This window comes from Brienomyrus brachyistius, chromosome 8, assembly GCF_023856365.1.
Source record: "Brienomyrus brachyistius isolate T26 chromosome 8, BBRACH_0.4, whole genome shotgun sequence".
NCBI lineage: Eukaryota > Metazoa > Chordata > Actinopteri > Osteoglossiformes > Mormyridae > Brienomyrus > Brienomyrus brachyistius.
In genome coordinates, this window is record NC_064540.1 from 15,407,222 (window position 1) to 15,531,029 (window position 123,808).

Here is a 123,808-nt window from a genome sequence, read left to right on the forward strand (position 1 = left end):
CCCCACAAAGATCTGTGAAAGCAATAAAAAAATGAATATTCTCGTATTTTGTTTGGTTACTTTTGGTTAAGGTTTCGGCTGGGTAGGGGTTAAGGTCGTCATAATGGAATTAGAGTTTTTCTCATAGATATTATCACAAACCTATGTGTGTGTGTCTGTGTGTGTGCACGTCCTGCAGTGGACTGGCATGCTGTACAGTGTGTACCCCCACCTCAGGCTGTCTGGCATAGACTTCAGACATCCCTTTACTGGATTTGGAGACAGAAGGTGGATGGATGGACATGATGATGCCGGTTTTTTTTTTGATGCTGAGAGGTTTTAAGCAGATCAGCAGGTGACTGCCATGGAGTGCTTCTGCTGAAGTGCTGAAGTGATTCTTAGAGAAGAGGCCGTATGCCTTGAAATCCTCTGAAAACTCAGAAAGAGACACAAAGGATGTTTACATGTTGTAGCACTCAAGTCGAACCTCTCGACGCCAATGTGGATTCAGAAGATACCCGACAAGAGCACATGAGCTAATTAAATTTTCACAGGGCGCTTTCATCTCCGGACCTCTAAGCAATCGAGCCAGCCGTCCAGTCATCTGCCGGCCTGGTCCTTGGAATCGATTTGTGCACTGGGGAAGAATGTCCTCAGCTAAGTTTTCTCGGGGCTGTGTATTCTGAGACTTGGGCAGTGCATTAAAAAATCCCAAAACAGCCATAAAACCAAAGTCATCTTTTAGGTAATCTAATGGAGCCTCACAAATAACAGGGCAGGGACACGGGCAGTGTAGGACCTGCCAAAGGAGGGACACGAGAGGTGCCCCGTGCATGCCGAGGCGTGAGGTCCGGGCGGCCTCGTGCCTGTCGCACTCTTATGACGCCCAGAGTAGTGAAGCTGTGTTACCTGATGTCCCTTCCTCAGAATGATGTTCCTCAATCTCAATATGAAAGTACATTCAGGGCATCGGCATGGAAATGGACACTTTAATTAACACTTTGAATAAAAGCTCACACCCTGAACAATGGAAGGAAGTCGGCAGAGACGTTCCCGTGTGAGAGGTGAGATTTGTTTGACCGTTGACCCCACCTTTGATGGTTCTCAGTATCAGCATGTCGTCCGAATCTGACACCACGAAAACTGTCTGTGTGTAAGACTATCACACTACATGGACTCTGGTCTCCAAACAGCTCCCAGAGTGTAACTGACACTCTCTTCGATTCACAGAATAGACCGTTGGGGTTAAACTGGAGGAGGTAAGGTAATGATCTGCATGGTGGAGCTTGCATATCGCATCGGTTCCCTCTTGGTTGTAAACTAAATGCCAGGCTAATGTTTCCCCTACAAGCAAGGAAAGTACCTCTGCACAGTAGCATTACATGCAATACCTTCTGACTGGCATAAAGACCAGGGCTCTATAGCTGTCATAATGCATTTTTGAAGTAGATATTCCATGCTGTTCCTCATAGTCGCAAAGAGGACATGACTCCCATCTGCAGCTGTGATGTCGATATGGCCAATACCCCCTGTGTAGAGCTTAACATCGGCTGGGAATTTCGCCTGTCAGCCCACGGTCTGAGAAATGACGACAGCAAGGATAAGTGGAGGATGTCTACCGGGCTTAAGTGTCAACAGCCCATCTACGAGTAGAGAGGGAACAACGAGAACCGGCAGCTGCTCGACCGACCAGCATGGAGATTTGATGCACCTGGTGAATGTCCCTGGACGAGCATCACTTTAAGACGCCCACATGTATGAATGGGTCAGCTAAGAGGCTACTGGGAATGCAGAGAAGCTAATCAAGCAGGGTATTTCAGGATCCTTCTGGAACATTCCGATCCATCCAAAATAAATGCACAAACTCGGCTTTATAGACTATTTAAAGATAGAGAAACGTTCACACCCCCTTGGGCACCTGTATTCAGGGGTGCCATAAACAGGATGAGACCCACGATGATTCTGTGCTGGAGGGGGGACTGTATGTCGCTTGGCTAAATACCTAAATGTAAATAAAAGAATAAATGAGACCCACACGTGGAAAAGTGCCCTGAGACGTGCCAGTAGTCTAAGGCTGAGCATGTATTAGGCAGCTCAGGACTGTGAGCCTCAGCCCAGCCTGTGTCCTGTTAATGACCCTCTAAAGGCAAGACTAACTTAGCCCTTCAGGATGGGTTACCTCCTGCAGCCAAAGCCTAGTTTGTACTTAGCTACACAGCTACGTACCTCCCGGTATGAAAACATCTAGCTTATTCCTCACATATATGGAAAGTTTTTTGTTTATGCTTCAAACTAAAGCGCTGTATAAAAATGACATTTTTATGTTTTCTAATCCCACAGTTTAGTCTCTAATGTGTATGCTGATGGAAAAAGCATTTTGGTGAGAAGCAGCATGAGAGAGTCAGAAATATCTTCACCAGCAAGCCGGACGTTTTTTTTTTTCTGTTTTCCAGAAAAGTGCATCAGTTTGTTCTCTCTGTTGTTAGAAAGAATGTCGCGTTAATGGGAAATGAGAGAAAATCAACCTGATTGTATTCTTTTTTTTCAATGTTCCCTTCATTCTGGGATTTCATTTGTTTAACTATAATAATAATTCTTGTCATGGTTAAAGGAAGAGGTTTTCCTGTGAGTCTACCATAATGAACAGTTGGAGGACCATGTTCTGTTCCTCTGGAATGGCATGTAGATACGACTACAATCTCACTGCCATCACCAAGTCTCCCTGGCAACCTACAGCTTGCAAACCCATAAAGACATCCATAGTTTCTGAGCGTCCTTCCTTCCGTGTAAAGACGGTCTCTGACTGCCCTTCCTTCCGTGTAAAGATGGTCTCTGAGTGCCTTTCCTTCCATGTAAAGATGGTCTCTGAGTGCCCTTCCTTCCATGTAAAGATGGTCTCTGAGTGCCTTTCCTTCCATGTAAAGACAGTTTCTGAGTGACCTTCCTTCCATGTAAAGACAGTCTCTGAGTGCCCTTCCTTCCATGTAAATACGGTCTCTGAGTGCCCTTCCGTCAATGTAAAGACAGTCTCTGAGTGCCCTTCCTTCCATGTAAATACGGTCTCTGAGTGCCCTTCCGTCAATGTAAAGACGGTCTCTGAGCGCCCTTCAGTGAACTTATTGTCCACTTATACTCAAAATCCAACTTAAATTTCAAGAATGAATTAAAGTTGCATTGTGATAATAGATTAAGAGATTCATTAATTGTCCCATGTGATATTTTTCATACCCTGGTAGAATATTCCTGAAATTGCATTGTATTCATGCATAATGGATTCCATGGAGACATCCCACATTATGTTGAGGGTCAAGCATATGAAAGGCTCATATTGTTTGATCAGCAAATTTCAAAGCATTTCAAGTGCATTAAAGAAGTAATTTAAGGAATAGGTTACTGAAACCAAACTGTGCCATTTAAGATTCATAAAGTACTTTTTATATCCATTCATCCATCCACTCATCTTGCTTAACTGCTTATCCAGAAGAAGGTTAGGGAGATGCTTTTTGTTGCTTAAAAGAATTCCCATTGTTTCTCAGATGATTGTGTTATCTCTGCTTCCCTGCATTTTGTGTTCACAGCCGTGGCCATGAAGATGTAACCGAAAGCGAACTCGCATGTGTTGCCGATTTGTCAACCACTAAAATGTGTGGACCTGTGTCTGTGTACAGAGGGTGGGACGTGCGAGGTCATCGCCGCACACCGGTGCTGCAACAAAAACCGCATTGAGGAACGATCCCAGACGGTGAAATGCTCCTGTCTGCCCGGGAAGGTGGCCGGTACGACAAGGAACAAGCCGTCGTGCGTCGACGGTGAGTATCTCTGCCGAACCTGCCGACCATCTGCCTCCCTGCCTTGTGGCTCAACAGCCATGACCTGTTCTGTTCTCTTTAAAAAAATCATCCAAAAATATTTCCCGCATCCACTTTCCATTTGTTGAGACAGGCTTTGGTAGGTAAAACCTCCTCGTTGACTCATTCGGCTATTAAAAGTTTTTCTCCAACTGTATTATTTTCAAGCGGACCTTGGCTGTAATTGTTTGCAGGACAATTAATCTAAGAAACCGGTAAGAATTGGGCTAAAGAATCTCCCTGTGGAAATGACCAGCCGAGGGCAGTAAGATTAGTCACCATACATCGCAGATCAATACAGTCAAATGCAAAAATTTGTCAAAATACCTTCTGGGTATAGTCATATAGTCATAGGTCACGTTACTTAAATCAAATGCAGTTTGACTCAGGTTTTAAAAGCTTGCATGAGCTTGCACTAAGGAGATTGCGTGATTTCTCGGTATAGCCAAGACAGAAAGTGTGTGGTCACATAGCGAGACGTACGCGAGCAACTCTGCAAATCAAGTGTAAGAGGGTGACCCTTAACGAAGCAGTCAGTCACCACGTAATCCTTAAGCCACCAGCATCACCTCCTGCTCTTTGAATTTATTTCCAATCCCCACCTGATAGTTTCTCACTTATGTTGCAAAAAATTACATATAATTGCAAATAAGTACTGATTGCCTGCGATGGCAGTACACAATATTTCATGAATTAATGCAATTACAGAGTGTTACACTGTCTGGAGCATGGAGTCATTTTCACGGCTGGGTGAACCAAAACAAGCAGGTGAACTATCAGGCAGGCACTGATGCTGGGAATTGTGGGAAACGGCAAGTCACTAATGCCCTAGGAGTGCAGAATCCAGTCTGCTTGCAGGTGACGCCCAGACCTCGGCCACAAATATCCAAAGACCTGCAGCGTAGATATATATGTGGAGTGCTGGGTCGGGCAGAGCAGAACTGACGGTGGATGCTGACTTTGGTGTTATGTGAAAAGGGCATCCTGTTCACAACAGCCTCAGAGTGACGTTTCTACAACCTGTTCAACCTCTGGGGACAATGCGTAGTCTGTCACGTTAGTCATAGGAAGATTGTGTCCTGTAATGCAATGCAGCGTGGTCTATGTCATGCCTAATTTCTGTTTGATTTGCTAAGTGTCCGTACCAGCATTACCACAGTCCTTCACTGGATAACCAGTGGATATTTAGCTGATATGTGTTGCTGCAGCAGCTCAAAACGTCGATAAGTAAAATTGTCAGCTAGACCAGCTACCTTGGGGATTGAATGGAAGTAGTCTTTAGAAACATCCAGTAATATAGTGGTGAGCTGGGGTACAGTCTTCAGAGAGGCAGAGCTGTCAATTTCCGTCCAGCTCAGGCGTTTCCTGGCTGGATGCCTTCTGACTGACACTTGGAGAAGTACGTCAGAGGACAGGGAAAGCTTTCGGAGGCCAGATAACTATCACCAGCATCACCTTCCTGCGACCGCTTTTACGAAATGTAAATATCGCATTCAATTAGTATCCGATTAACTGATGAAAAATTACGAGTATGCGGAGAACTGAGAATTTTAAGTTCAGAGTGAAAACTAGCCCATAAAATTAGAGCAGGCCACCACTGGATTACGGAAGCAAAGGGCTTTAAGCAGCACTTTTTAAATTATGCAAATGGTGCATCTTATTATAAACAAGACATGACACTGTAATAGTGAGCTTCTGCTGCTATGGCGTCATGAGGCTTCAAAATAAGTCTTTTGCTAGATCAGGGGTGTCAGACTCAATTCTCAGTGTCTCTGGTTTTTATTCTAACCCAAACCTTACTTGATCCTTTAATCTGTGTACCAGTGGGGTCTTGAAAAACACAGTATGTTTCCTTAAAACAAGGGATTATTTAAGACAAACGTTATGAGTATTAAAATGACAGAGCTAATTCATTAATCCAGACTAGGGGATGAAGTTAAATCTATGTGTTGACCTTGGGAGTGGACTGCGCTAGTTAAGGAATATGTTCTCTCTGAAAAATATTTGAGATAATGCAGAACGGGTCTTGATGTCACTAATTCAGCTTGTTCCAGTTCAAACTCTGCCCCTGTCTTGTTTGTGTATAATTTGCTCCCATGCATCTGAGCAAAACAACGTGGAGGAACAAAGACAGTTCAGACAAGGTCACTCCAGAGGTCAAGAATCAACCGTACGTGACCTTCCTTGCACAAAAACAATTTGACCTCCTGTCCAGGCGGGGGGCAGAGATGGGGTTCCATGTTACTCATGTCTAGCATTCAGGAGAGTGTGCAGATGAGCTAGGCAACACTCCCTTTTACAAGCAGCCTGTCATTGGCATCAAATATTGAGTAAGGTCCGATTACAAATGTAACCTTTAAGTACAGTGCACATCTGAAAGTCCTCGAGCAGACGGGGTGGGGGGGTCACTAAATAAGCCAGCGTATGCCAAACACCCGCCCACTATATGTCTGTGAAGTTAGACAGACACGGTTCTGTAGGAAGCCTGCGGGTTTCTCTGCTCCGTTCAGGTTAATCAGGTGAAGGATCTTGTCCATGAGCCGTTACCAAGATGCCATGTTATAGATGGCGAGTCTGTGCCCAGGGTGACGGGTCTGCATTGGCTGCAACCACCAATCGCTCTTGGCCTAAGTCTGCCCTTTTACATACTGTATACTAACAAGCTGGATTAATAGGAGCCTTATTTGCACAAGTATGAACACACTGGAATTCTTCAGTTTCCATATATGCCTTCTTGCTCTCTTCTGAGGCACAGACACATATGTACAGGCGAGCGTGAAGCGTGGGGTCGGAGCACAGAGTCAGCTATTTATCTGCCGCTTCAGGGCGGTTAAGGGCCTCGCTCACAGCCCTACTGGCAATGTGGCTACCAGCTATGGGACTTGAACTGATGACCTACCTGATCACAGGCACAGAGGCCTAACCTGTGCTCCCATCCAGTGGGGTTCTCATACCAAGAAAGTAGCAGAGACAAATGATGCTAAATATGCCCAACCCTAACTGCACTGCTAAACCGCCCCAGGGCCTAGCTAATGAATTAGATTACCGTATTAACACCAGCAGGGCATCACGTGATGACGCCTGTGCAATCACCATAGCGACATTCCAGCGTTCCAAAAGTGGGCAGGGTCTAGGTGAGAGTGTAGCTGCTTTATACGATTAGCAGGGCTGCACGGGTCGGATTCACCTGCTCGTCATGCCCTCACTCAGGTTAAAAAATGTACTTTTAAACACATGGAGTCAGCTTGGCACCCACCCCCCCCCCCCTTCAGCACTCGCACGGCCCAGATAAGCGTGCACGGCCAGGTCCACGTGATTAATGCTCTGTCTTCATGAGTAACGAGGCTGCAACCGAGGATTGCTTCACACCCCTGGGGGCCCCTATAGGTCTGGGCAGCCTGAGAATAGGAGCCATCGCTGCATTTTTCACGCAGCAAGAGCGGCCGTCTAAATTTGGAGGTCCGTCTTTTCTTATTGTGTGACTTTTTGAAGACTTCTAAATAAAGTTGCCAGCATTGCTAGCGTCTTCATCTTCCCGATCCTTTTTATAATTCAGAAATTTATCATATAACCTTTTGTCAATAATTTGAAGAGTATTCTTTCTTTCACTGGATCATACATTCAGCCATCCATCTTCCATAACAATCCAGTGCAAGGTCACAGCAATTTCACTGGATTACAAAACTCACAATTTATCCATTATGCAGTGATAAAATACGTGGTATTTGTGTCCGTAATGCCACATATGGCGAGCACTCTGCTGACTCACCTACCCGCCAGCTTTGATAGGACAGTCACCTTTATTCTCTCACAACCCCAAAACACAGAATCTGTTTGGCTCAGCCAGTCATTTTCTCCCTGACAATGCTGGGATGTGCGCAAATATGGTCGTCTGAAGATTTGCCAGTAGATAAATGGTGGGGCAGCAGTACATTTCAAACAGACGGCATTGGTACCCTTAAGGCTGAACTGACTGTAATTGTCTGGAAGGGCAGTCGTGAGGTCGGGTCTCTTCCAAGAGAAAAAGGTTAAGCCAGAGTTCCAACTTCTTAAGAACTTCACAAAACTCCTTCTTCCCACACAACATCAGGCTTGGTCAGACACCAAGGCTCTACCAACACCATGAACTCCAGAAGAATCATATTCATCCACCATGCCACTCAAGGTGGGAGACCATGAGATGTGGGGAAAAAGCAGAATGGCTGTAGGCTGGGCTGGCACAGTCATTATTATTATTTTCATATTCAGTGGGTTTAATCACATGTCAAATGGGGTTAGTTTCTTTCGGATGTAAGGGGAAGGAGATGGTGTGGGTGGCACCCATTTAACCGCAGACTCTGTGAAACATTAAACCCGTTAAGACCTACAATCAGACGCTAGTCCTCATACCATCCATTAAGGCAGAAATGAGACACTATACGGCAGCACACAGTTCACTGTGGTCAATTAATCAAGCCGCCCCAGGGACTTGTTTACACAAAAAGCATTTTGTTAAAAAAGGGAGGCTGTACTAAAGCCATTCTGTGCAATAATAGTAACTTTAGCTAACACTATGATTGAAAAGCCACACAGCAGCATCTGAATAGCTAATGCAGAATCAGCTTACGCTGTAAAGTGAAATAGTTGTTGACAATAGTGTCTTTCAGAACCACGCTGCTATTGTGGGTCAGCCTAGGAGAACTCATGTCCGCCTCCTCATTAATTCCATACTCAGAGTCGTGTTTCCATGGCATTCATATTAGCATTGTCTGACCGAAACGTCTGTCGTCAGTCACTGGAAGTATATCCATACATTATTATAGCTGGCTGTTTATTAATGAGCTGCTTTTCTAATTTGATTAGAAAAGGGTTTCCGAATGAGAAATGAGCAGACGACTCAATCTCTGCACTAGCTGGTAGTCAAAGAAAATGTTAAGCAAAAACATGCAGGAATGATAAATAATGTGATTGAAACTGAAAGCCACTGTCCACCCACAACTTCAATCAATTTAAAAAGACAACCAAAGCCTCCAAAAAATGGAAGACAAAACTTTTTGTTTGGTTAGAAATGTAAGTCGGCAGCATCCCACGATGCCGGTTCCCCTGTAATACTCTCTCAGAAGCTCCTAGCCAAAAGCCTTTGGAAGCTGAGCGGTTTGCCAGTCTCTCGCCGTGAGTAGCGGGAGCGGCTGTGTGGTGATAATGACGTGCTGGGGGGCAGGCTCTGAGCCCGAGCTGTAATCCAGGGCCCTCTCGTGACACATTAGCTGTTAGACATGGAGCCGGATTTGCACCGCCGTTCACGCCCATGACCAGCGCCCGGTACACAGGCAGAAGGCATGTCTGCCAGAGAGTAATGGCCAGGACACGGGGGTCAGCCGCCTCTGGTGTGCCTGATGCTCCAGTAATCCACTCCCCCTCCTTTTGGGGAGAGCAGAGATGAAGTTGCTGAAGCTGTTTCTCTGCTATGCAGAGAGCCATAGGGGAGGAATTGCGGCAGTCATTATTGGGAGCTTCTCGCAGGGAGAAGGTCACCTGGAGAGAGCTGACACCAGCACAGAGAGGCGAGCCCCAGGCGGGGACGGCTGGGAATGCCGGGCCCGGAGCGAGGCGGCCCGGCCCATTTTGAGAAGCACAGAAAGTCGCGGGTGGTCGCTCATTTCAACGCATACTGCCTCAGACAACCTTCTGTGAGGTCATCAGGGACTTCAGAAGACGTCATCTGCAGTAAATCCCGGTGAAATTCACTTCACATAAAGGGGAGTTAATTTATCATGTTGGTCCTCATGTTTACTCTGATAGGAAGATACAGAGAATCGTGTTTCATTTTTAATATGTGAGGAGTTCATGGGTGGAGTATGGCAGGTTCAAGCTAGGAAGTGTAATGTAAAAGGAGGGCCCTTTCTTTGGGCGAGTATTTCGAAGTTGTAATTCTGGCACAAAGGCTGGCTGCAGAATGTCAGGGATGCAGGCCGATGCTGTTAACCTCACAGTACTATTACGATTTGCATAACGTGCACATTTTACTCGCCAGCCTTTCAGTGAAATCAGGAGATAAATTCCTCTTAATGCCAAGGGGTGCATTCTTTCCAGAGTATTCCAGCTTTGTTTGTGTAGAACAGTTTTGTACATGTAAACTGGTAAACGATGAATCCCTCAAGGCTATTAACATACAGAAGAGACGTTCTGCAGATTGTAGATTGTTACAAGACCCACGAGGATGTTCCCGGGTGGCGTTTTATTACACGAATCGCAGAAAAGAATTAAAGATGAACAGAGGGTTAGATAAGATTCATCAGGAGTGAGGATGCTCTCCGTCTGAGGAGGGGAGCAGGCGACCGAGCAACTACCACACCAGAGCCATGAGAAGGGAGCTCTCTGGCTCTGCCCCCCCCACACGTTGCTAAGGAGACATCAAGCAGACAGACAGCTGCTTAACAGGACCCAGGTGTGCGAGCGTGAGCGAGACCGGCCGCTGTCCAGGGTCCTGTGACCTCGTTCTCGAACCCCAATAAACGAACAAAGCGAAGCCCCAGAGGGTGACATGGTGCTGCAGTCAGAGATGGACTTTTTCCTGACTCACATCTCAGGGTCATTTTGCTAGTTTACAAAGTTTCATACTGTTGCACTAAATGATTAAATGACGTGGCGTGAACAATATTAGAATGATGACAATTTGGAGATGATACCTGAATTCATCTGTATAGTTCGTTACTGGGCCTGTGATGATGTTAGATTAATTGTTTTACTTACATTTCAATGCAATTACTTAATATGCATTTCGTATATGATATGATGAAGTATAATGCATTCCACTATTACTGAGATATCAGTTCTGCTCTCCGCAGTAAATATCATTAATCTTACAGGCAAACTCTGCCTCATATTTCAAGCTCCTTGGCAAGGCAGTGTTTTAATCTGAATTCTTACTCTGTTTTATTTTAAAGATTGATTTTTCGTGTGGGTATTGCTTTTCATTTCAGGAGGAGTTCTGCATTCAAAGTGCAGAATAGAAAGTCATCTATGAAACAGCAATGAAGAACTTTTGGAGCTTTCTATAAAAAATAATGAATAAACAAAAAAGCTGGCTTGAGACAGAGATTAGCCCCTGATTAGTCTATTGCACTCGATTTTCACTAAGTTCAGTTCATCACTAAGTTCAGTATTTTGAGTATTTTCAGTTTAGAAAAATTATTATATGTGCTGCCTAAATATAATATGTGATGGAAAATTGATGTGCAGGAAAAAAAAATATTTTGATTTCAACATAACTGCTGACCAGCACTTCCTGATAATTACCGTGACAACAGTACATGGCCTTGAAGCGCCCTGGCTGCACAAAGTCTGACTGTTGGTGGGGTCCTTGAGTACAAGGGCAGACCTCTGCATTGCCTGTCAGAATAACCCTTTCAAGCTGTCAAGAACCGCAGGCACTAATCAAGACGGAGAAAACAAGCATGAAGTAATTCTCAAAAATGGTGTCCACGGCAGCTGTTTCTTTTAAACACAATGCAGAGTATTCACTCTGATGAGGAAACCCCTCCACAGAGATCAGCTGCTGATTAATAGCTGCCCTGTAACCTTGGTTACATTGACACAGGGGAAGAGAACATTAAGAGAGTGAACATTTCACGTGTCTTTGACATTAACCTTCATTTTCAAGCAGTGATTCTAATCATGCTGGGCACTGAAGGGCTTTGGAAACATTATATCTGCAGCAGAAAGATTTTTTGCTTTGTTTTCCTACACCAATTTTATCCATAGGGTTAGCTTGTATTGGAATTCCACTCGTAATGGAAGCTCCGTAATGGTTTTGTGTGTTGGTAGTTTTTCACAGTGTATTTTATAATCTGATTCCTATTACCTTTTAGATTAAGTCTTAGAGCAGAGGTTTGCCTTTTATTACCTATTACTCTCTAATAACATTTTGCACGCCTTGTGTATTATGTTATATGGCCTTGTTAATGGATTCATATTTTGTATAATGGCTCCTCGTATGAGCATCTGACAGATCCTTGTATTGCATTAGGACCCTGGGGATGCAGAAAGCCTCGTTAAGGGGATATGGGTGAGGAAGCAGGTCTGGGTAAAGGCTGCCCATTATGAATGCCGTAACACTGACAGGAAGTGACATTTTACACCATGACCGAGGGTGACAGCTGATAAAATGCTTTAACCAGCGGACTGTCGTGTATTATAGCAAACACAACAGACACCACATGCAAATGAAGTCTCAAGTATCAACTGTGAGGAACTAACCATGGAACCGGGAAGAATATGTGATTTTCTGGGTTTCTGATGTCTGGAACAATATAATGCCGTTCACACAGGACTCACGATGTTTAGAAACAGCTTGGAAGGAGATGTGATGCCACGTCGAAGGGGGTGAGCAGGTGGGGGTGTTTGCTTTGTGTGGGGTGTAAACAGCCGCAGTATGGTGGGAAAGTCAAAGGTGGGCGTTTGCTGTATAGGGACAACACGATTTATTATGCTGTAAGGAAAACTCAGAGGACACACTCGGCTGAGTCCAAGAAACGGCACCATGGCGACTGAGAAGGAGATTGCAAGGCCGTTCATATCTGGTCAGTTTCCGGAAGTTTCCGCGTTCCTCTCCATTACCTCTGTGACAGAAATCTTTGATTAATCACAGACAAAATTAAATAGAGGGGTGATGTTGGTGTGTGTGTGTGTGTGTGTGTGTGTGTGTGTGTGTGTGTGTGTGTGTGTGTGTGTGTGTGTGTGTTATGAGCCTGTAATGATGGTCCAGCAAAATGAGAGCAGAACTTGCAAAGTGTGCAGGGTAGGCCAGGCAGGATTAGCCAGACAGAGTGGGCTAGGCAGGTCAAGCTGAGCAGGATGGGCCAGACAGGTTTGGCCAGGCAGGTCAGGTCAGGCCAGGCCGGATGGGCCAGACAGGTTTGGCCAGGCAGGTCAGGCCAGGCAGGATGGGCCAGACAGGTAGAGTCAGGCAGGCCAGGCCCGGCAGGATGGGCCCAGCAGGAACTGGATTCTGAAAGATAATCTGAAAGTGTGATGCAGATACCTCGTCATCATGATGATAGGGTTGCATTTCCTGCGAGGGATACACCTAAGCTCAATTTATAACTGTCGACTTTAGTTTTAACATATGACTTTAATTTTAGCTATCGACTTTGGTTGTAACTATCAACTTTAACTGTAGCTATCGATTTTAGTTTTGACTGTTGACTTTGATTGTAGCTGTCGACTTTAGTTGTAGCTATTGACTTTATTTGTAGCTATCAGCTTTAGTTTGAGCTATGGACTTTAAATACTAGCTGTTGACTTTAGTTGTAGCTATTGACTTTATTTATAGCTATCGACTTTAATTATAGCTATCGACTATAGTTGTAGCTATTGATTTTAATTATAGCTATCAACTTTAATTGTAGCTATCAGCTTTAGTTATAGCCCTCAACTTCAGTTATAGCTACTGTGGGTGTCGCTGTAACGTGAGCCATTTAAGACACAGGCTACAACACAGGCCACCTGACGTTAACCTCGACAGGAAATTCAACATGTTTCATCTTGTCAGTGGTTTTATAATCAGCTCTAAACAGTGCTTATTCAGAACCCTTCCATGGAAGTAGTGCAGGACACAAAGCCACATACAGTCGCTAGCTCCTGTGTGAATCATATGACCTTTGCATGTCCATTTGGTCACGATTATCATCTAAGAAAGCCATTGTCGAACAAGCATCCAGTCAGTCAGCATTCATCTGTGTTTGAGACTGCTTGAGCTGAAAATAAGACCAAATGTGCTCCACTAATGGATAGCTGGGCTTCCTGTGAGATGGGGTCACTCTTGTGTGTCTTTGAGGCCCTAAAATACGAAAGTAAAGATGAATGCAATCTTGAGCACCTGACCTTTACATGCTTCACACCACCGTTCCGGTGCGTGCGGTCAGAGACTCACCACCCCCTCCAAACCCGCCCCTCGCAGCCTCCATCGTCATTGGGAAATGGTGGTGCGAGATGGAGCCCTGTCTGGAAGGAGAGGAGTGCAAGACGCTGCCAGACAACTCCGGCTGGATGTGCTCCTCCGGGAACAAGATCAAGACGACCAGGGTAAGGGATCCTGACCCTGTGCTAGCTGCCACGCATATACTGACTCGCTAGCAGGGCCCCGCCCGTGTCTCCCACTTGTACTGATGGTGAAAATGATACACCTGGCTGGCCAGCAGGGCCGACGCGCACCCAGCGGCTGGTCGACCGGCTCGCTGCCTGTTTCCTGCACCACGGTGAACGCACCTGTCAGTCACAGCTGCCAGTAACACCGAACTGCCGAAGCTGCATCAAAAGCGTGCGGCAACTGCCAACTGGTAAACATGCCGGGCTCATCAGCAACACACCAGCTAATTATTCCACACCCGCACATCAAAAAGGGCCAGACCGCTATGTAAACTCTAAATAAACACGAGTGGATCGATGAAAAGTCCATAGCAAGGCACATTAGTCACACATCTTGAAGTCCAAACCATCTGTACGGGCCGGCACCTGAATAAAGCTTTACTTGATCTTCGACACCACGCTCAGAGCTCCATCCTCCGAGTGTGTCAGTGAAAAAAGGGTATCTCGAAAAGTCAAAAACTGGGTGTCAACAAACTGGGGGTGGTCACTCTTTCCAGGAATTTCCATCTAGATGTAGGGAGTATTACAGTAAGTCAGAAACAGTACTGCTGACCATACAACGCTTTACCAAGCAGCGAGTGTAATATGGAACATGGTGACCCATAAAACTGGAGCATCAGACATGCCAAAAACCACCTCAATCTCTGACCCAATTGGACCTTGCACCCTCTTCTTCATTCTGTCGTTTGTGAGCACATATTTTTGGACACACGAAACGGTGAAATCAGTCTTGAATCATGACTAGCCAGCAAACGGTTTCTCAAAGCTGTCCCCGAGACCAGATAACGTGAACAGAAGTTGACTGGATACCATTTTTTCGACATGTCAAGGTAAGAGTCGCAATACTAATCTTCAAAGCCTGAATTGTTTGCATAGCGCTTTAACGCTTTAACAGATGTGTGTCTGCTTGTGATATCGTTTGATTGCCTTTGAAGAGAAGTGTTTTGTACTCTTTTGTAACTCTGTGAAAGATAACTTTGAAGCACGTAGGTGGGGACCTCTTGTCCTCATGCTTTAAGGTGAGGAAGGTTAAAAGAGCATGAATAATACACACATGTGACCTATGACCCTCACCCCTGTGGCATTTCCTCTGCAGAACACCCAGCCATACTCATCCTTTTAGTTCTGGAAGCAAAGTTCAAGGAGGGATGAATTGACATGGGGCAGCATCATTGCTTCTAAAAAGGTTGGTCTTCCTCAAACGATTAGACCACTTTTGACTGTGACACGTTTTGCATCGCTTCCTGCAACTGTTCCTGGGCAACCACGGACAGCCAAACTGTGATCACACCGCATGTGCTTTCATGGTCCATATGATTGGACGGCGGACATAAGGATCTTGTGTTTCCTGCTCTGTGCACCACCGTATCAACACCTCCTTCAGAAGCTTTTCTAGGATGTTACTATGCACATGCATGTTGGAACGTCGGCCGTTAATTGTATAGCAATGACATTAATAGATGTAGACGTTACCCATTTGTCGTTAGATAGGGATGTCATGTAGGGAGACCACAAAAAGCCAGTAGAAATGTCTGTTTCTCACAGATACACATGACTTAGGGATCCAAAGCAGGAAACTGAGCCAAAATGCTAATCAACAGAACTTATGGGTGTAAGCATTGCCTCGTTTTCTCTGTGAAATTAGCAGGGTTAGTATATGGATTGGGTTTCAACTGGTCCCGGATCGATACCGAGACCGCAGCTGAGCCAGATCAAAACACGGAGCCCAGAACAGATACCGCACAAACACATGGAAACATGAGGAACGTTCCAGATCAATGTGCCAGGCCTTTGAACGCACATTCAGAGCAGAGGTACTCAGGTAGACGCCCCAAGGCTAGCCTGGGGCACTCGATTTTACCTTTGTGTTTTCTAACCTTATAATTATTGCAGTTGTATGTTTTTCCTTTCCTTTTCAAAAGATGAACATAAAAATATATTGAATGTGGCCTTGTAATTATGGCCATAGTGGTGTAAGTATGTGTGGGTGTGCAATAGAAAACAGACTACAGAAATGAATACACAGCGAAAGGCTGAGGTTATAACAAGGTTTGCAATAGCTAATTATAAAATAAATCCAAAATTAAAATAAATGGGTAAAATCTCACACCGTGGGTGTTAACAGGTTCTCCGATGTCACCTATGGATTTAATTTTTTCTGTTATTTTGGAACATTAACCTGCATATTGTTAAAAAAAAAGTACAATGGAGCTGACCTTGGTATTTCAGAGAAATGAACACTGTTCCCTATTATAAAATAGCTTTAAACCAAACAAGGAGTCCAGGAAACCGTATTGTAGATAAAGAATACAATATCATTGGGTATATGTACGATACCTCATACATCAACACTGAGAAGGACAGAACACTATATACTATTGAGCCAAAAGATAATGTTCATAAACAAGACATCAGGGCAACACTGTGTATGTACATATTGACTCTGCCAAAACACTGTGTATGTACATACTGACTCTACCACAACACTGAGTGTGTACATACTGACTCTGCCACAACACTGTTTATGTACATACTGACTGCCACTTTACTGTGTGTGTACATACTGACTCTGCCACAACACTGTGTATGTACATACTGACTGCCACTACACTGAGTGTGTACATACTGACTCTGCCACAACACTGTGTATGTACATATGGACTCTGCCACAACACTGTGTATGTACATACTGACTGCCACTACACTGAATGTGTACATACTGACTCTGCCACGACACTGAGTGTGTACATACTGACTCTGCCACAACACTGTGTATGTACATACTGACTGCCACTTTACTGTGTGTGTACATACTGACTCTGCCACAACACTGTGTATGTACATACTGACTCTGCCACAACACTGTGTGTGTACATACTGACTCTGCCACAACACTATGTGTGTACATACTGACTCTGACTCGGCGAAAGTGTAAAACACAGCAAGGCCCCTGAACTTTGGTCTTACTCAGACAGACACGACTCGGGGATCAGAAGCCGCACAAGCACTCAAAATGTACCATATGAAGGAGAAAGGTAGATGCTATTTCAGTGTAGTCATCATTTCAGCTTATTAAAATATCTCTGCTGTCATTATTCTCCCTTTCTGTGCAGTGACACTCTCCTGTGGTATTTTATTCTCTGGCTCCTCCATCTTGAGCATGCTTATATGAAATTACAGCCCAGACATGAAGCAAACGATCAGCTCCGGTGCAGTCATTTTTAAAGCTGTCTGTTAATCTGCGTTCTCATTCAGCCTGGCATCACATCAGCAGGGTGAAATACCTCTCTCTCCTTCAGGCAACTGGATACCACTTAATTCAATTGATTGTTGCTTCCAGTCTTGCTAGTCTGTTTTATTTTATTTTATTTTTTGCTTTGACATAAGAAGAAAAGACTCACAGTCACAGTGCTCAACGGCACCCCCTTCTCATCAAATGCAGTGGTAGTAGTAGATGTTGGAGTCAAGACCTAGGTCCTCCTAATCACATGTAGTGGTGCAAGTGGTATGAATCAGAACCTAAATCCTCCTAATCATACATAGTGGTGTGAGTAGATGTAGGAATCAGAACCTAGATCTGCCTAATCATACATAGTGGTGTGAGTAGATGTAGGAGTCAGAAGCTAGATCTGCCTAATCACATGTAATGGTGCAAGTAGATGTAGGATTCAGGACCTAGATCCTCCAAAGGATACACAGTGATATGACTAGATATATATCTCAAGAGCTGGATCTTCCTAGTCAGACATAATGGTGTGAATCGATGTATAAGTTAGAACTGAAGTCCTCTTAATTGTTCATAGTGGTGTGAGTAAATGTAGGAGTCATGACCTAGATCTTCCTAATCATACGTACTGGTGTGAGTATATGTATAAGTCAGAACTGAAATCCTCCTAATTTTACATAGTGGTGTGAGTAGATGTAGGAGTCAGGACCCAGATCCTCCAAACTATATGTAGTGCTGTAAGTAATTACTCATGTGAAATGTTTCTCATTACTCAAGTGCTCTGTGTTGACTTTAGAATCAAAACCATAATGATACATAGTGGTGTGAGTAGGCATTGGAGTTAGAAGATAGCTAAGGCCGTCCCTGACACGCTTCTCTTTTCTCTGTCTCTCTTTCTGTCTTTCAGAGAGGGGCCTCCCTTACCCGTATCAGCAGACAAGGCAGGCATTTTGTTTGGGGAGTCACGTTGAGGGGAGCTGGAGACGCCCGTACACACGCCCAGCATAGATCCTCATTCTGCTCCACTGGCTAAATACTGTTAACAGACGCTGGCCTAACCTTAATATGAAGGCTGAATATTCGCTGTGCGGTGAAGAATACTCTTCTCAGCAGCAGGGTCATGTGCACTGCGCTCCCAGATTGCGCTCATTAGACGAGTTGGATCGGGTTGTGTGCATTATTTATCGTGTCATTAGGAGATTTTGGTAGCCAGCTGCAAAAGGCACAGAGGGTCACACAGTGGCCAGAAAGAACAGACCTGGTTCCATGAGGTTGCCAGTTCAGAACCCGTAGAAGGATGCTGAACTTGACATAGTTATTTCAGCCTTTATGCATCTACTGATTACTGAGGACCACGCAAGCTGCTTTCTGCAAGCGTGTTTTCTAAATGACTATAACCGAGATGTATTTATAAACCATGTAGACAAAGAGCATAATGGGAGAGTTGAAAAAAATGACAGGCTTCTCGTGGGAGATACCGCACAGTAAATACTCGGGCAGACTTCATTTTTAGACATGTGAATTGCTATTCTTTTATTTAGATGGGCTGTTTTCCAAGAGAGATGAGTAAGGGTCATTTCTTTCACAAAAAGGCTTTCTAAGACAAACACGGCCTTTCAGTGGAGTTCTTTAATGTTTAAACACCACATGTTTCTATATTAGAAAACAGACGGCAAGCAGCAGAGCAGTGGCTCACTGTAACAGACACCCATCTGCTCGTCTTTTTCACAGGGACTCTTATTACGAGCCGATAAATTGATGCCGGCTCAGGCTATCAAATCAGAGTCAGGCGATCGATAGAACAGGGCAATGAGCCTTAAGCAGATCCAGCCCTTTCAATACTACTTCCTGTTTCTGTGCTCTCTGCTTGCAACTGTCAATGTCACATTAAATAGATTTTGATGCAATTTGTTGCCTGGAGTTTTCTTTGTTGTTTTTCAGCAGCTGATGCATAAATACCAGTGGGATGAATCTGTGTGTACACTCAGTAGCCAGTTTATTAGGTACACCTGGTTTTTAAAGCAAATAGCCTGGTTTCCAAACAGCGCATTACGTGACTGCAATTCAGTACATACAGAACGCCGACAGGGTCAAGAGATTCACATACCGTGTGGCTAAGATGCCTGGTCTATAAGTGAATTTGAATGTGGTGTGATTGTTAGTCAGATGTGATGTTTCCAGCATCTCAGAAACAGCCACATTCTGCGGATTTTCACACAGTGCAGTGACTGGAGTTTAGGCAGAATAGTGTGATGAACAAAAGACATGCAGTCAATGGCATTTCTCTCACTGAAATCCCCTCATTAATGATACAGGACAGAAGAGAATGGCCAGACTCATTACAGCTCACAGGAAGGACACAAGTGCAAAAAGTAAGAGCTCATTATAGTGGTGTATGGAAAGACTTCTCTGAATGCAAAGCTCTTCAAGCCTCAAAGTAGCACTGGAGTGGGTACTACCTGGCACCACTTATGTGTACCTAATAAAGAAGACCCTACCCGGTACTAGCTAGGTGTCCCTAATAAAGTGGGTTCTACCCGGTAGTAGCTAGGTGTCCCTAATAAAGTGGGTCCTACCCGGTACTATCTAGTTGTACCTAATAAAGTGGGTCCTAACCGGTACTATCTAGTTGTACCTAATAAAGTGGGTCCTAACCGGTACTAACTAGGTGTGCCTAATAAAGTGGGTTCTACCCGGTACTAGCTAGGTGTCCCTAATAAAGTGGGTCCTACCTGGTATTATCTAGTTGTACCTAATAAAGTGAGTCCTAACCGGTACTGACTAGGTGTCCCTAATAAAGTGGGTTCTACCCGGTACTAGCTAGGTGTCCCTAATAAAATGGGTCCTACCCAGTACTATCTAGTTGTACCTAATAAAGTGGGTCCTAACTGGTACTAACTAGGTGTCCCTAATAAAGTGGGTTCTACCCGGTACTAGCTAGGTGTCCCTAATAAAGTGGGTCCTACCCGGTAATAGCTAGGTGTCCCTAATAAAGTGGGTCCTACCCGGTACTAGCTAGGTGTATGTAATAAATTTGGTCCTACCCGGTACTAGCTAGATGTCCCTAATAAAGTGGGTCCTACCCGGTACTAGCTAGGTGTCCCTAATAAAGTGGGTCCTACCCGGTACTAGCTAGGTGTATGTAATAAATTTGGTCCTACCCGGTACTAGCTAGATGTCCCTAATAAAGTGGGTCCTACCCGGTACTAGCTAGATGTCCCTAATAAAGTGGGTCCTACCCGGTACTAGCTAGGTGTCCCTAATAAAGTGGGTCCTACCCGGTACTAGTTAGGTGTCCCTAATAAAGTGGCTCCTACCCAGTACTAGTTAGGTGAACATAATAAAGTTGCCGCTGCGTGTATTTCACATGTACGCTCACGTTGTATGCACCCATCTAAACACACCTACGCATGCAGGATGTAAACATCTCCATAATACAGGACAGTTCTCCTCATGCATTGTAGGAAGTGGCCAATGAAGGTCTAAGAAGCATTTTAATGTGGTCAGTGGATTAGGATGCATATTGCTGTATTCCAGACCGGATTGCTTCAGAAAATCATCTTAACAGTCTCCAAACAGCTCCAGAGCTCATTAAACACGAGAGGGTACAAGACATCTAAACGACCTGCTTTAACTGACAGGCACGGATAGCGTACTAACTCTAGCTTAACAAAGCTCATAGGGGGTGGGGGCGGGGCTGGGGGCACGGACAGTATATCATGTCTGGGCACATAGGTCCGTTATTTTCTGCCTGACAAGATCAGACATGACATTATGCAGAACAGTGGTTGGAGTCGAGACGTCCGCCTGCATGTCAGCGAGCCCACGGCGCCCACACTCGCGTCGCCCAGCAACCACCGCTACTGCCAAGAGATGCTTGAAAGGGGACGCACGCTCTGGTGCTGAGATACCCGGACAGAGACCAACGTGAGGCTTATACGTGGCCCGCTTTGATCAGGAAGAGAAGAATTGGGCAGAATCTGTGGCGACCCTAGCATCTGTCAGCGTTCAGAGCACTAAAACAATCAGCCGCTCAGCGAAACAAAGTCAATCTATCATGAAAGGAGTCTTCTGTAGCTGGAAGCCGTTGTCAGACTTCATTATCACCAAGGCTGACAGCGTATTTTTTAAGCTAGATAATAGGCTGCGTGCTTATATTAAGCCACATTCTATGTGCTATAACATTTTTGGGTTTTTAAATTGTAGCAACACAAACCCAATGCACTTGTTTTATTTTTAAACGTCTTTCATTAAAGCTATGTATTTATATATGTTTACACACAAATTGCTCTGAAACGACGGCCAGTAATCTTTCAAACATGGCCGCCTATATTGCGTCATGAGCGTGAGCAGGCATGAGAGCAGCCATGACAGGAGCGATCAGTCAGTGTGGGTCAATCACTCAGCGTGAGGCGGCAAGTCCTCTCCCCGACCGCCAGGCCCCGGCATCCTCCGTCCGTGCTCCAATCACCGTGCACCTGGCCGCCGTCAGTGGTGGCGCGGGGGCTTGTCAGCGCCCACCGCAGGTGCTCCAGGAAGCCACAGGGGTTGTTTTTAATTAGCCCAGCTGTGGGTGTCGCCCCCCTGATTTCAGCACGCCGATGCTGCCCTTTTGTACCGCGCAGGTGTCTCCGTTCGTCACGCCGGAAATGTTGGCACTTCCGAGACAGAAAAAGAAATAGCCATCCCAGTACCCCCACCCCGCGCAGCTGAATTGTTTTAAATGCTGAGGTGTGATTAAACGAAATTTACTTTGAGAGCTCTCACGCAGGTAGATGCTTTCGTTTTTTGGGCGCATGTTTGGAACAGCAGAGAAGCCTCTGTTTTACGGGCAGCCTGCATCTCGCGCTGATTGAATTTATCTTGAGAGGCCTTGGGGTGGGGTGGGGGGCCTTAAGACCTCGTTCTACTCCTTGCCGGCTGGAACCGGCTGGTGTCTGACAAACAGGGAAACCCCCCAGGGATGCTGGGGCTCTCGGCTGAATTTTTAAGTTCAGTAACATCCCCCCCCACACACACACGCCTTAAATGCCCCACATTCATGCCAAAGTGTGTTTTTTAGGAGAAACCGTGGCAGGTTGCTGAGAGAGGAATACCGAGCTCGGTAGTTCACAGGCTTTCCCATTTTGAGATGTGGGTGGAGGGATTCCTGGGGGCGTGGTCCTTCTGTGCTCCTCCGCCTTTGTAGGATCTAAGTGTTCCTGTGTGTCTGTGTTTTCTCTCTTTTAGATTCATCCGCGGACCTAACAAAGAGCTCGCTCGCAGACGATGAACACCGATTCAGCTGTTAAACGGGAAAAAACACCATTCCAACGAAGGAGACCTGACAGGATTATTTGGCTCACCGACTTACCCGAAAAGAGGATATCGCTCACGGTGGAGCAGCGGATCTGGGTTTGGCTCTAAAGATTTCACATCTTGCTGACTGATCCTTCCTGACAAACTGGTCCATCGCCGGGGACTATTCCACAACTGTTGCCTCTCGATCTCTGCGCGTGCTTCTCCACCTCTTTCGACTAACAAAGCTTGCCAGGACTAGGTAGAAATTGTACAGGCTCATCCCAAACACCTACCCATGCCACTCCACCTCATCCTGGGTAAGCGGGATGGCCCAGGCTGTGATTTCTCTCACTGTTCAGTCGTGGAATTCCAAAGGATCCCCAACGCCCTTAAAGAAAGCTGATTGATGGCGTACGTGAAACTGGCAAGGTAATCTGCCATTCCCCCGCTTCCAGGCCTGAGACTCAACAGGCCGGCTTTCCTGGACTCCCAGAGGACTCAGGACTCCTGGCTGCTCCACTGACCACCACCAGGAACAAGATGAGAGCGGCGAGTCTCAGGGCCATGCGGGAGGCAGCTGGAGGCACGCCAGCACACCGACCCCCACCCTGTCAGCTTGCACCGACCGTCTCATTGGAGCTGTCCTTATATTAACAAACTCTGTATATAAACACCGGAAAGTTCTTACAGTGACATGGCTCGCTGGGACGCCCCATCAGACGGTCCTCAGCGACACAGTAACTTGTGACGTATTATTCTCCCGTTCTGACATGTGTCGGTCCCCGTCTGTGAGTGGAACGCCCCTCATTTCTCTTGGACCATTCGAGGTCTTTGCTTGCATCGAGGAATTTCTAAAACAGCCTACAGGCAAACGTGTTGTCTCGTTTTTCGATCGAGTGCCGTGTTTGAATCCAGAGAACCTGTCTAGTATTTGCGATAAAACACTGTACAGATGAATCTCACAAACAGAAGCAGACAGTGAGGAAAGGAAGTCTTCCCATGTCCTCGTGAAACAGGTCGCATAGTAACTAGGCCCCACGTTAGCGGTATAATGACATTTCAAGCTGTTGTTTCTTTTTAACGTGTGACATTGATGCATTATGTTGACTCATGCTTGTTTGTTTGTAGTTTTTACTCAAATTCAGGAAGAGGAACTGAATGTGAAAAATAAAATTGTGGGAAAAAAACCTAGCTGGCATTAAGTCTGAAAATTCCCCATTAGATATAAAGCCTAATCATAATTTAGAAAAAAATACAGAGATTTGTCTAAATGAATCATGGTCACCTCGGCGAGACACGTCTATTTTCCTGTTAAAAATGGCTGGAATTCAGTCATCCATCTACTTGTCCATCCCCTACATTAGCTTGAAACGCTACTGTCGTTTTCCCAAGGAGAGTGGCAAGCCCCTGTTATTCTATGTGTTTCTTATTTGGATACATGCCACCATCTTAATTAAATATGAATGTCAAAAGAAAGTTCTCAGTCCCTAACCATAATAAAAATCCCACACCCTTCAGACAAACAGCTGGACACTAGAGTGAAATATCAGCACCCAAGAGCTCAAAACATCCAACACAAAAGTCCCCCAATAACATACTTGCGTACCAAACTGGAGAGTGAGTAAGCACACCCAAACAGGAGTGAAATGGCCGCGGTACCCTTTCGTGGAACAGTCACACTTCTCATTATAAGCAATCCCCATTGTGTCACGTAAGCGCCATCTGCTCTGGTTCCTCAGTGCCTTACTACGGTCCGGATAGAGATTTCTTTCGACTTTACGGCGAGTTATCTTGCCTCTGCTGGGTCTCACCCAGCTCAGATGAAGGACAGCGACTGGCATTTTCAGCCGCACATTCTGCATTAGCCAGACTTAAAAATGTCAGCGTTCGTAACAATGTTAGCCCTCCGCGGTCCTAATTCCAGCTGAACGCTGATGGTCTTTGGCAGGGTTTCTAACCACCGTTTAATAACATTAACACATTGTCATGTTTCAAATGGCCCTATTAATACATCTGAAGTGGCTGCACTGAGTCGTAATTATGGAGAACCCTGTGACCGAGGATAGACAGAAGCGGGACTCATCTCGAAAGGCGAGCATGTTATTTTTTGCAGTGCCGCTTGCTAGCGGGTTTACATCTCGTGCGTACGGCGATGTTCTGACATTTCTAGCACAGCAGGCTGTCCCTCCTACCCCACCACACATTCCGAGCGCGTAAAAGCATGCGAGTGTTAAAAGGCAACGCGCTTTCGACACGCTGAGGCGCGTCTCTGTCATCTTACGGTGGATGGTAAGCTTGTCACCGTGGAAGCAGCCCCTACATGGTGCCGTGACAGTCACACGACACAGTCATAGACATCAGCAGGCCGATTGAAAGATCTTTGTAACAATCAATATGAGGTGGTAAGAAAGCAAAATCCAGGCCAATAATGATTACGGCTCAACAGTGTATGAGGGAGCATTTGATATTGACTGCAACTAGAAAAATATGTACAGTATATAAAATCAAAATATATTAACCATTTATGGTTTACGGAGCTGCCATCTGGAGAGTCTGCACAGTACTTTTGGCTAGCAGCATGAATCTGCAGTAAGGGGTTCTCCCTCCGGAACTGGCCCAGGTGCCCAACACCTCTCCTGCCCCAAGGCCTCTGTGTAGCAGGGGCAGCACCGGGAGGAGAAGGGGGGGGGACGTGGGGGGCTAGTTTGGCTTTGAGTTGTGTCCCCAGGTCAGGGCAGTCAGCCAGCTATCTCCCAGGCAGCTGGGCGTCTGTAGCCAAAGAGGGTGGTCTGTGACACTGAAGCAGACAAAAAATCACCGCGGGGGCCTGAGTACAAACTGCTCCTGTGCCTCTTGTTCCAGAACATTCTCTGGTGAGCACACCTCTGGAACAGGCCACCAGCTGCCGGGCGGACCCACTCCAAGATCAACTCCCTGAGTTGGTCCTGCGATCCCCCCTCTGACAGGGCCTCCGTCTGCCTGCAAATGGCTGGATGCGGCTGGAGTTCATAGTGGGCGACACACACGGCCATCCTCTCGCATGTCGATGAAGGCGTCCCTCTTCAAGGAGCTGAGCGGGCAGCGGCAGTGGTGCAGAGCGTGTCGGCAGGATGGCGGCTGTCTTCTCTGCTTGAGAATTCCCAGGCATCGTTCTGGCTGCTCATAGGTGAGCAGAGCTGCTGCCGTTCCTCCAGCACAGCGTCGGCAGCGGCTCGAGGTTCCCACCCAGCAGTGCACATTCTGGACGCCCGCTTTGTGATCTGTCCTGCATTTCAGCACCACGGGTAATTCTGTGAGAGGCTAGGATGTGTGTTTCCCTTGTTCCCCACTGAAGCCCAGCCTCGCCCTGTTTTAGGGAGCATCTGACAGTCAAACGAAGGGGAACACTCGCCCACAGCTGCTCTGTCCGAAGGCTCGGCACTCCCGCATCGTGATTATATCACTGATTCTATATATCGTGATTTCTATGACAGGAAATTACCAGAGCGCTTTCATTAACAGGTAAAAAAATAAAGCTGTTAGCTGGGGCTTCGTCTCAGTGTGTTAAGAGTAACTGCAAGGCAGGTTTTTGTGAAAGATACCAAAACAGCTTTGTTTCCTAATCAGTGGACATGTAATGGTGAGATTTTTCAGTAAACCAATCAATTCAAACTGATTTTGCAGATCAGCATATTAGCACCAGGACCTCTGTATTTTAATATAAATCTGCCTTCTGATAAAAATCAGTTATTTTCAATTTGGCAACTTAAGACACATCGAATCACAGAAATACCATGTTGGAAAATATTTAGCCTTCAGATGAGTGTGGCACACGGAGGCAGCTTGTTTGAGGTGTCATGTGATGATATTGTGGTCATCAATGACAATAGAGACCATCGCCAAGGGAACAGGCGCTATTATGGTTTTCATCATATTTGACTTCCCATTCACACAGATATTCTTTTACAACTAGCCTTTCAGGGATACGACATCATAATAATTAGTTCCACCATGCAAGCTGAAGACTTCACCGCATGGGAAGGGATCGGCACCAGAAATAAGACCAGAAAAGCCGGTCATCAGGCCTCCAGCGAGTTAAGAGTCACATGACTTCAACATATGTATATATATCTTACATGTTTACATTGTGCAATATTGCTGTTTACAAAGATTAGTTTCCATAATTAAGTTTTGTCTAGTTACAATATGTGAGGAGAATTAAAAAATGCATATATTATACTACAGTAATGTTTGGGTTGTACTGACCTTTCAGGAGAGATTTGACAGTCCAAAAAGAGCTTTGTATTTCTGTGAATGTGAGTGTTTTAACCCTAAGCCATCAGAATAATGCCATTTAATGCTCTTATTTAATATTTTTTTACATTTTAAACACATCAGCTGTTATCCAGTAAGAACTCTTTTAGAAAAACTAAATGACAGATGATTGGGAGTCTAGTCAGTGCCAGCACGTTTGTGTGGGATATATACTTCATGAAACTCCTCATCTCCAGCAACTGTGCTGTATTTTCAGTCCTATCATTTTTTGCAATGCATATATGCAGACGTATGACAGGCGAAAACCATGGCTTTGTAGCTACCAAAGGACATGAATGGGCAAATCTCTGCTGTCCAGCAGGGGGTGTAACTGTCACTTATGACCGAAGCATCGTGGTTCCCAGCCTCCCCCCTTGGGCACTGGGCTCACACCCCCCAGCTGTGTGTGTGCGTGATGAGCTGGCAGTTTTGCATTGGCTTCATGCAGGTAGGCAGAGTGGTGGCTCTGAGCCTAGGGACCTGTGCCAACAACTGGAAGGGCACCAGTTTGAATCCTGTGAATGTCAGTAGTGATCCTACTCTATTGGACCCTTGAGCAAAGCCCTTAACCTGCAAATGCTTTATCCTGGGTATGACATTAATCTACATCCAGCCCTGCATGGAGGTCCTCCAACTTACAGGGAAATTTGGGGGTTGGTGGCAGGATTGGCTCTCCAGCCACTGGGAAAAAACTCACAGTAGTGTGGTGTTGAGGTATCACCTGTCACATGATTGCACTTGGGTTTGTCGTGTGGTGGGTGGAGCAACGTGCTGTCACTGCATGCTCCCTACCCCTATCCTGCAGGTACTCCAGCTTCTCGTCATGACTCAGGAAAATGCAGATGGGGCTCTCTAGATTAGTGTATCTCACTCCAGGCCTCAGGGACCCACAAATGGTCCACATTTTTGTTCCCTACCAGCAGGGATGGAGCAAAAATGTGCTTTATCTGGCAGAGAGGAAATAAAAACGTGGGCTGTCTGTGGGTCCCTGACTACCTGGCTTGGAAGCACTGCTCTAGATGGTGCTCAGACTGGTTTCCATCCAGGTTATGCACTGGTACGGGCTGCGGCTTCCAAGATCCCATATGGGGGCAGACGGATGGCTGATTCACTCAAATGTTTGATTAAAAGTGACGGTTAATTCATCAGGATCTTTTAGAAACCTTCTCCGAATCGCACTTGTTTCACTCCACATCCGATTTCCATCCGAAAGACTCCCCGGATAGCTTCGCTCTCTGACGCCATGTGAACGACTTCGTTTCAGTTTTAATTTATTCATGTAGTGTGAAGCCCCCCCCCCCCCCCCACCACCACCACCACCACCGTCTCCAAATTATCTGTCAGCTCTGGCTGCGAAGGCAACTTTTGAGATGAGCTGAAAGGGGTGCAGGCTGTGAAGTTTGGCTGACAGGTGGCTGTAATCATGCCCCCTCCCTGTGTGTATTTACAGCGCTTAATCTGTCCTGCGCGTCAAGTTTGTGCGGCAGCTAAATGCTGCCTCCCTCTTGCAACCAGGGCACATTTCTTAGCTCTCATTCTCCCTTTTATCATGGAAGAGCAGCCTCCCGTCCGTCCGCGGCCCCCGCATGGGATTTTAAAAGCCGTTTCCAGAACGGGAATCTTAAGCTCCTTCTTTAAGGTGCAGGACGTTCCTCTCATCCCTGAAGAATTTCGCAATGATCTTTCTTGAGGCTCTGAGAGATGCTGTCGTAGAAATTTACCGGAGAGCCTGCACACTTCTTGAGCATCTTTGCGCAGCTGTATAAAGTGAAGATATTGTAGATTAAAGTGTGCAGTTTCCTGCTGTTTTCAGTTTTGCCTGTGCAGCACAGCAGTATAACATGCTTAGAGCCTGGGATTTACAGAGTAGAACTTTCACTGTGATGTCCTCCATCGCCCATCAGGCCGACCAATGAGCCGATCACATAAACTAGCTGGTCTTCTGCTGTAAGTCATCCTGTTTTCTCTGTAATTGTCTCATTACTTGCTGTGGGACCCCATCTGAAGTATTTGGCATTTTATTGTTTATTTTAAAGATGCCTGAAGTGTCCCTTAATGTGGTCGTGGTCTGAGTGATAACGTTGCAAATTATCAGGCATAAAATAAAAGTAATTTTTGTTTTTATTTAATGAATGATATAAGAATATACTGTGTAAATGTAATATTTATACAGCAGCAGTGGGTATGTGACACTGTACAGGACATTGGAATACCATTCAGATCATATACTTACATAAATACGTATATAAAGATGCGGCATATTCCAATGACCAGAGAATTTTGTGGAAGCGCAAGGTTTATTTCCAAAATTGTGGTCTTGAAATCATAGTCAAAAACACAAGCAGTCATCGCAGACCTGGCAAGGGGGAGCATGCAGAAAATTCACATTCAAATGGTCACAGCAAAACTCCCAGTCAAAATATAGGCAGTAGCTTGCAGGCCTGGCAAGTGCATAATGAAATGCGAGACTTGGGACACAGAGGAAGAGTCTGAGATGAAATGAAGGACCGTCTGTGGTAGAAAACACCGGTCATACACAAAAACAGGGTAGCTGAGAAACAAACTGTCAGTGAGGTGAACATGTAACCAGAGGTGGAAATTTCAGGTCCAGAAAGTGAAACTCCAGACAAGGATTTTGTTTCAACCAACCAGTTGAGCAGAAAGAGTCACAGTCACAGAGTACTCAGCTGGTTGGTTGAAACAAAATCCTGGTCTGGAGTTTTACTTTCTGGACCTGAAATTTCCACCTCTGCATGTAACAAACTGAGGCCCTAAGGAGATCCAAGATTCATCAGTCAAATTCTGAAAAATGAGTAAGATGCAGAGAGGGTGAGTTCAACAAGTGTGGTTCAGACAAGGAAGAGGACAGGTCATTATGTATTACAGAAAACATAAAAAAATGCCTTTCAGCATGTGTGCTCAAACTTTGGAGTATTACTGCACATTTTCCTTCTGCTAGCTATTATGCTGAAGGGCAGAACTATTTTATAATTTTCCAATTTTAGTCTTGCGGTCGCATAAGCACCTCATTGACCGCAGTATGCCACTTATTGATTTACTGTGACATGTTATCATTACACGCTGTGCTATAAACCACACTGGCATGCAGTTCTAAGGCTCAGAATGATTCCTGCTTTTGGCTCCGTGAACAGGAATTATGGGAATCCATGCTGGAGGCTTGTCAGTTACACTTTACTTGAAGGAGCACAAATAATGTAGTATTATGATTCTCCTTCTGTATTAATTAACCACAAACTAAGTCACTGATCTCATGTTAATTCATCATTGATGAACTGTGGCGCATATAGCAGCTACTATATGTGTTACGATATCTGGTACTTCAGTATACCTCTGTAAACTCCTGAAGGAACGAGCAATGAGTAACACAAGTGAAATATCAATCTCATGTTTGTTCACCATTAATGAATCCTTTATCTCAAGTAGCGACTATATTTGTTCATGATTTGTACTTCAGTAGTAACTGAGTTAATATACTAAGTATTTGTGCTCCGTCAGTTAAAGTGCTACCGGATTGTCACTGTAAGACTGACAACAATGTCAGTATGGTGCTAGATTTCGGGTAATCTGTTTAGGAATGCTGGTTACAGATGGTATTTTTAAATATGTCGTCAGCAGCCTATAGGTCAGCCTGACCTCAGCGGTATACAGACATGGAACGCAAGGGCGTGAATAGAGTGGCGAAGGGCAAGTGGCTGAGTCCAAGAGGAACACTCTGCCTCTGGAGCATTGCATCATTTGGATCGTGGGGGAAAAAAAGCCATTTCTGCGGAGTAAAATATTCTGCTGGCATGTCTGGCTTTGAGCAGAAGGTTCTGGAGGATGCAAAGTACAAAGTGTTGCTTTGTGACTCAAGAGGAGACCACTGACAGTGACAACTGTGAATTCAAATGATGGGATTCTCTATGGTATACAAGGCAAATGAAATTTAGGAGTGCGCCACCTCCAGGGGGCGTTTCATGGTACACTGAGGATTATACCGTCACAGTGAATCCAGAAATGAAAGGCAAATCAGCTACTGCCGCTGGAAAGCTGTGTGAGAACAGAGGGCGTTCACACTGCCGGGCTAGCCATTACTGCATTTTGCTTTTGTGTGCATGTCCTGCCATGGACTGGCACCCCATCCAGAGTGCCCCCCCGCCTTGCCCCCTGCGATGCACTGGCACCCCATCCAGAGTGTCCCCTGGGGAAACTCGAACCCTGCTCCCAGAGGTGTAAGGCAGCAGCACTAATCAATGTAGCATAATTCCACCCACGCAGCTCAACATTTTCTAGAAAAAGGTAAGTCAGATCAGGAGTCAAGAACAAAAATCACTTTTAAATTAATTCAGATCCTGAATGTTGACAGCAGGAAACGGTGAAATGAGCGGTGGGGCCTTTGTTTACACGACCCTCCCCCCGCCCCGCATGCCGGGACCCCCGCAGCAGTCAGCCATTGATTTACTTTTCTCACTGATGCTTTATTTTGACTACCTGCCATAATTTTCCATTACTCATGAAAAAAGGCTCGTTTTTCAGTTGAAAGCACAATCGCCTTATCAGTCATTAAGGGACTGTGGACGATTTCAATTAAAGGCAAGGCTTATAGCTACAGTAAACTTTACCATGTCGCGTCCTGCCTGGGTAATTAATCAGCGTTTCCCTTCTGATATCCCAGAGTAGCTGAGGCAAACATTTCTCATTAAGTATTGGATCCACTTCACACTTAAATGCTCGCCATACCTGTTGACTTTGTAGTCGGAGCGGAGTACAACGATGACAGAAACGAGGGGGAGGCAGGGGCTCCACAGGACAGCGCAATGGGACGGCACCGAAACACTGATCCCCCTCGGGGGCCAGCCACTGGCGACTAGGGGATGGTCTGATGTTAGGGGGAGGGGGCATTTATAGACATCTTGATTTTGCCACATTCAACGTGTCCCTGGATCAACAAGGGAGGAACTTGCTTATCTCTTCATTAACCAATCACAGTCTTCATTCTATGACATCACCACATTGGTCCGTTTTTTTCTCATTTTCAAACTCAGGGGGCCCAGCCAGCAGTGCTGAGTGGGCCAAGCCTCTGTGCTTGAGGTCAGAAGGTTGTTGGTTCAAGTCTTGTTGTTATCATCATGAAATAAAGACGCACCCTTACACTGCTCCGTACAGCCTTTGCAGGTAAGCATATTCCTATGTCTTGTCTGTGCATATCTATGACACAATAAAACAGGTACCTTAGAATTCTGTGCACCTTGCCGCCTAACAGAAAACACTGGTTTTAATTAATGTCATACGTCGACATCACAGTAGGCGGAGTCACTGAATGGCGGTGTTATGATTCAGCCCTTGTGCTCATATACAGGTTGCTTACAAACAGAGGAATGGAGTCCGGCTGACCTGCTGATTGAATTCTATTCTCTCTGTTAGAGATCGTTAAGTTTATGAAGGTCTGACACCTATCTGGAATCTTTCTTGAAGCGCGGAGCCCTGTTGTGTGAAGCATGACGCTTCCTTCCTTGCAGACGACGGCGGTTTCTGGATCAGTGCTGCAGTTATGATAGTGGCTCCCTGTTCTGATGAGTCACTAAATATTTAATTTATGCTGGTGTGAAGCCAATGGCCACTTCACTCAAATTGCCATCGGGTCCCCTGACAAACTTTCCAGAGTGACTTGTCAAGCTCTCGCCGCCTGACAAGCTCTCCAAAATTAACGTACTGGGACCCTGTGTAAAATCTACTTTGATTGGACAGAAATGGATTGACAATTTCCTAGATGTGAATTTCATGCATTTCCTCTGCATCAGTATATATTACAGAGCCAGGCTTTTTTTCTGCGAGCTTGAGGCTAGATGAGTCCTCGCCTTGATTTCTGTAGGCTAGTCATTGCATCAAAGTTCAGATTAACAGTCTTCTACCACACAAACATTTCGAAATGCAGCCAGTACTGCTGTAATGGACACATGGTGCCCACACCAGCATGTAAATATGACAGTAACACTGTGATAATGTTGAGTCCCCACATCACTGGCAGCATGCATCTGTCATGCAGCATGCGTCTGCATGGAGCAATGCGTCTGCATGGAGCATGCCGATCCCCTCACTGAAGGTTCATAAGGTGACCGTGGGGGAACCAGAGAGACAAATGATGATAAATTATTCATCTGCCTTTTTCACAAGTAAAAATACAGGTACATTGGAATTCATCTACCTTATCTTGCTCTCCATAGCTTGGGGGTCACAGCACAGGGTCAGCCAACATGCAGCACCCCTGGGGTTGGGGGTTAAGGGTCAGGCTCAAGGGCCCATGAGCATGTGACTATTCTGGGGCTTGAACCAGCACCCATCCAATCACAGGCACAGAGACATTACCCTCTGAGCCACTCCCCAAAAGATGCCCCTTGAAGCCGGAGCAGGAGGAGCAGCTCTCTGGTCCCACCCACACCTCTGTCACCTCGGATCCCATTGGCTGACACTCACCCATCACGGAGCTGCAGGCTCTTGTATCCATGAAGCTCTCGATCTTTTCTGAATGTTTGGAAGACAGACACAGGAACTACAGTCTAACAGCAAGGTGAGCATGTGTTTAATGGAGAAATTAAAATAAGCAATGAAGGAAGATTTTTGAAAAAGATGAAGAGGGGCATCACAGAGGAAAGGAGACTGGGAGAGGTATCCAGAGAGGCAGGCGGACAGGTCTTCTGTGTGCACGAGGTGGCCTCTTATCTAGTATCCAAATCCCAGACAACAGCAATTCCTCAGTCAATAGGCAGTTCTGTTTCAGGGTACAGCTCCTTCGGGTTCAGTAGGTTTGGCTCTCGGAGTGAATGCTCCAGGCCGACCCAGGAACATCATTAAACCGTACCGAGAACATCTCAGACGTCCTGCTCCCAGCTTCTGACCTCTGAATGCTTTCACCTTGTTATGCATGTACTCGACTCCATTTCACGGTCAAGTGTAGCGGATCAGAGAACGAGAGAAGTTTACTTATCGCAGCAGTGATACACAAAGTCCTGCTGGGGGAGCCTGGAAACAGCCATTGTTACAAAGTTCAGAACAGCGCAGCCAAACTCCTGCGAGGCTAATTTCACACAATTCCATGGGTATTGTCTGCCCTGATCTTCTCCCTTTGATTTGGCTCAGTTTCTGTTTTTTTGGTTTAAAAGATGCTACATGTCAGGGATTTATATGCAGATCAGTTAGAGCTGAATTGTGGACTGAGGCAATTAAACAAGATGTTCATTAATCTGCCTGGGACTGAACAGCAGGCGTTCATGTGTGCATTTATTCAATTGTTTTTGTTCCACTACCATGTTTATCATGCCCGTTGGAAATAGTAAGAAAAACAGAAACAGTACCAGCTTGTCAGGGAGCCGCCAGCATCATATTCTTTAAATATTATTCTAAAGACAGTGGTCATGACAAGCAAGATAATAGCGGGAATAATTATGCATGTACAGTTCCAATGATTTGTATGTTGCAGTCATTTTTAAAATCTAGTATCTTTTCTGTCTCAGTCAGCCTGTTTCAGAAGTACATTTACATTTATTTATTTGGCTTTTATCCAAAGCGATACACATTTCTGAAGACAGGGACAGAGTGTCCCTGGAGCAATCGGGGCTAAGGGCTTTGCTGAAGGGCGAGACACAGACATCAATATGCCAACCACAAACAGAAACTGTACATACAGGCAGGAAGTGTGCACACAGACAGGAAGTGTACATACAGGCAAGAAGTGTACATACAGACAAGAAGTGGGCACACAGACAGGAAGTGTACATACAGGCAAGAAGTGTACATACAGACAAGAAGTGGGCACACAGACAGGAAGTGTACATACATGCAGGAAGTGTACATACAGACAAGAAGTGGGCACACAGACAGGAAGTGTACATACAGGCAGGAAGTGTACATACAGACAAGAAGTGGGCACACAGACAGGAAGTGTACATACAGGCAGGAAGTGTACATACAGACAAGAAGTGTGCACACAGACAGGAAGTGTACATACAGGCAGGAAGTGTACATACAGACAAGAAGTGTGCACACAGACAGGAAGTGTACATACAGGCAGGAAGTGTACATACAGACAAGAAGTGTGCACACAGGCAGGAAGTGTGCACATAGACATGAAGTGTGCACATAGACAGGAAGTGTACATACAGACAGGAAGTGTGCATACAGACAGGAAGTGTGCACATAGACATGAAGAGTGCACATAGACAGGAAGTGTACATACAGACAGGAAGTGTGCACACAGACAGGAAGTGTGCACATAGACATGAAGTGTGCACATAGACAGGAAGTGTACATACAGACAGGAAGTGTGCACACAGACAGGAAGTGTACATACAGGCAGGAAGTGTACATACAGACAAGAAGTGTGCACACAGACAGGAAGTGTGCACATAGACATGAAGTGTGCACATAGACAGGAAGTGTACATACAGACAGGAAGTGTGCACATAGACAGGAAGTGTACATATAGACAGGAAGTGTGCACATAGACAGGAAGTGTACAGATAGACAGAAAGTATACACACAGAAAGTGTACACATAAACAAATAGTGTGTATACAGACAGGGAGTATACACATAAAGAGGAAGTATGCACATAGACAAGAAGTGTGCACATAGACAGGATATGTGCACATAGACAGAAAGTGTGCACACAGACAGGAAGTGTACACATAAACAAAAAGTGTATACATTGACAGGTGTGATGTCTGGTTATGCACACAGGAGCCGGGAAATGAGGTCGGGCAGCGGAGTCCAAAATACGGGATTTCTTGGGGAAACACAAGCCACAAATACACAAAACACTATACATGTTAATGACAGATCTACTAAGACAGACTGAACGTGGACTTAAATACAAGATATGACATCAGAATGCATGCTGGACAGCCGGTACGTTGGGAATACGCACGCGGGTAACGAGGTGGGCGTGGCACATGAGAGGGCTGGACGGAGGGACGTGACAACAGGAAGTGTGCATAAGGCATGTAGCTATGAAATACTAGAAACAGCACACAAGGACTTCTTATCGATAAGATGTTTAATTTAATCAAGTGAAGTAAATTATTTAAAAAAAATATATCAGCAGACCAAAGCAAGAGGGAGATCACCAGCAGTGATGACATCAGTGGAAACAATTACCATGCTGGTGTCACCAAGCAACTGCGATTCTGACTTGCCAAATTAGATTGTTTTTCAAGGGTCTGCTTCCATATTCTTATATATATTACTGAATTACATACACATTGTGAAACAAATTTCAGGCATCCTTTTAAAATATAAAAACAGAACAAGGAATATACAGACGTGCGCAAATTTGTTGGTACCCTTAAAGCTCATTGAAATAACATTTCATTTCTTCTGAAAGGTGATTCAGTTAAAAGCATTTGTCTAATGTATACCTGCATGCCTGTAATATGTAATGGAGTAAACCTGTAAAAATGTGAAAAGAAATATGTTGTTTATTTCACAAAGATATGCTGAAATAGTACGGGCAGATTTGCTGGTACCCCTAAAGAGACTATTTATCCTTGCATTATAGTCATATTTCAAACTAAGTGTTTAACCTTAATTAGTATCACAGGTGCTTTTAAGCTTTTCATCAGCCATTCAGCCTATTTAAAGGGACAGAACATGCTACTGTGTTGTTGGGTATCTTTGTGTGCGCTACGTTGAACATGGACCAGAGAAAGCAGAGGAGAGAGCTGTCTGAGGAGCTCAGAAAGAAGATTATAGATAACCATGTTAAAGGTAAAGGCTATAAGACCATCTCTAGGCAGCTTCATGGTCCTGTGACCGCAGTTGCCCATATTGTTAAAAAAGTTCAAGGGATGGTAGCCAAACTCCCAGGATGTGGACACAAGAGGAAATGCAACCCCAGGTTATCAGAAGGATAGTGCAGATGGTAGAAAAGGGACCCAAGGAAACCATCCAAAACCATTCAAGCTGAGCTCCAAGGTTAAGGTGCGTCACTGTCTGATCGCACCATCCATCACTTTCTCAACAATAATGGGCTCCATGGAAGAAGACCCAGGAGGGGCCCACTACTGACAGAAAATCATAAAAAGTCAGAGTGGAATTTGCCAAAATGCATGTTGACAAGCCCCAAAGTTTCTGGGAGAATGTCCTTTGGACTGATGATAAAGAACTGGAGTTTTTTGGCCAGTCACACCAGCTCTATGTTTACAGATGGATAAATGAAGCTTTAAAGAAAAGAACACCATACCTTCTGTGAAATATGGAGGAGACTCAGCTTTGTTTTGGGGCTGCTTTGCTGCATCTGGCATGGGGGACCTTGAATCTGTGCAGGACACAATGAAGTCTCAAGAGTACCAAGGCAGCCTGGAGCGAAACATACTGCCCAGTGTCAGAAAGCTCAGCCTCAGTTGCAGGTCATGGGTCCTCCAACAGGATAATGACCCAAAACATACAGCTGAAAGCTCTCAAGAAAAAAAAACATTGGACTATTCTTAAATGGCCCTCCATGAGCCCAGATCTTAATACAATTGAACATCTATGGAAAGATCTGAAAATTGCAGTGTGGAGATGCTTCCCTTCAAACCTCAGGAGGAGTGGGCCAGACTACCTGTTGGCAGATGCAGACGTCTCACTGTGAAGTACGGAGATCGCTCACTGGCAGTGATTGCTGCAAAAGGTGGCGCCACAGAAAATTAAATTAAACCATCTTTTTGGTCTGTGCCATTTTCATTTGTTTAATTATATACATTCAACTGAATCAGTAATGAAAAACAAAGTCTGTTTTGTGTTGAATATGGAATAAACAATAAAGGATGCATTAAACTTCAGTCAGTTTCAAGTTATTTTAGTGTTTTTTTGTGGAAGGGTACCAGGAAATTTGTCCATGCCTGTAATTAAGTATAATCAAATATTTAAAAAACAATTACATGAGAGACATAACAGCTGAAAGTCTCCAGGTCCCTGCATGTCACTGTCCTTTTCACACAACATCCTGGCAACGACGACAGAGCCGACAGGTAGCTGTGCTGATCTAGCTACTCAGAATCAGCATCTGCAAAAGGACACACACTGTCAGATTTACACGGACAAAGCAGCGCCTCACCTCTACCAAACTGCAGAGAATCAGCAAGGATAGCCGACCACGGAGACAACAGACGGCATTTATGAATTTCACTGTACAACAGCTAACCCTCATGAATATTTATTTGAATAGACAGCATGTTTATTTATACTTTTTCGCAACTGATTAATATCGCGTATTCCAACATTTTGCTGCAAAGCATTTAAAATGTGCCAATTCTCTTCATGCACATACACCAGATTTTTGATAAGCAGAAATTGAAGAGGTATTATATCGCTGAAGAATGATTATTCAGGACAGAAAGTTGATCTAACAGGTGACCTCTGACAGCAGTGATGTTATCGGCTGCCCGTTCTCCGGGGGGCAGAGTGCAGGACCCACACCGGCACCGGAGTGTCACGAAGAGCCATGTGATTCCAGGTGTGGAGTATCTGTGCTTACCACCTTGCCATTATGCAAAGGGCTCTACTGATCAATCAGGTCCTTCTGAAGGTTTTAGCAAGAATTCACAGGACTGCAGTTTGTTCTGCTGGTATTTTGTCAGAGACATAATTTCTTGTTTTATCGTTTTGTACATTCCGCATTTTAAAAAGCCAGAAAAGTACAAAAATCACCTTTGGTTCACAAAACGTCCTGAAACTGAAAATGCCGTATGGGTACGCAATGAGCATACGTGGGGTAGCCAGTGTGCGTATGCAGTGTGCATACCTGGTGTGCATATCCATTGCATGCTTGCGGTGTGGGTGCCCAGTGCACGTACACAGTGTGCGTATGTGGTATGCATACCCAGTGTGCATACGCGATCTATGAATCAGAAGTGTGCACACATTGCGCATATCCAGTCTGTATTTGTGGTGTGGATAACCAGTGTGCATATCCAGTGTGTGTATGTGGTGTGGGAACCCAGTGTGCATATCCTGTTTGTGTATGTGGTGTGGGTACCCAGTGTGCATATCCAGTCTGTATTTGTGGTGTGGATAACCAGTGTGCATATCCAGTGTGTGTATGTGGTGTGGGAACCCAGTGTGCATATCCTGTTTGTGTATGTGGTGTGGGTACCCAGTGTGCATATCCAGTGTGTGTATGTGGTGTGGGTACCCAGTGTGCATATCCAGTGTGTGTATGTGGTGTGGGTACCCAGTGTGCATATCCAGTGTGTATATGTGGTGTGGGAACCCTGTGTGCATATCCAGTGTGTGTATGTGGTGTGGGTACCCAGTGTGCATATCCAGTGTGTGTATGTGGTGTGGGTACCCAGTGTGCATATCCAGTGTGTATATGTGGTGTGGGAACCCTGTGTGCATATCCAGTGTGTGTATGTGGTGTGGGTACCCAGTGTGCATATGAAGTTTGGGTACCCAGTGCACATTGACGCGTTCTCTAATACGGGCTCGGTCTCCTGTGCAGGGGACACCTGAGCGCAGTGAGCTGCATGAGCACTGGCGCTGACTCTGATGGGGCCATTACAGACAGAGGGGAGCAGCTGCTCAGATCGGGACACCTTAAGGAAGGTCACAATCTCATGTGTCCATATCTAGCAATGCCCATGATAAATGAAGGGGCCGTGTTCTCTGCCGTGAAATGTCCTGCTGTAGCTCTAGGACCCTTTGTCTTTACAGAGGTCTGGTGATGCTTCTTGCCAAGGTCATGTGTGGATGGGACTTAGACATCATCTGCATTAAGAACTGCAATCACTGACCAATATGCATTTTTGTAAATACTTCAGTTACTTGTACACTATGTGTGCTATTGTTGGAGACCCATATAGACCTTTGATAGTGAATCATTTATGATGATAAAGAGATAAAGAAACATCTTGCATAAGTTTGACATGCGAGACAGTTTAGTATTATTTGAATTAATCACATCCAGAATGCATTTAAGTTCCTTAAAATACCTCACTTCGCACAAACTGCGAATAGCAGGCTCAGGAGTGCAAGGTCTTAAGAATAGGTGATTAGCGTGTATTGTTCTGACATCAAATGAGAGATCTAATTAAGAAAATTAATAAGGTGTCAACCCATTCCAAAGGCTGCCTCATGTGAAGATTAATCACAGGTCGGGCTAATATGATTTGATGTGAAAAAGGGGCCCTTGTTGTCAGGTCAGAAATGTTAGCTCAAACGCGCATGAATTTGGGGACAGCGGTGGAGTTGACCAGCAGGGGGCAGTCAGGGAGTCAGAATCAAGGTAACGGATAAAACCAGCAAAGAAAGTTAATGATGCCCTGCAGCAAAGGAAAAGGATCATGGATTGTGAAAGGTTGAGTCATCCATTGTTTAGTCACATTTACGTAGGATATGCACTTTAAAACAGTGTTTCTCCAACTGCTCCTTGGGGACCCCCAGATGCTCCACATTTTTGCTGGAGCTGGGAGGGAGCAAAAATGCGGACTGTCTGGCAGGGAGCTGGGAGGGAGCAAAAATGCGGACTGTCTGGCAGGGAGCTGGGAGGGAGCAAAAATGCAGACTGTCTGGCAGGGAGCTGGGAGGGAGCAAAAATGCAGACTGTCTGGCAGGGAGCTGGGAGGCTGCAAAAATGCGGACTGTCTGGTAGGGAGCTGGGAGGGAGCAAAAATGCAGACTGTCTGGCAGGGAGCTGGGAGGGAGCAAAAATGCGGACTGTCTGGTAGGGAGCTGGGAGGGAGCAAAAATGCAGACTGTCTGGCAGGGAGCTGGGAGGCTGCAAAAATGCGGACTGTCTGGCAGGGATCTGGGAGGGAGCAAAAATGCGGACTGTCTGGTAGGGAGCTGGGAGGGAGCGAAAATGCGGACTGTCTGGCAGGGAGCTAGGAGGGAGCAAAAATGCGGACTGTCTGGTAGGGAGCTGGGAGGGAGCGAAAATGCGGACTGTATGGCAGGGAGCTGAGAGGGAGCAAAACATGGACCATCTGGGGATCCCTGAGGACCGGGTTCAGAAACACTGCTTTACAACATTCTATCTGCATGCTTCCATCCATTCCTAAAACAGTCATATAAGAAACAAGTCCCAAATCACTTGGGAAATGTGGCTGCTTTTACTGAGCACAGTTGTTTCTAGTTTTAACCGCCTTTGTTCACTTTGTGTATGTGGTGTTTATGGGGTGAATCTCACCCTTCAGTGAGAAGAGCCAGACGTTTCAATCAGCGGCAGCGATGCAGTTAGTTTTCGACGGTTTTCCATTTAAGAGGCGCTGTGTGACGCCCAGCGGGGAAGGCTGATGAAAAGCTGGGAGGTGTGCGTTTGCATGACCTCCATATCTGGCCTGCCATTCTTTAATATACATGTTTCTTGCACTTCTTTCTGTTTTATTCTTAAGACTCGCCAACGTAAAAAAGTTTGGACACCTTTCCACCTTAGTGGAATATCTTCAGATTAATATCATCCATATTTTTACAGATCTACCAGTCATGTTTGACTTTGAAAACTTCATGAGAAAAAAAAAAACAGTTTTTAAATTCAACACATTCAGTTCATATTTGATATATTCACCCGTCGACCTTCCTTACCCAGCAGAGGTGTGTGGTGAGCCTGAATCACATCCCAGCATGCACTTGGCAGAAGTCAGGGGACACCCCAGAAAGGATGCCAGTCTGTCACAGGTCACGCATGCACATACAGACACACAGTCACATGCCACAGGTCATTTAGATTCACCCAGCTGCATGTTTTGGGAGTAGAGGACAAAATGTGAGTGACCACAGGAAACCAGAAAACAAAGGCACAGACTGCACTGGCCAGCTTAGATTAAGATACATTAATCAATTAATTACTGATCATTTCCATGCCAATTTCTTATTATACTATAAGACAACTGTTGCAGATCAATATGACCAGTCACGAGATCCTTACACATCTCTCCATCCATTCATATGGTTTGCGGGGTCTTGAAAGAATTCTCCCCTGCAATCAATAAAGTAGTGTCATCTCTTAGTATAGACAACATAATAATAGGTTATAATCATATACCGTTAATAACAGTACTTGTACCGCACTTTCACAGATGTTCACAGATGTAGCACTGATATGAAAAGTCGTACGATAACAGCGCCTCGACTGCAGAGGCGTCTGCAATCGCTATGGCAGCTATATTTGCTTGGGTCTGCAGAAGGGCTGCTCAGCGTCGGTGAGGAATGACCATCCTCCTAACATTTGCCCAGAGCAAACACCAGGATTTGTCTCATGAACAGCAAATATTCCAGCCCGAACTGCTTCTGACCATCTCATACTCCTTCCAGGAATTTTGATAAACATTTTGCAAAATAATGCAGTAGCCAGGAAAAAAAATAAAGTTTTATAATCCTGCTTAAAGGTACCGTTAACCCCGGCCTTTTGCACGCCATTCAGAATGAGCGTATCGCAATTACTGAAATATGGAAATGTCACGGAGAGATAAGACCCTGGTCTGCTTTCTGCATTGAGGTTAAACAAACTGACTGTGTAAAATCAACATTTTTCGCACTCGTTTTAGATTACCTGCACACCGCATATCCCCCAGCCTGCAGGCAGCACAACACACTCACACAGCTTGATTTGTGTTTTTCACGGGAGCAAAATCTCCTGTTTAATGCTGAAATGTTAATGCATTCCAACTCATTGGAGGCCCCCCGTTTGGGCTCAGGAAAAGGACGCGTTCCGCTTTCCTTATGATTACTGCACAGAATGTTAGATAAATGTGAAAATTAATTTAATACTGATTGCATGTGGGACGCCTGGTAATTATTTTATTAAACTTTTAACATTTTTAAGTCATCTTAACGTATGTGGGTCCTCAGGGCTGTGGGTCGACATGATGGAACCCATTATTTCATAGCTAAGTGTTCAGCTAACAGCAAAGTCACCAAGAAAATATTTTATTAGAATAAAATAAATGCCGTTTTCCATCGAGAGGCTCATTTCGCAAATTTAAATACCAGAAATGTTGATTTTATCTGCTCCATAATAACCTATTACTTCATGATTGTGTTCTCAATGTTACCCTTGTTATATCCAGCACGTTCATTACTGGCAATGTAATTATCAACACATTGTTCCTTTGTAATTATTCTGTCACTAATGAATCTTAAAACTGTATCCAAGAGCTAATTGATCGTTTTAATTTGCCCTAACCTCTTCATCTGGAACTTTTGAAATATTTTCAGTAAACAGTGACAGCTCACTGCAGCCATCATTTTCTGCTATGACAGCTACCTCAGTTCCGCATTCATTTCCTCTTAATCTCCGGCCCGGCGTTGCTCATAATTACTTTACAGGTTAATTGCGGGACACCGGCATCCTCGATCAGGATGTCACTGCCCAGGGACAGCAGGCGGGGGCATTTTTCATGCTAGATAAAGGCCTCCCCCAGTCACCCGCTGGTGCGAGATGATCTATGGCTCCAGAGGCTGAATGCTGCCCTTCTCCAAACATCCTTGGCAAATTCGCACCGGAAGGGAGGAGATTCTCTTGACATTTTTGATGAAATGCTAACGTAATGGTTTTTATTACATCGCAAATGCAGAATTTTGAGCTGAAAACTGATTTTTTTTTTTCTTATAAATGTGATCTCAGAGCAGCTTACCGGGCTGGATATGAAACTAACGAAACAGAGCGGAACAGCGAATGAAAAAGGTTTTTTTTTTCATTACTTTGAAACGGTAGCCTACATGCAGTAAAATAGATGTTTGGCCCAGAGAAATACAATGGAAAAGACAAAGACAATATCTTACTATAGTAAAGCGTAAAACATACCTGTATTACAAGGAGAATTTGTTAGGCGGGCAGGACGTATAATTTAGTTATGGCTCAAAACAACCAGTAGACAGTAATGGCAGACAGTGTGAAGGCCTCAGTCTTTAGGCAGAGACTGGGTTTGACTGGCCATCTGGCATACCAGCCATTTTCGGGTTGGCTGATAGGTATGTGAGCTGACAAAATTTATCATAGGGAACCCCCTCCTCCTGCTTCCCCACCCGGACCCCAAAGTCCAGGGCAGATTTTTAATCCCAGCCCATTCCTGGAGAGAGACAGAAAGTCGCATGCGGCAGATTTAGAATAAACAGGTTATAGCGAAACTGAGTAGTAAGTCATTAACTTTGTTTTAACTGAGACCAACATATAAATACATAACAGTAACTCAGCCCATAGGAAAAACACACGCAAAAACTTGCCAAGCTCAGTGCAGCGTAATATAGATCTGAGTTTGGTCTGGGTATGTGTTCTGTTGTATTATTAATGGCCACGGACATCCAGGATCATAACTGAAAGCTTGACTTCCCGTCCAGCATAGCCGTCTGAAGATGTCTGCCGTCAAGATCAGATTGTGGGCCCTGATGGTGCTCGGTGAGGTTTAGCCTGATAGATCCTGAAAGAGGCGATTCCACAGGGCTAAGGCCAGAAGCCAGGCCACATGGAGCTATCAGCGGAGTGTCTGACACCAGGTCGACAGGTGAGGCATCTTCAGAAGGCACAGCGTGCCGTGACCTTGGCCAGAAGCGCTCCAAGGTCATGTCGACAGCCGAAGGTGCAGGGATGTGGTGACAGACGGCAGCTTACAGATGGAGAACGTGACGAACCTCCTGCGAAATGTACGCCAGCCCCTGAGGATCCTCTCCCCGACTTCGCTAGTCCCGTCTGTCAATGAGCCGGTGGCCAGCGTGGGAATGTGCGGACGTGGCGCGCCTGGACCCCGGGCCCTGGCATTCAGGACACCGAGCAGGTGGTCAGGACTCAGGCCAAGTCCGCGTGCACAATGGCAGCTCTCTGAATGTCACTTTCCAGGCCGGGAGCCAAACAAAATGCTCGTTAATTTGTGCGATCGTCATTGATCTGTTTAACTGTGGGGATAGGGAATAAGGCACAGGAATGGCACAGGGAAACGATTCCGGAAAACATCTCTGCCTGTTTTCAAAATGTCTTAATATCCCCTTTGGGTCTGAGAAAAGTTATGTAAAGTTGACAAATTTATGGATATATGTGTGTTCATGCCTTCCTGAAAATCCAAGCATTCCTATTCTGTAACGATTTGTTTTCTTATGTTTCTGCTACTTTCCAATAAGATCTGAGAACAATTTATTTCACATTAACATTTCACATACTCAATTGTTCACCACAAGATGTCTCATAATCCGATGGGAGGTGTATCTTCGTTTGATAGAAAGTGTCACTGCTACTTGCTTCATCCGCATGGAAAAATGGAGGGGAAACACCTGTACTGCAGGAGGGAGCCCAGCAAGACGTAGCCATGGTGGATGAGAAGAGCGCCCCCTGCTGGTTAATCAATATGGACAGCAGCCACAGACAGCTCCACACAGACTTGTTGGGAAGGGCCACCTGGATTTTGTGGGCCAGCCACATTTATCAGTGGAGTTCACTCGGCAAACATGCCATGATAATTACCAAGGCTAATTAGTTCGGCATCCAAAGCCTGCCTGGACTATCCCATAGTGCACAGGGCTTGGCAAGTCAGAGTAATGTGGACAGGGAAAGGTTTTAATTAAGCCAGTGTCAGTCATTTTGTAGAGGGTCCTCTATGTTATACATTCAGTGGCCACTTCATTAGGTACACATAGTTAATACCGGATAGGACCCAGTTTATTAGGTACACCTAGCTATTACCGGGTAGGACCCACTTTATTAGGGACACCTAGCTAGTACCGGGTAGGACCTACTTTATTAGGGACACCTAGCTAGTACCGGGTAGGACCCACTTAATTAGGGACACCTAGCTATTTTCATGCCACAAGCTTCAGAAAGTCGCGGGGATTCCGGAGCCTATCCCGGAAGCAATGGGCACGAGGCAGGGAACAACCCAGGATGGGGGGCCAGCCCATCGCAGGGCACACTCACACACCATTCACTCTCACACGCACACCTACGGGCAATTTAGCAACTCCAATTAGCCTCAGCATGTTTTTGGACTGTGGGGGGAAACCGGAGTACCCGGAGGAAACCCCACGACGACATGGGGAGAACATGCAAACTCCACACACATGTGACCCAGGCGGAGACTCGAACCTGGGTCCCAGAGGTGTGAGGCAACAGTGCTAACCACTGCACCACCATGCCGCCCCACTTCAGAAAGTCCAAGCCTTCAATACGAGGCCGATTTTTATACCACAGAAAGTCATTTTTAGCACAGTCTCCATACATTAATGGTAATGGGCTGTTGGCACCACTCAGTACGCTGATGCTGCCAACCACAGCACAGGGGCTGCCAGCCCATAATTCTGCACTCAACAAGCAAAGGCACTTCTCTGGGTTCAGTTCAAACACTGGGGCATAAGCAACAGATTTGTGCAGTTAAACAAGTCAGTGAAGCTCACATGCATGCAAGTCCTCTATTTGCATACTGAGCTGTTTTTGTATAACAAAATTTTCCAATGCATCTAATAGTATTATACTGTCGTTCTTACATCATAAGTGATGTCATTTATGAGAGCTACATAGAGTGCACCCAGAAGGTCTTGAAACCTTGATATATATATTGTTATTTTAGTGATATATTGTTATATTTATGATGTGATATATATATATATATATATATATATCAGTAGTTTTAAGTAAAACAATAATTTCAAATAATAATTAAGTGAAACCCAATGATACTTCTACAGGAGCTGTTCAGAGTTTAAGAAGTTCATCGACAAATAGTCTCACTGGGGGCTTTTTTAATTAGTAACACCTTTGCAGTAACATAAAATGCAAAACATTTGTGTGTAGTAGTGTAGTATCCATTTGGGAGCCAATAATGAGTATTGCAAATAATAGCAAAATGACAAGTATTGAACTGAATGAGTCAGTCAAAATAATATGACACTTAAAAAGAAAATGTCTGTGTGGGAGACATGTGCAGATACGATAGATGTTGCACGTCAACGGACTTTTGTTATGAAACCAATGAATCTGCAACATTGTTACAGACTAAGCAAACATACCAAGACTTTCAGTGAGCCCTGCGTCACATGACGCCAAGTGAGGTCTGCTGCATCCTCCACTAGCTGTGAATGTAGCCACATCATGCCTCCTAAGGGAACATGAGGACGCGGAGATTAGAAGTGGTCTTCATTTCAGAGTCGGAAAGACTCAAGCCAAGTTCCAGAGACTCTCAAATTAGTATATGAGCCCTACACCTATGGGGTCCAAAACTCACAGGAAAGCAACCCCAAGCCAGAACAAGCATTTTGCACCCAAATAAGGAGATTAACCAGACATGGTTCAGGCAATATCCAGTAATTAGGCAAATGAACTAACAGGCAGATGAACTGGACAACATGAGTCGGATGTTACTCACAGGCTCCCTCTGGTGGCCAGGTGAAGATGTTACACTCCAGGTGAACAAAATACCAACATGGACTGTTATTTGAGATCGGGGCCTGCAGACGAGCCTCGGTGTACCTTTGCGTACATTTTGAAAGTGTCTGAAGCTTTACTAAATGCTTCTTTTTAGCCTCACTATGTTGATATGTTAGGGTACCATGGGGCTGCTACTTCACAACTGATTTTCATGTTGTGGATGTTGATGTGTTATTCAAGATTATTTCCATATTTTAGGATGTCACTTAAGCGTTTATTTTTTGCCAGAAATAATACCATACAAACATCAGTAAGGATCGCATTTAAAAAGCAGTCACATCAAACACATTTCGGTACTAAGACCATAGTATATGAAGGTTGATAGCATGGTCAGCCTGCAGTGAAATGGGCCGACAGAGCTAAACCACAGCAGTGAATTTATGAGATCCTGCTGCACTGGTGCCCATGTCAGAGTGTTGGCGGGGTGGACCGTTCCAGATAAAGGTCTCCCCGACTGCAGGCCTTCCCTTTCCTCAGGCTCCCATCTGCCGCTTTGTTCCTCCATCCCGGTAGATGCGTCTACATCACGGGTCGAAAAGGATGCACCCCAAAGACGGCACATCCGATTGCTGAGGCTCTGGGCAAGAATCGCTCCTCAAAGTCCCTCAAAATCAGATCCACTTACACCTCATCAGTTATTCACCGTTGCGTTTCGTTGGAGAGTTACTGTTCATAAAGGTTGCTCTGTAATATAAATTGCCTGCTTCGCGCTTGTGCTGCTTGCCTCTGTTTAGTTGCCGTAGGTTGTTTTTGATTTTCCTCCTGAATGAGGCGCTGGCCAAGACCCCTTATTTTGACAGGGCATCCGTTTGCACTTGGCGGCCAGCCCTGGAGACCCAGAGGGTTTTCCTCTTCCAAGGTTCAGGACCAGGTGATTCTCCTGCCATTACTCCCACAGCACTGGACAGGCAAGACAAACATGGCAGAGGACTAATTCCGCACACAAAGCCCAACCCGCCCCCCACACACACACACTCGAAAATGCTGTAGGGAGCAAAACTGTTTGAAGCAGGTCAGATTTTCTTTGGAACTGAACGTAATTGAACCTGAAATTGGCCGTCTAGAAGCTCACTCTAAAGATGCCCGTGTTTCTCCTTGCTGTTACTATGTAACTTACTGCTTAATTCAATTTCAGTCAATCCCGACAGGCACTGCCCTTCATTATTTTATTTAGGTGGGTAAAATATCGCCTACATCTAGTTGTCGTGTAAATGTGATTTTTGCTTTGGATTCCCAACGGTTTTCCTTGGCTGTGCATCTTTCTTTGTCCACGGATATGACTTGGTCACCCCTCATGCAGAAGGAGAGAACATCTTCAAACATCTCAACCCTCCCCTCCGATCAGACAAGATCTTGACAGCACAGATATTTCTTGACAGTGTTCGGAAGTATCATTCCCACCCCCAGTGGGAGCATGTTTGTCATTGGTGCCAGTGATATTTTCACTCATTTTTTTTCTGGTGACAGTTTGGTAAAGGAACAGCTACAATGTAAACTGGATACAGAAGGTTATTGGCCGGTTTGGATAAGCACAGACGGGAATGCGGTGTGAAGAGCAGGGCTGTTCAGAACATACCACAGTTTTCTGTTCTCTTCCTCGATCCCCCTAATAGAGCTTTAACCAGGCCGAATTTCGAGGATCATGGCTCCTCTCCCATTGACAGCCTTCACCAGGTTGCATTTTCAGGATTGGCATCTCCTCCCCGGAGGTGCCATTACTTGGCTGAAGTATGAAGCAAGATACCTCCGCCCTCAAAGAAAAGCCTCGGTTTACTGCATTTTGATGATGGACATCATTCCCCCCAATAACATCCTTCATCAGGCTGTTTGAAAGCAAACCCCTCCCCCTTGTATTTTTCGTCCTCTGGGGCCTCCATTGCCCAATCTCAAGCTTCCCTGTTATTGTAGGGTGCAGATTCACACGCTGAAATGCCTCAAGGACTGGGGAGGAGAGGCAGAGATCCTCGGCGCGGCTTATTAATCCTGTGCTGTGTGTAACACATCCTGTTCTGCTCCGAATTCCGAGCGCTAAGTTTCGCTTCCGACGGAGACAGACCTGCTAGCGAGGCTCGAGGTGCACAAGAGCGAGTGCTTGTGAGAAAGATTAATTCCGTTTTAAAATGCAGTCTAATTAGATACATAAGCAGAGTTACAGAATGAATAATTCAAACAAACTAACAGTGGATGACTGATTTGCTGACGAGTCCATGTCCTGCCACATCGCTGCAGCTGTGCAGACGAGTCAGATCATAGCCCATTCATAACGTCCGTCTTGCTAAATCTCCGGTTTTAATGACTCCAGGTGCACTTTAATTGCCAAACCCCCATCTTTTGCAGAGAGCCCACAATGTTTCCGGGAAATCCTACCGGACCTCCCTGCTGCCGTAGATATTCATAAGGCCTCTACGCTGCGGCCGGCCGCACCACAAACGTCTTCCCCCGGGGGCTCATGGCTCTGCTGGCTGCATGCCCCCGAGCCCGGTCCCACATTAATGTCCCCAGCCACCCAAGCAATCATCCAGGTCAACAGAGCCTCCAGTAGCTAATTGCTTTCGGGAGATAACGTGCTTTTGACTGCGTGCTGAGAGACCTAGCGAATAAGCACATAATGAATCCTCTACTGCCCTGATGTCAATATCATTCTACGTGCATAGAGCTAATTAATATGAAAACCTTTGATTGTTTAGTTTTTAATATTTAATTTAATTTAAACGTAATTTCTAATGAATTGCGTGCTGTGCAGGGAGCATAACTAATGTAATTAATCAATGAGCCATTACTAAAGGTGAGGGGCTGTATTATTGTAACACGCCATCACAGTATTAAAATACATCTGACAGCTATAAAATCCCATAATGAGGACACTAGCTGCTCTTGGGAGAGCAGCTACTCGCCATGGTCTGAGGCATCTTTAATTATTGATAAACGCTTTAGTCATCCACGGCGTGCAGATTACACAATTCAGAAATAATAAAAGAAAAAGTAATTATCTCTTCAATGGAAATTGATGCCAAAAACTAGCAGAAGCCTAGTGACAGGCGGAGGTGCTCGCTCACTTCTGCTCGCCCACAGGGTGAGTTTGGGGTTGCTGCCGGGAGACCGGGAGGGGGCAGGGAGGGTGCAGGGGTTTCCACGGGGGGGGTGAGGTCCGAGGACAGGCAACTCGCCTGTGACTGAGGATCTAGTACAAAGCAGGTCATCCATGTCCAGCCAGGAGCGATGGCCTCTCTCGTGTTTTCCTGGGTTTATGTTTTACTTTTTGTAAGTCCTTTGATTCTCCTGCCTGAAGTATCGTAGGGGTGATAACAAAATGGCCCCCTTCCGTCCTCCAGATCCTGCTATCCTGTGGATCTGCCTACTGCTCAGCCTGAAAATCAGAAGCTCTTTCCACAGGTTTCATAGCCACATCACACTAAGCAGGACAGACCTGAAGTGGACTTGGGGGGGTCGCCAACCCCCACCTGTGCTCCCATTGGCGGCTCCAGGTAAGTGCCCGCCCCCGTCAACCATCAAGGTGAACCAGCTCTAAGCTGTTAAAAGAACCAATAACCCAGCGATGTCACTGACCTGTATTCCAGTCAGGAAATACAGGGGTACCTCTAAGGCTGGTATCCACTGCAGCCCAGCAGGACTGCTTTAATGACCCCCCCCCCCCCCCCGGCTGTTCCTGTTCGCAGAGGGGCCTTTGCCCTGGAGGAACAGATACATCAGTGCCGCACCAACGTTTGCATAAATTCTATAGTCTATGTGCAGCACACAACAGGGACTAAACTCCTAGGGGCAAACACTGCCCCCCTTGCATGGGGGTGAGGGGGGGGATATCACACATACACACGCAGACAACCACACACACATACAGACACACACAGACACACACATACAGACACACACATACAGACACACACAGACACACACATACAGACACACACAGACAGCCATGCAGACACACATACACACGCAGACAGACACACACAGACACACACACACAGACACACACACACAGACACACACACACAGACAAACACAAACACACACATACAGACACACACAGACAGCCATGCAGACACACACACACACACAGACACACACACACAGACACACACAGACACACAGACACACACACACACACACATACAGACACACACAGACAGCCATGCAGACACACACACACACACAGACACACACACACACACAGACACACACATACAGACACACACAGACACACACACACACAGACAGCCATGCAGACACACACACACACAAACACACACAAACACACACATACAGACACACACAGACAGCCATGCAGACACACACACACACACAGACACACACACACACACACACAGCCACACAGACACAAAATAACTTGCACACAGCATCAGTGAAGCATCTCCAAAATCAGGATGCTGTATGTACAGATGTACAAACCCACATAACTAAGTCATAAATGCCAGAATATACAAATAAACAAGAAAGCTTATCAGCATGGTATAGAATTGAGCGACTTGCCGTATCCACAGTGATTTTCTGAGTGTGATAAGAGAGTGTAATCTCATAAGTTCATGCTACACACGTCACATTTTTATGTGAGTTTTTTGGTGGGGGGAGGGATGGCTCTTCTGGGGTCTGATAGAGGCAGCGAGGGTGGGCACAGTAAATATTACAGTACAATGGGCCCTAAAAATACGCCCGTCCTCCCAGGAGAGGAGCAGCAGTGCACCCCAGCTTTAATGAGTTCAGGATGGCTGCCCCCCCACACACACACAGAAACAGGAAGCACACAGAGATGTATTTATGGAGTGGCCCCACCTGAAGGACCTCTTGCCCTGTAAAAAGCGTCTCAACAGAGGCATGTCACTGGCAGACTGCAGCCTGCAATTTTCCACACATGGACCCCCATTCCCCGCCTGTAATTATTTGGTCTGGGCCCGATAAAAGAGATCCATCTTATTCTATTGTCGCGTGTGTACACATGCGATAAATCACAAACGGGATAAAGGCAACAGGTAATTCCCACTGCACCTTTAAGAGCACGAAGGAGACGAGAAATGAAGGAAGAGATGTGCTCTTTCGGGGCATGCGACTCCCGGCGCCCGTCCGTTTATGTGAGGAGGACGTCAGATTTGCCTGACTACTTATTCATATTCGTTACTCCCACTTACTCTGCACTGTGAGCAGATACAGCTGCTGACAGAAGGCAAAAGGACAGTATCCTAAAATAAATACCGATTGCAGACTGACCGCTTCACCTTAGATGATCATAGCTGTCATTGTCCTGCTAACCAGGAAGACACAAACCCTGGGCTATTTGCTTGTCACCTAGCACCTTAACAGCACCAGTGATGACAGGGAATGGCATTTTCCCACTTCGGAGGCACAGATCTTATAAAATATGTCCTTTAATTCTTACGTGACATCAAACAGAGACAGACAGGAATTGACGGAAAAATGGGGTCAGAAAATAGTTAACTAGTGCAAATATATGACATGAATTTTTAATGTGTTGTTGCGATCCTATCAGCAACCTTAATTAGAACTGCAAAATGACTTTCAGAAAACATTTCATGGTAGTAACTTGACCCACAAGAGCAATTTAACAATAATTTGATTTAAAATGCATGGGCCCTCCTCCACTTGCGAATATATTAACTTGCTCAGACATCTAAACATTGCAGCACTGCTGAATCCAGGTTCGTGGATGCCGGCACTACCCAGCAGCGGCCCGCCGGGGCCTTCGTAGCCCGTCTGACGTCCAGAGTGCGGTGCATGGTCTCTATGCTTTTCAGGGGCATTTGCGGAGTCCGGATCCTCACACACACATACACACACACATGCCTGTACAGTAGCGCTGGAAATCGCGGGGCTGTCTTTATGGGTCGAGGTCACTATTCCGCACTCCGAGCCTCTATGAGTACATTTATTTTTCTTATGACTTTGACCTCGTTTTTTCATGCTCGCCAGCTAGGTGGTCCATCCTCAGTCTGCTTTAACTATGACCACTCCGGGACACAGACGATGAGACCTGCCTCGAGGTCCGCGGCTGGTCTGTGTGTTTTTTCTTGCTACCGCGTGACCTGCAAGAAGAAGCAGAGAGAGGACATGTTAAGAGCGGACAGGTGAGGGTAAAACCTCGCCTGCCCAGACGGGCTGCGATTCGCTACCCGGAGCCAATAAGCTTTCAGCTGGGGCCAGTACCCATGTGGCCCCACCCTTGTATACATTAATTCAAAGGTGCACACATTGCTGGGTTGCTACTTCCACGATTGGGCACCGTTGTCTGTAGTAAGCAAATGAGAGGAGACAAATTGAGCGGTGGATGTGTGACATCACGGGAGAGGACCATAGGGAAGTGGTGCTTCCAAACCACAGTGTTGCAGAACATTTTTGTGCCGACGTCTTCCTTCACAAAAGCAACGAGAGAGTGAGAGAGAGTGAGAGAGAGTGAGAGAGAGTGCGATTGGGCTGGTGAGGGCTGGGGGCATTACCACCGTGAGAATGGCAGCGACATCTGTTGCCGAACGTCACGGCACTTATTTTACAGAGAGCAAATGTAGAATTAATGCCCCCCCTGAGCCAGGAGACCCCCCTCTCTGAGTGTGCTCGTAACCCGTTCCAGCTGACTGCCCCTCAGTCATGGCAGAAAGCAAGGATGATGTAGACAGCTTCACCCATCAGTCACCTGACCACCGGGGTCATTAATTCACACAGAAGTCCAACGTTTATCCCTTGATTTTGTCGACATTCTTGCCAATTTAATTAGGTCCCTTAATGTGAAACCCTCGATGGAAACAGCAGCCATAATGCATGTTAATGAATGCAACAGATGTTGCGCTGTTACTCCGTTCTGCAAGTAAACGCTCGTACGGTGTTTCTCTTCTTATCGCAACTGTTTCTTTTTTATAGTTCACCTGTGAATAAACCACCTGCTCGATTTAACAAGCCGCAAATTAACTTTCATAGATCACCGGATTACCAGCTCCATCAAGGGTCTTCATATAAATCAATTAGTCTCTGACACGCCGCACGCTCGTTCAATTAGCATACCTGTCGTTAGGCTTTGCCATGACCCCGGATCTCCTCGGATCAGCCCGACTCTCTTGATCCCGTGTTGAGATTCATGAATGAGGTTCGCTGATCAGCAGATTTTCCCTCCTCTATAATTTTACAGTCATCATGGCTTTATAATGTCATTACTTCTTGTTCTTTGGAGGGGCCTTTACCTCAAACCCAAACTTACTAATCGTCCTGCTAGACCTGTGCGTTTTAAAATAAATAAGAGGTGATGAATGTTGGAACTGATTAACTTCTGTAGTCAGGAAGCCCTACGCACCATCGTTCAAGCCGACATACGCAGTACAGTCTTGACTTTTGGTAAACTGAAACAAGATTAACATCTGAAACATCACTGCGACATTACTACTTATATTCTGTGAGTGCTAAAACAAATACATGTGCTTCGTAATCCTGTGGTTTTTGGATATACAAACATTGTTTGTGGGGTGGATGTACTGGCCCATCCAGAAGGGCCACTGTAATCCTACAGATGAGTGGACGTGGTTTAAGCTGGATGAGCTGCCCGACACTTAGCAACCAGTGCCAAGAGCATACCATCTTTCCTGGGTGCCAGGGGCCTGCGGGCCACACCACCTCCCGCGGGCACTGCCGCCGCCGACCATCTCCTCACCTTGGTGGTCTTCACCTTGTTGCCGGTGCTGCAGGACCAGCCGGTGAGGTCGGGAAGAACCTTGCACTCCTCGCCATCCAGGCACGGCTGCATCTGGCACCACCACTTCTGGAGAACGATCGAGGCTGGAGAGCAATACGGAAAGGGAGCACATGTGAGGGACGGCCTATGTGCCCAAGCAGGATCCTGCACCGGTGTTCCCCAGTCCGGGCCCTGGGGCCCCACAGCAGCCCCTCTCAGCTCCCTACTAGAGATGTCTGGCAGGGAACTGGGAGGGAGCAAAAACATGCACCGTCCATGGGTCGCCAAGGACCGGATTGGGAAACACTGTGAGTTCCACGCCTACGACTGTCCTTCAAATAAAGCTTATTCTCAGGTTTACCTTGCAGCACATACCACATGTACAGTGCTGGTCAACATTATTGAAGCCTCTGATTTTTTTTGATGTCATGCCTTCAGAAATACTTGGAAATGCACCAACTTTGTATCAGAATATTTCAATCGCATGTCCAAAGTTATTTGACAAAAAGGTACCTTTTCAAATGAAATGCAGTGATTTCACAGAATTAAAAAGCTAAATATGGGCAGGGCAACGTCAAACGCACGCTCTCCTTATATTTGGCTGCGTAGCCCTTGGTAACAATACGCCCCCTGCAGTTGTCTCTAACCTCCCTGCACCTGTCTGATGCCAGCATCTGCATCTCTTCGGTTGTATTATGTTCCAGCTCTTGAATTTTTGCAGGATTCCAATTTCCAGTGACAGATTTCAGCTCTTTCCAAAGATTTATAGTCGAACTGAGATCAGGACTCGTCGATGGCCGGTTTAAAAAGGTCAGTCTTTTCCTCTCTCGACCATTCTTGTGTGCTTCGGATCGTTGTTCTGCTGCATGACCCATGATCTTCGACCCAAGCCTACTTTCCTGACACTCAGCAGTACATTTCGCTCTAAAATGCCTCAATAATCCTCCATTTACTCAAGATTCCTTTAATATATTCAAGGCCCCCAGTGCCAAAGCCAGGAAAGCAGCCCCCCCATATCGATCTATGCCTGACTGTAGCTTCTCCGCTCCATCTGTTATAAGCTTCATTCTGTCACCTATAAACAAATCGCTGTCTTTTTACTGTTTTCCTTCAGCCGTCGTGCCCCTTTCTGACCCTCACCCATAAAGCCCTTCCCGGTTTAGTCTATGGCGTGTACTATAGGTTGAAACATCACCTCGTACGGCTCCAGGTCAGCCCTAAGCTCTGTAGATGTTTGATGTGCTGTTTTCCCCCCACATTTCTCACCCCCCCCGCCCCCCCCACTCGAAGGCTTCTCTGTTGAGGTTTTTGGACATGTCTGTGTACCCTGTAGAATCCTCATGGCCGGTGACAGCATTTTTGATGCTCTCAGATTGCTCTCAACATTACCTTTGTGAATAAAAGGAACGGGGACCGAAAGTGGCCCTTTTAAGTATTGAAGTCATCATTCATTGGGTAATTCAAGCCTTGTGAGCATTATGGGTACAGGTGAGTCCAATTTCCCTGCAATAACAATCCTCTACATTTTTCAAACTGATCTGAATTCTTCAGAGGGTGCCAATAATCACGTTATAGCAATGTTTCCGATTTTATACTCCTTCCGTTCCTTCGCTAACGCATGACTGCGTTTAGACATAAGCTATTTCACTGCACATTTTTCAGGAGATATTGTACAATGCAGTATGTGAAATTCAAAGCTGCCAGTTTTTGATGTTGACCAGCTGATATTGACCAGACCTGTAATAACACTAGTTACAATGCGCAACCAATAACATCCACACAAAACTGAAATATTTGAATTTTCTCCATCGCAATTAACGTAAATAAATATGAACAGCAGATGGAGTGAGTGTGTAAAAAAAGCAATTCCCAGCTGAGGAGACGAGGGCGGCACCTGGACGTACTCCAGCTATACTTGGTGACTTTTCTCAGGAACGTATGTGGATTCAGCTGCTGACCGAAACATGCTGAAAAGCACTTTGACACAGACTGTGATTTTCACGGGGATGAGGGGATGGGAGAAGACTGGAGGCCATGCAGAAGCAGAAGCCATCCCCTACCCCCACCCCGAGCACACTGGATCATGCGTATGCATGTGTGAGCATGTGTGTATGTGTGAATATTATAGATGTGTGTGTGTGTGTGTGTGTGTGTGTGTGTCCTCCCCACATAAATAGTTCAGCTGAATTCAGTTCCATCAGAGATTTAAAAAAAAAAAACGCAGGTTTTATACTAAATTGAAATCCCTCTGTAAGTCAAAACGTACATGCCAGGTTCCACTGCTCCATACCATTCAAAACAGCTTATAGCAAAAAATACATCAAAAATACACTAGTAGTACATACTAAATAACAGATCTATCAGCCTGTCTGTTTATCAATCCATAACTCCATCCATAAATCCATTCATCCGTCACTGCACCTTTAGAAAAAAGATGGATGTGGAGGTGGCAGGGCGCCACGGACACACCTGCTGAGGCTGCATGTTTACTGATGTACAACGACACAGAGAACAGCAAGGACAGGAGAAAAACAGCTGGAGATGAGGAGAGCACCACTGCGGGAAGACAGGGAGGTGGGGGAGCCACTGCGGGAAGACTGGGAGGTTGGGGAGCTACTGCGGGAAGACTGGGAGGTCGGGTAGCCACTGCGGGAAGACAGGGAGTTGGGGGAGCCACTGCGGGAAGACAGGGAGGTGGGGGAGCTACTGCGGGAAGACTGGGAGGTCGAGGAGCTACTGCGGGAAGACTGGGAGGTCGGGTAGCCACTGCGGGAAGACTGGGAGGTCGAGGAGCTACTGCGGGAAGACTGGGAGGTCGGGTAGCCACTGTGGGAAGACAGGGAGTTGGGGGAGCCACTGCGGGAAGACAGGGAGGTGGGGGAGCCACTGCGGGAAGACTGGGAGGTCGAGGAGCTACTGCGGGAAGACTGGGAGGTCGAGGAGCTACTGCGGGAAGACTGGGAGGTCGGGTAGCCACTGTGGGAAGTCAGGGAGTTGGGGGAGCCACTGCGGGAAGACAGGGAGGTGGGGGAGCTACTGCGGGAAGACTGGGAGGTCGAGTAGCCACTGCGGGAAGACAGGGAGTTGGGGGAGCCAGTGCGGGAAGACAGGGAGGTGGGGGAGCCACTGCGGGAAGATTGGGAGGTCGGGGAGCCTCTATAGGAGGTCGGGGAGCCATTATGGGAGGTCGGGGAGCCTCTATGGGAGGTTGGGGAGCCGCTATGAGAGGTCGGGGAGCCTGTATGGGAGATCGGGGAGCCTCTATGGGAGGTCGGGGAGCCGCTATGGGAGGTTGGGGAGCCACTATGGGAGGTCGGGGAGCCGTTATGGGAAGTCGGGGAGCCTCTGTGGGAGGTCGGGGAGCCATTATGGGAGGTCGGGGAGCCGCTATGGGAGGTCGGGGAGCTGCTATGGGAGGTCGGGAGCCTCTGTGGGAGGTCGGGGAGCCGTTATGGGAGGTCGGGGAGCCGCTATGGGAGGTCGGGGAGCCTCTGTGGGAGGTCGGGGAGTCGCTATGGGAGGTCGGGGAGCCTCTGTGGGAGGTCGGGGAGCCGCTATGGGAGGTCGGGGAGCCGCTATGAGAGGTCGGGGAGCCGCTATGGGAGGTCGGGGAGTTGCTATGGGAAGTCAGGGAGCCTCTGTGGGAGGTCAGGGAGCCGTTATGGGAGGTCGGGGAGCCGCTATGGGAGGTCGGGGAGCCGTTATGGGAGGTTGGGGAGCCTCTGTGGGAGGTCGGGGAGCTGCTATGGGAGGTCGGGGAGCCTCTGTGGGAGGTCAAGAGCCGTTATGGGAGGTCGGGGAGCCTCTGTGGGAGGTCAAGAGCCGTTATGGGAGGTCAGGGGGCCGTTATGGGAGGTCGGGGAGCCGCTATGGGAGGTCGGGGAGCCTCTATGGGAGGTCGGGGAGCCGCTATGGGAGGTCGGGGAGCCGCTATGGGAGGTCGGGGAGCCTCTGTGGGAGGTTGGGGAGTGACTGGTGCTGAGCAGCCAACTGCCAAGAAATAAGAGATGGAGGTGAGGGTTCGGCTTAGGGTTCTGCTTAGGGTCGGGTGTGGTGTTTGGGCTAGGCTTAGGGTTCTGCTTTGGGTCGGGTGTGGTGTTTGGGCTAGGCTTAGGGTTCTGCTTAGGGTCGGGTGTGGTGTTTAAGCTAGGCTTAGGGTCGGGTGTGGTATTTGGGCTAGGCTTAGGGTTCTACTTAGGGTCGGGTGTGGTGTTTAAGCTAGGCTTAGGGTTCTGCTTAGGGTCGGGTGTGGTATTTGGGCTAGGCTTAGGGTTCTACTTATGGTCGGGTGTGGTGTTTAAGCTAGGCTTAGGGTTCTGCTCAGGGTCCGTTGTGGTGTTTGGGCTAGGCTTAGGTTTCTGCTCAGGGTCGGGTGTGGTGTTTGGGCTAGGTTTAGGGTTCTGCTTAGGGTCGGGTGTGGTATTTAGGCTAGGCTTAGGGTTCTACTTAGGGTCGGGTGTGGTGTTTAGGCTAGGCTTAGGGTTCTGCTTAGGGTCGGGTGTGGTATTTGGGCTAGGCTTAGGGTTCTACTTAGGGTCGGGTGTGGTGTTTGGGCTAGGCTTAGGGTTCTGCTCTGGGTCGGGTGTGGTGTTTGGGCTAGGCTTAGGGTTTTACTTAGGGTTAGGAGTGGTGTTTAGGCTAGGCTTAGGGTTCTGCTTAGGGTCGGGTGTGGTATTTGGGCTAGGCTTAGGGTTCTACTTACGGTCGGATGTGGTGTTTGGGCTAGGCTTAGGGTTCTACTTAGGGTCGAGTGTGGTGTTTGGACTAGGCTTATGGTTCTACTTAGGGTCGGATGTGGTGTTTGGGCTAGGCTTATGGTTCTACTTAGGGTCGAGTGTGGTGTTTGGACTAGGCTTATGGTTCTTCTTAGGGTCGGGTGTGGTATTTGGGCTAGGCTTAGGGTTCTACTTAGGGTCGGGTGTGGTGTTTGGACTAGGCTTATGGTTCTGCTTAGGGTCGGGTGTGGTGTTTGGACTAGGCTTATGGTTCTGCTTAGGGTCGGGTGTGGTGTTTGGGTTAGGCTTAGGGTTCTGCTCAGGGTCCGTTGTGGTGTTTGGGCTAGGCTTATGGTTCTGCTTAGGGTCCGTTGTGGTGTTTGGGCTAGGCTTAGGGTTCTGCTTAGGGTCGGGTGTGGTGTTTCGGCTAGGCTTAGGGTTCTGCTCAGGGTCCGTTGTGTTTTTTGGGCTTGGCTTAGGGTTCTGCTCACGCTTAGGTGTGGTGTTTGGGCTAGGCTTAGGGTTCTACTTAGGGTCGAGTGTGGTGTTTGGACTAGGCTTATGGTTCTACTTAGGGTCGGATGTGGTGTTTGGGCTAGGCTTAGGGTTCTACTTAGGGTCGAGTGTGGTGTTTGGACTAGGCTTATGGTTCTACTTAGGGTCGGATGTGGTGTTTGGGCTAGGCTTAGGGTTCTACTTAGGGTCGAGTGTGTTGTTTGGACTAGGCTTATGGTTCTTCTTAGGGTCGGGTGTGGTATTTGGGCTAGGCTTAGGGTTCTACTTAGGGTCGGGTGTGGTGTTTGGACTAGGCTTATGGTTCTGCTTAGGGTCGGGTGTGGTGTTTGGACTAGGCTTATGGTTCTGCTTAGGGTCGGGTGTGGTGTTTGGGCTAGGCTTAGGGTTCTGCTCAGGGTCCGTTGTGGTGTTTGGGCTAGGCTTAGGGTTCTGCTTAGGGTCCGTTGTGGTGTTTGGGCTAGGCTTAGGGTTCTGCTTAGGGTCGGGTGTGGTGTTTCGGCTAGGCTTAGGGTTCTGCTCAGGGTCCGTTGTGGTGTTTGGGCTTGGCTTAGGGTTCTGCTCACGCTTAGGTGTGGTGTTTGGGCTAGGCTTAGGGTTCTACTTACGGTCGGATGTGGTGTTTGGGCTAGGCTTAGGGTTCTACTTAGGGTCGAGTGTGGTGTTTGGACTAGGCTTATGGTTCTACTTAGGGTCGGATGTGGTGTTTGGGCTAGGCTTAGGGTTCTACTTAGGGTCGAGTGTGTTGTTTGGACTAGGCTTATGGTTCTTCTTAGGGTTGGGTGTGGTATTTGGGCTAGGCTTAGGGTTCTACTTAGGGTCGGGTGTGGTGTTTGGACTAGGCTTATGGTTCTGCTTAGGGTCGGGTGTGGTGTTTGGACTAGGCTTATGGTTCTGCTTAGGGTCGGGTGTGGTGTTTGGGCTAGGCTTAGGGTTCTGCTCAGGGTCCGTTGTGGTGTTTGGGCTAGGCTTAGGGTTCTGCTTAGGGTCCGTTGTGGTGTTTGGGCTAGGCTTAGGGTTCTGCTTAGGGTCGGGTGTAGTGTTTGGGCTAGGCTTAGGGTTCTACTTAGGGTCGAGTGTGGTGATTGGACTAGGCTTATGGTTCTACTCACGGTTAGGTGTGTTGTGGACCAAAATATTTGCAGCTTTACACGCTGACTTAGCAAACGATTCTGCTCTCAGGAACAATGACAATTTGAGGACCTACAAGCTCGGCAAGGCCTTGGCGTCTGTGCCACTCGCTGTGACCGGACACTCTGACCAGTCCGGTCAGGTCTAGGCATGTCGCACGAAAGGAACTTGGCGGTCCTTTGAAACAACCTTAAATTTCTTTATGCTTGCCAGAATTTGTACACAAAAAGAGTTATCATAGGATGCAGCCAGAAGCTCCACCTGACCCTCCACCACCATTTTATTCAACCAATGGGAAGCATCCTTGGCCCTGCCGGGGGTGGGACTGTAAGACTACAGGCCAGCACTCCAGCAATCAGAGGACCAGCCCACCCAGTAATACTACAAGCTAACTGTTATTTCTACTGCCTTATGTACAGAGACCATAACAAAAATGTGACTAGTCCTCTAATTCATCCATAGTCTCCTGTTACTGCTTGTCCAGTATCCATCTCCTAACTTCTGCAGTAAAGGAGCATATGCAGAGTGAGAAAGCAGAGAAGGGAGGGCAGGGTACACCCTGAATCGCACACCAGCCCAGCACAGGGCACATACACACACAAATACTATGGACAACGTAGAGAGGCAAATACACCTGTGTCAGCAGAGACTCACACAAACACGAGAGACGAGCACATATCACAGACCCAGCAGGGGTGGCTCTGCACCTCCAACACTGGGGATCTGTGGCTACAATGCCAGACTGTAAGTACCTATCGGCAAGGGATAAATAATTAACTGACAGAGGTGAGCGATCTAAAGGGTTATTGTGTTTATTGTAGATCTGAACACGTAAGTCTACAATTTAGCTAGATTTGTGTGAACCATGAACCTTGAAATGATCATTATCTCCAGTAACAAATTAACACAATTTATGTTTACCAGCTTAATGCGCATAAATATGGTTCATTTTCGCCCGCTATGATTTACATGCCATTCTACTCTGAATCATACATTTATTTTGCGCATTTTCCTACAAATGAGACAGTGGCAAAGTCAGATTGAAAGGACAATCAGGGTACAAACAGGTTTGAGAGAAGCCAAGGGAAGGGGCGGAGCACGAGATTGAAAGGCCAATCAGGGTACACACAGGTTTGAGAGAAGCCAAGGGAAGGGGCGGAGCACGAGATTTAAAGGCCAATCAGGGTACAGACAGGTTTGAGAGAAGCCAAGGGAAGGGGCGGAGCACGAGATTGAAATCCAATCAGGGTACAGACAGGTTTGAGAGAAGCCAAGGGAAGGGGCGGAGCACGAGATTGAAAGGCCAATCAGGGTACAGACAGGTTTGAGAGAAGCCAAGGGAAGGGGCGGAGCACGAGATTGAAAGGCCAATCAGGGTACAGACAGGTTTGAGAGAAGCCAAGGGAAGGGGCGGAGCACGAGATTGAAATCCAATCAGGGTACAGACAGGTTTGAGAGAAGCCAAGGGAAGGGGCGGAGCACGAGATTGAAAGGCCAATCAGGGTACACACAGGTTTGAGAGAAGCCAAGGGAAGGGGCGGAGCATGAGATTGAAAGGCCAATGAGGGTAGTTCAGGGCAGTACAGTGTAGAGACAGCAAAGGGAGCAGAGGAGCATGAACCATTGAGTTAGCAATATCTGAGCAATAGTGTCAGGGATCTGGGGGCTGGGGGGAACAGGCCAGATACTCACTGCTGTTACATAAGCCCCTTTCAGAAATGCACTGGCACCCTAAACTCTTCTAAACATTAGCCAGAGGGGCTGTGAACACAAATGTCCCAATCAGTCGTACTGGACATTAAAAGGACACCCTGCTGGATCCGTAGTACAAAGTCCAGGAACTTTCTGACTGACTCCCATGTCTGAATGAAGCAGGGAGAGTTCCGGAGAATTCACTGCGAGCGAGTGGGCATGTTAGTAAAATTCCTATCATGTGACTGGGGTGAAAAGAAGAATGAGAATGCATCTGACATGGATAATCTCTGGTTGTGGGCCACATGCATGGAAATTTCCAGACGTGATTCTCTAGACAATGTCCAGAGTTCATGTGCGAAAGCGGAAGCTCAGAGGATCTCAACGCCACTGATTTGTCTGGTGCCACAAAACACAGAAATAAACGGGATGCACTGGATTCTTTTTCGGGATATTTCAGCAGTCCAGATGAACTGATACCCAAACAACGAGATATTCGGATGGACAGGACCAGAGTTGGCTCCCTTTCTTGAAAATCCTTGCAAGCCGCTTGGTTTATATCTACATCCAGTGACTCTTATTCTTCCGCATACTGGATTTTGTCTCGTTCAGTGTGTGTGTGAAGCAGCTTCATGTCTAAGTGAACATGCACACGGGCCAGGTGTGTGATGCAGCAGGCTGCGACCATGCGCATGCCACACAAGACAGTGCACACGTGCACTGTATACCGGGATTCCCACTGGGCCCACCACAAGGGGGCAGAGTGCCATCGGAGGCATCTCACGTAGAGGTGAAAAATGCCACCCAGCGAGCCAGATCAGCATCACACTCTGACATACCATGTGAACTTAAACATGGGGGAGGGGCCGGCCTGACAGGGCAGATTTAACGGGGTGCCAGGTGGGAAGCCAGATCCCGCCCTCCAATAAACTCCTCTAATTGGCAGATGGGGCCCACTGGGGCCGAGTGAGTCACTGTCGCGTTTCTGCCACCATGTGGACACGGTTGCAACTGCAGCAGTTTCAGCGTGCACCACACACCCTGCACCCCTCAGCACTTCAGCCCACAGCACCCTGTCTGCAGTCTCCCCCCCGACCCTACAAACTGGGGGGTGGGTCGCTTCAAAAATCAACCAAACACTTGTTTCATAAATTATATGCTTCCACAAAGCACGCACACACACACACGCGCGCTTGCGGCGTGCTCCGATGCGCTCATTAGCATAATGACGAAACGAGCCGCAAGACGAGACCAGCAGCTCGGCGAGCGGGTGGCTGGTGGGGGTGGGGTGTGTGTGTGTGTGTGTGTGTGCCTGTGCTGCGTGTGTGTGTCTGCGTGTGTGCATGTGAGCGCATTTGTACAAGCACGAGCCATTAATGCAGACGTGTGTGTGTTTGTAAGGAAGCAGGCCTGTAACCACCCCCCCCCCCCCAACCAGTTAACATTTAAAGAGTGTCTCGGGGCCCAAACACTCAGACACCCACTGCTACCAGGAGGGGGGCTCCTTTTCACTTGCAGGTTGAACAGGCCCACCAGTGAAACCCCCCCCTTCACTGGGTCCCACATGCTGGGAGGGGCCACCCATCGCCTTCAGAGATGACTTAGGACCACCACTCCTATCCCCCATCACCCCTGCTCCCCCAGAACACACATACAACTCTCCACACCCTCAGACTGATCGGCATAGCAGAAAAAGATTAACCCACAAAAGTGCAGAGGCTGGTCAGCTGATTTCCGCTAGGGCTGGCCGACAGCTGGCGGGCCCCCCCGGTTCCAATCTGAATCCATTTACAGCATTAAATTAGATTACACTGGTGTGCCTAGCCCCACTCCACAGAGCTCACAATCACATGATGCACCCAACAGGTTAATAGCTCGGGGTGACTCGCGGTCCGGACCGGTCCAGTCCAGTCCGACCTGCCAGGAGTGCTACCATAAACACGGACGGCCGCACTGACCCTTACGTATCAGTCATTGGGAATCCCGGTTTACACATTCCCAGTGATGCTGAGCATTTACCAGACGGTCACCGGCTGGTGTCTCGCACACTCCTGCTCCAGCATTCGCTATGTTCTAATCCCTCGAACCCCCTCGAATGCAGGAAACAGCAGACACACAGAAGAGGCCCACGCCAGTCCGCTCTCCATAATGTCAGCTGTCGGAGGGCAGTGGGAGAAGAGGAATGCTGTGTCCTCTAGTGGGAAATGTGTTTGTCCCCTATGGGGACATTTATGAAGATGGACAGGGAACCTGGAGCGGATCCTGATGGCCCCTAGCAACGGTTGGTAGGCATGCAATGACATATTGTGCAACCATAAATCGCAGGACTAATTTATGATGATCCAAATCATGGAAGCAAAACATGAATTGCAAAATAACTCAAAGTATTATTAGTCTGCGTAATGCCTTAGTGTTTCCTTGCTGTAATTGCGTGGTTTAGACTGCAGAAGGTGCCATAACTTGACCAGCAACCTACTAATGCAACCTACAGGAATAGTGATAGGAATATTCAACACTGTGGAATAGTGAAATGGTCATTTAGAAAAGGCCTATGTGTTATTCACCCTTTTTATTTCTAATAGTTTTTAATAGTACTATTAATATTTTTAATAGTAACAGGCTACTATATTTTACACCAACCTTTACAAATGTCTGTAAATAATTGTTGTTAGTTGAACAACAGGGAATGTTAAAGGAATATTTAAGTTGATAAAGAATGGGAAAACGCTGCATTCTTTTAGTAATACGTAGTAGTATTTAGTAATTTTTTCTAAAATATTGTGGGAAAATCGAATCACAAATCCAGTATCGTGAATCGAACTGAACTGTGAACTGGGTGAATCGTTGGCTTCTATTGAGGATGCAAACTGGGTCACCTGACCGTACCAAAAAACAAGCAGTCTAATCGCAGTGCATGTCAGTCCATCACGAGACACCCAATCCCAAGTTGAGGGCTGTCCAAAGAGTAACTGATGCCCCTTGGCTGCTAGAGGAAGCCAGGCTTCCAGAATGCGTCATGCAATCACACACACTCACACACACACAATCTCACACACACTCACACACACACACACACTCAAAGCCACGTCCTCAGACATGTCAGGCTACAGAACTGTGTCCAGAGCCCCCCACACTGGAATGCACTGCGGCAGCACTGCAAAGCCTGGAGGGATGCCATCCCCACACATCCCATAATGCCAGTCAGTCCATACATTTCCGCGGGAGGGCAGACATCCAGGTTACCTAGAATCAGCCCTAGACCCACCTGTCGATAAATAAAGATGTTTGTCAGCAGGTAATTGGGGCCCTGAGTCATGGGTTTGAGGGACGCCGGCACTGGGGGGGGGGGGGGGGGGGGGGGTCGGGCTGCTTCAGAGGATGGTGAAGTGGGAGGTGACACACTGGGGAACCCCCAGAGCCATGTGGGTAAGAGATCCCATAAACAGGCCCTAACCCTAATCCTGCACTCTTTGGGTGATACAGACAGGGACAGTAAGGAGCAGGAGGCACCATGCCGCTCACTTCAGGTCTGTCCTGTAGGGGGCGCTAATGACAGCCTAAGCACTGTGACCAATAAGAGGCATGTGACACATCGGCACAGTTACAGTATTATGGCTATTTAGCAGCGGCTAAGGAAAGGCATCAGGAATCCCACACATTTTAACTGCCTCCTAATTGCCCATTTCTGGGCCTGGTGTGAATGTGAAAGCAGATGTGTGGGGGGTGGAACTTGAATTTGCATGTATTTAAGAGGTAGCTGGGGGTAGAGCCGTGGGGGGGGGGGCTCATTAGGTCAAAAAGGGAGCACATTGTCCCTCAGCTTCCCCTGCACTCACAAAGAATTTCATTACGGTGGACGGGAAGTCAAGTCACCTCCAAATCCAGGCTGCCCATTTTAAAGCAGCCATAAAGTTCACAATTAAAACGGACTCAGCTGTCCACAACAGGCCTCCGGAGGCTATGCGAATGGAGAACTTGCCCTCTAGTGGCCAGAGTAGCATAGCACCCAACCAGGGTATATGTATGTAAATTAATTCAGGTTAATATAATTACGTGGTGTTTTGCAGTGAGCCAAATAATTTCCATGGCATTTACTTTTTATTAGGATAAAATGAGAAATGCATATAATTTGATGCATGTCTAGAATTCTGGATCAGGTCTTATATGTAATCATACAGTAACAGTAAGCCAGCACTTTTATATCATTATTCTATAATCCGCAGCACTATGCGACTCCCAGAGCGACTATATAGTTTCTGTTCCATCAGCATGTTCTACCTGGTTGTGTCAAAGTGGCTTCGCTGCCTGGGAGTGAAACGAGCAGTTTGCCCAAGCGAGCAAAACAACGACAGTCGGTGGGTGTGGGGGAGATGACAAAAACAGTAGCAGAAGCGGTAAAGCAAACGCCCACAGCGATTCTGTCGAGCCCTAAAGACACATTATCCCTTACAGCCTGAATGATGTTATGCCGTTGTGAATGAGACACACATCTGTATTTAATCCATTTTGGAGAGGCGGGGGCTGGTTGGAATCGGCGAGATGGCGCTTCCAGTAGAGCCCCTCGCGGACGTCGCCGGCACCCACTGCCTCCTGTCACCTTCCGTTATAAACCCCCACTAAGCCTGGGCAAGACCCAAGGGGAGGGGGGGGTGCAGACTCCCGTAAAACACTGACATTTCTGTCTTTCTGCAGGTACAGGCTTTATTAGAAGTGACCTGCCATCAGAAATTACAGCTATGATGAAGATTTAAGGAAGACTCAAATCCCTACGCTGAATATCTCTGTCCCAAATGCATGAAATTATTCCTTTACTGAGATTCAAACATCTATCTGAAACCTACACAACTAGTCTTTGGCCTTACGATTGATGATTTTTGGATCACAAGAGGATCTGACCATTCTGACTTTTAATGTTGATGGGCTGGCCATGATATGCTGAAAAGTTCAAGTGACAGAAGAGTAGCCAGCTGTGAAGAGGACAAGCTCAGCACAAATGGAGCGCACTGTCTAATCCGACATTTAAAGGCTCATTCACATCCCATTGGGAAGGAAGTCATCTGTGAAAGTCTAATCAATGAATGACTCGTAAGTGAATGAACTGCGTGGAGTGGCAGAATATGGGTTGGTATTACAAAGTACAGACACCCTGAGAGACGGGGCCTCATTCCGCTAATATGGACAGGCACAACCTGAGAGACGGGGCCTCATTCAGCTAATGTGGACAGGCACACCCTGAGAGGCGGGGCCTCATTCAGCTAATGTGGACAGGCACACCCTGAGAGGCGGGGCCTCATTCCGCGAATGTGGACAGGCAGAACCTGAGAGGCGGGGCCTCATTCCGCTAAAGTGGACAGGCACACCCTGAGAGGCGGGGCCTCATTCCGCTAATGTGGACACGCAGAACCTGAGAGGCGGGGCCTCATTCCGCTAATGTGGACAGGCACAACCTGAGAGGCGGGGCCTCATTCCGCTAAAGTGGACAGGCACACCCTGAGAGGCGGGGCCTCATTCAGCGAATGTGGACAGGCACAACCTGTGAGGCGGGGCCTCATTCCGCTAAAGTGGACAGGCACACCCTGAGAGGTGGGGCCTCATTCCGCTAAAGTGGACAGGCACACCCTGGGAGGCGGGGCCTCATTCCGCTAACGCGGACAGGCACACCCTGAGAGGCGGGGCCTCATTCCGCTAAAGTGGACAGGCACACCCTGAGAGGCGGGGCCTCATTCCGCTAATGTGGACAGGCACACCCTGGGAGGCGGGGCCTCATTCAGCTAATGTGGACAGGCACACCCTGAGAGGCGGGGCCTCATTCCGGTAATGTGGACAGGCACAACCTGAGAGATGGGGCCTCATTCAGCTAATGTGGACAGGCACACCCTGAGAGGCGGGGCCTCATTCCGCTAATGTGGACAGGCACACCCTGAGAGGCGGGGCCTCATTCAGCTAATGTGGACAGGTACACCCTGAGAGGCGGGGCCTCATTCCGCTAATGTGGACAGGCACGCCCTGAGAGACGGGGCCTCATTCCGCTAAAGTGGACAGGCACAACCTGAGAGGCGGGGCCTCATTCCGCTAAAGTGGACAGGCACACCCTGAAAGGCGGGGCCTCATTCCGCTAAAGTGGACAGGCACACCCTGAGAGGCGGGGCCTCATTCCGCTAATGTGGACAGGCACACACTGGGAGGCGGGGCCTCATTCCGCTAATGTGGACAGGCACACACTGGGAGGCGGGGCCTCATTCCGCTAACGCGGACAGGCACACCCTGAGAGGCGGGGCCTCATTCCGCTAAAGTGGACAGGCACAACCTGAGAGGCGGGGCCTCATTCCGCTAAAGTGGACAGGCACACCCTGAAAGGCGGGGCCTCATTCCGCTAAAGTGGACAGGCACACCCTGAGAGACGGGGCCTCATTCCGCTAACGCGGACAGGCACACCCTGAGAGGCGGGGCCTCATTCCGCTAATGTGGACAGGCACACACTGGGAGGCGGGGCCTCATTCCGCTAATGTGGACAGGCACACACTGGGAGGCGGGGCCTCATTCCGCTAACGCGGACAGGCACACCCTGAGAGGCGGGGCCTCATTCCGCTAAAGTGGACAGGCACACTTTGGGAGGCGGGGCCTCATTCCGCTAAAGTGGACAGGCACAGCCTGTATCAGTCAGCATGACTAGGGAGCACACTTACCTTCCACACAGGATGGCTGCGCCCGGGTGGTCCCCGCCACCTGGCCCGGAAAGCAGGAGCACTTGACGGTCTGCGAGCGCTCCTCGATCTTGTTCTTGTTGCAGCAGCGGTGAACAGCCACCACCTCGCAGGTGCCCTGCTTCACCTGGTAATGGGCTGGGGTGGTGGGGGGGGGACAGGCACATTAAATTAGCACATCCAGGCTGGCGTGACATGATGGGCGGCAGCACAGGAACCAGCCAGTAAGTAGCCAGCAAGCAGCACACACGGCCCAGAATCCCTCAGGAGAGACGACGAGGCCCGGCGGCTTACCTGAACAGGACTGCCAACTGGGGGGGGATTGTTTTCAAAAACGCTGTATGAAATTTCAGGACCCCCCCCCGCCAGAGGCCAGCCTGTGATGGCTGTCATTTCATTGTTTGTCTGGGTTTACAGAGAGCTGCTTGTAGCCACACCTCCTAAAGAAGCTCAGTCTGCTGTAACGCCAGGATCCCAGGCGTCGCTCCACACACAGGCCTCGCCACCCCTCATCCAGTATGGGCAGAGGGATTGGGGGGATTCCGCAGCACAGCTTAAAGGGTGTTTGCTATGCTCGACACCAAACCGCTTGGGTAATCCTGTCCTGGCAGCCCGAGGCACCCGTCCTGGCGCTGGTGGCTGGTGGCACCACCCTCCTGGGAAAGTGTGAGGCGACGGCGGAGGACGTGCTCGCGCCTGCTTCCCCTCAGGCGCTTAAATAAGCGGCTGCCTCTCCGCCTCGTTATTGCTTACACAGGGATGGGTGCCAGTCACAATGTCATCTCAGCGCATCCCCAGGATCACAGAGGAAATTAGGGCCGTAGCCTAGCAACTTGACACAGAGGAGAACGTGATTCTTGGATGTGAGCATTGTGCAATTTCCATAGCAACTTGATGGAAACGCGGAAGAAATACACCCTTACAGCCAGCGACTGTCGCACAAACCCTCGGCCTCCATCGCAGCTCTGGAGTCTGTCGTTACCTCAGGGCAACAAAAAGCCTGTCACCTGCACCTCAGCACAGGTCGGGCTGAAAGTCATTAGCGTGCCACACTGACAGACCCATCTAAGCAGGATAAGTCACTGAATCAGTTCCCCAAATTCACCTCTTTATAAACCATTTTTACAGCAACTGAACTGAGCAGCCTCTGTTCTGTGTGTGCACAAACGCTACATATAAATTATACTTAAATATATATTGTTTGCAGTGCAGAATGAGATTTTCTGATGGCATGCACAGGAATCCCTAAGAGATGGAAGACAGGTAAATGAAGAGAATAAACGCTTTTCACGTGATATGCAGAGATGCAGAGCTGGCATTTTTTTTACGATGAGAACACAGACTTTTTTACGACGATACCAATAAACTTTGGATTAAGAGCAAACTGGAACTTGAACATCCAAATGGCTACAGTTCACATTTTTAGCTAACGCTGGCTGGGAGAGCAGCTTTGTACAGCTGGGAGCCAAACTAATCAGTTAAGGTGAATCTAGATTGAGCCCTAACAAAAACCTTCAGTACAGAGCAATGTTTCATTCCATGTTTTCCAAACCTGGTGGAGAGATATTTGGGGGGAAATGGAAAGCAATCTTTGACAAACAGGCCTTCTTTTCATTTTTGACACGAGCTGCCAACGCCTCCTATTGTTCACGGCACGCAGTAACAAGCTGCAGTCTCATTGACATCTGAAACTCACAGGAGCTCTCTCCGCAAAGGCTGCCACTGGGCAGCTCTGAGTTCGGTAACAAACCTCATTATTTCACAAAAAACATCCGCACTATGTAAAACCAGCCACTCTCCAAAGGCAGCACTCGCTATTGGCTGAGGCACGCACAGTAAAATCAGCCGGAATTGGTTGAGGCACTGGTGCTGTCCCATTTTAACCAAGGCCATTCGTTCAGTGCTAACACACAGCATTTTTAACTCCCATATCTGACGAATAAAGGACAGTCTGCCGATATTGGCCATAAGTTAAAGTAAAACCCAGCACTATAAAAACAGGAAATAGGGAACAGGTGAAAGGCAGTCTGTCATGATCTTTTATTGCAATTTCTCCATGAGTCTCGGTAGATGGAGGAACCCATCACCACTACCATGTTTCATGGCCCGTTTCACAGGCGGCCTGCCTGCCGTGACGAGGACCGTTTACAAACACTGTCAGAAGCCCAGTGAGGGATTCCAGTGCAGACACACTTAGCTTAATACAGCCAAAACCAGCAAGCAAATAAGGCTCTACTCCTAAAGAGCTGTGTGGGTACTCCTAAGGAACTCTGCACCACAGTACCCAGCAAGAACAGAATGTTCATTAAATAAATAAATCTAGCAAATCTGGCTCAACAGAAGCAGAGTGTGAAAAGAACTCCCATGAAATTAAATTTCAAGCTTAACTGAAGGCCAGCATAAAACTCATGAACTGATGGAAATATATCAGTGACCTCGACAGGCAGACAGACAGAAGGTGGCAAATTGCTGTGTCATTAATCAGTGCCGCGTCTCTCCACGGCACAAGCTGATTGGCAGGCCCACTGCCAATGACCAAGCGGGAACAGTCGGCCAGCCCGCGAGCACCAGCTTTGGGGTGGCCAGGCGAGATACGGACACCCCCTTGGGTGAGCTGTCACCGGCGTATTTTAGAGTAAAAATAGCAGATGCTGAGAAGGTAAACCCACAACACAGCACGGGGAAGCGGACTGGGCTGCGCACCGCTCTGCTGCTGGAAGCTCCTTTTGTTTGACAGATTCGTTTAACAACCATTATCGACGACAGGAAAGCTGCGAACAAACAGTAGGTGGCTCCGTGCTGGTGAGCAGATTTCAGCGTTAAAAAGAAAACACACCAGAGACCCCAGATCCACCCGAAGGTCAGAAGGTCTAGTCTGTCCACACCAGGTTCATCTCCAGATAAAACACACGACTTGCTTCATTTTTACAGCATTTCCTCTCCCGCTTTCCGATTACAGCTTGAAAGAGGTACTTGGCAAGAAAATCACTTTAAAATGGAGCTAAATCACTCGGGAAAGCCTTCTGTGTCCCATTCTTTAAGGACACACGTCCGCACTCCCGTGTCCCGCCGTCACATGGCGGTGTGACTGAGCTGCCTTTGCTCTCCAGGGCTGCCTCGTCATCCGTCAAGGTGACATCATTTCAGTTCCCCCCACCCCCAATGAAAACCCACAGGTGGTGTTACAGGCGTGTCTATGCGTGAAAATCTCCACCGACAAACGCCAATTCCCGCCGGCCTCACGGAGACTTCACCCCCCAGGGCCCAGTTTAATAGCATCTGCTACCCAAGGCCAAAAGGTTTTACACGGGCGTCGGCAAAACGCAGATGTAAATGTCACCCTCGTCAGGTGGGACACGAAAACGGCCTCATGCAAGATGAAAGTGACCAAACCAGCAGCTGCGATCCCCCAAAAATAAAATTACCCCCAGCTCAATAATCTCTTTATTTATGGCTGGAAGCAAACTAAGGCCGTATGGCAAAGTCCCCTGAGCTACTTGCCACCCCCGCTGTCCCCAGATCCCCCAGTGAGCAAAGAGGCAGCCAGCCTCTGTGTACGACCTCGCCCCCCTCGCCCCCCCAGCACTCTCAAGGGGCAGGAAGGCACCTAGCCTCTGTGTACGACCTCCACCCCTCCCGCCTCCCCCAGTGAGCAGAGGGGCAGCCAGCCTCTGTGTACGACCTCGCCCCCCTCGCCCCCCCAGCACCCCCAGGGGGCAGGAAGGCACCTAGCCTCTGTGTACGACCTCCACCCCTCCAACACTCCCAAGGGGCAGGAAGGCACCCAGCCTCTGTGTACGACCTCCACCCCTCCAACACTCCCAAGGGGCAGGAAGGCACCCAGCCTCTGTGTACGACCTGCCCCCCCCCCCCCCTCCCAGCACCCCCGGGGGGCAGAAAGGCACCCAGCCTCTGTGTACGACCTGCCCCCCCCCTCCCCCCCCAGCACCCCCAGGGGCCAGGAAGGCGCCCAGCGTCTGTGTACGACCTGCCCCCCCCCCAGTACCCCCGGGGGGCAGGAAGGCGCCCAGCGTCTGTGTACGACCTGCCCCCCCCCCCCCCCCAGTACCCCCAGGGGGCAGGAAGGCGCCCAGCGTCTGTGTACGACCTGCCCCCCCCCCCCCCCCCAGTACCCCCAGGGGGCAGGAAGGCGCCCAGCGTCTGTGTACGACCTGCCCCCCCCCCAGTACCCCCGGGGGGCAGGAAGGCGCCCAGCGTCTGTGTACGACCTGCCCCCCCCCCAGTACCCCCAGGGGGCAGGAAGGCGCCCAGCGTCTGTGTACGACCTGCCCCCCCCCCAGTACCCCCGGGGGGCAGGAAGGCGCCCAGCGTCTGTGTACGACCTGCCCCCCCCCCAGTACCCCCAGGGGGCAGGAAGGCGCCCAGCCTCTGTGTACGACCTGCCCCCCCCCCCCCCCCAGTACCCCCAGGGGGCAGGAAGGCGCCCAGCGTCTGTGTACGACCTGCCCCCCCCCCAGTACCCCCGGGGGGCAGGAAGGCGCCCAGCGTCTGTGTACGACCTGCCCCCCCCCCAGTACCCCCAGGGGGCAGGAAGGCGCCCAGCGTCTGTGTACGACCTTCCCCCCCCCCCCCCAGTACCCCCGGGGGGCAGGAAGGCGCCCAGCGTCTGTGTACGACCTGCCCCCCCCCCCAGTACCCCCGGGGGGCAGGAAGGCGCCCAGCGTCTGTGTACGACCTGCCCCCCCCCCAGTACCCCCAGGGGGCAGGAAGGCGCCCAGCGTCTGTGTACGACCTTCCCCCCCCCCCCCCCAGTACCCCCGGGGGGCAGGAAGGCGCCCAGCGTCTGTGTACGACCTTCCCCCCCCCCCCCCCAGTACCCCCGGGGGGCAGGAAGGCGCCCAGCGTCTGTGTACGACCTTGCTCCCCCTCCCGGCGCCCCCGATGAGCAGGAAGGCACCCAGCATTTGTCTATGATGCTTATGCCCTCCCCAGCCCCCCAGGTGAGCAGCAGACATAGGGTCACACATGTCACACGGAGGAACATCAGGAGAAGGACATGGGTGACAGGAGGTGACACATTTTCTTGTATGGGGGAGGAGCAGCCCCCCCCCCAAATCACGTAGCAAACGGCTGGATAAAAAGTGGTACGCATCAACTGACAGTACACATGGGGGGGTGGTTCACATCATTTCACAATACACATGGCGGGGTGGGTGGGGATAGCAGGAAAATAAAAATGTTGCGGGCCACGTGTTTTTATCCAGGCGTTTGCAGAAGGAACCTGGTAAATTTTACACCTGGCTTATTTATACACCTGGGGATGTGAGCTGCTGGCTGATGCGTCTCTCAGGAAGCGAGCAGCGTGACCCATGTGGCATGTAAAACATACAGCCGAGTTACTGAGAGCCTCCGGCCAGCGAGACCAGCAGCACCTCCTCTCCCACACCTCCTCTCCCGGCCCTATCCCACCTCCTGATTAGAAGCTTCTCCATCGCACGTCCTTAAGGAGCAAACATCACTATTGTTTCATGTTGGCTCAGTCCCCCTGGCACGCTATGGAGGGCCGAAAATGCCCACTGAATGGCCATAATGAAACCTTTCTTTAAAAACTTTAGTATCCATAAATTGTCTATGAAAATCAGTGCGAACGAGAATACAATCCTTTATTTGCACATATCTCGCCTGTCCCATCATGCTCTCCTTTGAGACAGAGATTGGTATGTACAGGTGGGAGTGAAGTTTTGGGTGTGAGTGCAGCTTGACTCTGCAGCTTTTCGGGGGGGGGGGGGGGGTTAAGGGCCTCACTCAAGGGGCCAACAGAGATGCGACTATTCTGATTAGAGGCATAGAGGCCCAGCCTGCTGAGACGCCCACCAGCCCCCCAGAAGAGGAATTTCATGACCAGGAATCCTACCCAGGCTGGGGTGCTTATAGCTCCGAATCCTAACCACAAGACCACCAGGTTTCAAAAGCCTTTTTGTATTAGATCTTTGGCCACAAATATAATCTTCTTGTTAAAAATAGCTCTCTCACATCTGATTCGAATTTTAATGCTTCTTTATGTTACTCGGTAACCAAACCGATTCAGCGACGGATGAAAATGCTCAATATTTAAGGCGCAAATGGAGCACAGTAAATGGAAAGGATTTTTGGTGCACCGGAGCCATCTAGTGGAGATCAGTAGATTTACATCAAATGGCAGACGGGGGTGGGGGCTGAAAAATTAAAAACTATGCAAATAGAAACAGATCTATCCAATACAAAAGTTATCGCTGGCATAGTGGGAAAACCGTGAAAATCCAAACCGTCTTTCAGTGACAGTAAGATTAATGAAAAGGGTCTTACGTGTATCACCTTCACTTTCCACCAAAAACCACGCAGCAATTAGCGCTGGATCAGTAAACGGTAGCCTTTAATCCGCGTCCCCTCCGGCTAAATAGGCTGCAGTTGAAAGCCAGAAAAGGCCAAACTCACTCCACCGCGGAAAACAAAAGGCAATAATTAGGAGGGGAAAGCCCTTCTGTCAGGAAAGATTTCACTTTCCATGAATGATTCAGCAAAAAAGAACGATCGTCTGACCTCTCGGCAGCCTAAATTATTTACGTTGCGATGGTCACAATCGCTACAAGGAAAGTAGGGCTCATGAATAATGCAGATGAGGATTATCTTGTGGGTGTCGGTTAGCGGGAAGCTACGGACTTTTTGTAGCCCGAACTGGGTCTTTTCTTCCCCGTGTAAAGGTGACAGTTTGTTCGGAAGAGCGCGCTAGAGGGATGCGAAGCTTACTAGCCTCGGTACTGTAAGTCCTGCATGCTAATTGCAGTAAGAGAGTCTGATTTTAATTTCACAGCCGCAATACAAGTGCTCACCATTAGAGGAGGGGGGTCCAGATGGACCTGAGGTGGCTGAACATCTGGAGGATGTGCAGGGAGGTCCTTATCACCCCCCAGCCACACCTGACACTCGGTCTCTGCTCACCAGCTGTTTCCCCCTGAGGTTCCTGGGCCCTCTGAACACGGAGGAGCTTACACTTGCCCACCCGGGCGCGAAGCCACCTAAACGTAACATCTATCCACACATCCCCAGCCCGCCTCCTCCCTGGGGGGGAGGGGGGTTGCACTCTCAGCAAACCCTCCCGCTGAGAATTAAAGCTGAGGAGACTTTGCATCTTCTGGACTTAAACGAACCATTAATCTGTACGGCGGCCCAAAGACCACAAACCGTTCCTACAGGACCATACACTGCGTGAAAAATCTGAGAGAGCGACAGGAAACGAGGTCCAGAGCTCGTCAGGGCATTACTGAGAGCTGTCTTCATTAATGACTAACACTAGGGGAGACTGGGTTCCTGATAACATCGTCACTACTGTGTCCACATGAGTCTAATGAGCCCCTGGGGGCGGCGAGAGGCAGGAAGAGGACTCACCAGTCTGTCCTCGCGAGTTACGGTTGCCAGCGTGTGCTAGCCAGCAACACTGCAGCATCACGCACAGCAGAAGAGCGGCTTGCCATGAACACAGAGGCCGTGCCCACACCATCGTCCTTCAGGGAGGAGGGAGAGCGAGAGAGGGAAACAGAGAGAGACCTTTGTGCGCAGGGAGACTTGCATGCATTTCGACAAACAGCAGAGCAGGGCTCCCCGGTTCCAGTCCTGGAAGGCCAGTCCATAACATAATCTCCAGATTTCCCTCCTTCAACACACTTGCTAAACCTGGAAATGGACTGGTGATCTGAATAAGGCGGGTTTGAGCTGGAAAATCTGGAAACTGTGTTATGGACCGGCCCTCCTGGACCGGAATTAGGGAACTCTGTTATAGACCAATCACAATGACAGAGACGAGGCGTGGGTACCATATCAAGCCCCCACTCCCCCAAAGACTCCACCCTACACCTCTCTGTATTGTAGTCAAGGTTTTTGGCGTGCATTGGAGAAAGTCTATAATCCTAAATCGACGGGGCTTACCTCCATAACCTCCATAACTGTGGCACTGACCACCTACATCTAAGTCACTCCGTAAAGTTACTCTGCATATTCTCTCATAATTCCCATTGGTATTCTCATTTGAATCTTGTGTGCACAGGCTTTTCAGAAATGTCCCTTAATATTTGTACTTTATCCTAGATTTAATTTTTTTTTTACGTTTACCTGTTTGAATCCTTTCCACACTGAGACTGAAGTTACTGACATTCTGGTCTCTGACTCGCTGCATTCAGTCTTTCTGTTTCTATTGCACTGAGCATGTTAAAGGCAGAAGAATTTGCCCCAGAATTCATAAAGTTTTTCTAATCTTACGTTATATCTTATATCTTATTTTAACTGCTCTGCGCATCACAAAGCTACCAGAAACTCAGAAGGTTACCTTCACACACCTGAAGCTAATGCATCCGTGTGAGGCTGGCAGGGAAGCCCTTCCTACCTTTCTCCGCTTCCCTCGCTCGCTTAAATCCCGTCCTCCTCAGCACCGGCACCGGGTCGGCTGGACGGAGCGGCTGTCATCGCCTGGGTGCAGCCCTGGCAGCCGGGCGGCCCTGCGGAGAAACGGACAGCGCCATCAGAGGGCCTTGGCACCCAGGGACGCCGCCACCTTCTCCTCCAACGCCCGTCACGGCTGCTGTCCACTGAGCGCCGATCACCTAGCAACGGGGTCAGGGGCACGTAATGTTAGGCTCACGGGCTGCTCGGTGAGTTTCGGCTGTCGCCGCGGCGTCAGACTCGCTTAACCCGCTCCGGTGACCCGGGAAGGCAACGCGATCGCCCACTGACATCAAAACTTTATGAGGAGGCAGAGTGTTGAGGGAGGCAGAGCAGCTGGTGGACACGCACACACAGACACACGCGCAAGGTCCGTGGGGTCTCATTTGGAGTAATTGCCACAGGTAGCCATCTCCCTACGGCCAAGCCACTGGGCAAACAGTGTGGAAAACAAGCCACGGATTTATCAGCCCACCCCGCCAAGCCGGCAGAGGGGACTCAGCTGGGGGGGGGGCGGGATGGTGGGAGTCAGGGGGTGCCACCTAGATACTGCCCCTCACTGTCGGGGGTCCTTGCCGTCTGCTGAAATAATCAGGACATCTCATTTTGTTTTTTCCCCCATTTATGTCTGAACTATTTACTGCAAGAAAATAAACACTCTGCTGAATAATAAAAATAAAATTCCAACATTCTTTCAGTGCTTCCTAGTGAAGTCAGATGCATGCTGTTACATGGAGATGCTATTCACAGTCCTACATGCACAGGCACCTGAGGTAAGCAGCTTCCCTGCCTTGGCACTCTGCAGACAACACTCTGCGTCAGAGACCCCCCCCCCCCCCCCCCCCCGACATCGGGCTGCTCAAGCGGACAAACGGAGGATCGGATGCCACCCCGGTGAGGTAGGGGTGTGTGTGACATCACTGCAGAGTTCTCTGCGTGTGCCGCTGGCTGCCCAGTGTCCTGGAGGCCGACACAGACACTCACAGAACCCGGTGTTAACTCGTACAGGGCTTGTGGAACTTCGGGGGTATCGAACTCCCTTACCCCCCTCCCATCCTCAAACCCACTACCAAGCTACCACAGGCAGTAGTCGGTGTCATAACTCCACCCTGATGCCGTGACTTAAAATGTTTCACATTTATCAAACATATTCTCTTTTCCCTGTTTTACTGCTATAAGCATGACCCAAGTACCAGGGCTCTTAATCTGTAAATCACTGTCATATGCTGTTAATGAACGCAATAGCCATTTAATCTCAAATAGTCCAACTTGATCTGCTTACATTCTTTAGCAGATTTTTTTAAAATCCTTTAATCTCGAATTGAAACCATATTAAACATATTTTATGGGCCCAATTTAAAAAAATCTTCCCTAAGCAAGCTAGAAAAAAATGTTTGGGTGTTTCTCCATTAAGCAAAGGTTTCATCAATCTAAGATCAACGAATCAGCACGGAATATCCTTGGACTGTCCCGTCGACCCTCCGCTGCTCATTTGCACCCTTTGACAGCAGTAATAGGATTGGCGTCACTTCGCACAACCGCCGATCTCCAGGCATCGTACGGCTGTGCAGTTAGACACCCCAGACTGACGGAGCGATCTGTATAGAAAATGTAAATGCTGCGAGGTCACTGCTCTCCCCTGACGAGGGGAGGAGGCGCATTACGGACGGGTGAATAATCAGACTGGAGTGAGCAATGATGGTGAAGAGAGAGAGAGAGGGATGGACGGAGGGACAGGCAGATCAGTCACCGGACCAGACAGAACTGTCTGTGGCCGTTTGACGTGTAAGCAGAGAGAGCCCAACAAAGAAAATGCTCTTTATTTGGTCGCCCCACGCTTTGTATGGCAGTGATGGAGACATGGGGTTTACTGTAAACACGTCCCTGTAACCAGCTTCCTGCTCGGTGAACCGCGGAAACACGGGCTCCAACGCACAGCTGCGAGGCCGCTTCAGAGTCGCCCCGAAGCCGTCAGCCGCGGCGTCTGGAGTGGGGGAGCGTATGTCACACCGCCCGCCCGGCTGGCCGCCTCTCACAGCCTAATCGCCTTCCACACTGTAATTACTCCAGTTTGTTAAAACAAATGCATGAGTGACTCGTTTAAGTGGAAAAGGTAAACAAACCCAAAAAAGAAACTGTTTAACATCACAGTAAAGGCAAAAAATACAAAATCGACACCTGTTATTTCGACATTTACTGCCAGGAATGCGTATTGCACAGGATTCCCACTTTGTGATGCATTTACTTTATACGCGCCTGCTGTTGTCTCTAAGGCCAGTCAGCTTGTTCCTTGTTCAAGGGCATTTAGGGAGGGTATCCAGCCACTCACTTCACAGCAGTCCTCCTGGGACCTAAACCTGTTACATCCCCCCTCCCCCGACTACAGGGCCCAGTTCCTTAACCATTTGCACCAGCTGTCACCTTCTGATGCCTGAACCGACGGGACCTCTGATGAAGACGAGCAGTACCACCCCACCTCCAGGGGGCGCCCACGAGCACTGGTGTGCCCTTGAAAACTACCTGAATCCACCCTGAATCATTGTTCTTCCATTTTGATAGCCATGCCCCACACCCAATTTTCGTGGGGGTAGGGTTAGGTCTTTCTTCTCAAACCTTCAATCAACACTCCCCTGTGTGTTGGGCCAATGTCGCAGAGTGCCATACAGCCTTACTCTGTCTCTGCATCCCAGCAGTGGGTCATCCCAAACGTCCGGGACGCGCAGCTGGTCTTGTCTCGAACATTAAATTCGGCTTTTAAAATCTGTCATTAATATTCACACACCCGAGTAAATCTGGACAACCAATTGAAAAGTATTAATATTTACTGGAAGGGGCACGTTGCATGTTTCTTTTGAGGGCAACGTTCTCTGCCCTTTAATCCTGCTCTCTGGAGAAACATTCTGGGCTTGTCTTTCCGAGGAACAGCGACCCGCCATCGTCAGCGCCTCCGATTTCATGCTGACCGAGACTCCGCTGTTTCTATCTGCCGATGAATGTCGGAGCTTTTCCCCCGTTTCTCCGGCTCCCCCTGCCGATAAACGCCCCAGTTTTGGCCCGCTGCCTCAAACCAACGCATTTTGAAACCCGTGGAGGCTCACTTACACATGAAATAAAGCAAGATACCGGCCCTAGATCAGTAAGCGGAATTGAAAATAAGAATTAAAAGCTGGCTGAATACCACATTAGTCTGAGGATTTCGTACTGGAAATAAAACCGTTTCTAATTAACCTGTTACTTGTGTGATGAAGGGGATCTTATTAACTTGAAATACGAACACATTAAATAGGACCATATGAAGGCTGTCTGGACAAGATAAATGGCAAGATCAATGTCCTAAAATTTATTTTTAATTAAATAAACCTGGATTTTCCAGGTTTTGTTTCTCTTAAATGCACTGAGTCCCAGCAACATTTGCATGTTGTTCACGATAATTATACCCCATACTTCTTCGGGGATTTTATGCACACTGCGATGGATGTCTAACAAGAAATTTCACTTTTATACAGCAAACTGGACTTAAAATCACATTAAGATGTATACGGTTTTTACTACAAAATGTTGCAGATTTTTTTTTATCATTAGCTGATATTCCATTTTACTCGCACAAATCCCAGGTAAACTATTTTTATTCATATGTCCTTAGGCCTTGTTAATATTTACATCGAAATATCTTCTGCCAAATTTCATATTTTTAATCTCAAATCTAGTTTCGGGCGCAAACTTTAAGGTTAAAGAAAAATAAGACGCGACGATCCATTTCATAGGTAAAAGTAATCAAAGACATGCATAGGTGACGATATCAATACTAATACGTCGATCTAACCCCGAGTTTGTTGTCGCTAATAAAATCGTTAATGGGAAACGATCTCATATCTCCAGTTTAAAGTTTAATGGCTTTAATGTCTGGTTGAGGTGCAAACCGTGTTGCTTTTTTCAGTAAAGGCGGAGAAACAGCTATAATATCTCATACTCCATCTCATGATATGCAATATGAAAACATCGCAGAAATTCGGGCTTCGGCGGAGCGTCGACACCAGTAATTCTGCCCGGGTTATGATGCCAGAGATGGCGGGAGCGCTGTGTTGAAAATTGGCAGTAGACGACGACACCTGGTGGACAAACCTCGTAGCTGCAATTTGTCGTCTGAGCCGCAAACATCGTAATTTGAAGAAAAGCCATATAGTTTGTTTATAATACTCCAAGGTATATTTTTAAGAAAACAACAAACACAAAACATTAAGAATAAACTTTAGTAAATTTGCAAATTAGTCATAACCAGGGATCATCAACCTGTCCGTACACGGACAAACGTGTCCGTGAGAAGACTCGTCTCATTGTCCGTGGTTTTAAATAAATTAACAAATAAATAAAAATGATAAGTATGCTACATTACTGAATATCTTGCACGTGGTAAATATATCCGTCAGAATTCACTAAGCCTAAATTATCTTTACGTCACGGATTACTATACAACATGACGTTCAAATCATTTTAAAGTAAATGCACCACGGTTCATACAAGATCTAAAAATATATCCCACTGGGGGCGACGCAAATGGAAAACCCCAAATGAAAAACAAATGGTGGAGCCAAATGGACAGATTAAGTGAAAACGCTGAACAGCCATATGTAACCACAGACAAGACCACCCGCTGCACACTTTTCAATAGACCAACACCCTAACCAAAAGTCAATTAAAATTCATTATCGGTCAGACAAGGAGATCAATGACGAGCACTTTGTAGAAACAGTATCCTGAGCCCGTAATACCACGGCTTCTCCATTAGAAAATATATAAATAACATCCGGATGAGGGTGTTGATTAAGAGCTTCTGTTTTTCTTGGACCGGCCAGTCTTGGTGAGCCAGGCCAGCTTTTTGAATCACCATTAAAATGGAAATGCAGCTCCCATCACAACCCTGTTGGACGCAACGTGCCACGGGGAACAAAATCTCCGGGCAAAACGGACGAGATCTGAGAGCTGGAAAGAGACTGTCCCACGCTGCGAAAGCGCCGCGCAGCCATTACTTAGGGCCCTGAACCGTCCTCGCAGGCGGCCTGCCTTCCAGCCTACGGTGACAAAACAAAACAATAGAGCAAATACATTCAAGGACATCTCTAATAAGTCTTGCTGTGCACCCAAATTGCGATTAACCAAAATCAAGTGACCCCGCCTGCATACTAAGTTCGGTTACCGCCCACCAGCCAATCGCATCGACTGACTTGTTAAACGCCGTTTGTTCATGGATCACGCCGATCGATTGGGATCTTATCAGCACAGCGACCGCGGGCCGCTCCTGGTCCGACTGGCCCTCAGGTAGACAGAGATAACATCTTGATCAGGCCCCCGGAGGCCGTGCAAGGCAATGCGGGGAAAACCGCATGCCAGTAATTACATTATCGGCCATGCAGAGCACAGCTGATCGATGGTTCATCCTACAGAGTCAGTGAGGTGCATCAGCACTGTCAATAGGTAACTCATCTGCTCCTCCATCCTGGGAGAGTGACACTGTACCCTACGGACTGTGCACTTTTCCCAACACCAATACTGCCCAAGTGGCCCCGCCCACCCTAAGGATTCAGATACCAATCCCAGGAAAACAGAGCCTCCACCAGGCAATCCCCCCCCAGCCCCAGCTCCCTCTGGGGGGGGGGACATCTACACACACCGCAGTTAACCCTAAATACCATCAGTCCTAACACCCCCCTAAGGTTTGGCAAGCTAAATCTATAAAAGACACATAATTTATACTCACATTTTCCCCCCATTAAAATGTATTAAAAGAGATCAGGGCAGTTTACCTCTTAATTAAGTGAAAGTTTTATTTATGCAGCAGAAAATGAGATATTATTTTGCAGGCCATACGCACGGTTATCTACAGTAAGGGCTGCCCTTAGATGAGAGAGACATGGCTGACATGCTGCACACAGTGAGAAGAGGCCCTCTGCCAGCGTGGGATTAAGGCAAAATCTAACCTCTCACTGCAAAGATATTTCTTTGTTCCTTTCGCAGCTCAGGGGGGAAAAAATGAAATGCAAAAGAGTGACATTTGAGGGCAGCCCTGCACCCCGCCGGCGTGACCTGCTCAGGCAAGGATTGAGAGTAAAGGACATAAGAGAAATCACACCCCCTGTCCCCAGACCCATCCAGCTCCCGTCCCTGTGACCAGCCACAGATTCGGCTCTCCATGGTCTCATCATCAGGGTTTCACTGAAGTTCTGGCACCATTGCTGTGCCTGCAATGGTGTCCTTCTGCCAGAGAGGTGGGGCCTACTCCCAAGTTTGTTAATCGTCACTGATCTTGCTAAAACATTACGCTGGAACAACTTAAATTATATACATTTTGACAAAATGAATACAGAAAATAAAACATTTGGAGCTAAGCACATATTTGGCTACCACCAGAACGTGTTACCGCATAGCCTTCCGGCCATTTCCCTCGCGAGTGAACACAGTTGATGCAGTGTGACGCAGTCCTGCAGGGGGCGCTGCAGAGTTAGTCATTAAAAACTGTCAGCTGTACACTTTCAGCCCCTTCAGCTGGTTCCCCGCAGCTGCACTCCCACGCGACAAGACAGTCCTAGACTCAGAATGGACCGTGTGGAGTGGGGGGTGGGGGTGAGGGCATTGTTTTACAGAGGTGAGGCAGCACTCCAGAGAGCAGAGACGCAGAATGAGATGGAAGAGTCAGCCTGAGGATATATAGATAGGGTCATCGCTGCTTGTGAGAGACAACCCCCTGCCTCCACCCTCCATCTAATCTAAATCTATCAATCAGTGGTGGATAGAGTGAATCGGTAAACACGGGTGAAAAATGCATCCGGTGTGGAGGGGAGCAGATTGCCAGCCTGCTCACTGCATGGCCACTTTATTTATCACCCGTATCACTGAACGTCCCGTCACACTCTTTAAAAGAGCCATACCAATTAAAACGAAACAAAGACAGGGTCAGACAGGCCAAGCCAGACACCTGTGGGCAGTTCAGGTGTGGGTCAGAGGGAAGGATTAGCATGCATAGGCTGGAGTGGGGGGGGGGTAGAAATAATACGGGAATGTAGGCTGGGGAAGCATATCTGACAGCTCAATGGAGTTGGGGGGGGGGTGCGTGAGAGGCGAGCGCAGGCGCACTCGGAGACAGTGCGGGGAGAGTCATTCAAAGTGAAGCTCTAAAGGATCCACGGCGGCCGCCCTCTCAGAAAACAGAAGCGATTGGTGTGGAGGTGGAGGGGGCCGTAGGAGTGTAATCTCTGTAGGATTAACTGCTCCGTTTGAGCCGAAATGCACCCGTCAATGAGCATTAAGTCTCCGGGAACCTTTCAAACACCGGCGTCCTCTTATTCAAATCCTTACATCGCGGAGGAAATTCAAATTTCCGGATAGAAGCTGTGTCGACTGGCAAAAAAGGCAAAATCCTAACAGAGGTTTAAATCCCGAAACGTGCCGAACAGGGCTGGAGCCCTGGAGCGTGCAGGAATGCATTCGTTTTCCTTTTTCGGTGGAGACCAATGAATCTAATTTGTAATGTGTTAATATAGCGTTTCCACAGTCCTCCCACGAAAGCGATGCTTGTGAGACCCGATAGCTATGCCCCCCCCGCGTGAAAGAGTCGGATCTGCGGCTCGGCGCGCGCACAGCTCTCATCCAGCCCAGCCACGCGCTCTAACGCTGACTTTCTCACGTTAAGCATGTAAGGTTGTCTAACTTTGGTTACAAATTAAATCAATATTAGTAACTCCGACATCAAGCATGGTACGATTCTTAAACATCAAACCTTGAATGATCGGAACAGCGGTTGAAGAGAGATAAACCACACTTAAGATAATTGCACTTACCACATTTGCTATTAGTGTACATCCCAAAAAGGAAACACAATATCAGGAGAACATTTAACAAGCAATCGCTAGACCAATTGTCATGCATAACAAACCAATCTGTGACTGACAATTTGTCCCTGCTTACAAAAATACCAAAAAACAGACCACCACCATAGTCAAAACGAGGGTCTTCAGCAGGACATCGCATCAATATAAGCATAGATAAGGGAACAAATATATACGATCTTACCTGAATCGATACGATCGATGGTGTAATTCACCCCAACTGGCTTTAAGAAATCCGTCAGAATCAGATGTTACTGTTCTTCACTTTAGTGATTCTAATTTCCGACTTGAGTGAAATGTTATAATTTGTTCATTGCGCAGGGACGATTAGAGCAGCACCTCCGGACCGGTGATCTCAGAGCCGCCACCGGCGCCACTTCTGCCGTCTTAATTTAGAAGTTGGCGTCGCTCACATTTAGGTAAATTCGCCGCACAGAGACATTCACCAAGACCAGCAGAAGGTGACATCTGCACCAACACGGGAGGAAAACGCACGGGGGACGAGAATAATCCGAACAGGCGTGATTTAGTGAAGATCCGAGCAACTTCTTGTTTTAGCGGCAGGGAGGCGATCGCATGTCACCCCCTCATTGGCAAGGGGGCTGATCGCTGGAGGAGACCTAAGTGAGACTTAGGGATTCCTCACTCCTCCCCAGCTGCGATCGATTTGACAGGGGACTCGCAAAGCTGCTCTCCCCATCCCAAACACGTGCAGAGCCCCCGCCCATTTGCCATATTTCTAGTCTGTTCAATGATGTCATGCTTTACAAGTGTTAATGTGAGCGGTTTGTTTCAGTGTCAGCCCTTTAAACTTCATATCGTCACCCTAAAATGTGTGTGTTTTTTTTTCTCGGCTTCATCAGTTCGCATACAGCTTTTTCAGTTTCAAAGCAAATAACAAGTAGTTGCATTATTGCAGCTCTGTGGATGAACTGCTTCTGACTGAGGTTTGTTTTAATAGAGAATTTCAGCATTTACAGTAATGGCAGGACACACAATGGGCTGAACTCCAACCTCTTCGGTATAAGCTGTTACTTAAGGTTAATCTACTACATTTAATTGTTTATATCTTACTGTGCGCTTCCAGTTTTTCATTTGAGACAGTGTTAATGTTAATGTTGAATTGCCAAATGTAACCGATGAGTCATACAAATATCTACACAAACATTTACATCACCTTCAAAACACAAATAAAAACCAAGGATTATAAAGCAAGGATTTACAAAGCTATCCTCGCAAAAAGCAGCCCGTTCTGCCGTTTCTGGTGAACAACATTGTGCTTCATGACTGAAATATGTGACTGTAGTCGTAACTTTATCTGTGGTCTATAAGGACATTTAACAGACCTCGAAGCGGCGGTGGGCGTTCCGTCAGGCCCCCGAAAAGCCTCCACCACCACAGAAAAAAACTTATTAAACGAACCATCTGTTCCTTCCTTTTTCCAAACCTCTTTCATTAGTCTCCCACTCAGGAAATTAAGCTTGCTTATCTTAATGTTGTGGAAGACGTCCGAGTTCTTAAAGGGACATGTCCTGTTTTTTAACCCGCGTGGTGGTTTGAGGTTAAAATGAGTGGAAGGTCGGCGCCGTGCTCATGTGGACCAGGGCTTGCAGAGATCCTTCACGTCCAAAAATTAGACCTAGCCTGGAAAACCACAACTTCAGAGCCAGAAATAAATGCACACCTCCCTCAGCCTTGTCTGCCTCAAACTAAGCACGTACACCAGGATTAGTTTAACATAATCGGAGAAGACACTGAACATGAAACGTCTGAAGAAGGCAATCAGAATTTCAATTTTGGCAAACAATATGGCCATTGCCATTGCACTCACCTGTATGCCGGTTTGGGGGCCTTAACACTTCTTCAGTACACATTTTGCCTAATAAGACATTAATCATAGGCAACCTTATGAAGGGCCACCCAGGACTTTAATGGCCTATTTTAGCAAGAATATCTACTATATATATATTATATATAATGTGTGATTCTGGACCCCCCGCGACCCAGTAGGATAAGCGGTTTGGAAAATGGATGGATATAATGTGTGAAAATAATATTCGTATAAAAGCACCTCGTATGTCAGTTTGAAAACAAGGCGTGGAGTGGCCAGACAGCTCTGAATTACCCGCATGTCGCCAGCCACAGGGCCCTGGGAAAGGCACGTCCGGAATTGGAAATATATCTTCAGAAAGTCGGCACTCAGAAAATGTGATTTAAAAGCAAAAGGCTCTGGAGCTGCTAGGAACCGTCATAATTTAACGGTGATACAAAAGCACCTGCTCAAAAACAAAAATCCTACGACAGCTCATGACGTATTTGTCTATTAAATATAGTTAGCTCAGATCTTTCATATCTGGTAAAAAACTGTTCGCCTTTTATAGTGGAGGTATACTATATTATAATCTGCCCTTTTCCAGTTCAAAAGAAATACTAGTTGCCTAGATTTGCAAATAAGACGCTTATCTGGTGTATATTCCAATTAGAAATTCAGTAAATCTATTATAGAGCAGAGCTGCGTTGATGTGTTCTCTGCTACAAAGCGATAGATCTGTAAAAAGCGGAGGCATTAAATACCGGCCTTGAAGGATTGTTGAAGGAGGCGTTTTCAACATAATGGGGAAGGTTAGAGGACACCGTTCTGTGATGGCAACACATCCAGAACACAACAGACAAAGCAAGTCACCTTGCTCTTTTTAATTCTGTATTAGTCCAGTTCCCGTGTGCACCAAAACAAACGTTAAAAAAACAAACAAAACGGTAAATTAGTGTCACTGGTGCCGTTTATGTCGAATTTAGCGGTTTAATGAACCTTATTTTTTAACACACTTAATCGTTTTCCAGTTGCATGGCTAATTTGCATATCACGTGTCGTTTTTACTTCGATAAAGTTGAATAGTTTCAGTACTAATGACCATGCTCACTAACGATAGTTATATTCAAAGCATGCATTTTTACTTCTGCCTATAAATCTGAATCGACTAGCCCTTGCTTTGATTTTGGCTGACAGTACGAAACGGGCTAAATGCATTGATTTCGAGTTTCTCTTCGTTTGTCTCATTTCTGCAAATTTATTTTGCCTGATAGGTCTTAGACACTAAAAGGTTTAATTTCGCTTTAATTTTTTATCGTATGAAGCAGCTCCCTAATTCAAATCCGTATTTTATTCTGTCGTTCTCTTTTGCAAATCACTTTAACGATGAAATTTGACATTTTATGCATTACTGATACAGGCCTCCCTATTCACACCGCATATAATCTTAAATTTGATTAAGGTCAAAATACCGTAAATGTTGCACAGATCCTCACACTTCACAGCTATGGTTCTTCCAAGAAAAAGCGTCCACGGCCTGTATAATATTCCTCTTTTTAGTTGATTGGTATTGCAATCTCTTCCTTTGGAAAGACTCTGGTCATGTATGCGGTTTTAGTTAAGTGGCTGGAAAATGAGCTGCGATTGATTTTTTTCAGTGCAGTGGTGAGAAATGTTTGCTTCATATTACGAATTAGATTAAGGTTAGATGACGAACAAAAAACGGATCTTGGGCATAACGACAGAAGGACATGAAAGGCAGCAAGACGGACACTAATACAGAGAACAAATCGCAGCTCAAATCGGCCTCGGCAAAAACGACGGTGGGGGCCGTTAATTTTATACGGTGTGCAACTGACACGCTGAACCTTAGTAAATACTCGATTGGTGTTATAACCATTATATGTATTATATGCATAAGGGCCTGAATTAACGGTGAATATTACTATCTTTTAATCGTTTTTTTCCTTCAAGTAGTGGGAAAGTGTCGTACTACTTTTGTGCAACTTTGAAAGGCATCTATTGGTAAAATATCCATTTGGCCATAATATCACCTAATCTGAACAGGTAGAGGTTTAAAAACTCTATTATGACTGCATCGTAGAATCAGAGTCAAGATGCAAATGCTGAAGGAGGAAAAACTATTGTGTTCTACACGTCTATTTTGAAAAGAGCATTAAAAATAACTCGTTTGATATTTGTGCCTCATTTTGCTCACCGAACATTGTAGGTGAACATAAACAGGGCGGATCGGACGGACGACGATGCTTTTGCTGCTGATGAGCCGTCATTTAACTGGAGAACAAGGGCACAAGTAAACGCTCATTAAAATGCATGGAGCGGAAGATTCCGGCAGAAAAGAGGCTTTCAGTTAGTCTTAGTGAATAATTCCCAGCATCGGCTGAGCTGACTGGGAGCCCGATGTTTCTCAGGGCCGTAACTCGCCCAGTACAGGGGCTCGTAGGGACGGACATGTGCGCAGATGAGGCGGAGCTGCTGCAGCTGCCCAGTGAAGTTTATCTCTGTGGAACAGCGGACGGTCAGCGTCGGTATTCCCGCTGGTAACAAACTGCCCATGTGTCCCCATCCATCTGCGGCGAGAGGAGCCAAAGCCAGACTCCTCCATATCCATCCTCACCCTAAGTGATACGGACGAGCCGCCGCCCCCTTCCCCAGCCACCGCATCCCCGCCTTCCGCTCCCGTCCGCCTCCTCGTTTTCACACTTGGCGCAGACCTTCGGCCCGACATACAGGGAAAGCGAGGCGGTGAACGTGAGCGACCAGTTTGCCTGGAGCGCTGGGGGCCACAGTCGGCCTGGGGCTCATGGGGAGCGGTCACACTCTCGCCTCTGTCTGCGCTGTAACTGGGAACAAGTGAATGTGTGGGAGAAACACTAGCAAGCATTTTACCCTACGGGAAACCACGGAAAGACAGCAAATTGCTTCCGATATATTTTAGACATATATTTATTTATATCCACAAGTGAAAATACACTTAGTGGCCACTTTATTAGGTACAGCAGCTTGCTCACACAGAAAGCATGTGGCTGCAATTTAAGAACCACATGCAGCACAGAAACAGAACGAAGAGGTGCCGTTCCTGTGCGGATAAGGCGTCTGATGTAAGGCATTTTAAACGCAGTGTGATGTCAGACGTGGTGCTTTCAGCATCTCAGTGAGAGCCACATTTCTGTGATCTTCACAGAATTTACAGAGAAAATCGTGAGTAACTTATAATGAATTGCATTTATACGGCAGAAATGATCTTGTTAGTTAATGATAGATGTCAGAAGATAATGACCAGGCGGCACAAGTTGATAAATACACCCCAGTACAAGGGCGATGTGCATAATGAACGCCTTTACATAGTCCACAGCCCATCTAACAACCTGTCTAACAACGAGGTGCTGCTGAACGCAAAGGTTGGTTATATCAGCTAGGTCTACCTAATATTCTGGCCACTACTTGTTATTTCACATAATTCTATCTACCTTGAGATGCCATTTTATCGGACAGGTAACAGCTAATCATACACTATTGACCATACAGAATGGTCTGCAGATTCATACTATACGTTAGCTGTCTAAATCTTGTGTAATGGCTTTTTAATGGGCAAATGTTCGTGCTACAAGTGAATTTACAGGCATGTAAATGATGGGTGGGGGGTAAGTAGGGCGTAAATTACACATGGTTAACAGTGCATAGGTTTGCGACATTCGTCTGTCAGTATCTCTCATCTCTCTTACCATTTATGATGCTACACTGCCATCTGCTGGATAGATGGTGCCAGTGAATTCGACGTCTGTAATTCTTCGTTTTGAGGTCAGGGAGATTTATGGCGATGACTGTCTAGGACCCAAACTAACTGCCCTTAGGTCTCACGTGCTTTCTTTGGGTGACGTGCAGGATAAAAGAGAAACGAAGAAAAAAGGGAACAATGGAAGTCAGCAAAATTCCGAAAACGCAATCTTAATGACCAGTCGTTATCTACATTTTATAGTAGGAAAGTAGAAAAGTGAGTAAGAAATCATGACAGAAAACGGCAGAAACATGAATTCGTTTTATCAAAAAAGCCACAAAACGTATGTCTGTTTCACTCCTATGCACGTGAGTCATTACGACTGGATGCTACTTTGAGTTTTTGTACATCGCACATAGACTCTTAGTCTCTTATTGTCTTATTACACATAGTCTCTTATTGCTCTTTACTAGGTTCTGTCTTGGGAGATCATTTCCTGTTGAACACATTTACACATATTGTGAAATACTTTATAACGATGAAGCAAAAACAAAATAATTTCTTTGACAAAATGATTTTATTGAAAGAAAGAGCAAGATGTACAACTTAAGTGTTTTATTGCATCACACTTTCAAATGGCTAAAACAAATTTCACTAAAAATCCACTTAACACCATATTATATATTATAATTTATACCAGGGGGCGGCATGGTGGTGCAGTGGTTAGCACTGTTGCCTCACACCTCTGGGACCCAGGTTTGAGTCTCCGCCTGGGTCACATGTGTGTGGAGTTTGCATGTTCTCCCCATGTCATCGTGGGGTTTCCTCCGGGTACTCCGGTTTCCCCCCACAGTCCAAAAACATGCTGAGGCTAATTGGAGTTGCTAAATTGCCCGTAGGTGTGCGTGTGAGAGTGAATGGTGTGTGAGTGTGCCCTGCGATGGGCTGGCCCCCCATCTTGGGTTGTTCCCTGCCTCGTGCCCATTGCTTTCAGGATAGGCTCCGGACCCCCCGCGACCCAGTAGGATAAGCGGTTTGGAAAATGGATGGACATTTATATGGTGTATTAGTGTCTTACATGGTGTATAAAGGGAATTAAATAAGGTATCAGGGTATAGAAAAGCAAAACTGTGACAACATGCATTGGTAATAAATAATGATAAAGCAATTCAATCACAGAACAAGACAAGTTTATGCTGGTCGCAAAAACAGAACTCGTCAATGTGTATTTATCATAATCAATACTTTCTCTTAAAAATATTTTGCACAGATAAGGTTCCACTTGTAAGAACCAGATGACATAAAAAATTAACTACGCATTTTGAGGGACAACAGAGAGGGAAAAAAAGCAAGAGACATTGACACTGAAGGGTAACACATGCCGTGGCGTTCTCATGGACACATGGTGACCGCAGCGTGACATCATGAGAAAGGCCCCTCCCTTTCCCCCCAGAGCCCCAGGAGCACGGGGCAGAAGATTTACAGAAAGTACCACGTGCATCGGCGCTCCCATCTCACTACACCTCTTACTCCTATATTTGTAGTGGAAGGATGAGGCCTGGGACACTGGCAAAGGCTAAAGCTGTCCCGGCCTGGAGCTCCACTGAAATCAGGATCAGCCCAAATGCTAAAACTGTCTCAGCCTGGAGCTCCACTGGAATCAGGATCAGCCCAAAGGCTAAAACTGTCTCGGCCTGGAGCTCCACTGGAATCAGGATCAGCCCAAAGGCTAAAGCTGTATCGGCCTGGAGCTCCACTGGAATCAGGATCAGCCCAAAGGCTAAAGCTGTCTCAGCCTGGAGCTCCACTGGAATCAGGATCAGCCCAAAGGCTAAAGCTGTCTCGGCCTGGAGCTCCACTGGAATCAGGATCAGCCCAAAGGCTAAAGCTGTATCAGCCTAGAGCTCCACTGGAATCAGGATCAGCCCAAAGGCTAAAGCTGTCTCGGCCTGGAGCTCCACTGGAATCAGGATCAGCCCAAATGCTAAAGCTGTCTCGGCCTGGAGCTCCACTGGAATCAGGATCAGCCCAAAGGCTAAAGCTGTATCAGCCTGGAGCTCCACTGGAATCAGGATCAGCCCAAATGCTAAAGCTGTCTCGGCCTGGAGCTCCTCCAGGGTTCATTCCTGGCCTCCCAATCATCTCAGAGCCAAACAGCCCTGTTTCCAGTGTAACATTTTCAATTTCATACAGAGACACACGGGATATAGTAGAGGAGTGCAAATCTACACTGCTGCATACACACCTGGCTGCAGCACTGCCAGCAATACGCCCCCACCTCCGCGGTGGAGGGGCCCCATAGCAGAGGGGCCCTATAGCTCATCATGCTGCAGCCCACGAGGCCATTTTGGGTGGTTCCGCACATGCTCAGCCGCCCCCAGGACCAGCCGCATGAACTCCTGGACATCAAAGGAGTAATTGGTGAATTTGGGGTGCTCTCCCAGAGTCGGGTGGTGGCCCTGTACAGGGACAGACAGAAGGGTGACAGGTGTTACAGCCTCGCTGGGTCCTGCCCCCACCCCCTGCAAGATTAATGCCATGGTTAAATATCAGACAACGGTGTGTGACGGCAATGATGGAGGGCCGACAATGGATAGATCATTTATAATTATTTGTTCTATTTTTCATAGTAGTGCACAAAAAGGTGTACAAAATATACAAAAAATGTGCTAACTTATAAGTATCAGGCATGTTAACATGCAGATGCAGGTGCTTTAATGCACAAACTCAGGCACCTTAATGCACAAATGCAGGTGCATAAATGCACAAATGTAGGTGCTTTAGTGTTCCAGAATATAAATGTTGGAGACGGACGTCTTCACGCAGGTGCACATGCATTATAAAGCTGGTTGTAGCTCATAAGTGGCACCGTTAACTGGACATCACCCCCCCTGCATTCGGCGAGCTGCTCCGCATGAGTTCCCCCACCTTGTCCTGAGGAACCACTTTGTCCCTCTTCTGCCAAGTCACGTAGTGGATCCCTCGCAAGCGGGCCAGGTCTCGGTAGCAGCTTTCGTCCTGACAGTTATATCTGCAGAGAAAACACAGCCGGACACTTTATCTTCCATCCTCAGCTGCGAGTGGCGAGACGCCCGAAACATCCAGACGTGATTAATGCCTCTTTAATTACACAGCGCTTCACCGTCCTGGCGAGCGGCCGAGATACGGTGGAGATAAGGGCGTCTGCGTGGGAAGCGGTGTGTCACGTCAAGACTGGCGGGCGGGGGGGGGGCACGTACAGCTCAAACACCACGGCCCAGTCCGGCAGAAACAGGAGGTGGGTCAGCCCAGCGCCATGCATCCCTATAAAGATGTCCGAGTTGTGTGTCATCTGGATCTGCTCCAGGAAAGGCACGTCCCTAAGTGTTTGAGGAGTGAGGGACAGAAACAGCAGGTCAGTTTATGTTTCGAGACTCGCAAAGATGCCCACAGCATATACCAATACTACAATACCAGACTCACTTGAATTTGTAATCCACGAGCTTGACCTCAAACAAAGGAACCGTCTTCAAAGCCCCGATAAGCTGTAACCGAGTCCATTATAGTGCGATTAATGGCCACACCAATGGCGTTACAGCTCGCCACACACAGTGCAGCCACTGCAGCTCCGGTTTACTGTAAATAAGGCGTCACTGGCAGGTTTGCAGTATTAAATATCAGCAATAAATCATTATATGGGAATCAGCTCACCTCTTCCTGATTTAAAATCTTACGGTACTCCGTACTCCGGGAGAGCAGCGTGATGCGAATCCTGCCATCCTGAGGAAAGGCCAGGGGCCACAGGTCAGGGTCCAATTAACATGGGGGGGGGATTTCAATTACACATCCATCCATCCATCCATCCATCCACCCATCCATTATCCTGTGGAGGTTTTGACATTTTATAACATCCCTAGGAAACAACAGATTTTTAAGTTATAATTCAGTAACTTCTAGGACTGGCTGCACCATATAAGTACATAATGTGAAATTCAAACTGCTGAAGCTGATGTCCAGTGTTAATCTAAATGTTTCTTACATAACGGCAGCCAGCATTGTACCTTTCTGTAAAGTCAGGCACAAAGTGAGAGCTGCAGAGAGACAGTCTACTAATCTTAGGCCTAATCATGGACCAGTTCCCTCAGCAAGGCCATTAAAGAGAGAAGCATACATTCCAACCAATGAATAATTAAATGTTTTTTATTATAAACCCACCAAAATTAAACTTTAAATGGTTGTGGCTTAAAGGAATGAAATGCTGCTCTATTGTGCCATCTAGGGGCCAGAATCATATATTATTTTTGTAAGGCACAGACGCCTTTACAGCCTTGCAAGTACGAGCCAGCAACAGCTGCTGGCTTGTTTTACTCAAAGTGAGGAAGGAAGGAACAGAGCAGCTGAAATCCCAAAGGACAGCGGGGGGTGACTTAGGGATTGTAGTTGTGTAGGTTAAGTCAGAGAACCATGACAGGGCTTGATGGTGTTAGAGCAGGGGTGGCCAAGCTTATCCACAAAGGGCCTGTGGATATACAGCTTTTTTGCTGCAACTCCCTAATTAGATTACTAATTAGAGGACTGATTGGCTTAAGAGTCCTCACACCTGGGTTTGAACAGATGCCCTAAAGGTTATCCCAAAAACCCACATACATGCGGGCTCTTTTAAGGTAAGATTGGCCACCCCTGTGTTAGAGAAACCACAACAAATGGGGGGTGGGGAGCGTGGCTTGCCGAAGGGAACCCCTGAACACAGCAGCGCGACCCTACCCGAGGGAACCCCTGAACACAGCAGCGCGGCCTACCCGAGGGAGCCCCTTAACAGGGCAGCACAGCCTACCTGAAGGAGCCCCTGAACACGGTAACAAGGCCTGCCTGAGGAAGCCCCTTAACAGGGCAGCGCAGCCTACCTGAGGGAGCCCCTGAACACGGTAACAAGGCCTGCCTGAGGGAGCCCCTTAACAGGGCAGCGTAGCCTACCTGAGGGAGCCCCTGAACACGGTAACAAGGCCTACCTGAGGGAGCCCCTGAACACGGTAACACAGCCTGCCCAAGGAAGCCCCTTAACAGGGCAGTGCGGCCTACCTGAGGGAGCCCCTGAACACGGTAACACAACCTGCCTGAGGGAGCCCCTTAACAGGGCAGCGCGGCCTACCCGAGGGAGTCCCTGAACACGGTAACACGGCCTGCCCAAGGAAGCCCCTTAACAGGGCAGTGCGGCCTACCTGAAGGAGCCCCTGAACACGGTAACATGGCCTACCCAAGGGAGCCCCTTAACAGGGCAGCACGGCCTACCCAAGGAAGCCCCTGAACACGGTAACACAGCCTGCCTGAGGGAGCCCCTTAACAGGGCAGCGCAGCCTACCTGAGGGAACCCCTGAACACGGTAACACAGTTTGCCCGAGGGAGCCCCTTAACAGGGCAGCGCGGCCTACCCGAGGGAGCCCCTGAACACGGTAATCCAGCCAACCCAAGGGAGCCCCTTAACAGGGCAGTACGGCCTACCTGGGGGAGCCCCTGAACACGGTAACACGGCCTGCTTGAGGGAGCCCCTTAACAGGGCAGCGCAGCCTACCTGAGGGAGCCCCTTAACAGGGCAGCGCGGCCTACCCGAGGGAGCCCCTGAACACAGTAACACGGCCTGCTAGAGGGAGCCCCTTAACAGGGCAGCACGGCCTACACGAGGGAGTCCTTTGACATTGCAGTGCAGCCAACCCGCGAGAGCCCATTAACACAGAAGCATGTCCTACCAGAGGGCCCTCCTGGGGAATGTGCAGCCGGTGCAAGACATGCTGTGAGAATGCCCTGAACATCCCATCGCTGTGGCAGTCTGCAATCTGCAAATCAAACACGGGCGACAGGTTCTGCAGCAGTTAATGGGTTGTGGCCCACTTACCAAAGGACATCACAAGAGTGAGGAAGATCTGTATCTGCACTGTAAATACAAAAGGATTTACCCCCCCCACCCCCCCCCTGACAAGCAATCCCATATTTTCACTGTAGTCCAGCAGCTAAACATCATCATAAAGCCTTGCATTACATGGGCAAAATTATTTAATTGGTAAACAAGAGCAAAATTGTAGATCCGCTTTGGGGGGAGGGGGGCTGTAGCCAAAGACCCTCGATGTACAGAACCAGTTAAAGGTTTGGACACACCTACTGAGAACTGTTTGTTCTCCAGCAAGACAACAACCCTAAGCACACCTTGAGGCTATGAGATGGAGTGGTGTGACCGATGACCTGGCCCCCACAATCCCCCCACCTAAACTCTATAGGGCTGCTTTGGGATGAGCTGCATCAAAGAGTAAGAGCAAGGTAGCTAACTGGTGCCCTGAACTTGTGGAAGCTCCTTCAGGTCTGCTGGAGAAGGCATTCATTCAACCAGCATCCAAATGGAAGCACCTGCAATGTAAAAGTCTGCAGTGCTGTCATCTAAGCAAAGGGAGACTTTTCTGAAGACTCTGAGATGATTTTGAGATATTTAACACTTTCTCTTGGTCGTTGCGATATCTGATATGTATTGATTGCCTTCTATATGGCAAATAACAGTGATAAAATAGAGACAAATGCATTAAAAGGAGATGTGTCCAGATTTTTGACTCCTGTTGTATATAGTGAGCCAGACGGGTGAGTGCACCCCATACTAGACTGAGGCAACACTTACCAAGGGTGTGTTGTAGAACAGGCCGTACCTCATCCGGGGCAGTAGTGAGAAGAAGGCATCTTTGAAGCACACCTGAAGAAGACCAAGACAGTCTCAGCAAAGCCTGAGAGAGGCTCCTAAGTAAGAACAAGGGAAGAGGGGAGCACAAAAGCCTCACCTGCCTGGAATCGAAGCTCTTCAGGTGGATGACTTCATAGTCTGAAAAGGCTCGCCACGTCTCGCTGAACAGGTCTCCATAATCGTGCCAGCTCTGGCCGGCAGACACGGCATTCCCAGATCATGCGTACACACAGAAGGCAGATAACTCCGCTTTGAGCCCCCCGCCCCAGCCTTTTCCCTTCCCCTCCACACACAGAGGGAACAATGGACAGGAAGCAGCTTCTAGCAGACCACCCCCGCGGCTCGGAGGAGGACTCACAGTGTCCCACATGACGATGTTGACGTCCCTGCTGAAGGAGTTGTTGATGTGCTGGGAGATGTACAGGTTGACGAAATCGCAGAAGTGGTGGTACATATTGACGCCTGCCCCGGGACAGTGAGAGGAAGGGCCACTTATTCTGGTAGCCCGGAGTCCACTGCCCCCCAGCGCCCAGAGCCACGTCCCGAGGGCCTTACCCGCATCCAGCTTCATGAAGATGGTAGGCCTCTCCACCAGCAGGTCACACTGCCGCTCCGCTAGGGGACTGAAGGGGAGGCTGCTGTAAGTCTGCAGCTCAGCGTACCTGCAGTGTAAAACAGCGCAGCACCCACCCTCAGTCAGTGGCGGGTCAACCGACGAAATACAAGACTTTTGGCATTTTTAGTTTTTTCATTGCAGTCACCGTTTTTAATAAGATTGAATTTTCCAAAAAAAATGGTCCCCACAACGTCAGAATAATAGGTTTTCATCACATTGTGGGGACAGGCAGGTACTTCAGGACGTCTCATACCAGGACTGCAGGGGGCTCTTGTGCTGCCCAGCTGACTGAAGAGCCCTGCTGTTTAGCCGGCACCGTCCCCCAATCGCACCGTCCCGCAGGAAGTCCTCCTTATACCTGGAAGGCAGCAGCTTCCTTAGCATAAAATTACTGCACATTCAATTTTAGGATGGATGGATGGAAAATAGTCCGACAAAAACAATACGGATGGATGGATGGTCACAAAACCGATAAGGGAACATGCAGAAATAGGGACAGGTCTCCATTGCCTCATGAATTGTCTGTGCTCAGCTGACGGCCAGCCAATGGGAGATGAAAGGCGAGGCCATGTGATGCTACTCGAGTCCCACAGAAACTTCCTACACCGAGTCCTGTGGTCATGCAGCCCCCCCCCCCCCCAGCAGACTCGCCTTTCATGGCTCCTTGGCGGCTGCCTCAGGTCAATGTAGAGGTTGGTGGCTCTGCAGTATCGCATGTGGCTGGTGCATTTTAAGGAGGAGTCCCCCTGCCAGACACATAATCGCAACATTCACCCACAGTGGCAGCTGGTGAAATAAATTCTCGGTGGGGCTGACGTACCAGTAGATTTCCCTTCCTAGTCCAGTATAAGCATTCAAATGAACAGTCAGAAAATGTCTACAATTTCACAATCATAACTTAATTTCCTTAGTTGCCTGGGTGATATTTATTTCGTACTTGTCGGGTCCCAGCTCCTTAACGTGGATTTTTTCCACCATCGTCCTTCTCGCAAAAGCGTAATTCAATAACGATCTCACGGAACTTGCTGGAAGCTGCCCCTCAACTGTCGTCGTTGCCATCATCTCTCTCTGACTGACTGACCTGAGAGCGATCCAAAACTTTCCCGCATTTTCTGTAGCAGGAGCGAAATTTCCAGCACCCCAAACCATTTAATTCGGCGATGCTGATAGGCGAAATCTTTATTATATTCACCTAGCAACCGTATACGATTGGCTATTTCGCTGCACTTCTGGGGTGCTTTGATGAGCGCCCAAGAGGAGAGATGATTGGTGGAGATCTGTCGGTGGAAATGTCAGTTGGTGGAAATGTTCTTTAATTAATTCAGATTGCATGTAGGCACACGCTATTAAATAAAACTGACATTGATAAAAAAAATATATATATTTTTATTTTTATATATTTTATATTCCAGGGGCGGCATGGTGCTGCAGTGGTTAGCACTGTTGCCTCACACCTCTGAGACCCGGGTTCGAGTCTCCGCCTGGGTGTGGAGTGGGTGTGTGTGGAGTTTGCATGTTCTCCCCATGTCGTCGTGGGGTTTCCTCCGGGTACTCCGGTTTCCCCCCACAGTCCAAAGACATACTGAGGCTAATTGGAGTTGCTAAATTGTCCGTAGGAGTGCATGTATGAGTGCATGGTGTGTGAGTGTGCCCTGCGATGGGCTGGCCCCCCATCCTGGGTTGTTCCCTGCCTCGTGCCCATTGCTTCTGGGATAGGCTCCGGACCCCCCGCAACCCAGTAGGATAAGCGGTTTGGAAAATGGATGGATTTTATATTCCTCTCCCACATCTGGGAGGGCGGCGCTTGAGCACCCCCTATAGGCCAGCGGCCACTGTTCACCAGTCACACATGAAAGCAAGCGAAGGGCCTGTCAGTACATACTAATAAATACGACTTGCAATAGCATTTTGATAAATCTTGAACTAGAAAATAATTCTCAATCATGTTTACGACTATAAATACAGAACCCAGACTAGCCAAAATTTAAATTTCCGGTGATTCTTCAAAAGGCCGAGGTAAGAAGGTTATGGGCAACAGCAGCATCCTGCTCTCGGTGACTCATGCAGCAGGAGTTAAATCCATGTCGGGCTCACGGGCTCAGAGGCCTTGCAGAAGGTCTTCATCTCGTCCTGACGCTCCCTCACATAGCCGAAATCAGCCTGCCTCCAGAAGAGGTCCTGAGCGGCCGCCAGCGAGCTGACCCTGGGGGAGGAGGGAGGTGGTGACGCTGGTACATGCGGCCAAAAGCCAGAGCGTTAAGAAGTTTCAGCAGGAAATCAAAAACAGGAACTTCATCCAGTTAAAGCTACATGCAAAGGAACGCCAGAGCGGAGCTCACAGGAGTCTGAGCTCAAAGCAAGTCTCGCAGATGACAAGGCGACAAACTCATGATTAGCTTGCCCTGCTGATGTTGTCATACCATCCCGTATCAACCTTGGTGCAGATGGGATAGCCAAACCGCTTCTCGGGACTGCAGTCCTTCTCGTAGCCCCAGCAGGCCCCCTTGTCTTGCAGTGCACCCTGGGACGACAGGGACAAGCCAGACGCAGAATGAAGAGAATGAATAGGAACTTTCTAGACTCTCCCGGTGCTGGTGCAGGTTGAGTCACCACACATTGTGAGCCTTTGCTCTTCAGGTAGAACACTGGAGTGTCTATCACCATCATCCATGGGCAAAACCCCCACCACCAAGAAGAAACCGAAGATTAAAGCCACTTATAGTTGGCAGAATTCACTTACTTTGAAAGGACAATGTGGGTCTTCCCTGCAGAGTTTTGCGATCTTCTTGTTATTATGAAGAAAGTATGGGATGTGGTCCTCCGGCAAAGAAAAACTGCTGTAGTTCAGCATTTCACTCCCTTGCTGGCCGAGGGGGCTGCCGTCATCCTCTGTGCTGAGCACGACGCAAGCAAATACCATTCCCAGTACTCCCAGCAACGACATACTCTCTCGTGGAAAAGTGCATAGGAAAGCTCTCCAGGGTGCCGGCGCGCATGAAGCTCTGCACACGGAGAGACACGGGACGCGCTGTTTACACCCTGGACAGAAATAAACACCTCGGCAGAGCGTGGGAAACCCGCGGGTCCCAGCTTGAGTTGTGAGGTGGCAGGAAGCGCCACTTGCGCCTTTCCTACCATTGTTCGACAATTAGGGACTGAAGTCAACGTCACGCTTAATGCAAAACTTTTCATGTTAAGACAAATACGAAGAGGAACAGATCAACAACAATGAGACTTGAACTTGATGTCTTAAGACTGTTAAACTGAACTTGATATCTTAAGACTGTTAAACTGCTCACTACGGTGACGAACTTACACATGTATAAACAAATGACATGTGAAAAGTGACTTTAAAATCCCACACCGCTTGCTGAAATTCAGATAACACAAGCAAGCGCATCTACACAATGTCCCTTTCCTTCTGATTTCCAGCTCAATAATCACATGAAACACTTGTTTACTAATTAAAGCTGCTTGAAATTCACATTATATGTCACTGTAGCTACTTAATATGAATACAAGCAAAGTATAAGCAATATATAAACAAAACCCTTCAATTACAAACTATATAAAAATAGCGTATTTCCCTTTTTTACTCATCCCGACATCCACGACTGATTTTGCCGGAAATATTTCCATTACGCTTTCTTCTGATTGATCCTAATAAAAATGACACGCGCCGCTAGCTGCTATATAAATAGCCGCATAAATCGCCTCCTGGCGTTTATTATCCATTTGAATGCAGGGGTTTGACATTTTAGGGAGCGCAAATAACTCGTTTACGTTTGCTAAAAGTAGTCAGTGCTAAAACGGGCACTAATCTAATCCAGCATCTGCCCTCGTTATAGTGTAGCCTATACGGCTTATTCCCGGCGGGGTTCAACTAACCATCTGCGCTATATGCATGCAAAGACACGCCAGGGGCTCATCCTGCATTTCACTACTTAGAAACCATTCACGAGTAAAACTCTGGGCATTTAAATGCCCTAAATCTTTACTCACGTTGCAGACGAACTAAACAGCAGCGCAGCAGCCAGTCGCCATAACACCGGAAACTATTCGCCGGCATACGAAAAACTCTCGGCCACCAGGTGGCGCACGTACACGCAAAATTGCTCGAGACGGACCGAAGCTGGATTGTATTTTGCGGAATGACTATAACACATAAATACTTCGGTGTAGTAATATTTTATTTTGTCTTATTTAATCACATTTGATATATACATTAATTTACAACTGATAACTATCTGAAAAACCAAGAATCTATACATTTGCAGTATCCCCTGCCAAAATGTGCTACGTGATTCCACACCATAAAGTCAATCACAGAATAACATCTTAATATCTAGAACATACAGTAGAGGCCCAAATACTCTGTAGCTTTTTGCTTTATTTTTTCAGTAGATTGTGTATAACTTAAGAGCCATTAAACTTGACTTAACATGACTTAGTGCAAACCGTAAAGATCACACCCTCCTACAGTGTAAAAGAACCTGCGGTCGGATCAGAGAAGCTCTTGTAGTGGGGGGGGGACGATACCCATTCTTGTGTCCGACGTACGGGGGAAAGCTGGGGAAGGAGCCAAAGTTTAAGCGGCTGGGATGAGCAGGCGTTCTGCCATGCTGCCAGAAGCCAGAGTAAGGAAACACGCCCCAGCACAGCAGTGGGAGAACCTGCTTTAACTCCTGCAGGCTCAGGTGGTCCTGCTTACAGTCAGATAGTTTGCCACGGAACATTCATCAAAGAGCCTCACAGACTCGGAGAGTACCACAGGGGCGTCTACAAACCATCCAAAGATCGATCTTCTTCATAACACTCCTTCTTTAAGGAGTAAATTCTGTCAGAAGCGTTCCTTACAGTCTCAGAAATACCCTAACTTATAATTTTCGCACAGGCAATTCATTCACATTCTGATAGAAGCAGGAACGTCTCGAGGCAGATGAGCTCAGGATCACATTGTCATTGTGTAAAGGGAATCACACTAGAATGAAAGAGCCTGTCAGCCAATGAATGATGACGATGAAGATGGTGGTAATGGGAGGAAAGCAGCTCGGCCCAGCCCGCTGAAAGCACACGCCCAAGTCATTCTTTATTCCATCTATCTCGCTGAAGCCCAGACTCTACTTCTGGTTCCTCAGCAGTTCGTCAATTTGGGTTTTGTACATGTTCTTCACGTCGTCCAGGTCCAGCCGCAGCTCCTCCGCCTCCTCTGCCTTCTCACCGTACATCTGCAGGATGGTGTTGTGTCTCTGTTCCAGCTCCTGGAGGGACAGAGAGAATGGAAGGACATTAAAACCACAGGCGGCTCCAGGACCGCGTAGCTGTTCCACCGGGACAGCAGGGAAAAAAAGAGGCTTTCAGTAGTTCAAATTAACCAAGTCAGGGGCTCGGGGTTTTCAGTTCAGGGACATAAAGAAAATGACAGGACAAAGGCCAAGTTGGCAACGTAAGACCGAGATCCTGGTCGATAAAGACTGGGGAATGTTGGTGATTATTTATCAATGCAATGTACTACGAGTAGACAAATGTGCCTGGATTACGCTCCTCCTACCAAATGTGCAAGAATCGTTTTATGATCCACCTGAATGATACCTTTACATTTATTTGTTTGGCAGAGGCTTATGCCGAAAGCGATATACAAATCGGGAGAGCAGGGTCAGCTAGTCCCCGGAGGAACTGGGATCGAGGGCTTTGCTCAAGGGCCCATTGGTGACATCACTGTGTGGACCTCCATCTCATCACAGGAACGGTATCCTGACACAGTAAGCCATACACCACCCAGACATTAGCATGACCGCTAAAGCTGTGGCAGCTACGCGTCACGTGATGATCATGTCATACAAAACATCTACCACTAAAAGGCCGACGTCATCGGCCCTCACCTTCAGCTGCACCCGCAGTCGGGGGATCTCCTTCACCTTCTCCTCCATCTCGTCATACTGATTGGTCAGCTTGACCAGCTCCTCTGCCATTATGGAGCGGGTCTTCTCCAAGGTGGAGATCTCGAGCTGGGAGGATAAGTAACCATTAACGTGTGTGGCCGTCATTATGTGTATATATATATATATATATGATATATAATCGACATCAGCAATACAACACAGGAGCTAATGAACACTTCTGATCTCAGAAAAGCCTCGGAGATCAGCTGTGCAGAAGGAGATGGAAGCAGAGGCTCACTGTAGGTTCTCATCCCAGCTGAGAATTTCGATCCTCGTGGATTTAAAGAGGCCAAGTTAACGTTCCTTCAGCCATTTTAAAGCTCAATGAACCCCTGAAAACATGTCATCAACAACACTGAGCAGGCGGAAGGGACTCCTTTGGGAGAGAGGGAGGGGGGGGGGGGTGGGGGGGGAGAGCACTCTTGGGGGGGGGAGGGCGGCGTCGTGCCTGCAGCTGGACGATTTCCCCCTCCCGGAGCTTCAGCTGCGACTGCAGGTTCTCGATGATGCTGGAACCGCCGCCAAGGCGCGCCGCCTCGTACAGGTTACTCGCACTCGCCGATGTGTGCATCGCGCCAAATGGGTGATCGAGGGAGTCGTCCTGAAGTGGAGGAGAAGAGGAGCGGTGAGCAGCGACTCCTTTACCCCTAACCCACCTGACAGGCTAAGAACTCTTTGCTTTAATTATACGGAATTGCAATTAGCTCATCATGTTATCTACTTCGTACTTTGCTTACTGCTTATCTTGATACATACTGTTCAATGCACAGTCATTCAGGAATCTCATTCCCCCCCCCCCCCCCCCATTTTATCCTTGCCTAACCAACAAAACCAATTCTGAGGTATAAGCCAAGGTTAAGTTATGCTGCCCTCTAGTGGAGGAAAGCAGAATGGCCCCTTTTACATGAAAGAGATGCCTTGCTGTTTTTGACATGTGCTCCGCCCCAGTTCTGAAGAATGAATGAGGCCCTCAGTATAATTATGGACTGAAGGAAACTGAGTGACCATTATCACAGAATATCACTCATCACAAATTACTGTAAAAGACCAGTACGGGGAAGCGAAGCGACCCACCTGAGAAAATACAGAAGTCTGTAGGCCACTGGTGTCGCCCCCGCTGATGGAGCTGGAGCGAGACAGGGTGGGCGTGGAGGGGGTGGGGGCCTCAGTCACAGAGAGCACCAGGGCTTTCCTCTCCTGCTGGGAATGCCGCGAGGTGAGATCAGGCAGATGCAGTGCAGGGTACAGCTTGACATAACGTACCCGAGTGCCCTTACCCTTTCTCTGAGGGCTTCCTGGGCCAGGTAGCATTTCTTCTTCTCCTGCTCCACCTTCATTTTCTCCATCTCCAGCTGATTGGTGAGGAGCAGCTGGGAGGGGGGAGGGAGCGAAGGCAGAAGTATCGTCAGCAAGGGGCCCCTCGGCAGAGGTCGCAGGCCATCGCAGCTCTGCAGAGCTTACCTTCTCCTTCCGGGCCTCCTCAAGTGCCCGCACATGTTCCCCCCTCAGGTTCTCCAGCTCCACACGTTCCCTGAGGAGAGGGCATGGGGCACCAGGTCACAATCTAGATGCTCTGGGACTGAATGGCCTGAGCACAGAGCCTAGCTGAGCGCTATCATCTCACTGACTGCAATTCCCAGAATTCTAAGATCCTTCTGGTTTGTGTTATTAGGGAACACAGCTCCTGAGATGCCCCCACCCCTGACCAGAACCTTCCACGCTACCTGCTGCTGTCGTCCTCCATCTGCTCCCTCCGGGCCTTCTCCACGTCCAGCTGGCCCTGGAGGCGGCCCTTCTCCTGCCGCAGCAGGGAATTCTGGGACTCCAGCGAGGCCAGCTGGGATTTGACCGCAAGCAGCTCCTCGGCGCCCGAACGTTCCCTCTCCACGGCAACAGCGAGCTGGGCCTGAGCATCAGCTGGGTGGGTGGGGCACCACTTAGCTACAGGCAGACAGGGCCCCACCCCAAATTCCCATTTTGGACTGCATCACCACTCGCTGCTCACCGAGTCGGTCAGAGATGTTCTTCTCCAACTTCTCCCAGGACGCCGTCTGGCCCCCTAGCGAGGCCTGCAGGTTCTCGATCTGCCTGAGCAGTGGTCGTGTCGCCGAGGTGACACTCTGACTCAGCTCCTGGTTCCGTGTCTCTGCCGCCTGAAGCCTCTGCGGGAGACAGCGGGGCATCAGGTGCTTGCATGGACCACCGCAGAATGCCCCCCCCCCCCAGAAGGCCTGCGTGTGGCTGCCCCTGACCTGCTGCAGCTCCCCAATCTCCTCCCGCAGGTAGTCCTCCTTCCTGGCCTGCTGCTGCTCTGCTCGCTGGAGCGCCAGCCGCAGGTCTGCCACCTGGTGGAGAAGCAGGGGAAGAACAGCGCAGGGAGCAAGTGAAATTCTGAACATATATGTGGACAGATTATACAATAAAGATACGTCCATCCATCTTCCAACCGGTTTGGGCTGGGAGCATATCCCATGACACACAGGAGACAGTGGACACGCTGAATGAGACCATGAGACAACAAAGTGTGATGAGAACAGGCTAGGACACATAGCCCACCTGGTTAGCCAGCGCCTCCTGCTGAAGGCGTGACTCCTCCTGCACCTTCTCCAGCGCCATGCTGAGCCTCTCCTTCGCCTCCACCTCCCGGCTGAGCGCCGCCTCCTGCGCCTCGCTGTCCTTGGTGGCGTTGGCCTTGTGCATCTCGGCCAGTTCCCTGTGGAGGAAGCAGAGTGACGGTGGAGTCCCCACTGGTCTGGAGGCTGGAGGACGTCCGTCGCCTTTACCAACCTCAGCCACTAGCTGTTTTTAGCCATCTGGTTAGACAAGCCAGCTGGTCCCTAAGCAAGCGCCTCGATTCCATACAATCACAGCCTTAAATTAAAGGCCATAACAAATGCTGATGATTAGCTTCTGCAGTTCAGTCTCTGCCCACCAATAGAGGCTGGATGTATTTTCTGAAATAGGGACCCCAGTTATAGTGAACACCAGCTTCTGCCATTAATGAAGGCATAGGCACTTAATTAGCCAGCTTGCTCATGCGCTCAGACCCAGATTGCTAAAAAGAAAAAATCACTTAACATGGTATTTAAAGGAATACTTTCAATTTTACCATCTTTACTGCTTTATGTAATAAAAGTTTGGTAATATTTCAGTTACAGTCCTAGATTTTTAATTAAAGCTGGGGGTAATTTATTATACATTTAAAGAAAAAATCTACCTTCCTCTAATGAAAACGCCACCTTTGCAGTATATAAAACTGCTGGATCAATAGGGTTCATGGCAGCTGTGTAATTCTGCATTCTGTGTGCGGATGGACACAGCAGATGCGGCCAGCTGCCAGCAGATGGCTCCAGTGAGGCTGCCTACTTGTAGGCGCTGTCCAGGGCGGCCTGCAGACTGCGGTTCTTCTCCCACAGCTCGTCGGTGTCACTCTGCAGCCTGCCCAGCTCCCTCTCCTGCATCTCCACCATCCCATTTAGCTTCTTGATGTTCTCGCGGTGCTGCTTCTCTACCTCCTCCTTGCCGTCCAGAACCTGCGGGCGAGAGGGAGGGTGAAGGCCTGCAGTGCGGCGCACAGAGACCCCCCAGCTCGGACAGAGTCGTGGGCCTGACCTGCTGCAGGTGTTTCAGCTCCTCCTCCAGCTCCTTGATCCTCTTGGCCTGTTTGGCCATCTGGCTGTCGCTCTCCTTCTCTTTTCCCCGAAGCTTCTTGATGATGTTGGAATGCTGTAGGTGCTGCTTGGACAGCTTCTCGCCTGCCAGGCAGACAGGGCTCTCAGCACGGATTTGGTCACCTCTAAGGCTCCGGCTTGAATCAGCAAAGCGGCCCCCGGTGGCCTTACCTTCCTCCAGCAGACCCCGGATCTGCTCCTCTTTCTCTCGGATTAGTTCCAGCGTCTCGTTAGACCGGAGCCGCGTCGACAGCTCCTCCCGCATCCCCTTCATTTCCTAAAACAGGTCGGTGCAGGTTAGTAAGGATGGGGAATTGAACATTTATTGATTGACCAAACTACACAGATCTACAAATTAACCAGCACTTAGCAGCACCAAGGGTTTTAGCAGAGGGGAAATTATACATGTCAGAGTGTGTGAGGGAACATTCACGTGTGATCGGTCAAAGGGTGGCGCGTGACATTCACGTGTGATCGGTCAAAGGGTGGCGCGTGACATTCACGTGTGATCGGTCAAAGGGTGGCGCGTGACATTCACGTGTGATCGGTCAAAGGGTGGCGCGTGACATTCACGTGTGATCGGTCAAAGGGTGGCGCGTGACATTCACGTGTGATCGGTCAAAGGGTGGCGCGTGACATTCACGTGTGATCGGTCAAAGGGTGGCGCGTGACATTCACGTGTGATCGGTCAAAGGGTAACGCGTGACATTCACGTGTGATCGGTCAAAGGGTAACGCGTGACATTCACGTGGTGATCGGTCAAAGGGTAACGCGTGACATTCACGTGTGATCGGTCAAAGGGTAACGCGTGACATTCACGTGTGATCGGTCAAAGGTTAACGCGTGACATTCACGTGTGATCGGTCAAAGGTTAATGCGTGACATTCACGTGTGATCGGTCAAAGGGTGGCGCGTGACATTCACGTGTGATCGGTCAAAGGGTGGCGCGTGACATTCACATGTGATCGGTCAAAGGGTGGCGCGTGACATTCACATGTGATCGGTCAAAGGGTAACGCGTGACATTCACATGTGATCGGTCAAAGGGTAACGCGTGACATTCACATGTGATCGGTCAAAGGGTGGCGCGTGACATTCACGTGTGACGTGACTCTCACCTTCATGGTGGAGTCCCGCTCCTTACAGGCCAGCTGGGCCTTCTTCTCGGAGTCAGCGAGGCGCTGGGTGAATTCCTCCCGCAGTGAGTGAATGTTAGTGTTCTCCTCCTTCAGATTGACCATCTCACTACACAACAAGACCACAGCTGCATCACGCTAAATTATGCCACGTGGGAAACATGTAACAGGAACCCATCTCAATTAACCAGGAAAGTCTTTAGTTGGTGTACTAGGTACTAATTGGGGTGTACCTTCCATTTTAGTATGGTTTTAAAAGCAAGACAAGAGCCTGGTCAGCAACATTCAAGACACCTTAGTGGAGTAAAGTCAGACACTCACTCTTTGAGGTTGTCAAACTCCTCCTCTAGTCGAGCTTTATCTTTGCTGAGACCCAAGAGCTGTGACTCTCTCAGCTCAAGACGGCTTGTCAGCTCATCAATAATCTGCAGGAAATGTACAGAAAATCTCAGCAAACAATCCAATGAGTGCTTTCACCTTTCTCCGGTACATCCTGGACCCTTTCTCAGGAAGCACAGAACACTACAATCCCTTACTGGACAAAACGTAACACACCCCAGACAAGATGCCAGTCTATCGCAGAGCGTACATACACAGACACACATTTAAAGATACCAATTCAAGGTCATGTTTACGAGCTGCGGGAGAAAACCCGTCAAGCACAGGGACACCACGCCACTCGACACAGAGAGAGGAAGACTCAAGGCCACCTTCCACACTTGACTTGATCCCAAAGCCCTTCAGATCCCCCTTCTTAAAACAAAAGCAGGGCAGATCTGTTAGCATTACAATCCTACAAAAATCGCCATAAAACCATAAGTGCAGTGATGTCTGTTTATTCCCTATTCTATTTTACTGGAGGAAATGATGTATAACTGAGGTAATTAAGCTCCTGGCGGTGAAGAGGAGCTGGCAGGTGAGTACCTTCTGAAGCTCTGTAATCCGATAGCCTGAGCTCTCCCTGGCTTCCCCCACGCCTGCCGGCTCCGTCATCCTGTCCAGATCTCCGGCAGTCCTGCAACCCACACTGGCATCCTCGCGGCCCAGAATCTCCTCAGGCTGCTCACAGTTCACGGGCGTAGCACTTCTGCCGCTCTCCTCCATCTCGTTCTCGTCCAGCGTGTGCTCCCGTGCGGCGCCCGTCAGCCCGTCCCTCACCCTGCTCCTCCTCTTGATCTTCTGGCCCGGCGCTGGGCACCAGTGCGGTCGGGGTGCTGGGGCTGGTGGTGACGGAAGCCAGAGTACACGCCCGCCCCGGGAGCTCGTCGTCGGAATTGATCTCGCTCACGCTGCGGCTATCAGCGACTGCACGCTGAAGGAGTCTATGCGCTCGAAGGCGTCCGACGAGCCGCAGCTCTCCGTCAGCTTTTGGAACTCCTCCAGGCGTTGGAAGTCGGGGCAGGCGGAGGGGGACAGCAGCTGGAAGGAGCTCTGCATCAAGTGCAGGCCGGCCTTGGCCTCGGGCCCCTGCCGGAGCCAGCTGAGCTCTCGCTTAGCACGCTTTCGTGGTCCAGCACTTCGATGTCGCTTGTGGTAGACGTCCCCGACGAGAAGGTGCTCACCGGGGGCGACGGTGTGTGTTGCTCTGCCTGTCCTCCGGTTTGGGGTCTTTGGAGTCCAGTGGGACGTCCTCTGGCGGGACCGGGGTCGTGACTTCGAGGAGCCTTCACATGCCAGGGGCCCAGGAGACCCCGCGCCATCTGGACTGTCTACGGCTTGAGCCACAGGCGGGGAGGGGGGGGCTTGTCTACCTCACTGACGTTTCTGACACAGAACTGGTGCTAACTAAAGCCGCCGTCACCGTCCACAGCGACCGAGTCCTTAGGGCTTGTCAGAGCAGCACAGGGAGCAAAGTGCTCCGAAACGCATTTATTGAGACAATGTCTGTGACGGACACAGGCTTTGACGGTTCCGGGGGAACTGGTTCACTAGTCACCACTTCCTTGAGCACTGGGGCACCCGGCTCCACAGAGTCTGTCTTTTGAGAACTCGCTCTCTCCGTAAGCACAGGGTCCCTTCTCCTCCTCCTGGGGCCTGAGAGACTTGGCTGGGGGCACAGACACCACGCTGGAGGTATTTGCAGTAGGCAGGTCCCCCTGGGACAGGAAGGCACTGAAGAAGCTTTCAGATTCGTCTACAACGGTGCGTGTGACGGGCTTCGTGATGGCCCTCGGTGGACTGGGAGACACTTGGCGCGCATTCCTGCGAGGGGGAGTCCCACTGTCTTACACCCCAGCCACCACTCAGTGAAGTCTTCCCAGGTACATCTGCAATGGGAGGAAGAGGGTATTAAAACAAACTGCTGATAGCTCTGCTGCTAAAACTGGCTATAATAAAGCCACTTATGCCAAATTATCTCACTTTGAAAGTTCTTATATACATGCCTTATATAATTTACACCACTGGCAGATATGTAAATTACTTCACATTTGCACGAGTTACTACGTTTGGGGGAAACCGGAATTAGAATATTGCTGACTTATAAGAAATAACTATTATTAGTAACGAACATGGCTGCAATGTAAATATTTGCATGCAATGTTTATTTTTGCACTTTGTCAACTATATTTAAAATCTTGAAGGGTCCACTGCCCGACCAGCCGCGTTCTATGGAGAAATAAGACGAGCTCGGTTTTCAGGCTTGTTATTAAGCGTCCCGAAACCAAAAACGTAAATACAGACGAGGAAGGGCTTCACTTACCATCATAAGTCGGCAACCGCTATCTCGCCCCACTGCTCTTCATCTTTAATGTCCAAAACCCTGTCTATGGACTTCTGGGCGCTCGTCAGCGCTTGCTTGGCAAAACTGGATAAATGCGAAGCGTTAAACCAACTCATGGCTCTCCGTGTAGTTACCAGATAAACGGCAAAGCGATGGAAGGAGTGTACAGGCGCGCGATAACCCGGGTAGCTAGTTAGCATCCCCATGACGACAATGCAGGTAACAAACTAGCGAGTTACGCCCTTGAGTCCGAGCTATAAGCTATTAGAGCGTCCGCGTCGCTCCAAACGATCATTTTAGTACAGAAGGTGGCTATTCGGCGCTGTTACGCCATGTCTGACTTCGCCTAGCATTATTAACTCTAGCGTGTAAATGTGTTTTTCATCTTCCGCGTTCACTTCCTATCCACGTCGCACCGACCAGGCGAGTTGCGTCATTTCCTGTGGAATGTCACTCCCGTTTAAAGGGACGCCCACGCGGCTCCCAAACCGATTTTTTCTATCAAACCATATACACGTCAGAAAAAGGTTACCAATGCAATGCAGATACATTATTAACTTAACATTACTTTACGTGGTATTCTGTGGTATTTTATATGATGACGGACTTCATTGTAAGTCAGAGATTGACATTAGAAATATCATGACGGGAAACTGAAGCGGTGCAGTAGTTATAAACGGGATCAGACACATACAACATAAAGGCACAGTATGAAGGGACGATAGATAGATTGATAGATAATGTACTGTATACAAACAACCAACTTTTTTGCATGTTTGTTGTGTTGATTGTGATGTTAAGCATTTAAGAGCAACTCTATTAGGAAGGGCCTGGAAAAAGCAAAGACTGAATGGTATCCAGTATGAGGCATCTGGTATCAGGCTATCAGAACTATTGTTCTTCTTTACCTGTAACTAATGAACCATGTGTAGATCCCACACCTTCCACACAGACAGAAATATGCCAGTGAGTGGAGGAAAAATGTTTTTAATTGTGGATTGTTACTGAAAACAGGCGCAAAGGGGTACAGTTAAACATGCAAAAGTGAGATGGAAGATATATGTGCGTCATCCTCCCGTCGGTCTTTTCATCTTTATCCATGAGGTTTGCAGTTAAAAAAAAGGCAGGCTGCGTAAATCAATTTGACGCTTTGCACAGGACAGTGGTTCAACGTTCTGTAGCCTCACAACAGTTAAATGACACATAAAACTGAAATGCATACAGTTTAGGGTTAGCAGGAAGTAACACATGAATACGAAATGTCTAATGATTTACTGACTCGAGGAACGTTTTTTTAAAAACAGACCAGTCAGGAACACTGAATATAATCTGTAAAATACACCCCCCCACTTCATCACAGTGAGGAAACAGAGGCTATACTGACACAAATGCTATTAGTAAGCACTGCATTTCTGCTGAGCTGTATTGCACAGCGTGGCTGCTGGGGGCGGTCCTGCCCCGTCGGCCTACGTGCTCAGGCTGAGTTTGAAGAGCAAGGTTTGTGGGGAGGTGATGTCTGCCACGGCCAGCTCCTGTCCGTCTGTCAGGCCGAGCTCTGCCAAACAAAAGCGGCCGTCCTTTAGGTATGCCCTTAAAATAAACCCAGGGTTTGCAAATACACAAATGTACATATTTCATGTTCACAGGAAAGTCCAAACCCAGAGCCGGTGAAGGACTTGGATTACCTTTCAATGTTTTACAAAGATTCGCCCCGTGTTCTCTCTTCTATAGAGGATATGGTCTACAAAGAAAACATGGATCTATCAGATTTTTGGAGAAGAAAAACAAGAAGATCAATAGATAGAAAGAAAGAAATATCACCTGTAAATATAATGTCTTATTTTTCCCTTCCAAAGTGGCCTGTGATGGCCGGTGATTTCATCTGTCTGCAATGAAACAGTTTATTTTTACATACCAAACGCTATCTACTGAGACAAAGCTCTCCCTGCACTACCCCATCCACTCACAGGGTGGCGCTCTCAGTCAGGTAGTTCAGCACATCCTGCAGCTTGGCCGAGGGGGCGAACTGCAGCTCCTGAGGCACCTGGCTGCAGGCGGGGGCAGTTCTCCTGGTGGCCGTCAAAAGCAGAGGAAACACGTGAGGACCACTGACAAGAGCCCTCACCCTGCCAGACCGGCGTCCACTTTAACGAGACGGGTGTGTGAAACGACGGGCGAGAAATATGTAGGAGAGACTGACCACCAGTCACCTGCTGCTGCCACTCGGATTCACGGACACCCCAGCATTTAATCTGAAGTCACAGAGCTCCAAACCCACCTTCCTGTCCGCCTCAAACGTGTAGGTGTACAGGCCGTCGACGTCGTTGAACATCAGGTAGTTGTTCAGTGAAATGTAGGCACTGTGGAAAAGAGAGCGGGATTAGCCAAGACAGGCGTCAATAAGCAGCTGGGGAATGAGAAATAATTGGGGAACGGAGCCAGAACTGACCTCGACGCAATCTTGAAGACCTCAGTGGCACACGCAGCTGGGGGGGATTAAAACAAACAAAAGGCAACAACGTCATCAAAATGTCATCGTCACATTGCCGCCTTGTGTTGCTGATTACCGACAGGCTCTCTCAGCCACTGCAGGCAAAAGGACCAACACGGCAAACTCGAAACACGCACAGGACGTACCCGCGATGACGGCGTTTGTGGACGCGACGGCGGGAATGATCCTTTTCACAACCCCTGGGAAGCAGAAATGAAAGCCCAGTCTACTGACTGCTCCAGAACGAGACACCTTAACTCACCTAAATACTCACAAGCACATTCATGCAGCTAAACTCCAATATTGCAAAATCTAACTAGACTGAAAATCGTCATTCTTCCCCGTGAAAAGCGTTTAATAATAATAGAGATATCAGTCCAGTTTCTAGGTTGTGTCGACATTTCCGGCCCTGCGGGACCCCTTGCCCTGGGCTCACCCTGAGTCAGTCTGTAGGTCACGCCGGTGATGCTGAACTTGTCCGCTCTCTCCCGTGATCTCTGGAACACCCACTGGATGTGTTTGGGGTCGTCCCGTCCAGCGACACACCGTCTGGGGGAAACATGGCCAAAGGAAGTTAGGGATGCCACGCGGGGCAAAACCATCGCTCACCGGAATCTCCCACTAGAGTGGAACGAGGTGGTGGGGGTGTCCGAGAACCCACCGCCAAAGGGATACTCCTTGGGCCACTGCAGTAGACGGACATACTCCACGCAGTGCTCAGGCAGCCGAGGCATAGAGGCGATGGTACACATGGGGTAGGTGATCTGTGAAAAGGACTCATGTAAGTAAACATGCATACCCACACCACCAAAGGTTCCCCTCTAGGGACAGTCACTGAAAAGCAGTGGGGGTCCCATTCACAATCTCAGTGCTTCTTACCCACTAAGCTACACACGGTCACACCAATTGGGAACGACAGCATCTCGAAGCAACAACATTGGAGCTCCCTGAGGGGACCTGATCCTACAACCTCATGGTCACGGACATGGCGCTTCTCATTCACCACACCAGTGCCAGCCCACTTCTACTCCTCCTAATCACATGATGCTCTTTCAGCATCCTAAAACAGTCAATAACCTCCTTACTGAGAACTAGCTCCAAGAGGAAAAACTATTATTTCTGAAAGTTTCATTTAACTGCACTGCCCAGGTTTTCCCAGGCATCTGACTTACTCCTGCAGTCCAAAGACAGGTAATGTAGGAGAATCACTGCCCCTATTATAGTTAAAGTGTGTGATTCTGTGTGTGAGTATATGTGATAGACGGGCATCCGGTTCAGAGCGTGCCCAGTGCAGCCTGGGACAAGCTCCAGTCCCCACACCAACAATCCTCTCTTCATATGGGCGTGCCTGATACAGATCGATCGCACCCTAATCCATTAAGTCCTTAAGATGGTTATTTCATAGACAGAAACACACCTGCGGAGGGTAGAGCTCCAGGGTACATTCAATACAGGCAGTCATGCCAGGCAGGATGACCCGGGCGTTGCCCTTGAAGCCCTCGGTACCTCCATCGATGAGTGGGATAACGGAGGACGGATCCAGCACACCGTCCTCGAAAGTCAGCAGTGACATCTAGTGGAGGGAAGTGGAAAAGCAGCAGGTCAGTGGCACACGGAGGCACGCCCACAGAGGTGCACACTGGTGTGATCCATAAAGAGGCGTACCAGCATGCCATTCATCCACCGGCGGGCGATGATGGAATCCAGGCCGCACACGACAATGTGGAACTCTGAAACATGGCAAAGAGCCAAGTGAGGATTTCGCCGGCTGTGCTGTGACTGAGGCCTTCTGGGTAAATCCCACCGTCACTGAAACTTTTATACTGATTCCATGCTGATGGAAGAAACAATATTTGCAGTGCCCAGCAGGCCCAGAGTGGCCAATAGGGAGACTCGGGGGGGGGGGGGGGGGGGGGGGGGGCATTAGCTGGTGAGTCAGTCAGAAACAAAATTATTTGACAAGTTTAAAACTGAGCCTGTCAGAAACAAAATAATTTCGTGACAATTAAATTCTACACCAATGCATCAGAAAGTTAACCAGCAAGTTTAGAGAAATGCACAAAGACGCACCATCACATTCACGGATTCATAATGAAATATGAGTTATAATATTACAGGGCAGACAGCAAGTGCTGTTATATAAAAACTGGCCTCACCAACAAAACTTTACTGAAAGCACGACGGAGCCAAAAATACAGCGGATTCATAAGGATATTAAGAGGCTTCCTGTCAGGGCATCCCAGTATGGCGTGAGTCCTCTGCCAAGGTGACGCATGTTTCAGAATACCAACGAGAGAAGTGAAGGAGGTGCTGTACTTACGCCGGTAAAATGACTCATCCAAGTCTTGGATTTTCTTAAAATGTCTGACTGGGTTAAGGAAAAGCAGGACCTGTACTGTACATACTAAAGAAGCCCCTCCCATCCTTAAAGTGAGTCAGTAATGTTAGATTACTGTTACATTTCAGCGAAGGCAGAGCTGACCGTCCCTGCAGCTGGAGGATACGCGATCACGTTACATCCTGGGATTCGCCGGTTGATAAATTCAGCTGCCACCTCAGCTTTGGGGCGACCCACATCTTTAGGCCTTGTAAAAGAAACCCAGGAAAATAAGAGAGAGCTGATAATTACAGAAGTAGGCGGTTCAGTAAAACATGAAATATAAAAATTTAAATACACAAAGAGAAGAAAATGGTTTTTATGAACACTGACCTGAAGAGGAACTGCCTGTTTAGGTTGGACAGATCAATGGTGTCCATATCCACAAGGTGAATGTCTCGAAAACCTGACAGAGCCTTAGTGACACAGGACAGGAGGACAAGCTTTTACCAACATCCAACACAGATTTCCTATAGCACAGACAAGTAAACTGTGTCTATCTCTACACGGCAGCTGGGCGATTAGTAACAGACTCCCGATTCATAAGACAGTGACGTAAGACATGAGCAAGCAGTAATCATAAATCTGTCCATCACACTGTTAAATATGCACAAAGAAGTGTGTGAATATCGAATGCAAATAACATTAAAGCAGCTCTGCTTCAATGACAAACAGTAAATCACACCCCGAGACCAGAAGGCCCAAACTGAGAGGGGCCATACCAGGCTTTTCAGGAGTTCACATCCTAAGCCGCCAGCTCCGATGACCAGAATCTTGCATGTTTCCAATAAAAACTGAAGCAACTGAAGAAAAAAAACATTCACATATATTCACAGCTGATCCAGTTTAAGTGTCACATTGTTCCTGGGGTCTCAGATTCTAGAGATAGCATGTCAGAGGTTCTGCTATAAAGCAAGATTAGGGCAGGGTAGATTTAATCTGCCAGGGGTGCTGAAGAATGATTTTCCAGTAACATGCTGTACATATGCATTAAATATGAGAAAGTAAAAAAATGGGGACCACTGCAAAGAGCAAATGCGCTGTTTCCTCACAAAACGCCAAGTCGGGTTAACCTTCTCTCAGCAGCAATAGAGGCTATTATGATGTATGATGCTTAAGCCGCATTCATTTTATATTTTCGTTTTCAGACTCAGCTCGGCTTATTTCGCGCAGGTAATTCATTGCCGCAGGTATATGCTCCCCACCTTGGGGCTCGGTCCGAAGTCGGGGTGCGTGAAGGGCCCCGCACGCTCTAGGAACTTGCTCACGTGATTCCAGCGCCCGTCCCAATTTGCGTCGTCTAGCGCCATCCTGCGCGGAACGGAGGCAAGGATCAGGCTCAGATTGCAAACGCCCCACAAATCCGTACATTATACTTCACCACATCTACGGGGGCATTGAAGCTCCATAAAGAATTAACAGCTTTGCTCATGGATGGTGACTCTATCGTGACCACGGGGCGTCTGTCATTTCTTAAGCATGCTAGTGGATGTCAGTCTGTTCTCTACATTTGCCAAAATATTCACAAGATTATATTTCTGAAATTCATCAGATACTATATTATGCACAACACACCATTTAAACTGCTTATTTTTTATTATACTGTGACAATCAGTAATTGTTAAGCTTGTCTTTATATTCAATTCCACAGTAGATCTGATGGGTGAGATACACAAGCTATCCAAAGTGTGACTCTCGCGTGCATCGTTATACTGGCAAATACATAAAATAAAAGTCAATATTTATCCTCCATGTATCATGTAGAAATTTAGCGTGATGCGCAATGTATCGCAGGAAAGGCGTGCCAGAGTACACAGGGTACAGTGTTATGTTGACAGACAGCCTGCCCAAAACTGGGGTCACCGTACTTTACAAGTATTGAAGTCTTATTAAATCTGACGGCGGGCTGCAATTAGGAGTATCGTGTGAATTCAGCAATACTGTCCATTGTGACATATCGTGGTTTAGCTGATTTAGATAAATAGCCTTTGTTTGATTTCAGACATTAGCTAGCTAGTTCTGAATGCTTTGCTAGCCAATTCATTATCAGATGTCTGCAGCACTCCCATATCTTCATAACCTCAAACCTGCTATCAGTTTTTATCGTTTCAGCACTAACTTCTGAGCCAGCTCCTCTATTCTCCTTCTTTTCTTCTCCCTAAAATGAGAGAGTAAAAGAAGGTTCATACACGCTCGGTTTCAAACGAAACTGATAAGCATAAGTCGTCCAGTCAGGATCTACTGAAGCTTCTGTTCTAACTAATACTTACGGCTCCTCTACATCCGCCATATTTCCATGATCCGCCGCCTTCCCAATATGCTTCGCGCGAACCGACTGGTCCAATCAGAGGTAAATCCGGGGGTCTCCGCTTTCTTGGTAGATACCAACTGGTTTGGTTGCATTACGGTAATGTCATGCAGAGGAATGGTAGGCTTATTCAGCTTATCTGCTTAATAATAGTGAGAAGTAAAAGCATGTGTTCAGGATTGGATTTTGGAATCCTATGTCACCGAATATTAGAAACGATGGCCAATAATTTATTTTCAGTTAATCCTAGTAAGCTCCATCCATCTGATGACAGTCTGCCACAGGGTATGCACTTCCATAGATTTAGAGACAGAAATGGACATAAAGTGAATGTCTTTTCAAGGAAACACAAGAACACAGCTGAAATGCAGGAGAAAATTGGGAGAACATACAAACAGTATTAACTTCAATAAAGTACTATCCTATCCTATCCTATCCTATCCTAACTTAAACACAGTTCTACTCTCCCTCACTTCATCCCCTGGCATCAACAACAGGGAACCCAGCACTCACTGCTGTCCTGTGCAACCCTACCTGATTCGCTTCCTTCTGATCTGTTGATCCACTGTCCCACCTACCTGCACAGCCCTTCACGAGTGACTCCGCTCCCCCGTGATGTCATTCACTTCAGAGTCAGTGCAGGCTTTGCTGAATTGCAGCAGCAAAGGACTAAGTGAACCAGAGCATTGCCGATTGCAACATCTGCTGTGTGAGTTTGAAGACATCTTTGCTTTTGTCAAACAAAGGCTACACCCATACCAACTTAGTGCAGCACTAAATCGGCAACAACAACACCCCCTCCCATCGTTTTCTGCTGCTTGCTGCTAGTGAAAAGGGCCACTGGTGAGGAGAAGGTGAGCAAGGTGCTGGATCGAGCATTCTACCAGACCATGGGCTTTCCTAAGAAGAAGGATGGACCGTGGTGCTTCTGTGTGGATTACGCAGGTTAAATTCGGTCGCCAAACAGTACTGATATCCTCTGTCACATACTGACAATGTGCTGGACACACTAGCCAGCTTACTCTAGCTCACAGTACCTGCCAGGAAGAAGGCTGTGTTCACCCTGGGATGAGGCCTATAGCACTTGCGGGTACTCCCCTTTGCACTCTGCAATGCCTCTGCCACATGTGAGCAGCTGAGGGTAAGGGTACGGGCAGGGATTCCAAGAACTGCTGCATTGTCTACCTGGATGACTTGCTAGTCCGTGTGTCCAGCTTCAACAATGCAGCAGCTAGCCTTTCGAGAAAGCACTTCTTTACACAGCGTGTAGTTAGAGTATGGAATAGTCTTCCTGCTAGTGTAGCACAAGCTAAAACCTTGAGTTCCTTTAAATCAGAGTTAGATAAGATTTTAACAACTCTGAGCTATTAGTTTGCCCTGAACGAGCTTGATGGGCTGAAATGGCCTCCTCTCGTTTGTAAATCTTATGTTCTTCTTGCTATCTGCCACACCAGCCTGTATTTGAAACCGGCTGTAAACGGGACATCGCTATAGAACCAGACAAGTTGGAAGCAATGAAGGCCTGGCTTTTTGCTATAATTAGGCCGGTCCTATTGCAAACACACCTGGGAGAAGAGCGAGTCTTCGGATAATATAGCCACTGTCTGAGCCAGACTGAGAGAAAATTTGGACCAACCACTCCTGACTAGCATGGCTCCTAAACTCCTGGGAGCCCCAGGGCCAGCTGGCTAGGTGGCTGGAGAAGCTCTGGTCATTCTAGCACTGGGAGGGTCGGCTTCACAGCAATGCAGACACCCTGTCCTGGCATCCGTTTGGGGCAAATGCGGTCACTGCCAACAGGTGGAGCGGAGACAGGTTAGGGAAGCTGCTCCGACCTTGGACTCACTGCAAGGCCGCTACGACAATACATCCCAAGATGGTCCTATAGTGGCAGCAGTGAGGGCCATGTCTCCGCCCTGGATCAGTGCTTCTGAACCGCCGCTGGAAGTTCCCTATTCTGGGGGAATCCCTACAGCAGCTGCCAACCCCCGAGTCCCTCAAGGGAACAGTGCTGCAGTGTATCCACGGGCCCCAACTTCCTAGCTACCAGTCCCTAATCTTTGAGTCAACGGTCATGGTGGGGGTCTGCCAGCTACTGAGGACCAAAAACGTAGACCACTCATCTGCACCCGCAGACATCTTTGTGGACCCTCACCACACAGCTTGCCCTTCTCACCAGGAAGCACCAGCGTGACTGGGACCAGCATTTGCTAGTCAGTAGCTTAAGTCAAGCAGCACGGTCTAACCTCTCATTTTAATGCTTAAGTATGAGATGTTACTGTGGCCGGCTGAGGGCAACCAATTTTTCTTTTGGGGGGGGGGGGGGGTATCCGTTACGGTGTGTAATGTTCTACTTGTTTTATTTTACTGCCACTTTAAGGGCAGGGGAAGTGTAGTACACAAGATGCACAAAAAAACTGAAGGTGCGACCCTCCCCAACCTGAAAAATGTCGTTTGTTATTTTTCCTGCATAAACAGAGGAGGAGGAGTACCCTGCTGTACCAGGCCTGGATAAAGTCAGTCTGCGCTAGTTTTCCACATATATGTTGGACGACCGATAGTACACCTGTGTGAGTGCTGCCTTACATGGATCCTGTGGTGTTTGTGAGGCTGGGCTCTGATATGTTTATCCTGACAGCATTACACCATGCGAGTGTCACGGACCACACCGACAAAGGAGATCTCTCCCCTCAGACCCTGGGATGACGTCTATGCAGGGGTCGAGTGCTACGGGAAACCTGATTTTTGGGGATCTTGCCAGATGGAACAACAGAGTAGTCAGCAACGTGCCACAGCCACAAACCAATTACTTTGTAATAGGCATTATTGTGTTACTGGTTGTGGGGTAAGTAGATTTTTAAAAAACTGTTAGGTGTATACTTTTATTAATTTATTTTTAATTATAAATAACGCACTAAGTCTTCAACTTGACAGCCTAAAGGTCCCCAGATGTCCGTGTCCCTTGTCATTTCCTTGCTTGCTTTACGGCAGGAGCATTTACCTGCCTTACTTTGTGTGGCACTGACAGCTCGCAGCTTCCATTCCTCATTATAATACTGCTTCTGTGCTGGGCTGATAGGACTGTCAGCAGAAACCAGCGGAGCAGAGCAGGAAGCTGCAGTGGGCGTCGCTCAGAGATGATCGCCGTGCCCCGCACCACTTCGGGATGCGTAGATTGGGTCCACATGCGTTGCAGCTGCTCAGTGTATAGAGCTTACAGCCATGGGGGGCTGGGCACAGCACTAATAGTATTGAAAAAAATCAAAAACAACAAAAAAAAAACCTTATATTTTCCTGTTCTGTGTGGTTTGCACCTTGTTCTACTGAGACCCATTTAGCACATTAATATTTCTTCCGTCGTACTACTAAGTTTTTGTAAACTTGTTTTAAAGTAAAAATTAGAAATAATTTATAAGTGAATTTCATTAAAGACATGTAATACATTACGTTCTCACTGGCAGAATTTTGGAATTCGACCCAAGTTACACACCTTATTCAAAGTGATTCATTCAGAGTGAGACATTGAAACGATTAGCAATATTAAACTGACACTGTTTCAGTTTAAAAGAGTTTTCACGCTGAATGTATTTCGAATGAGTCAGTCACTGTTGTGCTCACAGCAGTAACGGTTATTTTTTTTCCCCTCACTGGAAACGGGGAGTCACTGTCTCTAAATATAGGCAGGAGTGGCGATCTGGCTGTGGCGACACGCGCCCGATGTGGGCGGCAAAGCCAGTGGGCATAATCCGAGGCCATCAGCTGCTGGCAGATACCGCACAAGGAAACTGACACGGAAAGAACAGCAGGCACCCTTGCAAGCCAGCAGGGGTGGAAATTTCAGGAACAGCCTGCTGCAGCAAAACCTGCACGGTTCATTTAATGCGGAAATTATTACTCAAGAGATACACTGTTTGTTTTTCTGCGGAGACGGGCACGGTTTCTCATAGCACTTCCAGGAGTGTCCACGAAACCAGCACGTTACCAGAAATGCATCCGCCCTGTAGAGTCATATGCATCGCATTCATCATCTGAAAAACAGCAGATAGGGAAGGAGCTGGTAACTAGCCTAGACATGAGCTGAGCTTCATGGCAAAGATGACCGTCAGGGGCAGGAAGGTGGCATCTCCAGAGAGAGTGAACGTGCTCTCCGTGATATCATGGCCTACATGTTCACATCTTGCTGGACAGTGGAAAGCGTGACGTGCTTCCACCATGTTCTGCAATGACATTCCCGCAATTCCTTTGCAGGTTCCGGAACCCTGTTGACATGGTACTGGTACTGACATGATGCACGGCGCTCACCCTGGTCATACTGGGCTCCATGCGGGGTAGCGAAAACAAGGCAGTCATCAAGAATTTTAGGAAGAACAACCCACAGTGTTTGTCGT

At 47.9% G+C, this 123,808-nt stretch overlaps 5 protein-coding genes across 10 annotated transcripts in view; 1 reads left to right on the forward strand and 4 right to left on the reverse strand.

Moving 5' to 3' along the window:
• Positions 1-23,650, forward strand: part of LOC125748116 (chemokine-like protein TAFA-1) — a 112,393-nt gene extending 88,743 nt beyond the window's left edge. Inside the window, exons 3-6 of one of the 5 annotated variants that reach the window (XR_007399467.1) lie at positions 3,648-3,788; positions 13,768-13,892; positions 14,009-15,141; positions 22,411-23,650. Coding sequence is in view for 1 of the 5 variants with exons in the window: in XM_049023959.1 (XP_048879916.1) it covers positions 3,648-3,788; positions 13,768-13,892; positions 22,411-22,428 (284 nt within the window). In the remaining 4 variants the exon portion in view is untranslated. Of the gene's footprint in view, positions 1-3,647; positions 3,789-13,767; positions 13,893-14,008; positions 15,142-18,088; positions 19,291-22,410 lie in introns of those variants that run through there. The other 4 variants (XR_007399469.1, XR_007399468.1, XR_007399470.1 and 1 more) reach the window with 4 other exon arrangements.
• A 28,872-nt stretch (positions 23,651-52,522) lies between these two features.
• Positions 52,523-91,607, reverse strand: tafa4b (TAFA chemokine like family member 4b). Of its 2 annotated transcripts, none has more exons than XM_049024030.1 (6): positions 91,469-91,607; positions 77,977-78,088; positions 76,986-77,101; positions 69,582-69,737; positions 54,824-54,948; positions 52,523-53,213 (listed from the first exon to the last, which is right to left on the reverse strand). In XM_049024030.1, the coding sequence occupies exons 3-6, from the start codon at positions 77,095-77,097 to the stop codon at positions 53,202-53,204; spliced, it is 405 nt and encodes a 134-aa protein (XP_048879987.1). In that variant the 5' UTR covers positions 77,098-77,101; positions 77,977-78,088; positions 91,469-91,607; the 3' UTR covers positions 52,523-53,201. The 2 variants fall into 2 exon arrangements, with proteins under 2 accessions (XP_048879987.1, XP_048879986.1); XM_049024029.1 differs by lacking the exon at positions 91,469-91,607 and adding an exon at positions 86,097-86,587.
• Positions 91,608-92,019: 412 nt separating this feature from the next.
• On the reverse strand, positions 92,020-102,904 carry eogt (EGF domain-specific O-linked N-acetylglucosamine (GlcNAc) transferase). The gene is made up of 16 exons (XM_049022383.1): positions 102,777-102,904; positions 101,515-101,776; positions 101,195-101,295; positions 100,869-100,977; positions 99,426-99,520; positions 99,028-99,132; positions 98,714-98,820; positions 98,517-98,620; positions 98,256-98,348; positions 98,099-98,170; positions 97,185-97,271; positions 95,152-95,220; positions 94,924-94,985; positions 94,701-94,820; positions 94,390-94,492; positions 92,020-93,920 (listed from the first exon to the last, which is right to left on the reverse strand). Exons 2-16 carry the CDS (start codon positions 101,716-101,718, stop codon positions 93,774-93,776), a joined length of 1,578 nt encoding a protein of 525 aa, XP_048878340.1. The 5' UTR covers positions 101,719-101,776; positions 102,777-102,904; the 3' UTR covers positions 92,020-93,773.
• A 42-nt stretch (positions 102,905-102,946) lies between these two features.
• Positions 102,947-112,451, reverse strand: tmf1 (TATA element modulatory factor 1). The gene is given in 27 exon segments (XM_049022382.1): positions 102,947-104,035; positions 104,657-104,782; positions 105,165-105,317; positions 105,791-105,913; positions 105,994-106,086; positions 106,178-106,247; positions 106,441-106,633; positions 106,722-106,878; positions 106,969-107,061; positions 107,273-107,429; positions 108,083-108,249; positions 108,329-108,471; positions 108,559-108,664; positions 109,505-109,631; positions 109,844-109,947; positions 110,447-110,660; positions 110,662-110,824; positions 110,827-110,994; positions 110,997-111,099; positions 111,102-111,181; positions 111,184-111,273; positions 111,276-111,365; positions 111,368-111,531; positions 111,533-111,690; positions 111,692-111,789; positions 112,224-112,236; positions 112,238-112,451. Coding segments are annotated over 27 exon segments (3,507 nt in total). The 5' UTR covers position 112,451; the 3' UTR covers positions 102,947-103,894.
• A 764-nt stretch (positions 112,452-113,215) lies between these two features.
• On the reverse strand, positions 113,216-119,433 carry uba3 (ubiquitin-like modifier activating enzyme 3). Its single transcript, XM_049023841.1, is given in 22 exon segments — positions 113,216-113,799; positions 113,930-113,954; positions 113,956-113,985; positions 114,066-114,104; positions 114,106-114,130; positions 114,212-114,303; positions 114,305-114,313; positions 114,523-114,604; positions 114,694-114,730; positions 114,882-114,935; positions 115,172-115,267; positions 115,270-115,284; positions 115,397-115,499; positions 116,153-116,308; positions 116,401-116,465; positions 117,056-117,099; positions 117,240-117,320; positions 117,446-117,528; positions 117,835-117,915; positions 118,318-118,423; positions 119,232-119,270; positions 119,383-119,433. Coding segments are annotated over 22 exon segments (1,371 nt in total). The 5' UTR covers positions 119,403-119,433; the 3' UTR covers positions 113,216-113,710.
• Between the last annotated feature and the right edge of the window lie 4,375 nt (positions 119,434-123,808).

Excerpts from the sequence above, each read along its gene's own strand:
- tafa4b (XM_049024030.1), bottom strand. The coding sequence starts at position 77,097 with ATGGTGTGGGCACGGCCTCTGTGTTCATGGCAAGCCGCTCTTCTGCTG. Across the intron at positions 69,738-76,985 it reads TAACTCGCGAGGACAGACTG|CCCATTACCAGGTGAAGCAG; the intron begins GTGAGTCCTCTT and ends CCACCACCCCAG. Across the intron at positions 54,949-69,581 it reads GCAGCCATCCTGTGTGGAAG|CCTCGATCGTTCTCCAGAAG; the intron begins GTAAGTGTGCTC and ends ATTGCTCTCCAG.
- eogt (XM_049022383.1), bottom strand. The coding sequence starts at position 101,718 with ATGTCGTTGCTGGGAGTACTGGGAATGGTATTTGCTTGCGTCGTGCTC. Across the intron at positions 98,821-99,027 it reads AAGAGCCCCCTGCAGTCCTG|GTACGCTGAGCTGCAGACTT; the intron begins GTATGAGACGTC and ends TTTACACTGCAG. Across the intron at positions 94,821-94,923 it reads CTCGTGGATTACAAATTCAA|GGACGTGCCTTTCCTGGAGC; the intron begins GTGAGTCTGGTA and ends TCAAACACTTAG.